We start from the raw sequence: 144,179 nt of genomic DNA, 5'->3' as shown, positions 1-144,179 counted from the left end.
CTTAGTAAGAAACTGACCTTTCACCTGACCCATTCAAGACCATTAACCCAAAGTCACACCTTTAAAAAATCAATTCGACCCCCAGTTTGAGAGGAGGAGGTGCAATGGGAGGCCAGCCCGGGAAGGCCTGCGGCATCGTCAGCTTCCACGGCTAGAGGTCGCCTATCAAACCCTGAACGGGGGGAATGGCCCTGAGGGAGAAGTGGGCCCAGACTCTGCTCTGCCCCGACGTGCAGCATGACGTTGAGCAAATGTCGTCCCCACTCCGCCTCAGCGCCTTTCCGCGCCCAGGCAGGACTAGCAGATGCTGGAAGGATGTCTCCAGCCAGCTCCACGTTCCCTGGTCCTGGATCACCCACACTCTCTCCCAGGAACCTCCATGTCACCCCAGTGTCCCTCCTCCCACCGAGGTCCTCGAGCCACCCAGTGCCTTCAGCACCTCCCCGCAATGCCCAAGAAGTGCCGGGGTGAGGGGGGTGCACAACAGAGCTGTCACCTCTGGAGACAGGTGACTTGTCTCAACCACCATCTCTCTCAAGGATGCAATCTTTGACTTTAAAGACTAAGTGAAGCGGAGGGTGTGAGTGTGACTTGGAAACTGGGAGAGTTGGAGTAATGCTCTTAGAGTTGTTCGTATCTTGACTTATCTCCCCTTCTTTTTTATTATTATTTTTTTTTAATCATCCTCACCGAGGACATTTTTCCATATTTTTGTTCAGGTAGAGTGGGAGGGAGAAAGAGGAACAGGAGAGAGAGAGAGAAACATCGATGTGAAGGGACACATCGAGTGGTTGCCACCCGCACAACCAACCAGGGCCGGGAACAAACTGCAACCTAGGTACATGCCCTTAGCGGGAACCGAACCCGGGTCTCTCTGGACCGCAGGTCGACGCTCTAACCGCTGAGCCAAACCAGCCAGGGCTATTTCCCCTTCTTAAGGGCAAGGACTTTGATTCGTTCATCTTTGAAACCCCCTACAGCATCGAGGACCATTCCCGGCACATGATATGAGAGAAAAGACATTTGTTGAGTGGATGCATGGGTGCATGGATGGATAAATGCGTGTGTGCACGTGTGTCTGCATGCATCTGTGCTTGCATCCATGGATGGGTGAATGGATGCATGAACAAATGCATGTGTGCATATGTGTGTGTGCATGCGTGGGTGGGCATGGGTGCATGGAAAATGCATGTGTGCGTGCGTGCATGGCTGGGTATAAGGATGCATGGATCCATGGCTGGGAGGGTGCAGCAGACATGCTGCAGGCAGAGGATAAAGCAGCTTTGGCTGCCAAACCCAGTGAGTGACCAGCCCTCCTGTTAACAAGGCCTGGCAGCTGGGCCCAGTTAAAAGCATTGGACAGCATTCTGGTGTTCAGCAACCAATATGAAATATTGTCATTAAATCCATATCAGGTTCTTTTTAAGCCTGGTAGAGTAAGTACCCCTCTATACAGAATGGGACTCCCCACACCTTCACCGTCTAAGGCCACAACCATTTCCCTGGTCAGCTCTTCAAATCAAGTTCTGCAGCCACAATGGTGAGACATAGAAAGAAGGAACTCGGAGGGGGGATGGGAGCTGGAATCCAGCCCCACCAGCTCCTGTGGTAGCCCGTTCCCAGCACCCTTGTAGGAAGACCCGAGTGGGATCCAGATTGGTGGCATCTGCCAGGCCTGATTCCCGGATCCGAACCTCAGTCTTCTGAACTAGCTGACCTCTGGGGGCCCTTCTGGCCCTAGCATTGTGTGTACTGTGGGCACTTCTGATCGTTGATGCTTGTAGTGATTGTGGTCAAAGTGCCCACCAGAGTGAAGGTCCACACACCACACTGTCTTCTGACACTTGTGATGCGATCTACACCAAAGCCTAGTTGCTCAAAGTGTGGTCCAGCTCAGTGGCGTGAGCAGCCCATGGAGCTGGTTAGAAGGGCAGAATCTCATCCCCATCGCAGACCAGACGACTTGATTTGACTCTTCGTTGTGACACGCCCCCGGGGTGTGCATGTCCACTCTAAAGAGTGAGTGGCAGGGTCTCAGCCGCTCGGATCCCCGGAGGGGCAGCCACGGGGAAGTGGAGAAGGCCTGGGCTGGGCCTCCCTCGCTCATGGCCACAGCACTCTGGGCCTGTCTGTGCTGGGGCTTTGCTTCTGAAGTGGAGGGAAGAGGCTCGACCTCCGCACATCAAAGACCAGACGAGAATGCGTTTCTCTAAGTTGGCTCGGTGAGAGTCAGGTGCCCAGGTAACACAGAGGCCTTCACGGCCGTGCTGTTTGTGATAGCGGCAAAACTGGACCCGGGAAGATTATAACCCAAACTGCTAATAAACCAGGAGGCAGAGGGAACTGAATTGGGGGCAGAAAAGAGATGTTTGCTTTCTCAATATTGTTAGAATTATTAAAATTGATCAGGAAAAAAATAACCTGAGGTAGTGTTATGATCACCCCTGATGAGACGGGAGTATAGTGCTAATGACTTTATCCGGGAAAGAACACATGCACAGAGTCCTGTCCCGTGGCTGTGGACAGCAGTCGGGGGGGGGGGGGGGGGGCGGGCGCCAGGCGAGGGCGCTAAGGGGTCACAGGGCGCTACAGGGAGCACGGAGCCCGGGCAGCTGAGAGGCGGCCTCAGGAGAGGAGGGGTACTCTGGGGGATCCCTGTGATGCCCAGGAAAGCCCGTCTTTGTGATTCATTCCCAAGAGGAAGCTAGAGTGCAGGGCCTTTGGGGAAGCTCAGCCCTGACTTTGGGCCTCTGTAGAAAGCCAAGGGCTCAAGCCCCAGAAGCATTTCCAAATATACTGACTGATGGCCGGAATCGGGCATGGGGTTCAGACGGAGGGGTGGGAGGCAAGGACTAGGAAGGCAAGGGAGCCAGGAGCCGGGTTGGCACCTAAATCAGGAACGTAAACATGGACACTGGCGTGTTCACCAACTGCCTGGTACATAGTTGGTACCTCCTCCTTGCCCACCCTGCTCCAGGGCCTCTGCTGCCCTGCCACTTGTCAGTGATTGAGGACATGGCTCAAGTCCAAGGTTGGATGAGCCTCGATCTCCCCTAGAGAAAGGAACACTCTCTACCCAAAAGGAAGGGGCCAGCTGGGGCCCATCCTGCCAGGGCCCACTGCCCAGGCATCCACCGGTTCCGTCTTGGGTAGGGTTGCCTGGTAAAACACAGATGAAATATTGCATGAGACGTACTTACACGAAATAGTTACACGTGGTTTGTTTGAAATTCAAATCTAGCTAGGCGTCCTGTTTGGCTCTCTGTTGTCGCAGTGTGTGTGTGTGTGTGTGTGTGTGTGTGTGTGTGCTTGCTCGCTTGCTTACTCTGACGAATCTAATCCCAGAACAATCTCGGGACAGCAGGCGGCAAGGATGTCTTTATCCCTGCACTGCAAGGCGGAGAGCGCTCAGGGTTTTCCACTGTGCTCATTTCCCGGAGCTGGTGAGTGGTGGCTCTGGGACAGGACCTCGGGTCCTCAGATTCCCAGCCTGTCCTTTCCCCCACGCCAACAGCTCCCAGCAGCAAAACCACCCAAGGAGCTTATTAAAAAGAAAAATGACCAAAGAGAGAGGTGTGCAAGGATGCACCCAAACCGACAGATCCCTGGGGGGGAACCAGAGACTGTTTTGTTTCACATACTATCATATAACTTGACTGGTTCCTCTTGAGTGTGCACCTGCTTTTGCAATTTTAAAACTAAGACGGTGCTCCATACTGGGAGGGGGAAGGAGGTGGGGGCGGGGGTGGGGAGTGGGATCTAGCACAAGGGAATCAGCTAAGTTAAGTATTTAAGTCCCTCTAGAGCTTTTCACACAGCCAGGAACCCAGCTCCAGAAAGCAATCAGTCGTGGAAACAAAGATCCCTTGTACAGCCAGTACAAATCTTGTTTCCAAAACATATTGAATGTCATGGGAAAAGACTCATGATGCTCAAAGGGAAAGGACAGCGAAGCGACTGTGTGCTACTGAGCCAGATACGAAAGCATGTGCAATAATCAAGACTGGAAGGAGTTTGCAGAAATGCTCGATGTGACTTTGGAGGGGAGGAATGATTGCAGTGATAACTTCCTGAATGAACATGCATACCAGACTTTTATCTTGATTTTTATTTTTTTATCTTCACCCAGAGATATGTTTTCATTTTTCCTTTTTTCTTTTAGAGAGAGAGAAACATTGATGTGGGAGAGAAAAATGATCTACCGCCTCCCGGACGCGCCCCGACTAGGGGTTGAACCCACAACCTAGGTATGTTCCCGGACCGGGAATCGAACCCGCAGAACCCAAACCCCTTCAGTGTACTAGATGACGCTCCAGCCAACTGAGCCGCACCGGCCAGGGCAAGACGTTTTGAGATGAAGATAAAAATGCTTGAGTCCCACCTCACAGACTAAACCAGACTCTCTGAGGCTGTGGATGCTAGAAATCTGTACTTGCCAAGGGTTTGGTCTCTGTGCCTACACCATGCTGGTGCTTTGTAACTCACCCTGATCATCAACAGTCTGGCTCCCGCCCTGCCGGCCTCTGGCACCTGACTCATCCTGCCCCTCCAGGTGGCTCTGGGAAAGGAATGGCTGGGAGGGAAGGGGAACCCATGGGTGAGGAAGGGCACCTCCCAGGCAAATGCTCATTGGCACGTGACTTCCTCCGCCCCGGGAGAAACAGAGCTCTGTGCCCGATGGAAATCACTCTGCAAATGGAGTGGAAAGCAGGGCCTTGGAGACGGCCGGCCCATAGCACAGCCTGAGGTCCCTGTCCTGGAGACACAGGTATAGCCTGGCAGGTGGCACCACGGATGGTGCCATTCCATCCGCCTTCTCTGTGAGCTGACAAAGTAACAAAAAGCGTTCCCGCACCCCTGGGCCGCGGGCCGCCACTCTGGTCTTAGAGTCCAGGAGGCCCCTGTGCTTCCCAGAAGAACGGCATTTGCTCCCCGTCAAACGGAGTCCGCGTCCGGGTGGTCTGTAATCACGTTAGCCTGGGGTCTGGTGGCACCTGGACAGAATGGGAGACAGAACAGGCCAGCCTGGATGGCCAGGAGCAGGTTGACCCCTGAGGCCTCCCCGCCAAAGGGCCCAGAAACTCCTCGTACAGGTGCCACCACACAAGGGCCCCTCTGGGGGTCTGTTTGGCTGAGATTCTCTCTCTTAATCGGCCCTTTCATCCGAACTCCTAGCCCCTCGATGGGCAGGCCTTGACTATATCCGTATTAATAGAAAGAAAGGTGATCAGATTGATTCACATGAAGGTGTGATAAACCATGACCTCTGGGAGCCGCAGGGAGCCGCAGGAAATGGGCTCCCAACCCCCAGGAGCTTTGGGACGCCCGTGTCCCCGAGAGGTGGGGAAGAGAGGGAGCTTCTTCCGGAGAACTTCCGCCCTCCAGAACGGAGGCCTCTTCCCGCCGCCTCCGTGACCGTCGCAGGCCCAGAGCCCCGAGGAGGGGCTCACGGGGCAATTACATCAGCACAGGACGCCTTTGTTTTGAGCTGAGGCTGGTTTTCCCACAAGCGACTGAAATAAATTAGAGCGTTTTCAACGAGGGCGGTTGAAAGCGGCACTCTTGGAAAAATCTCAGCAGCTGCTCTTTATTGGATTATAACTAGGAGCAAAACACCCCAAACCACACAATCGCCTGCAAAGGGGGGAAAAATCAAATCAAATACAACATTGTTGTAGGCTCTGGAAAATGTTTCCCCAGGAAAACCAGCCTGGGAACCTGGTCAATGTTCTCTAGCTCGGCTGCCTGAGAGACAGACACTGCTCCTCGGGGGTCAGATACAGTTTGTCTACACACAGGCGGCCAGAGACACCGACAGACAGCCACACACAGGCAGGCTGGAGACGGGACAGGCGCCCCTGTGCAGGCTGTCGCCACGGGCATGCACAGAGGTCCCAGGAGCAGGTCCTATCTGCAGGGGCAGCCCAGCCCAGGACTCAGCCAAGAGGGCCTTAAAAAAAGGTGAAATCACCCAGCCAGTGTGGCTCAGTGGATTGAGCATCATCCCATGGACTGAGAGGCCCCAGTTCAATTCCAGGTCAGGGCACATGCCCAGGTTTTGGACTCGATCCCCAGTAGGGGGCGTGCAAGAGGCAACCGATCCACGTTTCTCTCTCACATCGATGTTTCTCTCTCTCTCTCCCTTCCTCTCTCTCTAAAATATCAATACAAACATATTTTTTAAAAATAGGTGAAACCACCCTGCTCGGGGGAGGGAGGGGATGAGCAAATCCCATGTTCCCTAGAAACCCATGGAAGCATTAAATGCATTGTCAATATCCAGTTCAGCAGAGGGCCTCTGATGGAGAGGGAGCACATGGCGGGGCGACCAGAAACCGGGGCCGTCCTAACTCTGCCACCACCCAGCTCCATATGCAAGAGCAAGCCGTTTGCAACGCTCTGAGCTTCAGTTCTGTCGCCCATAAAATGGATATTATCATACTTGTCCTCCCCCTTTCCAGGGTGGTGGTGGGGTTGTTCACAGGGCTCAGATGAGAAGCAAAGGGGACAGAATGAGAGCAGGTTGTTCGGTGGCGGCGGGGAGGAGGGGCAGAGAGGGCAGGCCTGAGCTGCTGTAAACTCCTCGAGCACATGCATTTGTCAAAATTAATCCAGCGGTACCTTTAAGACCTGTGCATTCTACTGTTGTATAAATCACGCCCTAATGTCTAAAGATGAGAAACGGGGTTAAATACTGAACCTCCGAAAGCTGCTCCTGCCATAGAGGAAGCTCAGCGGCCCGCTGGGAATGGGAAGCTCGGGCAAATAAAGTCTCGCTTTGCCCTCAGATAGGAGATTATTTTGAAGTTCAGGTTCAATAGTTTCAGAAAACACATATGTTTGTGTCTAGTTCAAACTGGCTTGGTAGGTATTTAAGAGAAAAACATTAGTTCAATTCAGAGTTCAGTCAAAAAATAATAATATTTGGATTCGGTTTTGGGTTCAGTGAATCGGGGCAGTGTTTTCCAATTTGGGGGTCATGGTTTGGTTCAGTTCAAGTTCTTGTTAGAACAGCCCAGCATGAGGCTTGGCTTCTGGAACGCAGCCAGCCTGGCCCACCAGCCATTGTCCGCCCTTCCAGATCAGCTCCGGTCAACGCTCTTCCTTCCCAGTCTCTTCCCTGTGCCTTCCAAAAAGAGAACCTAGAACTGTAGAGGAAAAGAGAGTCAAGCCTGGGCCCACACTCGGGTCCCGGAGGTGCTGCCACCCACCAGGAGGAAGAGTAAATAATCACGACGTCTGTCTGGCAGCTTATGCCCTGGCGACTGGGTGGGTGGGAGCGGCTGTGCCCTTCTGTAGGTGGCAGAAGCCAGTGCCCTAGTCAGGGGTGGGTGGAGACTGTGCCCCCAGCCAGGACTACACCAGCAGTAGGCAGGTGTAAGAAGTCCTTCCAGAACACCCCAAGCACAGGGCTGCCTCCCTCCGGGCCCCATTGCAGCCTCGGTCCCGTTGGTCACAGCCGGCACACGTGTGGTGCCATGACTTGCTCCTTCAGCCTTGACATTTCCACTTGAGAGTAAGGCTCCCAGTAAAGCAGACACAAGGGGCGGAAGACAGGGCTTAGAACTATTCACAGAGGTTTCTGGGACTAGCATGTATGTGGTATGGGAGTAGATATCAGGGGAGCCCACAAAAGAAGGGTTACCTCCCCACCTGCCCTCTCTGGCTGCCCCCTCTCTCCAGCCTGGCTCATTCTGTCCTGGCCTCAACCACAGAATAAGACGTTGAATCCCAGGCCTCTACCTTCTGGCCACGGTCCACCTCACCCCCACGTCTCCACCTTGCACCCTACTCTGCAAGCAGCCTGCAGCTTTTATGTCTCTGTCCGTCTGCACATGTTATCCCTTTGCCCAGGAGGCCCTTCCTGCTCTTTGTCCTCCCCAGTAACTTCCCTTGGGTGCTTCCAGGAAGATTGCCCACTCTGTGCACAGAGGCAGACAGGTGTGGAGAGCATCGCCCGGGTCTCAGGCCCCCCAGCTTCAGGCCTGCACCCACTCACTCCTGGCACTTGCCTCCTTCCTGGTGAATTATCTCCCAAAGGGCTCCTCAGTTCCTGACACAAACAGCTTCTCTGGGCAACACCAAGTTCAGTCTCTGCACTGCACTAAGGCATCCAGTGGAGGGCGCTGGTCGGGGCTGAAGGGGGCTTGCCCATCTGTGCTGCTGAGACCTGCCCCCATCCAGAGGGGGCTCTTTTCCTTAATTCTCGCCTGTGAAGGCAGTAGCAGCCCTGCTCTGCAGATGTGTGCAGAGCCCAGGAGTGGACATTTGACACCCTGAGCAGCTGTCTCAGTAAGCTCGTCGCTCATCCTGGTCACGGTGACTTGCTGGACTGGCTGCTCTCGCAGGCAGGAGAGAGCCGGGCTCATCCCTCTAACACTAGTCCTGGGCACAGCGCCCAGCCCGGGCTGACAAGACCAAGGTCAGACGGACCAAGGACCGCGCGAATCATGTCATTTGGGTTTTCATGCTCCGCTGGAGTGTTTCTCCAGCTTCTCTGTCAGAACCTGACGCCATTTTATGAGGAGCTGGGAGGTAGCCGACGGTGTCCCTGCCTGTCCTGTAAGGGAGATCACCGTGAACTTCCTTCGGGACCTGCTCCCCTGCCCGTCCTGCCCCTGCCCCGCCGAACTGTTCCCGGTGCTGCCACACCCAGGACCTGAGCTCAGCGGGCTCGGGGCTTCTGCTCTTGAACTAGAAGATATTTCAGGTAAATGTCTGGGCCGCACAGCAGGTAGATGAATGTGGTGGGGTCTGCCCCTCTCCAACTGGCGTTATCTGCTGTTACCCCCCAAGCCCTGTCAGCCCAGCGTGCCCCCAGCCTGTGCCCTGACTGCTGGTCCACACAGGCCCCGTCTCCCCCACTGGCCAACATGCTGCTTTCCCGGGAACCCCAGGCGCCCTGCAGGAGGTCCTGGGAAGCTGCCCCAGCTCAGGCAGCCACCACAGGACACGTAATTATCTGTGCCCGCGACCCACAGCCGCCTACTGTTTGGGCCTCACAGATCTGCCCGTGAAAGCCACTTCTCAGCTCCCAGCCTCTCCCCAGCAGACAGGGGTGTGCAGGAGGACGAACGCAAGCTAAGTGGACGCTCCGTCACATGGCAGCTCTTCCCTCCCCACCCCGAGGCTTTGAGCAGCTGGTTTCGCCTCTCGAACCCTTAGCCTCTTCTTCTAAACACCAGGGATGATAGTACTACCACCAATGTGGGTTGAATGAGAAAATGCCTGAACAGCAGCTGGTCCCCGATGAGGATGACAAGTTGCTCTGGGCTGCCCTGGGCTTTCCAGGGGTAAGGACCAAAGTCTTAGCATCCTAGGAACCTCCCAAAGGTTGGGCAAATGGGACAACTGGTCACCCTGTAACCCTAACCAGGCGAGCTGCTTCTTTTTCTCCTTCTTTCAGAGGAACAACTGAAAACTGGGAACCTCAGTACAGCCTCTAGACTAAAGAAAAATAGACTGGGGAGGAGATGGACGTGGCTTGCCAGACCCAGGCTGGGATGCTCTTTGTCACACTTGTGGATGTCCCTTCGAGTTGTCCCCCACCGCCGGCTGGATTATCAAGTCCTTAAGAGCTGTGTCCCCCACGCCGGTCATCCATGTACCCCAACAGCTCCCAGCTTGGCAGGCAGTGGATGCATGGCCAGGCCAGGGAGGGGGACGCAGCCCAGCAAGCCTGCATGGAGTTCTCCTCCGACTGCACCTTCCTAGCCTCTTGGGAGAAGGAGGAGAGGGGGTTTCGATCCTTTTCTTAGGCTGCGGGGGCGGGGGTTTTCTAAGTCTCATTTGTAAGGCAAACACTGAGGTGGGCACAGAGCGGTTTGCCCCGCGCTCCCCTCCGTCCGCTGGGGCAGCAGCGACACCTGCTGGCCGGGGCCGCGGGGCTGCGGGGCTCCCCAGGCGCCGACGTGCTCGGGGTTTCCTGGGGGCCACGTTTGCTGGCCCGGGGGCCTCCCCAGCCCGCCTGACCCTCCAGCCCCGGGACAGGAGCGGGGTTCCGCGGGCCCTGGGGCGAGGGCGGCCCGACGGGCAGCTGGGCTGGAGATGCCCGCGGAGCCGCGGCCCCTGCGTCCCTGGGAGCGAAGGACCAGTGGCCGCGCGTCGGTGCGCTGGGGAGGTGGCCTCCACCGCCTGGAAGACGCGGAGAAGGGGTCTGGACGGAGCTGACCCGCAAACACCCTTTTCCCCATTCACCCATTTCCCCTTCTGAGCTCCCCAAGTGCCCCAAGAACACACCATCTCTTCTGAATTGCGCTTAAGAATCAGCACTTTCTCTGCATCTTCATTTTCTCTTTCAATTCCAGCACTAATCGCTGGTTCTCTTCAGAAATTAATATTCGACAGTTTATGAGCACGATGGGGAGGTGCCTCCCGGTGTGCTAACTGACCATGGCCGGCACTGCAGCCTCCCAACAGCAGCCATTCAAAATGAGGCCTCAGCAAAATCCCTGCAGGGCCAATGATCTATGCAGTGTGCCATTCCCATGGGACAGGTGGGAAACTGAGGCTGGAGGAAGTGAAGTGCCTTGCCCCTGCTGTGTGTCACGCTTCGGGCTCTTGGAAAAAGTCAGGGGCATGTTTGGGGATACCCCAAGATCAAAGTGAGAAACGGAGCACAACCTTAGTGTTTATCCACAGGGGCACTGATCATGGAATGTATATCCACTCAGTGCAATACCAGGGAATATCATGCTCGCCTTAAAAACTAAGAGCTATATATACACATAGAGATATATATGTAAATATATATACTATTATGTTTTCGAAGCAACTAAATATTTATTAAAATTCTATAAATGAGTACTTCACTCTCCATTTTGGAACTTGACATTAACTATATACTACGACTCTCTACACACACACATATACATAATGTGCAGATTACAAAACAATATACCTGCTTATCATTCCAGGTCCTGCAAAACCTGTGGTGGGTGATTTGAGGAGCATTTAATAAAAGGGTTTCTTTGCAGGGTGCAAGGAAAGCAGCAGTGATGAAGCCAGGGGCCTGTGACCGTGCCTAGGATGGAAGGTTAAAGCAGAGGCAGTTCTGCAGTCCAGAGAGGAGCCCTGCCCAGCAGGGCTACAGCCAGTAGCCGCCTCGGAGAGGGAGCTCACCGCTCACCGGGGAATGAACGTCCCTGCCCATTTCCTGTCCCCTCAGGGGCAGAGCCGGGCGGAGGAGGGTGGAGAGTGCACCTGGAGGTATGGCCGCAGAAGAGACCCTCACAGGCTGCAAACATGAAATGTCCAAAAGGACACACACCAGCGAGTTAAGAGTGTCGCCAGGAGGGGATTGCAGGGAGAAGGGGCAATGACACTTTCACCTTTTACTTCTTATGCCCCTATATTTGGATTTATAACAAGTACCATAAGAGAAATGTATAATCGTCAACAATAATTAAAATACTCTATTTGGGGACCAGCATATAGAATTCAGTGAGCTCTGATGGAAAGATCTGTGTGAGGAGGGTTACCTCCTTCAAGTGGTCCCACCTGTCTTCCCACTCCAACTACCCACCTCCCTCCCTGCTCGGGGCCCCAGGCTGAAGGACTGTGGCTTATGTTGGGTCGTTCTGGACTGTTCCACTTGAACAAGGCATGTTTACCCACAGCTAGGCAGTGGCCACCTCAACCTCCTTGCCAACCCAGCGCTGGGCACAAAGGAGGTGCCTAGTAAATAAGCCGTCATGACAGACTGAGCTCCAAGTCTCACCAGCTGGGTGACCCGGACTGTGAGTCAATAACATCGTGTCCTCATGTCTCAGGGACAGATGGACGGAGGCCTTGCCCACCCCCAGGGCTGCCCTGAATGGGAAGCATTCTGCAGAGGCTCAGCACATGCAAAGCCAACGTGTCGGGAGTAACACGCTTGGATTCATGCACTTTTGCAAATGCTTTTCCTTTCGTTGTTTTTTTTTTAAGTGTGCCTAAGAAGAGTGATCACTTCTCTTCATTTCCTGCCTTCTCCCTGTCGCAGGGGCACGAGACATTTCATTCAGGGTCGCAGATTCTGTTTCCGTTTGGGGGAGGCAGGCCTCAGGGGAATGGGCCCCCTTTAGGAATTTTTACCGGCTGGGAAATATAATCCGGTGTTTTCCAGCCATCATTTAGCAAAGAGTTGTCATCGGAGTGGTTTCCTCTCGCCCAGCGCTGCCTCCCACCTTACCCCTCCCAGCCCCCGAAGGACCGACTTGGTGACTCTCTTCATAGTTATGAACAAGCAAATCTGCGAAAACTTAGGAGGCCTCGGCTGAACCAAAACGTTTTTCAAAGAAACACTTTCCAGCCCAAGAAAGGTAATATCCTGGAGGGCTGCCCGCCTTCCTGCAATTAACTAGAATACCACCCAACAGCGCTTTGGTTGGCTACCATTTCCCATGGAAATACCTCAAATGCTTTTCCTCCTGGTGGTTCAGCAACTAGAGACATGGAAACAGACAGCAGCCCTAAAATGGGACCTTTGTCTCTTTCCTGTTCAAGCCGCAGAAGGGCAACCGGGACCAGCGAGCCCTTCCTCGCCACCCACCGCAGCCCAGGCGCCACGGGTGAGGGGCGCGGGCCGGCTCCCAGGTGGGCTCTGGAGGCCAGGGGGGCAGCGGAGGAGGAACTGTGCTGAGGAAGGACTGGGGGTTGAAACTCTCCCCAGTGTCGAGTGCAACCCCTGTAGAGAGCCACCAGCTCTGTGATCGTGACCCAGTAACTGCACCTTGGCAAGCCCCAACCTCCACTTCCCTAGCTGTGAAGTGGACAGAAACCTTCCAGAGCCGTGGAGACCGAAGGAGCTGGCGCTGTGCAAGCCCCAGACACAGGCGGGTGCTCAGGACGCGTTTTCGCTGAGCTCCTTGAACTGGAGCATTGCCTTCTCTGCTGCCCTGCTGTCTCCTTTTAAAATAGAAACGCTCCAAGAAGGGTAACCTTGGAGGGTTTCCAGGAAGAGGGAGGAGGGGGGTGCAAGGTGGAGGAGGCCAAAGGAGACAGAAAAACTGAACTGCAAAGCAGCCGATCTATCAAGTCAGGACCAATGGCAGTGAGGTCCCCCAGGCAAGCTTTGGGGTACTCAACCCCCCCCCAGACACCTAGAAAATGCCCCCTCTGATACATGGGCTGCAAAAGCCACCTCTTGTCCCCTGGCCCAGATGTCTGCAGGCACTGTTAGAGTTTCACCACTCACAGGGGCCAGAAGGGGAGCGGGTGGGCAGGGCATGTCCCTCTGGCTTCCGGCCTGCCCTGCAGCCGGCACCGGGAGCTAACACACACCCTCTGCCTCCCTCCCGGGCTGGGCTACTGGCGCTGGGCTGCTCATTTGGGCCAGTCAGGCCCTAGTCTCCTGCACCCCCCCACCCCACCCCGTCCAGCCTGACTAGCCCGGGAGGAGCGCCCACCCAAGTGATCTGTCCAACTGCAGAGTCCGTACCTGAAATCACACTGTTCGCTGTTTATTTCTCTAAGCAGGGAATCTGCAGTTCTGACAACATTCAAACCATGGAGGAAATAAGATGAAGAGTAAAAGTGAAAAGGGGAGCTTTGCTGTAGTTTGCCAGGGAGCATGGAGACCCAGGGTGAAGTAATTTTGCTATTTTATGATTCTAACTTGCATTTTGCTCAGTGAGTCATCTTATTCGCCATTATCTCCGAGGCTTTTTTGAGTAGGGCAATGTATAAACTAGTTATTTAACGCCGAGTTGTGTATTCAGTTTAAAGGTATAATTTGGTCAGAAAATAATAACACATTTGCTCATGGAATTTTATTTTTTACTTTTTCGTGTGTGAAAAGCAGGGCTATATAGGCTGCTAACCCTTTCTAAATCTAGCATCTTAACTTTGGTCAGTTTCTGAAAAAAAAAGTAAAATCATAATAAAAGAAGAAATCTTTGCTATCACAGGGCAAAACTTTCAGACATCTTAGCTGAGGGCTGGGCGGGGGGAAGACCACACACCCGTCCATCACCGACCCTACTATACAGAAAGTCAAGGGTGGGGGAGCACAGACAGTGGGGAACAGAGAAGTGGCCCTGGGGACAGTGGTAACAGGGGTGGGAGGGCCCACAGGGCACAGAAATTGGCGCGAGGAATTTTGAAAATAAAATGTACCTAATTTGCAATGTTTTGAAAGAACGCCACGGGTGCCAAATGACTCCTCAGTAGATTTATCTGCTTATGCTGATTATTTTTTGAAACAATATCATACAATTGAATCTTTCCAAAAATGTTTTAAACGACCCAAGTTTTCTCTTTCTGGGAATTTTTTAACGCAGTACTAAAGCGTATAAAGAACAATATCAAGCATCGTAGTCACCCCACCCTAAACGAAGCGTTATGGATTTTCTGGGAACATAACTATGAGATATGAACTGCTATGATTATGCCTTTTTGGCGTTTTTATAAATCCATGACAAGGGAGCTGTATTTGGGTAGTGCCCAAATGTATTGGTTGGCAAAAAGTTGCAGTTTTTACATACTGTGCCTGGCTTACTGAGTGTAAGGTTCCATCTTTACATGACTCCTTGGTCACAGCAGCCTGGCCTCCTTGGCAGTGGTGGTGGCATCCTGCATGGACACGACCCCCCAACCCCCATTCCAAAATGCTGCAGCTGCCCTGCCCACTGCCATTTCTTGGAGTCGCCCTCACATGGTCACATGTAGGAACTGCAGTCTCTGCAGGACACTGAGAGGCGGAACAGGTGGGCGCCCATGTGGCAGGCAGCAGTGATGGTCCAGATCTGTAGCGGCAGCTCAAGGCCAGAAGTCACTTCCAATTTAGGTCCCTCTTTCCACAGTCTGTTGAACTTCACCTCCTTTTAATGGAGCACTGTGGAAGCTCCTTAAGCACCTGCCCTTTCCTGGCATTAATGATCTTAATTTCATTAATGAAAATGAGAGCTGACTTTTTCATGGTTCTTGCTCACTGCCGGGCACCATTTTAAATGTATTATACCCCATTAAGTACCACCAAGATCATCATCATCATTGCCATTTTTACAGACGAGGAATCTGAGGACGGAGATACTTGAAATTTAAGTAGCAGAGCCCAGGATTCCAAACGGGCCATCCAGCCACAGAGCCCATGCATTTAGCTAGCAGGCTGCACCTCCTCTCACTCACCTGAAAGACTGGACTTCACCTAAGTAAACATAACATTTCAAGGAACAGTGTTCAACAATTTAGTCTATGACAGAGATATGGAATATATGGAAAGCTCAGATGACTTTATATAAGGCATGGAAAACGTTTAATTTAATTGATGCTAGTTTAACATAATCTGAGAAGGCAACACCATTTATAACATCATTGACGTTCAGAAAGATTTCCCCCTTGTTGAGGTTACAAGTTACCTAATGACTGTATTTAATAGGGAAATTATTGAAAGGGTTCGAGGCTATTTTCTGTATCAAGTCATGGCCCCGAGAGGTGCATTATTTAACAAGGGTCAACTACATCACACAAAAGCTCATCCCAGCAACTCCTAAACATGAACAAATAATTTGGAAATTATCAGACTCCGTTGATGAACAATTTGTGCTACAACTTAAAGAACAGAAGGCAATGTTTTTAACTTTCGATGTATATATTGAATTGTGTGATTTACATGATCATTCCAGGTACGCATTTCAGCATCAACTCCTGTCCTTGCCCAGTGAATGAGTGGGGTAGATTCTCCTCAATGCTACCTTGCTAAGTGTATCACTCGGCATCCCGTTTTTCCTCGGCCGTTCCTTTCAACCGCTGCCCAGCGATCCTTCCTGAAACCCTCCAGGTCCCACTGAGCCCTCCCCCTCCTCACAGACATCCAGGGCGCTTCCAACCGCGAACCTTGGGCACAGGCTGAAGAGTTTCTCTTGGGGGTGATGCCGAGCTAGAATGTTGGCCCCCAGAGACACACATGTCCCCTCGACCAGATTCTGACGCAGTACTCTCTCCACCATTCATGGATGAGATCATCACTCTTTATCCTCATCAGTACTTGATATTGATAGACTTATTTATTTATTCACTGATTGAGTGAGTGATCTGATGAGTGAAAATGATATCTCAATGCTGCTTGAGCCTTGGGTCCCTGATCACAGGTGTGGCTGGCATCTTTCTGTAGGCACATCGGCCGTTGAGATTTCCTCTCCCACAAATGGCCTGTTTGTTTGGGTTTTTTAATTTAATTATTGTGGGTTTTTTTATTTAATTATTGGAAGAGTTCTTTACAAAGTCTGGTTAGCAATCTTTTGTCTTCTATATACATTACAAATGTGTTTCTCGTCTTTCATCTGTGTGTGACCTCTGGCAATCCTGACAATGAAATCAACTTGATTATTCTTTCCCTCTGAGGTTGGGGAGCAGGGGTGTGAATCTTTTTTTAGCACTTTTCCTCCTCAAGGTCTTTTTTTTTAATCTTTTTTCTTTATTGATTTGAGAGAGAGGAAGGGAAAGGGAGAGAGAAATAGAAACATCGATGAGAGAGAACATCGATTGGCCGCCTCCTGCATGCCGCCCACTGGGGATCGGGCCCACAACCTGGGCATGTGCCCTGACCGGGAATCGAACCAGTGGCCTCTTGGTGCGTGGGTCGATGCTCAACCACTGAGCCACGCCGGCTGGGCCCTCCTCAAGATCTTAAAGATAGTTTCCCCCTACCCAACCTTCTCCCAAGACCGGTCTTTTCTAGTCCCTCCAAGGGAAGATCTGTTCCCCCTTTGACATTTGGTCAATAATGGGGTGTCCCACTTCTCCCTGATTTTGCAGTTATTACTAACACCTCCCCTCTCCACTCGGCACATTTGATACCCAGAGTGAATCATACTTTAACACATCCCACTCCCGCACGACCTCAGGGCTGGGGATTGAACCTGCAACCCAGCTCCATCATGCCCTTGACTGGAATCGAACCCGAGACCCTACGGTCCGAGGGCCGGCGCTCTAACCACTGAGCCAAACCGGCCAGGACAGAGAGTTGGAACTTTCAGCCCAGCTCCCCCAGCTCCAGGGAGAGAAAAGGGCTGAAGGTTGAATGCAGTCACCAATGGCCAATGATTTACTCAGCTGTGATGACACAGTGGAACCTCCATAGAAACCCTAGATGACAGGGTTCAGAAAGCTTCCAGACTGCGAATGCATCCATGTGCCAGGTGCTGTACCCCCACTCCATGGGGGCAGAGTCTCCCTTCTAGACCTCACTGCGTGTACCTCTTCATCTGGTTTGTCTGGTCATTACTATTCCTTCCAATAGCCTTTACAATAAACCAAAAGCAGTAATGAGATTTCCTGAGTTCTGTGAGTCATTCTAACAAATAGTCTACACTGAGGAGGGAGCCCTGGGAATCCCCCATTACAGCCCGTCAGAGTGGCCGCTGAGTGAGTCAGGACAGACGCAGGCTGGGGCTGGTGTCTGAGGTGGGGTAGTCGTGTGGGACAGAGCCCTCTGCCTGTGGAATCGGATGCCATCTCCACGTCAGTGTGTCAGAACTGAATTGTGTAGGACACCAGCTGGCGTCTACAGAATCGGTGAGTGTGGGGAAACAACCCACTTACTTGGTGCTCTAAGTGCCGTAAGGAAAAACAGTGCAGAAAGGGGAAGGGGGCACCCCCTCCTTGTAAGAACACATCTCTCACGTACATTCCTGCTCGCATCCCTCTGGCCGGAGCTCGGACACATCGCTTTTTTAATATGGGCTCTGAATACTGTTAAAGAGTGCTGAGAATGTTAATTGAGAGAGTGGTAGTTATTTCGGAAAAATACAAAACAGGCTCAAAGGCCAGGCCATGTGTAGGAAGTTTGGGGCTTGTAATTTTAATTTCCTTTCCTAAGAGATGTGGGGAATTTATTTGTAAAGTGCATTAGGTGGGATTAAATTCAGCTGTAACAGAAAACCCCAAAGTAACCATGGTTTGGTTCTGTTTCCCATTTCTGAATGAATTAAGTGACTGGAGGCCTGCTAGGTGCCAGGCACGGTCCTAGACACTTAACATTCGATCTGCACAAGACCATCCCTGTAAAGGAGATCCCCACTTTACAGGTGAAGAGACTAAAGTTCAGAGAAGGTAGGTAACTTACCCAACGTCACACAGCTCTTACAGTAGAGCTTACATGAATCCAAAGCTCTTTCCACCCCACCGCCTGCCACTCGGGACAAATGACACCTTCCCTCCTCCCAGCCCTCACCCCACCCTGTCAGCACGGAGGGAGGAGGGACATCTCCCAGCTGACAGCAGTCTGTTTTCCCAGACTGGCTTTCAGAACATACGTGTTAATGGTTGAAAACTAAAACTGAAATGTGTTTCCACACTCATCACCACACACTGCTCTTCCTGTTCATATTTTTAAATCCCACAGAGGAACATATTTTGGTTGTGCTTCTGGTTCACCAAGTACAACTTAATCAGCACATTCACTCACTCAGACATAGACCAGTGCCAAGGGCATCTGAGTCAAGACACCATGGAGTAACAAGTCTGCCAGCACTCCCAGCCCATCTGAGTCCCTCTTCCTCCACGCTACCATGTTTTGGCTCTGGATGTGGTGCGAGGCTGTCTAGTATGTTCTCTGTGAGTTCCAGTCAAATCATGACGAGCATGGGGAGAAAATTTACAGATATGTCAGCGCCTCACAGACCTCACTGACCTGAGCATGAAGACTAACCTGACCTGGAGACTAACTTGACCATGGAGACTAACCTGACCTGGAGACTAACTTGACCATGGAGACTAACCTGACCTGGAGACTAACCTGACCGTGGAGACTAACCTGACCTGGAGACTAACCTGACCATGGAGACTAACCTGACCTGGAGACTAACCTGACCATGGAGACTAACCTGACATGGAGACTAACCTGACCATGGAGACTAACCTGACCGTGGAGACTAACCTGACCTGGAGACTAACCTGACCATGGAGACTAACCTGACCTGGAGACTAACCTGACCTGGAGACTAACCTGACCATGGAGACTAACCTGACCTGGAGACTAACGTGACCATGGAGACTAACCTGACCTGGAGACTAACCTGACCTTGGAGACTAACCTGACCATGGAGACCAACCTGACCTGGAGACTAACCTAACCATGGAGACTAACATGACCGTGGAGACTAACATGACCTAGAGACTAACCTGACCTGGAGACTAACCTGACCATGGAGACTAACCTGACCTGGAGACTAACGTGACCATGGAGATTAACCTGACCTGGAGACTAACCTGATCATGGAGACTAACCTGACCTGGAGACTAACCTGATCATGGAGACTAACCTGACCTGGAGACTAACCTGACCATGGAGACTAACCTGATCATGGAGACTAACCTGACCTGGAGACTAACCTGATCATGGAGACTAACCTGACCATGGAGACTAACCTGACATGGAGACTAACCTGATCATGGAGACTAACCTGACCTGGAGACTAACCTGACCTGGAGGCTAACCTGATCATGAAGACTAACCTGAACGTGGAGACCAACCTGACCTGGAGAATAACCTGACCGTGGAGACTAACCTGACCTGGAGACTAACCTGACCATGGAGACTAACCTGACCTGGAGACTAACCTGACCATGGAGACTAACCTGACATGGAGACTAACCTGACCATGGAGACTAACCTGACCTGGAGACTAACCTGATCATGGAGACTAACCTGACCTGGAGACTAACCTGACCTGGAGGCTAACCTGATCATGAAGACTAACCTGAACGTGGAGACTAACCTGACCTGGAGACTAACCTGACCTGGAGGCTAACCTGATCATGAAGACTAACCTGAACGTGGAGACTAACCTGACCTGGAGACTAACCTGACCGTGGAGACTAACCTGACCTGGAGACTAACCTGAGCGTGGAGACTAACCTGACCTGGAGGCTAACCTGACCATGGAGACTAACCTGACCTGGAGACTAACCTGACCTGGAGGCTAACCTGTTCATGAAGACTAACCTGACCTGGAGACTAACCTGACATGGAGACTAACCTGACATGAGACTAACCTGAGCGTGGAGACCAACCTGACCTGGAGACAGGAGAGCGTGGCAGCTGCATTTCACGCAGAGAAGCCAAGTTCAGAAACATCGAGTATTTGCCCCCAGGTGCTCAGCCAAAACGTACCAGGGGCAGGACTCAACTCGGGACCCCTGAGTGAGACAGAGCTTGTTCTCCATCCCCAGCAGCCCCCGGCCGCGGCTCCCTCCCCTCCCTGCGTCCTGCACAGCAGAAGTGCTGTTTGGTCATTTCCAGGCTCGGCTCATGTGCTGATGCGGATGCCAGGGGTGGCACTGACGGGGGAGCCGGTGTTTGTGGGCCCGAGATGCCCAGAGACAAGAGGGAGAGGAAGACGCACAGAGACGAGAGAAGCAGAGAGAAGAGAGACACAGAAAACAGAGTGACCGAGCTGTCCTCTTTCTAGGCAGATGCTTAGAAGACATGTTTCCAAGAAGCGTGTGATCAGTGAAGGAGCTGACGTGACACAGAAGGAAACCACAAATGAGGCCTAACACACATGAGACCAAACACATGTCAGCACCACGGGTGACTCAAGAGGAGGCCGAGGCCCGCCGGCGGGATCTGGACAGCAGAGAGAATGAAGGGGCTGCGTGGGGACGGAGAGAAGACGCGGGCGGGGGCCAGGGCGCAGGGCGGCTCCGTAGTGTGGGTGCTCCCACGATGGACTGACCGGCTGCTCCGGGACTCACCCGCGTGGGGCTGCCGTGATTCCCCTCGCTGGCCGGTACGTCTGTGGGATAAAGCCCAACGTGGAATTGCTCACTCAAAGAGCAGTTTTCAGACGTTCTTCTCACATTGTGTCTCAGGGTTTGATTCTTCTTTCTACAGGCTCCCTGCCATCTTCCCTGCATTCAGACAGCCCCAGAGGGGTCCCGCTGCTCTGCCCCTCTCGGTGACATGGGCATTTGTACCCTGGGGGTGTATTTGAGGAAATGGAGAGAAATTAAGGTTTATATGCTTATTCTAGCCTTTCAAATGCACTAGGAAGCCTAGGCAGGTCTGCAGATTCTTGAATAAGTGAACAATCTATCTCTTTCATGTGCTACAGGAAATGTCCAGGTTTTCGGATAGATTGGCATTTCCAGGACTTGTTTCAAAGGGTGTGGGGAGGACGCTGTCCTCCGGCAGTGATCTCCACATCCCCAGGCCGAAGACAGCCAAGCAGGGAACTGGGTGGTCACAGATCTGGTCTGAACCGCGACGGCCTCCGAAACTTTGCTGCCATACTAACCTTGTCCTAAACTGCGGACTCTGACCAGCACGCTCCTTCTCTCTCATGCACGTCAGGGCTACGGAGAAGTTTGCACCTGTGCTCACACAGTGTCTGGAAGTTAGGACTGCAACTGAGTTTGAAATACATTGAAACGTGCTATCAAAGACCAACACACAGACATGGAGCTCATTCTTAGACGCTGTTTCACTTGTGGACAAGAAGAAGCCATCAACGGTGTTGACTCAATGAGCCCAAAGGAAAAGCATCTATTGACAGAGAAAATCTGCAAGGACACGGCTTTGAATTGTAGGCAGGACATGTGTAGACACATGTGATATGAGCAAACCTTCACATAAGATGTTGAGCTAAATCAGAAAGCAAATACCTTTGTAGGGTTTTTTTAAATATGTTTTTAATGATTTTTTTTTTTAGAGAGAGAGAGAGGAAGGAAGAGATAGAAACATTGATGTGAGAGGGAAACATCAATCAGCTGCCTCCTGCACCGCCACCCCCTCACCGGGGATTGAACCCAAAACCCAGGCATGTGCCCTGACCCAGACTCAAACTGGAACCTCTCAGTCCTTGGGACGATGCTCAACCCCCTGAGCCACACTGGCCGGACTACCTTTGTGTTTTAATTCGTCATTTTGCAGAGCTACCAAATTTGAGTTTTGGTACGTAAAACAGCCTGCATCCTGTTAGTTTCAAACCAGTTCAAGTTAAATCTCAAAAGCAATGCTAAACTTGCTTAACTTCATGTTCTAATCCAGTTAAATGTTCACCGAGTTTTCTTCTAGACAGAATAATATGCACCTTGTTGGAAGTGCAGGGTGTCAGGAATATATTTTGGTGGTGACGGTGGTGAATTTTCCTGCTGTTGTTTCATTGAACTAAATGAGGATCTGAGAAGGTTTTCATCGTCTAAGCCCCACATACAACTCAGAATTGCGCCCTCTCTGGCACACGAGCGCACGGCCGGTCTGTGGCTGCGAGTGTGACACGGGGCAGGCCACGAACCTGGGTCTTCCGGCTTCGGGCGAAGTATGTGGCCCCCAGCTCCTCTTGGCTCCAACAGCGGAAAAGGCACTTGTTTTACGCTCGGTGATCACAGCGTCAGAGCACAGAGGTACACGGACCCGCCCTTGCTTGGGGAAGACCATGGGAACTTGTAACCCTTCTGGTGCAGTTCAGTCTTGAATTAGAAATGTCAGTACATCTTAGCAGCCAATGTGTCTCACTACCCTAAATGACTTTCCGGAATAGAACTCACCGCCCGGCAGAACTTCTCACTGGTGAAATGTGGCTATTGAGCACTTGACTTGGGAACAGGGTGACGGAATTTAAATTGTATTTACATTTATGCAAATTTACTTAAATTTAACCCATTAGCATGCTTACTTTAGCCCTCTACAATGAATGCCATATTGGGCAGCACAGTTCTAAGGGAACCAGCACCTTTCTGAGCCTTTATTTTTCCGTGGATTTCTCTGTCCCTTTGTCAAAGCACAAAAATGGGAACTGGGGGTACAGCAAGAGCCCTTGTTCTCCCCGTCCTCACCCCCTAGTTCCCCCTGCCCCTTCTACCATCCACCCTTCCACCTAAGTTCTCTAGAGTTTTCTAGGGCCAAATATTATTTCTAATAACAGAGCTTTCTCACTCCAGTTATAATCACAAATCCCTCTGGGGAGAAAGGCTTGTAGTGGAACAAATGGCCTATCCAAAGGCTTCAGAAAATTACTGTTAAAAAACTCTTTGGAGTGGACTATGCAGGGAAATGAAATAAGTATCAGGTTGGTTTGAGTAAGTTATCACATATGCCCCATGAGCTTCGGGGCATGTTTTGAGAAGGTTTTTTTCACTGCTCCCAAATAACGGACAAATTGTTGATATAATGAGTGATCGAAGGAAGGGCTGGTTGGCAGCCTTTGCAGCAGGAAGGCCTCTGCAGGGAGGAGAATATTAATCAAGCCTTCCCGAGTGCAGGGGGAAAGCAGGAGAAAACAAGCTTCTCCTTCATGTACAAGGCAGCTCCTGGGTACGTTTCCCAAACTTGAATGTGCATGCACACAACCTGGGACCTTGTTCAGATGCAGATTCCCATTCAGCAGGGCCAGGTGAGCTAACGCCCCGGTGCGAAGACGACACTTTGCATAGAGAGGCCTCAATGCTCCTGCAGCCCAGAGACAGACCACTCAGAACGTCTGGCAGCTGGCCACCAGTACCCTGACTCCCAGCTCACCCCGCCTGCCGAGGGCTAGGTTCTCTTGAAATGATCATCTTTGAGCTCGTCTGCTAGGAATTCGGCCCTCCTTTATAAACGTACCTGCTTTGTGAGGTTGCAAGAACCCATCAGGTGTACAGGACCAAAGCCCTTCTCAGGGGGCAGCAGCCTAGGCAAATGCATCTGTTCTGCAAACTCATTCCGGCCTGATAAGGGGGCTGGCTGCTCTGAGGGCTGGGGGTGGTGGAACCACTAGGAAGTCACTGTTAGCACAAATCTAAGCTCCAACCTCCAGACTGGTTTCATCAGTAATGATATTGATGTTTTCATTTATTTCTTCATATTTCCTACTCTCTCTCTCTCTCTCTCTCACATAATTCAGCCTTAACTGGGAATGAAATGGGTATAATTTGGCCTTTTAAAACCACTTAATCTGCATCTATAAAGCGGAGGTAATAGAGCACTTACACCTCTCAGGTTTTGTGAGGATTAAGTTAGTGCGCTTTACCACTGTCCCTAGTACGACAGGTACTTACTAAATGCAAGCTGCTCCGGTTAGAGGTACTTTATGATGTTTGCTCCATGAATAAAGTCCGGGTCAGTCTCCAATAACAACCTCCCTCTTGACCTCCAGACCCAAAGCCTGCTTGATATTTCCACTAGAAACAAACATTTCATCTTTTCTCCAAAATCAATTTCCCTCACCATCTTTTCAGAGACAACTAACCAGGACCATTTTGCGTCTATATCCAGGTACTGACATTTTTCAATTCTGCCTTCACAAAGACTCTTGAATCCACGGTCTTCTATCTCCACTACCTCTACTCTCATCACCTGTTCTTGGACTCCTGCATTAACTTACCAGTCTTCCTGCCTTTGTCTGTCTCCTTTCCAATCCCCATTACAGGAACTGCCTCCAGGTCTGTCTTGTACAAGAAAGTCAAAACAACCCCTACAAGCAGTTCCAAAGACAGTTTTCTAAGGCAATGGCAGCATCGCTGGAATCATGCATGGCTTCCCAGGGGACTACTTGGGAAGAGGGCACACATGTGTGCCCTGATGTTTATGAGATTGCCCGCAATCAGTGGTGACACCTTAGCGGCACATCGCAGGTGCTGTTAGATCACTGCCTCATCCACACTCAGGCGACTCCTACTGGGGCTGGATGCTGAGGTGTTGACAGCTCCGTCTGCTGAGCGACACTTACCGTCTCAGGTTGGATGAACCTGTTTCTCCAAGAGCACTGGTTTTGGTAAGTTTTTTCTCTCTACGTATTTGCTGTGGTTTTGTCATCAAGCAAAATCGTTTATGTATTTCTTCATTATTGGCTAGGGATTTTAGGACCTGGTGTTATTTGGACTTGGTCTAGTTCAAAAGAAAGATTTCCAAAGAAGCAAATTCACTTGAAAATAGGGACGACGCTCGAGAATGAACATGTTTTATTTCTCAAATTTGAAGGTCAGAGCCTTAGTCAAAAAAAAGGACCAGCCCTGGCCAGTTTGGTTCAGCGGTTAGAGCATCAGCCCGTGAACCAGAGAGTCCCGGGTTCAGTTCCCATTAAGGGCACGTACATCGTTTGCAGTTTGTCCCTGACCCCGGTTGGGGTCGTGTGGGTGGCAACCACTCGATATGTCTCTCTCACATCAATGTTTCTCTCTCTCTCTTCCTCCCTCTCTCCCTCCCACTTTGTCTGAAGATGAATGCAAAAATGTCCTTGGGTGAGGATTTAAAAAAAAAAAAAAAAAAGATCAGTTGTTGGTCCCTCTGGTAAAAGTAATTCCTACATTTAACCAGTAGGTGGCACTTGAGCGGTGGTACACTGGGCCAGCTGGCTCAAGTTTAGGACCACCCCTTGGTTCCCTGAGAGGAGACAGTGGGAATTTGGAAGAGGTGTCCCACCACTTCCTTAACCAACCGTAAAGGCATGTCACTTCAGCACCGATTCTTACTGAAGGCAAGAACAAAATACTTGATTATCAAAGCAATGGCAGAAAATAAAACCAAACAGGTGAGTTGAAAAGCAATTTCACACAAGAGTCCCCCAGTCTCATTCTCTAGTTCTATCCTCCCTCGCCCTGAAAATGACAGCATCTGCAGGTCAACTCCCCAAAACCCTCTAGTTGAGTGCCTGTTCCCACCTGCAGGCTCATCACCACTAAGATGCCCACCTTCCCTCCGAGCTCGATTCTCCAAGGTGCAATCCCAAAGTATTCAGAAGCTGGTCATTCATTCACCTGGGCTCCTCCTAACTCATCAAGCAGATAACCCATTCATACCAAGCCTCAGTTCCCTGCCAGCTGAACATCAAGTTAACACAAGGCCACTGTTCTCTTTCTTCTTCTACTAGATTTTATGAGCCAATTCTGAACTTTGGGGACAGATACTGGACACCTCTACGGATGTTGAAAACCAGATTTCTTAGGCGAGCAAATCCTAAATCTGGACAGGTTTTCTTGGCCTCTCATTCCTAGGAGACAGTTCTAAACACAAAACTATGTTCGGCAGACATATCCTTTCTTTTTTTGGGGAGCAGGCAGTTCTCACTGGAGTCATCGCGTCAGCATCACCCACATATTTTGAATAGTTCTACTCTCAGTCAGACATTAAGTTTCCCTGCAAGGGCTACTCTGGGGGCATCAAGTATGTTTCATCTTCAAATGAATCCATGACACACCGCCTAGAGGCAGGCCATGTGCATCGCTTCTAAAATCTGGTCCAACTTCTGTTTCTTAGACACTTCATTATACCAGGACAACTTTCAAGTATATTCAGCCAAATGTTCTGGTGGGAAAGGGGACAGGTGCTTAGTGGGAAGGTTATCAGTACAAAATATAGTCCCAAAATATAGAAAAGAACCTCCAAATTATCCATAAGTCAGAACTGTGGATTTCTTTAACCCTTCAGTGTATTCCAGTGTCCCAGATGCGCCCCTCGGCTTTGTTAAGGACAGAAACACAAAGGAAAACAAATGTCTGGGATTAGTCTGTTCTGAGACTGCAGATCCCATGGTGGCTGGCCACAGTGGAGAAACAAAGGCTGGCCCTGGCCGGTTTGACTCCGCGATCAGAGCGTCAGCCTGTGGTCCAGAGAGACCCGGGTTCAGTTCCCGCCAAGGGCAAGTATCTCGGTTGCAGTTTGTCCCTGGCCCTGGTAGGGTTGTGTGGGTGGCAGCCGCTCGATGTGTCCCTATCACGTCGATGTTTCTTTCTCTCTCCCCCTCCCACTCTATCTGAACAAAAAATGAAAAAATGTCCTTGGGTGAGGATAAAAAAAGAAAAAAGAAAAACAAGGGCTGGACCTTGGACTAGGCTTGAACACTAATCCCATTATTTGGTCAAATCAATTCTCATGACATTTCAGTCACCTTATCTGCAAATAAGATTTATTGCATTAATTGCTTAGTGTTCTCTCATGGCTGTACTTTGCACACCTCTCTAGGATCAATAAACACAAAACAAAATCTAACGAGTCGCTTCTGCTGCTTACTTACATTGAAAAACCTCAGAATCCAATACTGAGAGTCAGGAGAGGACAGTGACTCACTGCACACACCAGACGCCGCCGCCACCAGCTTCTCCCAGGCCCAGGTGGGGCTGGAAGGGCCCGGGAGGGCAGGACACACTGCACTCTGATCAGAGCCAGAGAGCTGCGGAGTCTCGAAGCAGAAGACATTCCTTACACCCAGCAAGTTTAATCTAAATCGGCAGTCCTCAATTTTAGGACCTCGGGATTCCTCTACACTTGTAAAAGTTGAGGATACCAGAAATATTTTATGTGGCTCATGGCTATTGATATTTACTGTAATAGAAATTAAAACTGAGAATGTTTTTAGATATTTACCTACAAATTCATTTTTTTTTTACATTTCCTTTCTTTAAAAATTTTACCTAACTACCCAAATTATGCTTTTCATTTTAATAACAATTTAGAAATAATTTTCCAGAATACACTCAAAGACCAAAATAGTCTGAGTTTTACGCCAGAGAAGAACGACCTCAGAACCAGTGGCACAGATCTCGTAGTGGCTCTCCCCCCCCCTCAGGGGTCTGTGCCCGAGGACTCTGCGTCCCCCTGGGCGCTGCTGCCGCTCAGAGACGGAGCGCAGTCCTCCGGTTCACTGAGGGCAGCGTCACGGACATCCTGGTGGGTGACATCTGAGAAGTTAAGAGGGGTACTGCTTTACTGCCTTGTTGCTCTGCAAGTGAAATATCAGCTTTATTTCTTACACGTATTGTATGAGTTTGTGCTGGCTTGTGTTCAACTTGCTTAGCATCTTGGTATTGCTTTTGCTGGTACCTGGGCTCCGGCAGAGGGAGGGCAGACTGGACTGGAACTGTGGGGGACACTCGGGATTTGGAGGGCGCTCAGAGCTTTTGCTGAGTTGCAGCCACGCAGGACGGTGGCCACATTGCTCCTTCCCAGGGCTCTGGGGAGAGCTCATTTTAAAATAAATACTTCACTAGAGCAGGGGTAGGTAAGCCAAGTTTTTCTGTAAGGATCGGGCACAAGTAAATATTTTAGGCTTTGCAGGCCCTGTGTTCTCTGTCCCAGCTTCACAATTCTGCTATTGTAATGTGTAAGCAGTCAGACAATAAGTAACAAATGAGCATGGCTGTGTTCCAATAATATTTTATTTACAAAAACAGGCATGGGCCAGTTTGCTTGAAAACAAGCTTCAAAAGGATTAAACCGATCTGCAAGTAAATTAACCATCTGCTAAAATAAAAACCAATACAAAGAAAACGAAGCCAGCAATGTAACATTCACAATGTGTAACATCCTTGGTAGGTACTAGACCAAAGAACTGGAATATGACCGGGGTCCAAGAGAAAAATCAGTCAATAGAAATAGACCCAGAAATGACAGATAATGGAATTAGCAAATAAGTACTTTACAACACCTATTATAAACATGCTCTATATGCTCAAGGATGTAAAGGAAAATATGAATATAAAGAGAGAAGTTATGTAAAAAAGAACAAAATAAAACTGATAAAGACAAACATATCTGACATGAAAATTTCACTGCAAAGGAATATCAACAAATTAGACATTGCAGAAAAAAAGATTAGTAAACTCGAAAAACTGCAATATGACTTACACATATGAAGAACGGAGAAAAGGAATAATTTATAAAAAGAACAGAGCCTCAATGACCTGTGGAGTATCAAGCGGTCTAAGATACACGTCCACCCCAACCAACAATATGATACATATAAAAACCCACTTTAACGATAAAGATCCAGAGAGAGTAAAAGCAAAAGGGTGGAAAAGGATACAGCATGCAAACTCTAATCCTAAAATAACTACAGTAGCAATATTAATATCAGACACAGTAGGCTTCAGGCCAAAGAATGTGCCAGAATAAAGGACATTTCATAATGACAAAAGTGACAATTCAATAAGAAAATTTAATAATCCGAAATGTGTATGCAGACAATAACAAAACTTCTAAAAAGCAGCAAAAAAAATGACAGCTGAAAGGAGACATGTGCAAATCCACCATTACAGTTGGTCATTTCACCATATCTCTCTCAGCAACTTACAGAGCCGGTGCAGAGAAAACAACGCCAACGTGACCTAATTGGTATGCATAGAACATTACAGCAGAATACACATTTTCAAGTGAACAACAAACATTCACCAAAACAGACCATATGCTGGGTCATAAAACAAGTTTCAGTAGATTTAAAAGGACTGAAATCATCCAGAGGATGTTCTCAAACCACAATGGAATTAAATTAGCAATCAATAACAAAAAAAATTAAAACAGTGCTCTGAGTAGAAATATAATGCAAGCCACATATGTCATTTTAAATGTTCTACTAGCCACATTTTTAAAAGTAAAAAGAAACAGGTGGACTTAATTTTAATAATATATTTTATTTAAGCCACTATTATAAAAAATACTCTCATTTCAACATACAAGCAATACTTTATAATGATTTTTTTTATACCAAGTCTTCCTAATCCAGTAAGTTACTTACAGCACACAGCGATGCGAACCAGCTACGTGTCAAGTGCTCGACAGTCACGTGGCTAGTGGCTACCATATTGGACGCACAAGTCAACGTGGTAAGTTAACAAATGTGTTATAGCTAATAACGTTAATACCCATGTATTACTAAGTTTTCTACGAAGGGAAAAAAATCTTGCCTTAAGACAGACTGTTGAAATGTTTAGGCCTATCTAAAAAAATGGTTAACAAATTAATCATTGAGGTTGCTAACTTGTCTTCAAATTCTTAACTCGCCCACTACTGTGGTAGGCAAAACCCTTCCCAATGTTTGCTACTGTTCTCAGATCGGTCTGCCACTCATTCCATGAACACCTGTTGGCTACTTTAAGGTTCTCCTGTTCTCAGGTGTGTCAGATGCCCCACTGCCTCCCTGATTTTTCCTGCACAGACTCAACAGCACAAGGTCTTGTACCTCTTGGCGGTTTCTCCCACCTACGCATATTTTGGAGTTCATGGGGACGGACGGCTTGTCATCTAGTTATGTTGTAAAGTTGTCCTGAGGTTTTCGGTTTCTATATTCCAGCCATCGCCATCATCCCCAAACTTAATTTTGTAAAACATGTGCCTATGTTGCTGATAAAAATAAACTTTTTTAGAGAGAATATTGTTGAACGCTGCTCTTTATCTTTGGCGGAAATGTGGAATGAAGGGGACCCAAAGATATAGGGTAGGATTTCAAGCAGGACGAGGAACAAGGAAACACTTCCAAGGAATGCCCAGAGCACAAGGGCCAGGCAGAGATGAAAAGCTTGGATCCGAACCCAAAGATTGGCCACAAGGGCCAACAACCAGATGAAATTAACAGCTCTGAATAGTGAAACAGCAGATTCCCCACACTGACAATATAAACAGTCCCCTTACGATGGTGTAAAGGAGCTGTTAATTGAATTACAAGTGGTTCAGACACCAGTTTCATTCCCTGGTCAGCCACTAAGAAAAACACAGGCTTTAGTGTGACTGTGGAAAACAACGGTCACTGGAGCTGTACCCTATCATCATTTGCGGGTGGACACAGTATCAGGCACTGTCATTCAGTGGCACTGGAGGAACTCTACAGGTCGAAGGGGACTCCAGTCTCCTGGTTCAGAGCATTTCTCTTGCTCCTACCCAGTCACTGCCAGCACGTGGCTTTCTTGCCAGCAGGAGGCTTCTGTGCCAGCACCGTGGTGCACATGCTCGTCTGCTGGCACCCCAGCAAGTGACTCCTGGTTTCCCTGAGGCCCTGCCTGCCACCTCCAACGGTGGCACCTCAGCAAACTGCATCCAGCGGGCCACACGTCCCCTTCGGTGAGATCTGAACCTCAGCCTCACAGGGAGGGAAAGGGCTCCTCCGAATCTGTCCCTTCCTTGGGTACTCACTCTCTCTCTCTCCGGCTACAGGTAGTGGCTGCTCCCTGCAGCTGCTGGTCCTGTATTTTTGGAGCTGTCCTGGCCCCTCTTGGTGGTTAATCAATCCCGTTACTAGTTGATAATTCTTCACATTGAATTTTCCCTGTTCAAATTGTAGGGTTTCTTTCTCCTGAATAGTCCTGAACCCTAAATCATATCATAATCAATTGTAAAGTTTAAACGAGGACATATATATTGCCCTGGCTGGTGTGGCTGAGTTGGTTGGAGTATCATCCCATACGTGGAAACATTGTGGGTTCGATTCCCAGTGAGGGTACGTACCCAGGCTGCAGGTTCTATCCCCAGTTGAGGTGTACAAGAGGCAACCAATCGATGTTTCTCTCTCACATCAATGTTCCTTGCTCACCCTTCCTCTCTCTCTAAAATCAGTGAAAACATATATCCTCGGGTGAGGATTTAAAAAAAAAGAACAAAGGAAAAACTTTTAAGAAAAGAGAGGATGTATATTTTCTAAATCACTAAGAAAATTAAAGCCAGAAAATTACAGTCCTTTCGGGAAATGAGGGGAATCAGTGAGAAGACATAAAACATGATCACAGAAGACCAAAGTCAGTAATTAACATAAAAGCAAATGGATGAGACTCCCCTAATAAAATGAAAAGAATATCCAAATGGGATGAAATATAAAAAGACATGCTCTTTAAGAAACAACTAAAAATTATGTAAAAGTTAAAAATAAAAGGATAAAAATAAATTTATTAAGCAAAGATAAACAAAAAAGAGAAATATTCTAATATCCAAGAAGTAAAATTCAAGACAAAAATCATAAATAGGATAAAAAGAATAACTTTGCAGACTAGTACCTAACAGACGAGTATTTGTACACTAAATAATAGTATCAAAATACACAAAGCAAAAACTTCAGACAAACAAGATAAAACTGAGAGACATACCATATTAGGAGACTTAAAGCCAACATTACTAGTCTATGGTAGTTTATAACCAAAAATAAAAATATATAATTGGAATAATGTAATTACTATGGTTGAATCAAGTGAAATACACATCCACCTGTCCCCCACAAACTGAATCAACCTGCGATAAAAACATCCACATAAAATGGTAGAACAACATCAATACATTCTAAAAAGCAAAAACTATATAAGCCATATTCTTTCCACAAGGTAAAAAATCCTACAAGTAGCAGAAATTGAAAAGGCAAAATAAAAGGCAGCCACACAGAAAGTTTAAAATATTCTTCATTAATAAACCAAAAATGTAAACACAATAATAAACCACTTAGAAAACACATCAGTGTAGCCGGGATGTGAACATATTTGAAATCAGAGTTAAGTGAAAGCCTTTAATGTGTTCCTTTGTATACAAACAAAAACAAAAATAAACATCAGATTCAAAAGTTATAGAAAAGACATCTAGAGAAAACAAAAATAACAAACATAAATGCAAAATTAATTAAAAAATCACAACTGATAAATTCAAACTGGTTGTTTTGAAGGAAAAAAAGATACCTTCAGCAAGTCTAATCAAGAAAAAAAAACAAGAAATGGTAGAACTAAAGAAAAGGTAAATTTCTTATAACCTAGTAGAAAATTTAATAGAAATTTTTTATTCTCTTTCCATTAAAATTATCTAATAAATGCATTAAATTTCAAAAAAAAACGAGAAGTTTGCTAGAAAAGGATAAATTACCTTCGTAAATAATAAACACAAAAGGAAAAATACATTTGAAAAAATTTGTTACTTAAATTTTAAAATAGGTGACATACTAATAGTCACAAAAGAAACTGATAGTTATCAAGAAATCCTTTCCCAAAAGGGCTCTGAACTCAAGTTTTATAAGCACGGTCCTTCAATATTTCATGGAACAAATCACTCCTGTGCTATAATATAACTGCTTAATGCATAGAAAAATATATACAGTTATCCTATCCGCTTTATAGAGCTAGCAAAATCCCTAAGTCAAAACTTGGACAATAGCCAAAAGAACAAACTCACTCATGTAAAAATGCAATTTTCCTAAGTAAAACATTAGCAAATCAAATTCTATAGTACCAGTAAGGCAGTCACATTTTAGGAAAAATGCATTCTAGCGGACAACATGTATTTCGAAACTAATTTTCCCAGAAAAATAAATGTAAAAGTAGGGGCGCACAGTGGGAACAGCAGAAGTCCACAATCACAGTAGTGTATTTTTTCTTTGAGGCTGCTTTTTCTTATCTCCCCATTATTTCTATTTCAAAAAGGACTCTTGCTCATAGTGGTAGTTTTGTTTGGATCTTTATCACATCTCATTTCTGTCGCAAAGTTACTGAGTCTTGAACATTCTTTTCAACACTAGTTTTAACAACTACCCCTTAATGAATGCCTGTAAAAGCAAACGATAAATGTGAATATTAAACTAGTGACCAAAACTGCTCTCAGAAGGGTGCTGATAAGGAGCCCTGGGCTTTACGGGGTCTAACAAAGGATGAAGGCGAGTCTGTTCACCAGTCAAAGCTGTGCTGCATTGTGGCAAAGGGATGACCAGTTCACAAAGGCACCGAGACGGCCAGCTCCGATATTACGCAGTGCAATTCCTGGTCACTTTTTAAGCTTTAAGTACATACAGTAAACCTCGCTTTAACAGACTAATTAGGGTGAGGAGGTGTCCACCAAAGCCAGAAGTCCGTGGGTATGTTAAAAATTGACAAATTAGTTAATTTACCTGTTTTTAAGTTATGTAGATATGTTTATATAATTAGAATTATAAAATTTAATTCCATAGAGAATTTGTCTGTATATATTACTGTAATTTTAAATTTATACTGAATAGGTCTAGTAAATGGGTGCATTCACCAGTGACCGAGAGTAAACAAATGCACATGGCTGGGGTGTGGCTTAGCCCATGTGGTAACATCAGCCAGCAGGCATTAAAATTGTTGCAGGGCCCAGCAGGTGTGCCTCAGTTGGCTGAGCGTCCTCCCATGCACCAAGAGGTCACTGGTTTGATTATGGGTCAGGGCACATGCCCGGGTTGTGGACTCAATCCCCATTAGGGGTTGTGCAGGGAGAAGACGACTGATGTCTCTCTCATCAATGTTTCTCACTCTTCCTCCCTCTCTCTTTAAAATCAATAAAAACACATTTAAAAGAGAAAAACTGCTGCAAAAAGTCACACCAGACAACAACAGAACCAATTACTAAGCACAGTGTGGTGTGATCACATGGTAATCATTCGCCAAACATTGTTTACAAGCAATGACTCTTGGATTTAAATGTGTAGACTATACTTGTAAATATATTTATTTATTTATAATAAATATTTATGTCGTTGAAATTACTAGTGTTTTTTCCAACATGAGCTATTTGCTAAAATTTGTTAAAAATAACAATGAATTAATAACAAAAAAATAATCTGTTAATTTAATTGTAAGCAAATCTTGATTAAAAGCACTTTAGAATTAACAGTGTTGTCACATATGACATATGGGCTGGAAGCTTTGTCGGTTAAATCAAGGTCCACAAAATCTAGGGTTACTGTGTATGTATTACTTCAAATTTTGAAATCAAAGTGAGTCTTTACTATTACAAAAATCAACAATTTTAAATTGGTATAATTCAAGTCTAGATAAGATGCAAGTAAACTAGAAATCTTTTTTTAAAATTTTAATTAACTCCTGATTCCAGGAGTTCAGAGATGGTTGCAATGCTGGCAAATCTATGAATATGTCATCAACAGCACTCTCCCTCCCAGAAGCACGTCCACGCCCCTTTTCCCTCTCGGGCGTGCAGCTCCTAAAGGCTAAGGGTCCCCACAGACTGGTAATCAGGGGAGCAATGGGCAGGGGCAGCTCGTCCCGGGCTAACCCCCGGAACCTGTCTCCAAAGCTCCCTTTTCTCTGACTTCACAATGAGCGAACAGTCGTCCCGCCTAAGCTCATTGCTTTCCTATCACACTCTGGGGAGCCAAAGCAGCCCCCCCTAGGCCCCCTCCTGTGGCTTCTTCTAGCCTAAGCCCTTCCTTGTTCCCAGCTTTAATAAATGTCCTCTCCAGCCCTGGCTAGTTTGGCTCAGCGGTTAGAGCGTCGGCCTGCGGTCCGGAGAGACCCGGGTTCGGTTCCCGCTAAGGGCACGTACTTCGGTTGCAGTTTGTCCCCGGCCCTGGTTGGTCGTGCGGGTGGCAGCCACTCGATGTGTCCCTTCACATCGATGTTTCTCTCTCTCTCTCTCTTCCTCTCTCTCCCTCCCACTCTATCTGTACAAAAAAAAATGGAAAAATATCCTCGGGTGAGGATAAAAAAATAAAAAATAAAAAAATAAATGTCCTCTCCAAAAAGAAAATGTCGTCCACAAACCAAATGAAGAAAACTATATAATCATCTTAATAGATAACCAAAAAGCATACCTTAAAAATTCCAGAGCCACACCTAATTCATATTCTTTAAAAACTAAAAATAGAAGGAAATTTCCTTTCTAGATGAAGAACATATGACTCAAACCAGCCAACCTAAAGGTAAAACACTGCTATGGATGTGCCTATTAAAGTCAGAAACAAAACAAGAATGTCTACCATTATAATCATTATTTAATGTTGTTCTAAACATTTCTGCCAACAAAACATGCAATAAAAATTAAATAAGACTATTAGAAGAACATCATTATTCATAGATATCAAAGTATTTCCTAGAACACCCATGCAAAATTACCGGGAAAAGTACTAAAATTAAGTAGAATCCAGGAAAATATAAATTTATGGTCTGACCAGAACTGTCACCGCTCAGATCTTCCCACACCTTCATCAGGACTGCTGCTATCCCAGTCTGAGTGGCTGTTGTTGGCCTGATTACTGCCTCAGGCTCCTGAACTCACTGGTCCCCTATTTTCAACCTGGGGAGAGATTACACGGCATGGCCACAGGATGTTTCTAAAACAAATCTGACCACGTCATTCCTTTGCTTAGAAGGAAAGCTTCCTATCACAGTTGGAATAAGATCCTAATTCCTTACTACATATACCCAGGCCTTACACAAATGCCGTTCTTGATGCTCTTGACACTCTGTTCCTCAAACACACCTTTGTTTTTCATTTTGCTGGCACTGTGCTCCCCTTGAATCTCACAAGGATGGCTCCTTCTAAGATGTCACTCTTATCCCATCTTCAATGTTACCTCCCTAGAGGGCTCTCGTCTTCCAATCTGAAGCAGCCACCCGGTCACTATCTCCCATCACCTTATTTTAATTCCCTCCAAGGAGTCTAAAGTTCATGATCTGATACTTTTTCCTGTATGCTTATTACCTCCTCCCACAAATGTCACCTCCATGAGAGCAAGAACTGTGTCCTAATAACTAACTGTTCAACCAACTCCAACACTTAAAAGTGCCTGACACATAATAGTTACTCAGTAAACATTTGAATTTACTTGTCTGCCATTCTCAATAAACGGTAAGCTCCACAAAACAGGAACTATGTCTATTTTATCCATTGTCCTATCCCCAAGACTCTGACACTAGGTATATAGTCAATAAACACCTGATGAATGAATGAATGTATCCCTCCCTCCCTCCCTCCCTCTTAAGTCCCTAATATTCTAAGATTAGGCAAAAAATTTTGGTGAGTCCAACACATTGCTTGTCTGTATCAAACTTGTAGCCAACTAACACTGCCCTAAATGATTTCCTATGAATTGTTATAAAGTTAGATCTCACCTCTACCCATCCATTCCCCAAATCCTACATTTGTGTGATTGACTTAAGACAAACATAGAGCTTTAATGAAGTTTGATAGCCTTGCTGAAATTAAATCTTTAAAATGCTTCTATCAAAAATATTTACAAGAAAATAACAAGTCAAGAAAAATGAAATCTTTTGGATCCTAATCCATAAACTACACATGTAAGTAGCAGGGCAAAGAGACCTTCCCTAAAATTATATTGGGAAAATAAGGTATTAAAAAGTTCATCTATCTTGTCAATGTATAGACAAGTGACCATTCTATGCTAAAAAGGTAAAAACTAAAAACTAACAAAGCCACCAAAGGATTGCCTCTTTAGGATTTAAGTTAAGATACTGGCTCATCGTTTTGATTACCCGAGAGTTACTCATTACATATAATACAGAGTACATATTTGCTGGTTTGTGGGCATTCTAGGCATCCAATTACTTCAAACAAAAGGCTACATTCTCAATTTTTTATATTTTGTTTTTTATTCAAGAGTACACTCACAGGCAGCACTTTAAAATCAGGCATTTAAAATAAAGGCCAAAACTAAAAAAATTTGCAAATATGACACTGCTAAAAGAATGATTGTCATAATAATTTAAACCCTAAAATGTCCTGTGGAATTAAAGTCTTTATACATAGAATGTGTAAGATCGATATCATTTTAAATAAACAACCAAAAAACCACAGATCATGGGCAAATTTGTCAATGAAGATAAACATCAGTTTCAGCCTTCCAGAGTACGAAACCAGCAATTAATTCATCTTGTGACAGAATACACACTGTGCTTCACATTTTGGACTTCAAAGATTCTTTCTCCAGCAGCAAATCAGCGTATCTTTGCTGAAGTTCCTTCTCTCTTTCCTGTTGTCGCTGAACATCTTCTTTTAGACACTTAAAGAAACAAAGATATTAAATAATGATGTCATATGTAAGCATGGAAAATTAAAAAGATCTTATGGTCCCTTATCATCTTACAAACAGCTGACTTCACCCATGCCTCTTGAGAGGCAAGCACTGCCCAAAGAGAAGCAAAAATAGCAGGTACTTTTGCTATAAAACAACTACTACTAAGGCCATTCTCTGACTGATCATATGACTACCATCTTTCTGTAAAATCTCTACTTCTATCTCAAATAAACAAGCCATTGTTGTCCTATCAACACCCACAAACGCACTTAAGCCCTGCCTGTGTTTTATCTTGGCAGAGGCTATCATACATACTTAGCAAATAAAATTAAATCAAAGGTGAACAAAGTATTTGATGCTTTGGAATGTCTACCTATCTCCCAGCACCCTCAGTCATCAAACAAAAACACCTTGGAGAGCTATATGAATGGGATACAATTTAGTTTCAGGGAGACAAATCACAAGACTAACTTCATTTCATAATGTATCTTTATACAAAACAGACAATTAGTAAAGGAAAAGCCTTTGTATTCACCACTGGCCTGGTCTACCCATTCACACCTAGGCAATTCTAGATCAGAAAAGTTTAGACTCTCATTAAAAAGCCAGACAGTATTCACTTCAGAAGACAGCCTGCACAGGAAAGAAATAAAAAAAGGAAAGCCCTGGATAATTCTGTGCAGCTCTTTCTAAGCAACGGTGCAAGGTAATAATGGTACCTCTAGCCTCCGGGGAATAGCAGAATCTTCATGTTTCTTGAGTTCTTCAAAGGTGCGTAACTCTAAGTAAGCCTGCTCAATTTGGTCCCATAAGTCATTCAACTGTTTCATGAGCCCCATAGCACGAGACTGGTAACCCCCGAGCAAAATTTTCATCTTCTTTTCCATCTTTGCAGCTCTCTTGGCTTCTGTCGTCATGTGACCCCTGTTTATCTGGGGGAAGATTGCATCAGCACACGTGAGAAAAGCAGGCTAAAAGACAGGACTAAAAAGCAGAAGCACATTTGAGCTCCTTATACTTCAGCTACCCGCAACACAAAATTAAGAAGTATCTGTCTTGTACCTGAAGGGTTTTACAGGTTAGTCCTAACTAACACATTTATAATAATTTCACCCATGAATCAATCTCAAAGCAGGCTTGAATTTCATAGTACGGAAAAACTAACCTCTACTTCTGAAAATAACTTCTGCTATCATTAATCTACATTGACTTGAACTGGCAGTGACTCATCTTTACCACCTAGATCTCAAAAATTTATTTCCACATTATGCCTGTACATTTGTAATAGTTGTGATCAAAACATAATCCCTCAAACTATAAAATTACTAAATTATTTTTATAGGTAAAAATCCTAAATTTGGTACATAACCCATTAAGGAAAAATAATATCACATTTGTCAACAAATTCTTTACTTTTATTTTTATTTTGGGGGAGTGAGAGGACACCATAAAATTAAGAAAAATGAGTTTTCTATTAAATATGTATATTGAGCATAGGTGGGCTGCCTCCTCAGCTATTTCTAAAGTTGGGAAAAAGAATTTAAAAATGTATAAACTCACAAAGAGCAGGAGAGGGACAATTAACAGAAGAAAGATTTGAACAAAATTCTAAAGCTGACGCACAGGGGCAGAGAAAGCCTCAGCTTAAACAATCCAAGGAGAGGAGGAGGAGAAGGGAACGGGTGTGAACGCAGAATCCCACTGGCCTAACACCTTCTCTAGGTGTATGTTCTACACTCCACATAGAATCACTCTTTTTTTTTTTAATCCTCACCTGAGGATATTTTTCCATTTATCTTCAGTTAGAGCAGGTGGGAGGGAGGAAGGGAAGGACAACCATCGACGTTAGAGGGACACATTGATTGGTTGCCTCCCCCACGACCCAACCAGGGCCAGGGACCAAACCAAAACCGAGGTACGTGCCCTTGACCAGAATCAAAACCAAGACTCTTTGGTCCGCAGGCCGACGCTCTAACCACTGAGCAAAACCGGCCAGGGCGAGGCTTTAAAACCTTCTTTAAAATTTCAACTTTAATAAAAAGTGACATGGACCCCTTTCTGGAAATAAAGCTGTTCCTCATTTTAAGTGAGCAGTTTGCCTCTTGAGGACCATATCACACACGTAACACAAATGGAGCTCGTCTTTTCAAGCCGGGGGTTTTCTACTCCTGCTAAACTTTAGCATTACCTGGAGAGCTGTATCCACCAGTGCGAGTGTCCTAAGCCCAGAGACCCTTATTTAAATGGTCTCAGACCTTTGCATTTTTAAAGCCCCTGATGATTCTAGTAGACAATCAGGATAGAGAATCCTGTTTCAGCCACTGTCATTACAGAAGCTAGATATCAGCTGTCTTCTCTTAACTAGACCTACCAATAGTCTTCATTCCCAATAATAAGTAAAAAATGATACCCATGCGTTGCATCAAGTTCCTTATAATTCAGCGTGTTTAAGAATACCAACATCTGATACTCTAATTACATGTGGATTCAAATACAAATACCAAAAACCTTAACAGCATAGAATTTCAAGTTAATACATAGTGTTCTTTTGCTTTTTTAAAATTAGTCATACAAATTATCATTTTCATTGGTTAAGATCATTTAATTAGCTACACACTGCACTCCATGGATATTCAATTTCTAATCTGGTGTAACAGCATGATACTTATGCTCAGAAAGTATTTAACTAGTCATCAAGGCACATTCAGTATGATTGGTACCTTTTATCTGTGAATTACCACCCCACACACAGTTGTCATTTATTATTCCCAAACTACCAAAGATTTTAAAACTGCAAACTTGCTAGCTTCTATCTAATGCCAACAATTACATTTAATTTAGTTCGAGCTTTATTAAAGTCTTCTGGCTCAAATATTGTGCAATATTCCAAGCAAATATGGACAAAAATGATACCAAAAATATTTTAAGTACAGGAAAAAAATTAATTTAATTTAGTCAACTATATAAAGTCAGTCACAAAATATAAAGAAATAGAATACAGCTTTTTAATACTCAATTTTAGCTTAGTTATCTTACATCTGCCATCTGATTATTAAAATGTGAATAGAGGGATTAAGTACAAAGTGGTAGTTACAAAACAGTCTCAGGGATGTAAAGTACGGCACAGGGGATATAGTCTATAATACATATACTGAGATAACTATATTTCCAGGTGGATACTGGAAATATTGTGTGTGTGGGGGGGGTGACATTCTGTAAAGTATACATTGTCTAGTCACTATATTGTACACCTGAAACTAATACAAAATAATATTCAATGTAAACTGTAATTGAAAAAACAAATATGAAGGAAGACATGTGTATACTTTGAAAATGCCCAACCTATGACTGCTCAACACGCTCTAGGAGAAAAAAAACCTAAAATGTCGGACCTTTTTCCAGCCAGTGCATACATGGGACAGAACAATCTTCACTCAGCCCAACTCCCATGCCCTACACTCACACACAGAAACAACAGTCAAGGCCAACAGAGTATAAAACCTTATTGTTGCCCTGGCCGGTATGGCTCAGTGGTAAGAGCGTCGCCCGCGGTCCAGAGAGTCCCAGGTTCCATCCCAGCCAAGGGCACGTACCTCAGTTGCAGTTCGTCCCTGGCCCCGGTTGGGATTGTGCAGGTGGCAACCAATCGATGTGTCTCTCTCTCACATCTCTCACATCAATGTTTCTCTCTCTCTCTCTCTCTCTTCCTCCAGCTCTATCTGAAGATTAAAGTAAAAATATCCTCAGGTGAGGATTAAAACTAAATTTTAAAAAATTAAAACAACAACCTTATTGTTTAAAAAAGAAAGACTTGGGGAAGAACCAGACTCTGATTTAACCAGATTCACATTTCTTTTTCTTTTTTTTAATCCTCACCCGAGGACATATGTGCCCCTAGTGGGAACTGAACCCAGGACTCTCTGGTCCACAGGCCAGCTCTCTAACCGTTGAGCCAAACCAGCCAGACTCACATTTCTAAGCCCTTAAACAATATTGGCTTAAGGAGGTTACACTGCATATTATGGATAATTTACCAAAAGTTCTCCCAAAAAAACAAAGTCTCTGCATTTATAGTAGATTTACCAAAAGTTCTCAAATTTTGTAAATCCTTTTATGCACTTAAGACACACTTCAAAGTCTTCTTAAAGCATCTAACAAAATTAGTAGTGAAGCTGGGATTAAATGTTGTTCACCTGTCACCATACAAGCCTCCCAAACATGGTTACAACTGAGGTTTGTGCTTTAAATATATCAGCACTAAATTTCTAATAATCTTAAATAAAATAAAGTTCACTATAGCAGTATAAATTTAAAGTAAGACAACACTTGGTATAATTAGAGCTGGCTACATCCAAAATGAAAAGAGTAAAATTCAACTTAAAAAAGGAGATGGCCCTGGCCGGTTTGGCTCAGCGGTTAGAGCATTGGCCTGCGGTCCAGAGAGACGCGGGTTCGGTTCCCGCTAAGGGCATGTACGTCAGTTGCAGTTTGTCCCCAGCCCTGGTTGGGTCGTGCGGGTGGCAGCCACTCGATGTGTCCCTTTCACGTCGATGTTTCTCTCTCTCTCTTCCTCTCTCTCCCTCCCACTCTATCTGAACAAAAAAATGTCCTCAGGTGAGGATTAAAAAAAAATAAAATAAAATAAAATAAAAAAGGAGATGAATGAGAATATATCTATATATACATGTGTAAGGAAATAAAGCTGACAAATTTCATGCACCATAACTGTTTTCTAGTATGTCTGGAATTTACTTCAAAATAATGGGGAAGAGGGAATTGAAACAGTGGCTGTATGAGTTGATGACTGTCATAACTGGGTGATAATACATGAGGACTCATTACACTAGTCTACTTTTGGGTATTTTTTTAACTCCCATAATAAAAGGTTTTTTAGCCTGGCCAGTGTGGCTTCAGTGGATTGAATGTCATTCCATGGACTGAGAGGTCCTGGTTCAATTCCTAGTCAGGGCACATGTCCAGGTTGTGCGCAGCATGCAGGAGGCAGCCGATAGATGTTTCTCTCTCACATGGATGTTTCTCTCTCTCTCTCCCTTCCTCTCTCTCTAAAAAAAAAAAAAATCAATAAAAATATTTTTTAAATGGTGCAATATAAAGGCTAATTATTTTAAAACTGTACACCACAAACCATGAAACATCAATACAATGAAATATAATATAGACATTAAAATGCACATGTCAACTATTTCAACATACCAAAAAGTATATGAGATGTTCAATTAAAATCCACAATTATGTAAAATCCATTTATGCTAACAAAAATCAGATTGCATCTTAATCTCTCTCCTAAGATCAACCATGTCTCAAATTTCAGACATTCATCAAAATTTATAGAATTACAACTTAACCCTGGCCAGTTTGGCTCAGCAGTTAGAGTGTGCGCCCACAGACCAAAGAGTCACTGGTTTGATTCCAGTCCAGGGCACATACATCGGCTGCGGTTAGTCCCAGCCCTGGTCGGGGTCCTGCCGGGAGCAACAAGTTGATGTTTCTCTCTCTCCCTTTCTCCCCCTCCCACTCTATATGAAGATAAATAGAAAAATATCCTCAGGTGAGAATTTAAAAAAAAAAAAACTCTTAGCCACCTGCTGTTCAAGGTGAAGTTACCTCAAAGCATAAAACCAAGTTACCCCATTTAGATAACACTAAGGATGAACAAACCTGACACTTGGGAGAAAATTTCCATTCATTAAAACTTGCTATTTGCTAGGCACACAGTATTGTCTCATTTAATCTTACATTATTTCAAACTCTCACTTCCATGAGATAAAACTTACCTACCCAAATTTCACAGGTAAGGAAATCTGAGACCCAGAGAGGTTAAGTAACTTGCCTTAGGCCACACAGCCACTAAGTGATGAAACTATGCAGTTACGTCTACTTGAAAGTCCAACACATTGGGCTACACCACTACTAATAAAATGAAAGTCCTCCCTCCCTCAGCCCCCAAACAGCAAGCACGCCTAAAGAAACTCAAGCTGTGGGACTAAGTGGCTTAATGCCACCAGACAGTTCCCTGAAAAACAGATTATTCTAGACACATGTAAACAAAATCTTAATTAATGGATCTGCCCATCATGCTTTCCAATTTAGACATTAACCTATACATACCCACTTATAAGAATTTTGACACTTCAGAAAAGCTTTTACTTTCCCTAACTTACATTTTTAAATTCATAATTCCTTAATTCTTAACAAGCTATAAAACTACAGGAAAACAAACATCTCTCAGAAAAATTTTATTGAGGAAAAAGTCACTAACAACTTTTTAAGAAGTTGGGCAGAATATAACTCATGTAATTATTTGGAGATTTCACCAAAGCTAATCTTTGCCACAGACTTTAAATGAGAGCCAAGTGACCAGGTTTCTTTTTATTTTTTAGTGATATTTATAATATTATACTAGTAAATGAACAAAGTAGTATATGATGATCCCAAATTTAAACACTTTCCTCCTTTTATCCACACATAGATACGTTATGTACAGTAACCTTTTCCCTATCATATTTAATCTTACATATTATATATAAATACACACACACACACACACACAATGTTATTTTGTGATTATGTCTAGATGGTAGGCACTTTTCCTCATTTTTTAAATATCTTTTTAAATTTTCTACAAAGTACTGGTATTATTTTTAGAAAAACACCCTACAAATGTTATTTTTAAATGCATAGAAAAGAAACTGTCTAAAAAAGACTGGCCAGAGACCAGTGGAAAACTGATGGTCCCCAGGAGATGAATCAGTGGAACCATAAGTGTTTCCTTGGGTCATTACAAAAGGGAGCTGTATGGGACTTATAAAAGTGTAATTGTTACTTTCAAACTCACTAAGTTTGTTAGGGTTACTAAGCTTAAGTAATTCCAAAATAAACACATTATCCTTGGGTTTCCAATACTGTCTTCAGTTAAAGTCTGTTACAGTGAGGTTCAGAAACATTAAGAGCATCCCTCTCTGAAACTCTTCTTGGGAGCCCATAATATAACCTTATACCGCTGGAAAAGCAGGTTTAAGGATACTCAAAATAAATATAGAATTAGTGGCAGCTGCACTTCCTAGTCCATCACTCATCAGTATGACCCTGTAGTAGTAAAGATGCGGTTCAACCATCGAAATGTCTACAAGCAAGAGTCCGTGAGTGGCTCTCCTTTTATCTCTGTACTGCTTCCTAGCATTAAGTTTTATCCACAAACCTTCTCTATAATGATGAGATGCAGGTCCAAGTAAGTGATTATTGTCATCATCTATCAGTTAGCAACTGTCAGACTGCACCCCTACAAAGCAAGCTAAGCAGTAAGGCAACACCTTACTGAACACCTTTCCAGGAATAATGATGTACCAACAAAGCAATACTGAGAGCACTGGACATCTGCACAAGTTAAGAAATGAAACACAAATGGCATGAAAGGAATTCAGCTCAATGCTGAGGCACAACAGAAGCAACATGGTTGTATCAAGATCTCTGGTCCAGCTCTCGAGTTCTTGCTGGAAAAATCTAGGTATTTGCCAATGCCTTTAAGGGTCATAGCAGAGCAGAACTTGAGAAACAGAGCATCCCAAAACACCGGGAGCTCCTCTCCTACAGCCCATGCCACACACATCCCACCTTCTCTCCTCTCTCTCTCTCTCTCTCTCTCTCTCTCTCTCTCTCTTCTCTCCTCCCTCTCTCTCTCTCTCTCTCTCTCTCTCTCTCTCTCTCTCTCTCTCTCTCTCTCTCTCTCTCTCTCTCTCTCTCTCTCACACACACACACACACACACACACACCACTATTCACCCACCAGGGAATATAAACATAAGCCTGCTGCGATACAACGTATAGTCCTCTACCCAGAATTGCCCACCAACTTAATCTTTATCCTCAGTTTTCACTCTTAAAGTATTAAGGGAATATTTTTCCTGTGTTAAAACATCTGACTTTATAATGAAAGTCACTGAGAAAATGGGATCCATTATGCCAATTCTGCTGAAACATAACCATTCAGTAAAGGCAGGGGTCCTCCAAGAGGTCTACAAATACACTGAAAAGAATTTTAAATGTGTTATCTGTGTTCTTTAAGTTACTTTATTTCCAAGAAGTCAATGTTACATAATATTTCTTGACCAAGTTGACTGTGCCAGTAAAATACAGGGAGAAGTATTACTTCTGGACCTAGTTTCCACCTCTAAGGAAAGCCTTTCCATTTTTATAGCTAACATGACAAAATCTACTTTTCAGCCAAACTTCCTCAACGCAGCAGTTTAGATACTATTTCAAATACTATTAAATTTAATAGCAGGCCTAAATTCAGACTTCTCGTTTCACTTTTGCACCTACTGAAAATTATTTCACTCAAAATAATTATGTCTTCAGACGATTTCCGATTTCCACTTAAAGTGGAAACAAATTAGAACACTTCAAATTCTATTTGCACTTCCTAAATACAGTAATGACTCATTTATCTGGCATCGTCAGAAAAGGAGGTTCCCCACATTAAGCGTTTTCCAGATAAGTGAAGTCCATGGGAGAGGAGCGCTCATCTACCTCGGGCCCTGCTGTACTCCCAGGGCCCAGAACAGGCCTGGCACATACAGCAGCAGATGCCCAGTAACCTTCACTGAACATGTGATTAAATAAAGTTCCAAAACTCTTTTATTTTTAACCATTTGATGAAAACTTCTCTACAATTACAGACATCCCTCTTTAAAAAAACAAACACAACACTGAACAGAAATTAAGCTTTTCTTACTTATTTTGGGTATGTCTACAAACAGCAATCCCTCTATCCTACCATTATACACCGATAGTGCCCTCAGAGAAGCTATTTAAATTCACAGGGTTTTTGCTACCATGTGTAAATGGCATCAACATGCTATGCTTTCTAACTTTTCCTTTTCTGACATTAGCTGTCATTTCTATTTGCTGTTGCTGCCTTATTTTACACACAAATGTCTGGCAAGGTTCTAAAATCAATTTTGCCTCCAAAGCAGAATAAACTACATGGACTTGGTTATAATTCAGAAGTCTTTCCCACTTACTTCTGACCTGTGTCTACATTCTGATTCTATTTGCACCACCCACCACATTCTACATAAAATCTGAGATGGTTCTATTAGTTTTAAATGAGTATCTTAAGGATTTTCATTTAAGTTCTAAGTTTCAAATATTAATCATGAGTAATGGCTCAGAGACTATTCCAATATAAACCTCCGGGCACATTTTTTAATCCATTTAGGAGACACCAACCACGACAAAGCTGGATTTCATCTTGCTTGATATGCTATGATAGGGCCATAATTTAAATTCACTGTTCCAAAGTTCATGGCAGCAAAAATCAAACACACTGGCAGCCATGGTGTACTGTGCTTACACAGAAAGGCATATCTCCCTGAACCTAAGAGTGGAAAGAATAATTTAAGTATAGCATTTAGTTTATATAATACAACTAGAGTTCTTTCCCCACAACAAACTTTGAATAATGTTTATAATTTAGCAATCAACTAAAATGATGAAAAGAATTACCACAATTGAAATAAAATATTTATGTATTTCAAACCAGTAGAATTGTGTCTTCAAAAACTAAAATAAGCTAAGGCAAAACTAGTTCTGAATTAGGGATGAATACAAGTAAAATGGGGGATTTGTTTATTTAGGTTTTTGAGTCTCTTTTCTTCTTTTTAAAGATTTAATGAACTTGCATTTGAAATAAGCACAGTTTACTAAATTAAAGGATTTGATTACATATTCTTTAAAAGAAACTAGTTGGGTAAACAATATCCAGGAGTCAAGAACAGAAAAATTACTTCAAACTGTTTTATGAATATTCTTCCAAAATCACCAATACTTCAACAAAAATAGTTCAACGGAAGATTTCAGTTCCTGGTACTGAACTGAACAAAGAGAACCACATGTTTTTAATGGTTGCTCATAAATGACCCAAATAAATCTCCAAAAGAACAGCAGTGGTTCTTTCTGTAGTTTTCCCTTCAAAACTCACAAGACCAATTCAACATAGAAATAAAAATTACTGTACTTTATGGCACCACTCACTTTGTGACACATTTATTTGCTGTCATGAAAGTTAGTGCCTCAACAAAGTAAACGAGATTTGGGGAAAAACTTTTTTTTTTTTTTACATTTGAAACAGCACAAAATGTCCTTACCATTTGAGGCAGAAAGAATTTATCCACCTCAAATGAGATTTTCAAACTAAGTGAGAGACCTAAGTATTTATATATAAATGTTACAAGGAAGCTTTCCAATCAACTATGATGCGACCTTAGACCAGAATTACACTGCTAACTACCATTTATAAGAAACAAAGCCTACACAACAGAAAACAACAAAATTGAACCACTGAGGTTCTTGCCCTGTGAATTAAAACAGAGCGACAGCACACCCTGCTGGAAGTTGGTAATACAACAAGAATACCAGCTACACTGGATTGCTAGAATTTCATTCAAGATGAGAATTACTTCAAAAACAAATTATAATTTGCCACTAAATGACAAAAGAGGTTCAAGGACATTAGCCATTATGTACCTATACATGTAATCTTAAAATTAAAATAGGACTTAAAATAATTTCAAATAGCCCTGGCCAGTTTGGCTCAGCGGTTAGAGCGTCGGCCTGCGGGCCAGAGAGACCTGGGTTCGGTTCCCGCTAAGGGCACGTACTTCGGTTGCAGTTTGTCCCCGGCCCTGGTTGGTCGTGCGGGTGGCAGCCACTCGATGTGTCCCTTTCACATCGATGTTTCTCTCTCTCTCTCTCCCTTCCTCTCTCTCCCTCCCACTCTATCTGTACAAAAAATGGAAAAGTATCCTCGGGTGAGGATAAAAAATAAAATAAAATAATTTCAAATAAAAAGATACTATATTTTCTTCTTGGATGTGTCTCCTTGGGCAAGGGCAACAAAATAAAAAACAAGCAAATAGGACTACATTAAAACAAAAAGCTTTTACACAGTAAAGGAAACCATCAACAAAATGAAAAGGCAACCTACTAAATGGGAAAATAATCTATCTGATAAGTGACTGATATCCAAAATATGTAAAGAAGCTATAAAAACACAGCATATAAAAACACACAAATAATCCAATAAAAAATGGGCAGAAGACCTGAACAGACATTTCTCCAAAGACATACAGATGACTAACAGACATGAAAACAGGCTCAATATCACTGATCATCAGGGAAATGCAATAAAATATTATCTCACTTGTCAGAATGGCTGTCATCAAAAAAACAAGAAACAACTAGTGTTGGTGAAAGGAAACCCTTATACACCGGTTGGTGAAATTGTATATTGGCACAGCCACTATGGAAAACAGTATGGAGTCTCCACCAAAAAAATTTCAAAATAGACATACTGTACAATTCAACAATTTCAGTTTGGGGCATTTATGTAAAGAAAATGAAAACATTAATTTGAGAAAATATACACACCCATATGTTCACAGCAGCATTGTTTACAACAGGCACGATATGGAAACAACCTAGGTGACCATCCATAAATGAATGGATGAAGACAATATGGGAGTGGGTGGGTGGGGGGTGTAAAATGTATTACTGAGCCATAGAAAACAATCTTGGGACAACATGGAAGGACCTAGAGGGTATATGACAAACATTGTATCATTTCATTTATATGTAGACTCTAAAAAACTAAGCACATGAACAAAACAAAACAAACTCATACAAAGTATAAACAGAGTTGCCAGAGGGATGGGAAGATGGGCAAAAAGATGAAGGAGATTGAAAGGTACAAATTTATGCCCTGGCCAGTTTGGCTCAGCGGTTAGAGCAATGGCCCGTGGGCCAATGAGTTTCGGGTTCGATTCTGGCTAAGGGCACGGATCTTGGTTGCAATTCGACCCCAGCCCTGGCTGGAGTCGAGTGAGAGGCAACCAGTTGATGTGTCCCTTTCACGGCTATGTTTTTCTCTTTCTCTCTCTCTCTCTCCCACTCTATCTGAACAAAAATGGAAAAATGTCCTCGAGTGAGGATGAAAAAAAAAAAAAGAAAGGTACAAACAAGTCACAGGGATGCAAAGGAATACAGTCAATACTATCAAAATAACTTTGTACATTGATAAATGGTTACTAGATTTCCCATTGTGATCATTTCATTAACGTATACAAATGTCAAGTCATTATGTTGTTGTATACCTGAAATTTACATAATATTATATGTCAACTATACTTTAATTAAAAAGACCTTTGCCCTGGCCGGTTTGGCTCAGCGGTTGGAGCAAGGGCCTGCGGTACAGAGAGACCCGGGTTCGGTTCCCGCTAAGGGCACGTACCTCGGTTGCAGTTTGTCCCCGGCCCTGGTTGGTCGTGCGGGTGGCAGCCCCTCGATGCGTCCCTTCACATCGATGTTTCTCTCTCTCTCTCTTCCTCTCTCTCCCTCCCGCTCTATCTGAACAAAAAATGGAAAAATGTCCTCGAGTGAGGATTAAAAAAAAAAAAAAGACCTTTACTCCTTGACTGGGTGGCTCAGCTGGCTGGAGCACTATCCTACACCAAAAGGTTGTGATTTCCACTTCCTGTCAGGGTACATACCTAGGTTGGGGGTTCGATCCCTGGTTGGGGCACATACAGGAGACAATTAATCTATGCTTCTTTCTTATATCGATGTCTCTCTCTCTCTCTCTCTCCCTCCCTCCTTACCTCTCTCTCAGAGAAAATAAATGGAAGAATATCCTCAGTTGAGGATTAACCAAAACAAACAAACAACCCCTCCAACTCCCCCCCAACAAAAAAATAAATAAAACATATCTCTGGGTAAGAATTTTTTTAAAAAAAGACCTTTACATTCTAAAATGAAAATACTGCTTTTTCCTTTCTCCTGCTCATTTCCCTAGCCCTACACAGCCCCAACCACTCCAGTAATATTACCATTTTTTTATTTTAACCCTAAATAAAAGTATTTTCAAATATGCTTTCAGTAAAAAGAAACTGCAATCACGTAAGAGAAAATTGAGGCCATTTTCTGTATGTGATTGTATGAAGCACCCCTTTCTCCTTGCCATGCCAACTTGGCCTCAGAAACATCCCTGAAGACCACCACTAAGAATTCACAAGGCACCCTAGTGGCCCTTGAACCACAATTCACATGCCACTGGCAAAATGCCTACACAGATTCTGAAATTCAAAAAATGTAGACAATATTAGGAAACCGTATGTCATGAAACTCCCATCTGGTACATTTCAACATTTTCATAGACATGAGAAATCATGGAAGCCATTGTCTAGATAACCCAACTCTTCATAACAAACTCACAGGAATCAGCAAATGAACAAAAAGGAATCAAGGTTTTATAAATGTGCTCTTTTGGCTATAGAAAAAACGCTCCTTGTACCACTGAGTTTCCTTCTTCGAAAAAACAAAGTACTCTGGCATTGATCTACATTGTTCTGAGTGACTAGTGTTAACTTCTTGGCTCCTTGCTCCCACATCTAAAGGCTCTAAATGAACTGTGGCCAACCTAGAGGACACTCTTCATCATGAAGGCCAGCAATGCTGAAAATCCAACAAAGAAAGAAAGCCAAAGATCAAACACTTCAGTGTAGTTTTGCCTCAAGAATTGCAAAGGCATATCACCTGAGGTCTATTTTTCTGAAGTTTCAAGTGGTATTAACTCGGTTCATTATTTCACTCAAAATACATTTAAAGTAGAATGTTAAAGGATACCAACCTCAAGCCTTTTTTCAAGTGACTCAATTCTGTCCTTTTTGCTTGCTAGGTTGGCCCGTGTGTAGCGGCTCTGCCCAGGGAGATACAGAACTTGACTGTAGCATTCTTCCCACACCTGGTTATAAGCTTCACTTGAGAGTTCCCCATGGCTCATCCCTTGTTTTACCACTTCCATCTCCTGTACCAGAACATCTTGGGCCTGTTTAAGATAATTTCAATAAGTTTGAGTATTAGAAATACTTGCCGTCAACAGAGAGCTTTAAAAGACTAATTTTTCCTCCTCCTTTGGACAAAGACAAGTTCTAGTTGATTGGTTGTTTCTTGGAGAGGGAAACAGTGCCTAAGCAAAATAAATAAAGAAGCCTGTAAATCAATGCAGACTGGTCTGAAAAGCCAAACATCCCCGTATTCTCAATATAAACATCCATTGTCTTCACTCATTCTAATAACAGCTACCATTTCTCAGGTGTCTATTATGTGCCAGGAACTGGATTTAATAATTTTACCTATATTATCTCCCACCTTAGAAAGCAGCCAGTACTAACCTCCTTTTAAAGTTGATGAAACTAAGGCACAGAGAGATTAAACACCTTGTTCAAAAACATGCCGTTCGTTAGCAGACAAGGCAGGATCATGCCCAAGGCAAACGCCAAGGATGGGGTGAACTGCTTCCACTCTACCATCCCGCCCTACACTTAGGACTTCACAGGACCTTGAAAGGGAACTGCGTTTTTTTGACACATGCCTTTTTTCTCATCTGAAGGAATGTCCCTGACATTCCTAGAGAATGAGATTGGGGGCACAAATCAAATAATGATGGCTCATAGAACAGCTTTGGTTTAATACTAAAAAAAAGTTTAAAATGACAGAATTAGGGGGAGTTGGACAAGCCTGGGTTAAACCACAGCTATACCATTTTTAAGTAGCTATCTAAACTTGCTTAGTATCTCAAGTGCCTAGCCCAACAGCACATACAGACTCCGTGCACATCTATATGATACGCACAGCCCTTGCTTCACGGCTCATGAAAAACTGACACCCACTTTTTGTGCTTTACAGAAAGCTTTCAATCATTCTAGTAATATCAGTAAATAAACAGCTCAAAACATATACAAATAAGAGAAATGATCAGCATACAAAAAATTAAAACAAAAAATATATAAAAATCACATCTACAGAAGATAAAGAATGGATACTTTTTAAAAATCTCTCTTAGGGGAAACAATAGAACCAAACCAATTCTCACATAATAAAAATTTGACACTTTATTATAAGAGAAATAGTATTTTACTCTGAAACTGTACATAATAAAAATTTACAAGTTCAGCTCTTAAAATCATGAGAGTACAGTTAAATTATCTTTAAATTGTCCATAAAGAATCTGCTAAGGCCCTGGTCAGTTTGGCTCAGCAGTTAGAGCATTGGCCTGTGGTCCAGAGAGACCCGGGTTCAGTTCCCACTAAGGGCACGTACCTCAGTTGCAGTTTGTCCCCGGCCCTGGTTGGGTTGTGCGGGTGGCAACCACTCGATGTGTCCCTTTCACAACGATCTCTCTCTCTCTCTCTCTCTCTCTCACAACGATGTCTCTCTCTCTCTCTCTCTCTCTCTCTCTCCCTCCCCCACTCTATCTGAACAAAAAATGGAAAAATGGCCTTGGGTGAGGAAAAAAAAAAAAAAAGAATCTGCTAAGTAAACAGCTGCTTCAAATTCTTTTTGGAACAAACAGGACTATAACTAAATAAATTATGGGAAAATATATAAACTAATTTAGAACTGTTTCAAATAATTCCAAAGCACTACTTACAATTATTAATTTCAAAAATTTTATTAGAATCTATCCCCTACAGAATCTCTATTAGCAATCATTTGATCCTATTTCAGGTGTCCATACATATAATAAATTTAGAAAAACTTATTTCTTAAATGCCATCTTCCCTCATGTTTATATTCTAAAAAGAGAAAACTGTTCAAGTATCAAGTTTACAGTCGAATTCTCAACCCCCGTTCAGTGACTGAAAGTGCTCCCCATAGCACCAGCACCCACAGATGTCAGTTTCCCACTGCACTCACTTCAACAAAAGTAACTCCAAGTTACTCAGAAATCAGGAGCAAATTTTGAAATGTAAATCTAAACCCTCCTTCCTTTCTCTATTTTCTATCATAAACATGTATCATTTATGCAATAAGAAAAATACAAAAAGAGGAAAAGTGCAGGAGAAGGCAGAAAAAAGAATCTTATTTGTTTTCTCCCAATAATACATTTAGCCCATGCCATCCATGAGTCTATCATTGCCCCTCAGGAATAAAGACTAAAGATAAAAGACTTTTAAGCTAATGACCACTCTCCTTCCAACCATGAAACCAACTATATTTTCTTACACCATTGTACAGCTGTTTGCTCTGTCAGAGCAGAACGAATAACGCATCTGGAGGAAGAGGCAGGACAGACTTTATACAAGAAAATATTTCTTTCCTTATCCAAAAGGACAGGGGAAATCGTGAAAAAAAATAAAATAAATTCATTAAAAAATATTTCCTTTCCTTGAATAGGTAAAAAGCTTAACCTGTAAATATTTTTAAGTATATTCTTGTTTTTTTATATTTAGTCTAAGTGAGGTTGAAATATTAAAGGCATTCAATTCTTTTCAGATAGAAGAGTTAGAAAAAAGGGCAACTGTAGCAACTGTCAATCAGGCACACGCCCATGAAACGAAAACACACTGCCACCAGAGCCAGTGCTGATCTGATAAAGGTCTATCACTGAACATGGGGGGGGGGGGGGGGATATCCTTTTCATAACACTTAATATGAGCATTTATCTCCTAGCTATGCATGTCAGATGTTTATATATTTGTCCACAATACAAAGTATCAAACAACTACTTAAATCTCAAGACTGAAATATTCCTGCTCAATCATACCTTTTTCAGCTCTTCTTTAGCGAACTTTTCATAAGGGTTATGTTCCAGATAGGCAATGTGCTCTGAATTATTGGTAGCAAATCCTACAGTTTTTCCTTTTTTATTTCCAGACGGTTCATATGGGTGATGTAGAAGGTCATAATGAAGCATTGTAATCATTTCTTTTTTGATTAGTTCTTCACTTTTCTGTAAATCTGTTAATGGTGGTTCTACATTTAAGGGTCTTAGAATAGTTTCATTTACCTAAAATTGTAAGACAAGTAAAATTACCAAACATATCACTGCAATATAAAAACATTATTATTTGTTCTAGCATGAATTAAATAGCAGTTCTACATTTTCAAAAGAAATCTTTCTTTTCCCCCTTTTAAATTCTTATTTGTACCAGTAATTAGATACAGAAACTGCTTTACTATGTTCCAGAGAGTAGATAAAATTTTGTTTTATAGGCTTCATGAATGATATAAAAAACACACCAATCACATGAAAAGAAACTTAAGATTTCCTAGGCCAAAAACTCGAATACTTACTTCTGATGGTCTTGGAAGATCTTTCTGGACAGCTTTGTGCATTCGTTTCATTTCTTTTACACGCTCTGCATCTCGTATGGCCTAAAAATTTATTTTTATAACCATTATTGCAGTTATACAGTATTTAACATATTTCAATAGAGCTGAAAACACTTGAGTCTGTAAGAACATGTATGTTCAAGAGCTAAACATCCATAAGTTTGTAGAAAGGCTATATAAGGCAACATAAATGAATCTATTCATTCAGTAAAACAGAAACTAAGAACTTCCAACATCTTCTACAGCGCTCTCCAAATTTACATGCTACATCCATCAGATAATTATCCTTTTCTTGTGTAAATCAGAATCCTAAACTTCAAGGGGGCTATTTCTCCTGCAACACAGCCCTTTCCATACACCCAAACCTATCATTTTTTGATTTAAAAAATCCAGCCAATTAATGTGTTGTTTCCTAATTCTCAAATTATGAATAATGTGGGAAGACACATTAGAACTTCACACCATTTCTGACCAAATGTATCTCAAAGTAGCTAAGAGACCTAAACACAAAAAATATTGTCCTATATTCCCACCAAAAAGTACCTTCACGTGGTTTCTTCTAAAGTATGATTTCCAATGATGCCATTCTACTCCAATCCGATGAACCATCCTGAGCCCTGGCCGGTTTGGCTCAGAGGTTAGAGCGTCGGCCTGCGGTCCTGAGAGACCCGGGTTCGGTTCCCGCTAAGGGCGCGTACCTCGGTTGCAGTTTGTCCCCGGCCCTGGTGGGTTGTGCGGGTGGCAGCCACTCGATGTGTTCCTTTCACATCGATGTTTCTCTCTCTCTCTCTCTCTGTTCCTCTCTCTCCCTCCCACTCTACCTGAACAAAGAATGGAAGAATGTCCTCGGGTGAGGATAAAAAAAATAAAATAAAATAAAATAAAAAATAAATAAAACCATCCTGAGCTAGACTGCAAGAATTTCTGAAAGGGGTCACTTGATATCAGTTTTAGTTCAAGATTCACCACTTTCTAGCCATGAAACCTGTAAAAGTTAACTTAATTCACCTGAGCCAGTTTCCTCATTTCTAAAATGAGGCTATACAGGTATTTATCCTATTTACATCATCAAGTAGTTATCATCAAGTTACTTGCAAATAAGCAAGTAATTAATTATATAAAATATATTAATGCATAGTGTTACTATTATTATTCTGGCACACGCTCTCTAAATTTCCAAATCCACATTTTTTATTCTTTTCACTGACCTAAAACCATTTACTCAACCAATCCAAAATGTACTTGTGTTTAAGACTAGTAACACTTTTTCTTGGCTAGAGTAAAAACAATGTCTAAAAGACTACTTACGTGTATTTTAAGGAAGCATAATGAATTTGACAAAGGGTATTTAAATTGAAATACATATATACATTTTAAGAATGCCTATCAAGATATTCTGAGTATATTATTAACTATATACATATTATTAATAATGTAAGTAATTTACTTTAGGGTAATTCTTTTAAATACTGAAAAACTTTTAGGTAGAGCTCTTGAGACATTTAAAGGCCACTCTTCATTCTTTCAGCCACTGACACATTCAACAAACTCACGCCGCCTTCCTTTCCAGCACACCTGCCCACCTGCTTTCGTGCATCTACATCAGCAGCATCTTCAATGTATGTATCATCTATTTCACGGTCTTCTAGCTCCTTCTCGGCATTTTCTGGTAGAACAATTTCAAAGTCATTCTTAGGGGCAGGAAGACCCATTAACCCTAAACGGAGGTGTTCACGAGACTCTCTTTCCTGTAGGAAAAAATTAGACCTTCTCAATTCATACTCATTAAATATTCAACCAATATTTTGTAAAAGTTTCTAAAAATAATTAGCCTAATTTTAATTCCAGAAAATTATCCCTAACTTCAGAGCTGAGACAAGTTTTTAAATTTTTCTCTCCATTTCCTCCCTACATTAAGACGAATCAATGTGGAATCAGTGAACTTACTTTGGATATTCTAACAGAAGATTTGGGAAGTACCTCTGCAGGGGGAAAAAAAGCCCTTCAGGATTTCCACTTAAAGAAAACATTTCTGACACAAATTTAACAGCAAACAAAAGAACAAGTTCAAAGGTCAATTTACCCTTGAATTAATAAAATCTAATCTGAAAATGAAAAGATGCCTGAATTTGTGCGTGTGTGTACATATTTTTAATAGACTAGATCATATGCAGGCCAAAAACAGTCCAAAGTGCCCAGTTTTCCCCAGTATACCTTCAGCTACCTTTCCAGTCTCACTCCCACTGCTCCACACACACATGCTAGGTGTAAAGACCAGATGAGTTGCTGAGAGTTGCTAGAAACATGCTCCAGCTGAGGCCTCCAGCTGAGACAGCCACCACCTTCCTTCTGCACGTATCTCACCAAAGGCTTTCCCAGTACCCACTCAACAAATGTTTTCTTTCTTTGGCCACCCTAAATAAGCATGTTGGTTTTACTCAAATAACTTATTTTGTTCTTATATTACAATTACTTTTAATTTGGTTTAGTACTGACAATCTCTCCAGAGTATAATATAAACTTCTTTAAGACAAAGGACATTTTCAGATCCCCTGAAGTGTCTAGGTCTGTACCTTGCACACATTAGATTCTTCATTTGTTTAATTCATATGTAGCCATTCAGAGTTGGCATTAGTTGATATCAATTCTGGCATTAAAAAAACTAACCAAATCTATACATGAAGTTAGAATTTGTAAACTGAAAACAGGCCAACATCATTGGAACTCATTATAATAATAAATACCTCACAATGATTTTCTGTGGCTTCAGATAATAAGGCCTAATAGTGATGTAATAAAAGCAGTAATGTGGACAGAGCAAAACTGCAACTTTTGTAACTACCTTTCTACATCACCATGCAAAACATATGAGAGAAATCTTCACTCAGATCAGCAATAAACATCAAATTAACTTGGCTCTGAGATCTAGATTTGTCCTTACAGAAGTACAAAGCAAATAGGAATCAAGGGTCAAAATCTGATCTGAAGTGTTCAAAACTAACAATTTATTTTACAGAAATAAAAATTTTTTTAAAAAATGTATCATTCAAGAAAGTGTTGGTTAATAAATGATAAAAATTAAAATAAAAGATATAAGGTGCATTACTAAGAAACATAATCAATACTCACAAACATATGAAAAATAAGAAAAAATAGGCATGTGAGACCAAAAGTTTCCCTTCCTAAGTACTACAAATCATTTTTCTTTTCTGACATCTGTAAGCATACAGATTCTTAAGACATATGTAATATGCACTGACTTGGGAAGGAGAGAATTTTAATTTGGCACCCATGAGATAAAAATTTTTAAGAGTATTGAAAAGGAATCAACATGTACCATCTGCTTCACATAAGAGGGATCACTGTAGTCTGCCATTCCATCCTCGGGATTAATGTTTAATTTGTCTCGAAGAGGAGTTCTACCCGGGGTGGAGTTAACAACTGGTTTGGGAGTTGTCCCACTCCGGGGAGTCAGCCCTTCAGATCCATGAGAAGGAGTCCTAGGAAGACAAAAATTCTAATTAATAAAAGTGCCACTTTTATTTATATTGTGCTTTCAAATGTTTTTCACATAAATTATTTTACAAGGAAAACACTAAGGATTCCAGAAAGTCTGTCCCCCTACCTGATTTTAGGTTAGATCTCAAGCTTAAAATAAAAGGTTTGGCACAGCTAGCTTACTATTTACACAAAGCATTTTTATTTTAATGACTTCAAATAAAGTCATTACATTTTACATTTCTTGCCTTCCTAAACTAGGTCCGCCAAACATTATCTCAACTTTTTCTTGATGCAGTAGGGTAGCTAAGAACTCTTACACAGTGGTCAGAGAGGAGAGGCACCACAGTCAAAGGCCCCAGCTTTCAGTTTGAGTCTAGGGCCTTCATCTTGTCATCTCTATCCTCCCTGCCCCTACTGGCTATCACATCATCACCATCAACGTGCATACTTTCAGCAGTTCCTCTCCTCACGTTTTGTTTGGAATCATATCTACATATGAATAATTCTGAGCGAGAGCTAAGAGAATCTCTTAGGAATAAACTCCAAAGACTTTTCAACTTAAATTTTCATTGTACAAAGTTTTTTATTTTGGTTGCTTACTTCCTGTATCTTGGATGTGTTCCAGACAGGTGATGCTGCCAGAGAGCTGTTCCCCAGAGGTGAGGTGAGGTGTTATCATGTAAGACAGTCCCTGCCCCCAAGGAGCTTACAATCTAGTTGAGAGACAAGACATACACAGGAAAAGAGCGATTAGGCTCTCTTAAAGCCTTTCGAGAAGTGTTACTATATGAGGATTTGGCTGCCAATGTTTCTTGATTCCGCTGTCATGGACAGCTGCAATAATCAGATGCTTCCCATCTAAACAACAGTGGGAAGACATATCCTAATGTGTAAAATTAAAAGTAAACCCCAAATACTTCCAACCTTTAAAAGCTCAAATTCTATTTTAATATAACTCACTTCTATAATGTATCTTTAAAATTCTTCTTTAAAACAGAGTAGCTTAAAAGAATTTCAAACAAATACTCAACCCTGAACTCCAAGTTAATGATGTACAGAAGGAAGTGTTTAGGAATGAAATACACTAATACCTGCAAGTTACTCTGAAATGCATTAAAATAAGGTGGAATGATAGATGATGGATGGAGATATGTGATAAAACAAATATAATAAAATGTTAGCAACTGTAGAATCTAGGTGGTGGGTGTAGGGATATTTGCTTTACCATTCTTTCAACCTCTGTCAGAAATTTTCACAATAAAATGTTGGGGGAAAAGTAATAGTAATGCATACATAAAAAATACAATTTTTATCAAATTCACCAAATGATCATTAATAATGGATTGATTTGCTCTAAAGTATTCAGAAACAAGGTGTTACCATCAGAAACTTTACAAAAAGAAGGAAGCTCCATATAATACTTTCCTGGATACTATTATGTTATTTACTACTGTGAGTGAGGAAAAATCAAAAAGGCAAGTTGATCATTTATTTCCATTCTCTGTTAACATTACTAAAGCAATCATGTTGTCCAAGTCTTAAGATTCAAGTTTACCTAAAACAGAAAACATTTGCTTATTTACAATACCTGAACGGGGTAGAAAGAACTGTGTTTGGAGTCTGTACAACCTGCCGCTGTGGAGTCACACCTGAGAAGTCACTCTCATGCAAAGGTGTGTTAAGTCCACCTTTTAATGGGGTGTCCACATTGGTCAGGGCCATGAGGTTCTGGGCTTCCTGAGTAAAAAGAAAATAAAGCATTTTAACAGTTTAGACAGAAGAACAGAATCCTCTCTTCTGGTCCTACTATACAAGTCTTAAAACAGGCAAAATTCTTATATATTTTCTCAATGAAAACCAAGAGAGAAAGACCACTAGCCCATGGCAGATTTAATACTTCCATTCCTTTTGTCAACCTAACATAGCACCAAGGAAGTTTAAAAACAAAGTTTTATATGTCAAGAAATCCTTTTGGGGCCTCATATATGAAATTGCCATTTACCCAAAAGTTTCTTCCTATTACCTGTGCCAAACCTCTTTACAATCATAAAGAACTAAGAATTCAAATTTCCCAATGTGAGCTAAGGCTAAATGTCAGAACACCTAAACTTTAATCTAGCTTTATCACTAATTACATATCTAGTCTTCATTGGCCTCTGAATCTCAGATTCTCCTACTGGGAAGTTAAGACACAACCAACTTGCCTATCGCTTCATAAGAAAACTCCACAATAACCCTATATTCATTGGTATCACTGTACCTACAAGTCTCTTAATACTCAATTTAGGATCTGTAAAAGACTGTTATTTTTATTTATTTATTTTGTTGTTGATACGTGCCCCTAGCGGGAACCACCCGGGACTCTCTGGTCCGCAGGCCGACGCACAACTGCTGAGCCAAACTGGCCAGGCAAGACTGTTATTTTTAAAGATAGTCATAACCATTATCTCTCATCTCACATGCTCTTGTTATAATCCAAATATGACACTCCTTCCTTCGTCCCCTCCTCTTGAATCTAGGTGGGACTCACTTGTAATTAACAGAATGCAGCACTGAGTGACACTGCTTGACTTCCTAGGCAAGGGAGAAAAAAATGCAACTTCCCACCACACTCACTACTACACTGACATTGGAGCTCTGAGAGATCATGGGAGAAGTTCCATTTCTGATGCCACCATACTGTGAAAAAGCCCAAGCCACATGGAGAGACCACAAGCAAATTTACTTTACTCCACATTCCCAGGTGAAGACCCAACGCACAGCCAGCATCAAACACCAAACATGGAAAGAAAATGATTCCAGGCCCTATCCATCAAGTCACCCTCAAACGTTGAGCCATCCTAGCTGAGACACATGGAGCAGACAAAAGCCATTCCTTCTATGCCGTCTGAATTCCTGACCCACAGAAACTATGAGTATAAAACAATGTTTTTTTGTTTTTTTTATTTTTTATTTTTTTATCCTCACCCAAGGACATTTTTCCATTTTTTTCAGATTAGAGTAAGGGGGGGGGGGCACATCAACGTGAAAGGGACATATTGACTGGCTGCCACCCACACGACCCCAACCGGGGCCGGGGACAAAGGGCAACCAAGGTATGTGCCCTTAGCGGGAACCAAACCCGGGGCTCTCTGGTTCGTGGGCCGACGCTCTAACTGCTGAGCCAAACTAGCCAGTATAACACAACGTTTTAAACCACGAAGTTCTGAGGCAAAATAAAGATAACTGGAGCCAGGCTTATTCCATTATTCACTATTAATGAAAAGAACCTTAAATTTCACATTATCAACTGTGTGTGTTCTTCTTGCTATTCCAAATACAAAGCATTTTTCCCATCTAGGTTCCCAAAAAGCTGGCCAGCTTGATGCCCTCCAGGCAGGAGAATGGAAGCACTTACTTCTCTAGGGATTCCAACTAACCCAAGAGGAAAGATCTACAAATACTGACATTAGAGTTCCCCAGTGAAACACCCAGCAAGTTCAGCCTACAAGGAAGCCCAGAGTCAAGGAGCCTCACCCATACCCAACGAACTTCTAATCAGCTTTAATCGCCCCACCCCTGCCCTCTAGATATAAGCAGAGAGCCAAAGATCAAAAGATATTTATGGAAACATCGCAGATGAAAGAGAATTTAAAAAAAGAAACTTAGCCCTGGCCGATTTGGCTCAGCGGTTAAGAGCGTCAGCCTGCAGTCCAGAGAGACCCCGGTTCGGTTCCTGCTAAGGACATGTACCTCGGTTGCAGTTTGTCCCCAGCCCTGGTTGGTTGTGCGGGTGGCAGCCACTCGATGTGTCCCTTTCACGTCGATGTTTCTCTCTCGCGCTCGCTCTCTCTTCCTCTCTTTCCCTCCCACTCTACCTGAACAGAAAATGGAAAAATGTCCTCAGGTAAGGATAAAAAAAATTTAAAAAAAGCAACTTAGCCCTGGCCGGTTTGGCTCAGCAGTTAGGGTGTCAGCCTGCGGACCAGAGAGTCCCAGGTTCGGTTCCCGCTAAGAGCACATACCTTGCTTGCAGTTTGTCCCCGGCCTCAGTTGGAGTTGTGTGGGTGGCAACCACTCAATGTGTCTCTCTCACATTGATGTTTCTCTCTCTTCCTCTCTCTCCCTTGCACGCTATCTGAAGATAAATGCAAAAATGTCCTCGGATGAGGATTAAAAAAAGAAAAAAAGAAACTTAAAGACTATGCAGGGAAAACAAAACCTATAAAAATCATCATTAATAGCCTCAAAGAAATTAGAAGATATTCATAAATAAGAATTTAATGTTTAAAAAATGAACATGCCCTGGCCAGTTTGGCTCAGCGGTTAGAGCGTCAGCCTGCGGTCCGGAGAGACCCGGGTTCGGTTCCCGCTAAGGGCACGTACTTCGGTTGCAGTTTGTCCCCGGCCCTGGTTGGTCGTGCGGGTGGCAGCCACTCGATGTGTCCCTTCACATCGATGTTTCTCACTCTCTCTCCCTTCCTCTCTCTCCCTCCCACTGTATCTGTACAAAAAATGGAAAAAATATCCTCGGGTGAGGATTAAAAAAAAAAAATGAACATATTTTTTAAAACTTTGGAAATTAAAAATGGTAGTAGAAATTTAAAACTAAATAAAGATAAATTTCTGAAAATCTCCTAACAAGTCAATAAGGAAATTAAGACAAAAAAAAAAGAAACAGAAATAAAGAAGAAAATTTGAGGTTTACAGAGAGAACAAATCAATGAAAGGGAGGAAACTTTTTTATTTAAAAAATATAGTTAACTTTTCAGAACTGAAGGTCATGGGTCTTCAGAATGAAAAGATCCACAGAATACTTAGCACACTGGTTAAAAAAAGACCCACACCAAGAAACATGTTTGTGAAACTGAGAAGCTCATAAAAATTTCCAGAAAAAGAAAAAAACAAGTTTCCTATTAAGACCCTGATGGCACCAGAGAGCTCCACAGCAACAATGGAAGTCAGAAGGTTCTGGAACACTGCCTTCAACACTGAATAAAAACCATTCCAATTTGGAATTCTAAACCCAGTTATACTATCAATCAGATAGGAAGGTACAGTAGTAATTCACAGATATTGCAAAGTCTTAAAAACTCCACCTTCCATGAAAGCTTCCTTAGAAAGCTACTGAAGGGTATGCTTCACTAACAAGGGGGTGGACCAAGAGTGCCAGAGACATGGAGCCAGGAAGGAGGACATCCAGGAGACTCTCTAGGGTGACCGTGAAAGGACATCAACAGAAGGAGCTGTAAACAGATCTAAAGAGTAATCAGCCCTGGCCGGTTTTGCTCAGTAGTTAGAGGTCGGCCTGCAGACCAGAGAGACCCGGGTTTGGTTCCCGCTAAGGATGCGTACCTCGGTTGCGGTTTGTTCCCAGCCCCACCTGGGGTCGTGTGGGTGGCAGCCAGCCCTTGTGTCTCTCTCACATCGATATTTCTCTCTCTCTCTTCCTCCCTCACTCCCTCCCACTCTATTTGAAGATAAATGCCAAAAAAAGTCCTTGGGTGAGGATTAAAAATAAATAAATAAATAGTAATCAGTCCTGACGCATATTCAGAATTTCTGGGAACGTCTTCTTCAAAAAGATAAGAATAGCTAAAATTTGCCCAGATTATGGGAAATCTACAGTTAATGTAAAGTCTAGAGTTGAATTAGTGCTAAGTAATAAGATAATTTAACAACAGAATAAATCAAGCATTAACTGACAGAAAAACAAAATACTGTGCAGTAAGTATAAGGTACTTTGTGGCTCAGCACTGAATATGGTTTACACAGTCAAAAGATAAACCATGAATGTGGAGCTAACCAAAATTATGCTGTAACTATAATGGAAGATGAGGGAATGGAAAGAGTGTGTAAGCATGACAGAGGTAGAGGATGTAAGGGAGCCAAACGTTCAAAGTCTAGGTGTAAAAAAAAATGCCTAATACAGGGAAAATAAGTCAACATGTAACAAATGTCTTAGCAATAAGGTGGCAAAAACAGAGTTGTAATTGGTGCCTCTAGAGGGCAAGTGATGAGGGACAAACTGTTTTCTTGCTAAGCCATACAGGACTACCTGACTCCCGAATCAGACTGTAAAACGGTATTTGACTATCAGAGAAAAGGAAATGAGATGTAGGGTAGTAAGACTCAATCGTGTTTTGTTAGGTTTGGCTATTCTCTGGCATGCAGACACCCTAAGAACACAGAGTGCTATGCCTCAGGTGTTAAGGAGCAGGAAGGCGGTACTGATGGCAGCCCATGCCAAGCTAAGTACAAAAAAGCAAGGATGTTCTAAAAAGTACTGACTACACATATCCGACTTCTTTCTAGGATTGCTAGGCAATGTGCAATTTTCAAATGCAGTGCTTGACTGACAGGTATTTAAGACTAATGAAGTAGACGGCTGGTTTCAAACAAACAAACAAACTATGACTTAATAAGTGTAGAAAGAAAACTACCGAATTCCTGAATCTGCTGATTTAGCTTCCCTACTACAGAAGTCTCTAGGACCCATGCATTCAGGATTTAGTTTCAAACTGTTTACCCTAAAAGAAACCAAACCAAACCACTCAGTGTTACGCTTCCTAATACAACTTACCTGCAGAATTCTGTCCTGCGAAGCTGGAGTTCGTGGTGTTCTAAGAGCGATGCTGTTGTTGGTGACATTGTACTCAGACAAAAGAGTACTGGAAGCAGAGTTTGTTATGCCAGATTCCTCAGCTGTCTGACGTGCAATTTCACTTGCTTGGCCTACTTTCACAACTTCCTGGAGTTCTGCATCTGAAATCTAAAAAGACAGTTATCACAGTAAGCAACATTTTAACCAGAGAATAACACAACTTAAAACTTCCATCTTCCAGAAAGATAAATTGCTGAATCTGTGTGATGAGTACACAGGGTTCACTGTACTACTCTCTTTACTTTCTGTGGGTTTGAAAACATTCATAATAGTTTTTAAAAGTCTTTCCTATATATTGTGTCTGTGTGTGGAGGGGGATTCCATAGTATCAGGCTGCACTGCAAAGTCTTGTATGTATTTCCACACTGAAATCCTTTTAAACCAAGCAACACATTAATATACCAAAAACATAAAATACTAGTGTTTGCATAAAACTATCATATGGGGGAATGACTGAAAACCAATTAAAATATCAGAGTCCATTAATCCACAAGATCCCTAAGAAAATCAAAATATGTTATCTTAGTAATTTTACCAAAATAAATATCCTAAGGAGTACTAAGAAAAAAAAAGTAACGCGCAAAAATCTCAATTTTAGAAATATCACCACCAGGAATGGTAGCATCTGACAAATCATTCTGTTTGTGCCAAAGAATCTAGTGTTGATACAGCCAGTGTACTCATTTGGGGAGAGAAGCTCCTACGACCTCCTAAGTCCATTCCTCTGCTCACTACACTGTCTAATTCTACAGAGCTGCACTACTCAAAATGGAACAAGTTTAGTCAGTTCCCCTCCTATGGCAAAAATAAATAAATTCCTTTTTCATCTGCAGTCTTTTTTTTTTAAAGGCTATCAGAAAGTCATCTTTTTTTTTTTCATCTGCAGTCTTTCCAAAAAACAAGAGCTTATTCAAAATTCCAATGTTTCTGACCAACTAAGTCAAAAGAATAATTAAGCCAAAAGAATAGAGCCTGTGATAAGCAGAATGAAACAATGTTTCTCTCTCTTCTCCACAACTCCCGCATTGATTTTTCACTGCTGTTGCCTCAAACAGATAAGTATAACATGACAAAACATTCACTAAAGTGAGCAGCCAAAAGTCCACAAAGTCAAACAATATCTTTATTCTGGTCTGTCACAAATGAGAACTAGAGCCCTCACATCTGACGAACTGCTAAGAGCTGACAATTACTTAGTAAAATAAACCATCATAAGAGCAGTTTCAGGCCTGCCATAATTATACAGAGAAGTTGTTGCTTCTTTATTATGCTATATCACAATGACCTAATTTTATGTGATTCACATATTACACCATGAATATTTTTTTAATTGAGTTTTGAGAGAGAGAGAAACATCAATGTGAGAAACATCAATTGGTTGCCTCCCATACATGCCCCAACCAGGCATCAAACCCACAACCTAGGTGTGTGCCCTGACTGGAAATCAAACCTACAACCTTTTGGTGTACAGGACAACACTCAAACCAACCAAGCCACCCAGCCAGGGGTACACCGTGAATTTCTAAAGAACACTGAGCATCTAGCAAAAACTTGGCACATAAGCCCTCAAATGTTTGCTGAATAAATTATAAGTGTATCAGTTTTCACAATAAAAAAAAAATGCTTTTATCATATTACCTGAGGAGCAGGAAGTACTAATTTGCTTCTCTTTTTAGTAAATTCAGAAACACCACTTGTTTGAAGAATAGCTGATGGTAAATCAGATTCTTTTTTCCTTTTCAAATGCTGCTTGTCTTTTTTTCTGTCTCTTCCTTCTTTTTCACTGTCACGGATCAAGGTAGAGAAGAGATTTTTTAAAGTTATATATAGGCAACGACATTAAAAGCCATACAAATATTCATACATTTTAAACAAAACAATCCCATTTCTAAGAAAACTACTTACAGACAAAAACTATATACATTAAGTTGGTTCCTAAACCATTACCTACCCACTATATTCAAGAGGAATATGGACTTAGAATAACAATAGATTAAGAAAATAGGATACACTAGTAATTTAATATTAAATATTAAAACTATATACTATAAAAACTATAAGCTAAATGTTACATATAACGTCAAAATAAAAACAAAACTATTACTATACCGTATTCATATAAACATATGTATGTACACATAGGAAAATGATGAAGCATATAGAAAGGAAAACAATTATATAAAGGAAACAAAGTTAAAACATAGTGAATTTTAAATTTTCCCTTTAAAACTGTTATTCAATAGTTTAAGACTTTTTAAAATCATAAAAAATTTTTCAAAAAGATACTTAAGTCCTGACAAATTACACCAAAAAGCTGTCAGAAAGTCTAGCCAGGCTCAAGGCTGTCTTTTAAAGCTCCAGGAATGCCTCCCCTTTCTGCATGCCATCCTCTTCCTCCATCTAGTCTACTCCTTCCAAATCACTAGTTTTCATCTTTAACCTCTTTATTTATAGAAGCTACCTAAAGGAAGGTCCGAGTTTAAGAAATAAATATGATGGAGTACGTCCAAGAAAATCCTGTTTTACAGTGGCTAGTATCTGTTGTTTAGTAACAAGTTATGCAGTAGAAATAAAACATCTATCAGAAAGTAGAAAACTAAAAATCTTTGACAATCATAAATGGTTCTCCCCACAATTTTCAGATTTAAGAATTAAAGGAACTCTAAAAATCCCTTGAAATAGGCAAAATCCTCTGCACTCTAAGACAAACATTTTATAAATAGTATTACTTATCCCCATTAAGTGAACATTTTCAGAATGCAAGACAAAAAGAACCAGACCAGATTTGGACAGATTCCTTCAGGCTATTAGTAAAACAGCTAAGCTATTCAGAAATGAACATACATACATCTTAAATTAAGATTGTGACTCAGTGAATAGACAGTTCTGACATTTCAGGAGATACAAACAGCATTCTGTGCTAAAAACAAGATAGCCAGGGTCACTGATTTTCTCAGAAAGGTGAACCCATTAACAAAAGCACACATAGGCTACATTGTGCTAACTAATAAAAATCTGGCTCAAATAAGGATAAATACCTGGCCCTCCATAAAATTCCACTGTCCTTTCCCATTTTCAAAAATCAGAAAAACACTTACGATCTTAGCTCTCCATCAAGATCCTGTTGTCTTAACTTCCTGAAATCTGCATCAAGAGCCTGGTAGTTTTCCTCAGAAGTATCATAGAAACCAAGAGCAGGCTTTTTTTCAAATGGGATTTCAGCATTATAATCAACTCCTCTCTTCTTTTTTCTTTTTTTCTGAATTTCTATGCCAGCTGCTCGAAGTTCTCTTCTCTTTTGGAGGGCAGCAAGACGCCTGAAGAAAAAAAACACAACACCACCTTGAAAATCATATGCAACTGGGAAGGGGTGGATTATCCAGTAGAGTTAGGAAAACTAACTGGTTATCTGAGAAAGAAAGACATCCTCACCTCACACCATTCACAAAAATAAAATTTCAGTTTCGATTTAAAGGTATGTGCGTGTGCACGCATATATGCACAAAAACAAAAAGAAAAACAGAAGAAACTATAATATGTATCTTATCTTTGGATGGATACTTGCCAAATATAAATAAAAGACAAAGGAAAAGAGCAAAAGCTCTGAAATTTAAAGTTTATATCTCTGTAACAAAACTATGTACTATAAAAATATTAACAGTGATTATAGAAAAAAATATTTGCAATTAATATTAGGAATGATTACATATAAAATATCTATGCGCCCTGGCCGGTTTGGCTCAGCAGTTAGAGCGTCGGCCTGCGGTCCAGAGAGACCCGGGTTCGGTTCCCGCTAAAGGCATGTACCTCGGTTGCAGTTTGTCCCCGGCCCTGGTGGCAGCCACTCGATGTGTCCCTTTCACGTCAATGTTTCTCTCTCTCCCTCCCCACTCTATCTGAACAAAAAATGGAGAAATGTCCTTGGGTGAGAATAAAAAAAAAAAGAACTGGTGCAAGTTTTTTAAAAATGCAACCCAAGGGAAATAAATAAAAGTAAACAAACAGTTCACTAGGGAAAAAATGCAAATTTCTGTAATGACAAAATGTTTACTTAACTAATAATTTTTAAATCACAAATTAGCCCTGGCCGGTTTGGCTCAGCGGTTAGAGCGTTGGCCTGCGTTCCGGAGAGACCCGGGTTCGGTGTCCGCTAAGGGCACGTACTTCGGTTGCAGTTTGTCCCCGGCCCTGGTTGGTCGTGCGGGTGGCAGCCACTCAATGTGTCCCTTCACGTGGATGTTTCTCTCTCTCTCCCTTCCTCTCTCCCCTCCCACTCTATCTGTACAAAAAAATGGAAAAGTATCCTCGGGTGAGGACAAAAAAAAAAACAAAACAGTGGAAGTTGTGGGGAAACAACTGAGAAGAAACTGTCATTGGTGATATAGGCTAAGCAGTAGGCCCATTAGTTTGCCAGAGAGAAAAACAGAAAGAGACAGGTGGAAACACCACCCCCCCGCCCCCGCCCCAGGGTCAGAACAAATATCAAACTCAGAGCTCAGAAACTATCCCTTCGAAGGAGCCCAAATTTGACTGGATCAGTTGTGGAGCAATTTATGCCCCAAAACATTGTTGAAAACAATAAAGCAACCAGCTAGCAATGAGTAGAGTTTGGTGCAGCCAGAAAAAAAGATGTCAAATAAAGTCCTGTCAAAACTACATCATCCCAGGGTAACTGGGCATACCAAAGACTGCACCCCCATCAGGAGTAAGATCAAAAGCTTCATATTTCTGAGATGAGGAGAGGGGAAAACAGACTTCACTAAATAATCCAGACAGTCACCAAACAAGTAAACAAGCAAATAATATCAAGGAGGTGTGGGGGAACACTAGCACCCAGATTTAGTATAATACATCCTCTAAGTTGTACAACAAAAAATTATAAAATGTGCAAAGAAACAGGAAAGCATAATCCATACATCAGTAAAAAAAAGCAGGCAACCAACTGTGAGAGCTACCAGATGTATTTAACAGATTTCAAAAAAGCAATTATAAATATGTTCACAGAACAAAAGGAAACAATGATTAAAGAAGTAAAGAGAAAGATATGATGACAATGTTACATCAGATAGAGAATATCAATAAAGAGAAAGAAATCATTAAAAAGAACCACATGGAAATTCTGGAGTTGAAAAGGATAAAGCTGAAATGAAAACTTCACTAGATGGGCTCAACAGTAGATTCAAACTGACAGAAGAATTAGCAAACTTGAAGACAGACGGATAAAGGTTATGCAATTTGAAGAACAGAAAAAAAAAAGCGCCGTGTCTGGTCTGGCTCAGCGGTTAGAGCATCAGCCTGTGTTCCAGAGAGACCCGGGTTCGGTTCCCGCTAAGGGCACGTACCTCAGTTGCAGTTTGTCCCTGGCCCTGGTTGGTCGTGTGGGTGGCAGCCACTCAATGTGTCTCTCTCACATCGATGTTTCTCTCTCTCTCTCTCTCTCTCTCTGTCTCTCTCTCTCTCTCTCCCCGCCCCCTCTCTCTCTGTTCCTCTCTCTCCCTCCCACTCTACCTGAACAAAAAATGTCCTCAGGTGAGGATTAAAAAAAAAGAATGAAGAAATATGAACAGAGCCTCGCAGAAATGTGGGACACCATTAAGTGTACCTACATATGCACAAAAGGAGTAGGGAGAGGAGAGGAAAAAGGGAGCAAAATAAAATATTTCAAGAAATAATGACTGAAAATGTCCCAAGTTTACTGAAAACCATTAACCTACATATCCAGAAAGTTCAAAACTCCAAGTAAGACAAACATAACATAAAGAAATCTACAGCCCTGGCCGGTTTGGCTCAGCGGTAGAGCTTCAGCCCACAGACCAATAAGTCCTGGGTTTAACTGCAGCAAAGGGCATGTACCTCGATTGCAGTTCGTCCCTAGCCCTGGTCAGGGTCGTGCGGGAGGAAACCAGTTGATGCGTCCCTCTCACGACGATATTTCTCTCTCTCTCTCCCCGTCTCTCCCTCTCTCTACCTGAAGATAAACAGAAAAATATTCCCAGGTGAGGATTAAAAAAAAAATCCACAAACTGCCCAGCCAGTGGGGTTCAGCAGTTAGAATGTGTGCCCACAGACCAAACAGTCTCAGGTTCAAATCCTGGTCAAGGGTACGTACCTCAGTTGCAGGTTCTTATCCCCAGTCCCAATCAGGGTCATGCAGGAAGCAACCAATTGATGTGTCTCTCTCACATAGATTGACTTTCTCTCTCTCTCCCACCCCCATTCCCTCCCACTATATCTGGAAAAAAAAAGCAATGGAAAAATATCCTTGGGTGAGGATTTAAATTAAATAAAATAAAGAAATCCACAAAGAGAAACATCATATTAAAAATGCTAAAAGCCAAAGATGAGAAAAATTTTGAAAGCAGCAAGAAAAAAAAGACTCACCTCTTACAAGGAAACCCCAATAAGATTAACAGATGACTTCTTATCAAAATGGTATATATAGGTCCTGGCCAGTGTGGCTCGGTTGGGTGTCAACCTGTGTACGGAAAGGTACTGATTCGGGGTCAGGGCACATGCCCAGGTTGCGTCCCCAGGAGGGGGCATGCAAGAAGTAGCAGATCAATGTCTCTCTCCCTCTCTATCTATCTCTTCTCTCTCCCCCTCTCCCTTCCTTTCTCTCTAAAAATCAATAAAAATTCATAAAAAAAAAGATTAACTTCATTCTTTAAATAAAGGAAATAAATATCTTACATGACATTAGATAACCTCTGCAATATAATATTAAGTGAATATAACCAAACTATATAACATTATATCAATCATGCCCTAAAATAAAAACAGAATACTGAAGGCAAAGTGTATTATTTTTGTAATCAATAAAAAGCTTTAGGACTTCCGGTCAAGATGGCGGCGTAGGTAAACATAGGATCGCGTCTTCCCACAACCACATCAAAGTTACAACTAAACTACAGAACAACCGTCATTCAAAACCGCCTGAAATCAAGCTGAATAAAGTCCTACAACTACGAAATTACAGCAGCAGCCACATCTAGAGACTAGTAGGAGGGGCGGAGGGGTGAAGGCTCTACGGGCTGGTCCCACGCCCACTTGTGGAGGATAAAAATCAGGAGGACACCTCGGCTGGGAAGGTCCTCCTTGAGGACTGAGGGGGTCCCTGTCCCACACCAGATGCCCCGCTCAGGGTTGCAGTGCCAGGAAGAGAAGTCCCCATAACTTCTGGCTGAAAAAAACAGCGGGAACTGAGGCTCAGGGAGGCTGAGGTGGCTGGAGCTCCTTAAAGGGCCCTCACAGACTTATCGGACTCACTCCCTCTAAGCGGAGGCCAGGCAACTCGAGGGGCACCAGAGACATACAGGGAAGAACTGAGCTGTTTGGCATTGGAGCAAGGGCAGGAGAGGGGGCTTTCTCCAGGACAGACTTGCTATCAGAGGCCTTTGTTCCTTCAGCAACCTGGCTCACACTGGTAGCCCGCCCTGGTGATAACCTGAGGCCCCGCCCCACCCAACTTTCAGGCCCACCCAAGCTGTTGCCAGTTGCTTAATCATAGGATTGGCCTGTCTTGGTTCCTGCTTCAGGTTTTCCTAAATTCTTTCAAACAAGCAGCATCTGGTCTCAGATAGCCCCATACCTCTCATTAAGTAATACCCAGAAACAAACACAGGGAGGCAGTCAAAATGAGACAAAGAAACAGGTCCCAAATGAAAGAACAAAACAAAACCTCAAGAAAAGAACTAAGCAAAATGGAGATAAGCAACCTAACAGATGCTAAGTTCAAAATACTGCTTATAAGGATGCTCAATGAACTTAGTGAGAACCTTGGTGAACTTAGTGAGGGCCTCGAGAGCATAAAAAAGGACCAGTCAGAAATGAAGGATGCACAGTCAGAAGTGAAGGAGGCATTAACTGAAATAAAGAATAATTTACACAGATTCAATAGTAGAGTATGTAAATCCAAGAAGCAAACCATCCATTTGGAATATGAGGAAGCAAAAAATGCCCAATCAGAACAGCAAAAAGAAAAAAGAATCCAAAAAAATGAGAATAGTGTAAGGAGCCTCTGGGACAACTTCAAGCATGCCAACATTCGCATCTTGGGGGTGCCAGAAGGAGAAGTGAGAGAACAAGAAATCGAAAACCTGTTTGAAACAATAATGGCAGAAAACTTTCCTAACTTGGTGAAGGAAACAGACAAGTCCAAGAACCACAGAGAGACCCAAACAAGATGAACCCCAAGAGGCCCACACCGAGACACATCATCATCAAAATGCAAAAGGTTCAAGACAAAGAGAGAATCTTAAAAGCAGCAAGAGAAAAGCAGTTAGTTACCTACAAGGGAGTTTCCATAAGGCTGTCAGCTGATTTCTCAAAAGAAACTTTGCAGGCCAGAAGGCAATGGCAAGAAATATTCAGAGTGATGAAAACCAAGAACCTACAACCAAGATTACTCTATCCTGCAAAGCTGTCATTTAGAATCGATGGCCATATAAAGACTTTCCCAGACAAGAAAAAGTTAAACCAAACCGTTATTATATGAAATGATGAAGGATCTTTTGGAAGAAAATGATAAAATATATGAACAAACAAAATGGCAATGAATACATATCTATCGACAATGGAATCTACAAACAAAATGAACAGGTAGAACAGAAACATTCTCATAGACACAGAGAACATTTTGTTGGTTGCCAGGTGAGAGGGGGGTTGGGGGAATGGGTGAAAAAGGTGAAGGGATTAAGAAGTACAAATTCATTGCTAGACTGACAAACCTCAAAGGAAAAGGGGTTGGGAGGTGGGAAGAAATAAACCAAAGAACTTATATGCATAACCAATGGATACAGACAATAGTGTGGGAAAAGGCGGGAGGGGGGTGTGAGTGGGGAGGAGGAGGTCAATGGGGGAAAAATGAGGAACATCTGTAATACATTCAACAATAAAGATTAAAAATAGACTAAATAAATATATAAAGGCTTTATACTGTAAAACAGATCTGTAATTTAACATTTAAATAGCCCTGCACTGCCCAAGAGGTCACCAGTTCCATTCCTGGACAGGGCACATGCCCCGGTTGTGGGCCCAATCCCCAGTGGGGGGCATGCAGAAGGCAGCCAATGGATTTTCTCTCTCAATGATGTTTCTGTCTCTCTCTCTCCCTCTTCCTTCCTCTGTATCGAAAATCAATAAAGAAAAAAAAAAAAAAGCTCTGCACTGCACTTTGCATACAGAACAATCTAATACATCGATTTTCAATTACTGTGCCGCAAGAATTTTTAAAACATGCAATACCTCAAAAAAAAAAAACCTGCATAAAATAAAAAAATTTAAAAAAATAATAAAATAATAATAATAAAATAAAAGAAGCCCTGGCCAGTTTGGCTCAGCGGTTAGAGCATCAGCCTGCGGTCCAGAGAGACCAGGGTTCAGTTCCCACTAAGGGCACATACCTCGGCTGCAGTTTGTCCCTGGCCCTGGTTGGTCTTGCAGGTCACGTCGATGTTTCTCTCTCTCTCTTCCTCTCCCTCCCTCCCACTCTATCTGAACAAAAAATGGGAAAATGTCCTCGGGTGAGGATTGAAAAAAAAAAAAGGAAACAGCAACACAACAGGCATCTGGTGTGAATGAATCAAAGTTATAACTATTTTTGCCCTAGCCAGTGTACCTCAGTGGTTAATGTAGGCCCGTGGACCAAAGAAACGGTCACAGTTTTGACTCCTGGTCAAGGGCACATACTTGCGTTGCAGGTTTGATTCCTGGTCCCGGTAAGGATGCATGCAGCAGGCAACCTCACATCAATATATTTCTCTCTCACCCCTCCCTCCACTCTCTCTTAAAAATAAAAAATAAAATCAATAGGAAAAATATCCTCAGGTCAGAATTTAAAAATAATAGTAGCTCTGGCCAGTTTAGCTCAACGGTTAGAGCACTGACACATGGACCAAAAAAATTTCGGTTTTGATTCCAGTCAAGTGCACATACCTCAGTTGTGGTTTGTCCCCGACCCTGGTCAGGGTCGTGAAGGAGGCGACCAGTCAGTGTGTCTCTCTCACATGGATGTTTCTCTCTCTCTCCCTTTCTCTTCTTCTCTCTCCCTCCCACTGTATCTGAATAAATAAAAAAATAGCCCTAGCCAGTTTTGCTCAGCGGTTAGAGCATCGGCCTGCGGTCCAGAGAGACCCAGGTTCAGTTCCCACTAAGGGCACATACCTCGATTGTAGTGTGTCCCCGGCCCTGGTTGAGTTGTGTGGGTGGCAGCCACTCGATGTGTCCCTTTCACATCGATGTTTCTCTCCTTCTCTCTCTCTCCCTCCCACTCTACCGGAACAAAAAATGGAAAAATGTCCTCGGGTGAGGATTTTAATTTTTTTTTATTTTTTTCCTTTATTGATTTTAAAGAGAGAGGAAGAGAGAGGGAGAGAGAGATGGAAACATCAATGAGAGAGAACATCAAGTGGCCACCTCCTGCACACCCCGCACTGGGGATTGGGCCCACAACCTGGGCATGTGCCCCGACCGGGAATGGAACCGGCGACCTTCTAGTGCAAGGGTCGATGCTCAACCCGAGCCACACCAGCCAGGCCTCGGGTGAGGATTAAAAAAAAAAGAACCCCCTGGTATTGGGCAAGGAGACACCTGATTGGTGGTGTTGGTCTTATATCAATCAAGGGCAAAGCACATGTACAGTCCTTAGTTCATCCTAGCTTGATGCCCGTATTAGTGGCCAGAACTGTTTCATGCCTGAGGCATATAAAAAGAAAAGAAATATATCCTCGGGTAAACATTTTAAAAAATATATAAATAAAAATTTAAAAAATGATAAAATAATTTTTATACCCCCTCTTTTTTTTGGTCAGAGCAGCAAAAAATGTATTTTTTTGGTGTGCTGCAGAATTTTAATAATTAGTTTATGTGTACCATGAGACAATAAAGGTTGAAAATCGCTGATCTAGTCTATTACAAGATATACATACAACATAAATTATAAAGATGTATAAAACCTCCAAGAAAATCTATAAGGTATAGGGTAAATTTAAAACTGGAAAAATGTATTTAAAGCAAGCATACTTGGGAGATTTTTCACATATGCACTTGCCACATCCTGGGCCCAATCCACATGGTTCAATGACTAAAAAAAAAAAAAAACTGGTTCCCAACCAACCATGGACAAAAATAGAAAGTGATTTTTTTCAACTTTACTCAAATTATGTAACCCTAACAAATGTATAGAACAGAAAGGTGGCTGAGACTGGGCAGAAAATTTAGTACCTCCTCTTGGTGTTCGCTTCCTATCCCAGTCCAGTCATACTCCCATCCTAAATAACTATTCTGGGCTAGTTACTGTCCAGCTAAGCCAACAAGCACCCTCAGGCATGAAAGAATCCTCTATCCCAGGACCTGGCACTTCAAAGCCATTACTGGTAACCCCTTAACACAATGCTAGTCATCAGGTCAGGAAGCACTTTCTGGCTCGGGGACCACAAAAGGCATCTGTGTAGGCTAGGGAGCTTATTACAATGCCTGAACTACAGAAGCTAATAAGCTCTCACACAGTTCAGGTTTTCCCTTTATCCACTTCTGGGCCATTAGGAATGATGACAATCATGGCTTTAACCAAAAGGAAAAAGGGAAGGGAAAGTGGAGAAAACCTTGAATAGAGGGCAATGCTTAGTTCATTCATTTTTTAAATAAAAATTTCTGTGAATCCCTAAAATATGGTTTAAAATTAACTCCATGTTCAGTCAAATTTCCTTTTTTAAGTCAGTGCCTGCCCAAAACAAATCAAGGAGAGTAAATAATTGGCAGTCATGCAAAAGTCATATAGCCTTGGATGTCCTCTAGCCATCGAACTCCAAGATGTCAACAACAAATGAAGCACTCCTATGCCAACAGAAAATCCAACATACCGAGTAAACTATCTGGGCATTACTCCTGTCATATCTTACAAAATAAAAATTTTAATGTGTTATTTTTTTCCCCTATATTCTGAAATGATTAGGGGGAAAACTATGACGTTTCCAAAGTAATAAAGAATATTACCAAAACTACAATTAGACGATTCTAATTATTACTCCCCCAACAGGGTTGGATAAATTATGCAGTTTTACTAGGCTAAGGAGGCACAACTAATTATTCAACTATGAATGGAAACAACCATACCTTGCTTCTTCCAACTGTTTCTCTCTTGCTTTCCTCTTGGCCTTCTTCCCCTGAGTATTTGCCAGGCGGGCTCTAGCTTCAGACAGCATCTCAAGTTCATCTGTAAAAATAAAGAGAAGAAAAACTAAGTTCTCCAAAAGAAACAAGGTATGTAAGAGACATCCCCTAGTGCTTAAGATGTTCTCTTCTATAAATGAGAACAATAATTCCTACAGGGATGTTGAGAAGAGCTAAGTAAAATGAAATAGGTAAAAGCATCTAGCAAACATTCATTAAAAAGTGGCTATAATTATCATATCCTTCATTATCATCTAGTAAATGGCAAAGCACAAATTGTGAAATATCGCAAAACTATTTAATTATAAGGCAACTGATCACTTTCATTAGATATCTTTCTTTCCTCAAAACTATTTCTCTCCTCTGATACATTTTCCACAGCTCACCAGAGTAGAACAATAAATGCCATTACTGATGCCTTAGACCAATTCCTATATAAGACTGTCCAATGGAATCATAAGGGAACTTTGAAAAAAACTCAGATTCCAGGATCATCCCTCCACCTCTGAAATTACTGATTCAGTTATCTCCAGGGGAGGCCTTGGTACCTGTATTTTTTAAAGTTCCCCATGTAACAATGATGTAGCCAGACCTCTGTCAGCCTTTGGGAACCACTATCCTCAAACTTTTAAATTTTAGAAACTCAACAAATATTCACTGAATGCTTCACAACAATCCTGTAAGATAGCTATTATTCTCCTGGCAGGAAATGAAATCAAAGCTCCAGAGATTATATGACTTGCCTAACATCAAATAGCTAATAAATGCCAGACATGGGTCTAAAATCCAGTTCCTCCAATTCTTGATTCAGTGTCTCAAGGAGTCACCCTAAGTCTCCAACACAGTCTTGCACTGTTGCTTTTCCACAGATTAAATGACCTGCCTAAAGTCAGAAAGTAGTGAGTAGGACTGGAGCCCAATATCCTGACTTGGCTTTCTCCACAGAATGGGAATAACAATACAGGATCTCAAGGGCTTACATCTAGCCTCCAGGAAATCTGTGCAGTATTACATTGCTTAATTTACTAAATGAATTGAAAAATCAGAAGATAAGGAGACACTGTCCAAAAAGAGCAATTACTCTATGATAGAAGACTGAACACATTTAAAATGAAACTTAGAATAACAGCAGCAGATTGAACTGGGATTCTAAAAAGTCAGAGGCGTTTAGGAAGGAATAAAAAGTTTTTTAAAAAGCCTGAGGAGTGTATGAGTTACCAAAGAAATAAATTCCTCACAAGCATACACTTACCCTCATCCATATCAATTGGATCAGGCCGTGCTGGTTTTGTTTCTGGATTTGGATCTATTTCTCCTGGTTTAAGTTTTCGTGGATCATCTGTTGTTTCCTCTTCATTGTCTCTTTGGGCCGCTTTATCCCTAGAAAAGAATCCAGATGTGTTTGTCATACTATCACACCATTTAGTCTTAGAAATATCAAGTTTCCTAGCGTTGGCACTCTTTTCTTTCAAAAACCCAATGCGATAGCATGGGTGGACCTGGAGAGTATTATGCTAACTAAAATAAGCCAGTCAGAGAAAGACAAGTACCATATGATTTCACTTGGAATCTAATGAACAAACTAAACTAACAACAAAATAGAAACAGACTCAGAGATAGAGAGAACAGACTGACAGCTGGCAGAGGGTATGGATAGAGGAGTTGAGTGAAAATGGTAAAGGGGTTAAGCAAAAAAAAGAAACAAAAAAACTCATAGACAGACAACAGTATGGTGATTACCAGAGAGAAAGAGGTTAGGGGGAGGTAGGAGAGGGTAAAGGGGGGGATAAATGGTGATAGGAGATGTGACTTGGGGTGGTGAACACACAATACAATGTACAGATGACGTACTGTAGAATTGTACCCCTAAAATCTATGTAATTCCCCAGGTTTTCTATGATGAACATGTATGGTCTGTATATTTTTAAATTATTATTTTTAAAAGGATATAACAGAAGAAATAAGTTTGATCAACCACATGAAATTTTGAATATATAATCCAATAGCTTTAGCTCCTTTAACTGCACTCAGATCTGTAACTAAATGTTTAAAGACAGAAAATGCTAGAACTTTACTCACACTCATTCAGAAGATATACACACATTTTAATACTGCTTTTGGAGATCCACTTACAGAAGAAATTCATAGTGTTCCAAGCACTGGGCAGCTGTTCTCCCAATGATTGGAGCGATGGTCCTCCACTGAGTTGGCATCAACTTGGCCAAGTGCAAGAGTTTTTCCTCTTCTTCTCTGGACCATTCTGTTTTCTTAATGCTTGGATCTAGCCACTCATACCTATTAAAAATATACAGTTTTATACATTATCAATCACCTAGCATGAATATCTTATTTACATATTAGATATACTGACTTATAGTGTCTGAAAAACAGAAAGTAACTCATCCTTCAATTGCAAAAGCTGTTTTTTTTACAACAGAATAGTCACTGCATTTGTTTGATGTTTTTAAATATAAGTAAAACTACTGTCATTATCTGTCTTTCTTCATGCCCCTCCCAACCCACCTTTTCCATCCAGTTTACTTAGCTGAATGAGAGGCTGGCAAACAAGATATAAACATTACCAAACAACGGGGGCAGGGGCTTAGCTCCACCAAGAGAAGCAGAAATCAGAACCACTTCTTGAGGTTGAGGACCTTCTTCCTCTTTGAAGTCCAATCTCTATATTATCATCCTTTTCCCTACTCAGGTACCTTGAAAATTAGGTCTCTCTTGTACAATTCAAAATATGATCCTAGGAACACATGGGTCAGGGCTGGGGCCAGATCACTCATGCCAGGAATACGTGTAAAAAGTTTAATGTGTCCACTACCTTGTGACTTAAAAGGGGATACCACAGGTGTAGTGATGGGTTTTGTTATATTTTGGGGTAGCAAATATACAGTATTTCAACTGTATTATGAGGAAACTCAACTATTAAGAGCCAACCTAGAAAGTTAACCATTATTTTTCATTCATTTCTTTGGGAAGGAAAGTTCTAACCAACTTTTAAACTTTTGGAGCAAAGTCTAGCTAGAGTCCATCTGTACCTAAAAGCAGACTTATTTTATGCTTCACAAAGCACTCTCAAACATATTAACTCACTTGAGCCTCATATCTCCACCAGTTAGAGCCAAGTATTATTATCTCCAAATGGGAAAAAATAGGGGCAAGATAGAGAGCATAGAAAAATGGCTTGTCTAAGAGCACAAGTGACAGCTAAGTCTTAAATCTAAATTCCCATATCCCATTGCATCCTTTCTGTTATATCACAATTCCTGTCTTCTCTGGTAAGGTTCAAAGAACTAACGTTTTCCTCATCTTAATTAAGGTTACTTTCTGTTTCCTGTTCATTAACTGGTACATACCATCTGGCTTTGCACTGCTTTGCTGATTTTCTGTGCAGCAGTGAGGCAATCCTAGACCACTGGTTTTTCCCATATTTCATTACCGCTGCTTTCAGAATTTCATCCTAAAAAAATTGTCAAAGAAAAACAGTATATTCAATCACGAGGCTCCAAGTGAGAAAGAACAACATTTAAATGAACCCTGATAAGGTTTCTGGAAAGAAAGAGAGAGAGACTCACATACCTGCTAGATCAGTGATTTTTCAACCTGTGTGCCACAAAAAATTTTTAAACATTCAATATCTGACTATTTAGTCAAAGGCACTGACCTCTTTTCCCTTAGACTGCCAAATAAAAAAGTGACAACAACGAACACAAAAATAACTGTAAATGAATCAAAATTATACTTTTTTTTTGGTCAGACTGGCAAAAGATAATATATTTTTGGTGTGCTGCAGAATTTTGGTAGTTTATGTATGCCATGAGATAAAACAAAATTGAAAATCACTGTCCCAGATTTTTTTAAAGGGTACAAAAACCTCATTTACTTTTACAATAAATAGAAAGCTGGAGTCAGCAAAATGCAAGAAATTAAGAAGACATCTCTCAGAAGAACTTCCTACCCTCCCTTACACACAACCCTTGTCCCACCCCCCTCAATAAATTGGGATTGATACAGCCCAATCTGAAAAATCCTACTTGACAGAGACTAACAAAAAATATTCTCCAATGTGTGGCTGTCATTCTCCTCAAAAGAATACAGCACATTCACTTATTTATTCACTCAAAAGATATTCCCTGAACACCTACCTTACAACAGGTCTTGTGTGCTTAGGGAAAGAGAATCCACTGGGACACATCCAGCCCTCAAGAAGCAAGTCAAGACTCTAATGACTCCATTATCCAATCCAGGCTTCCTGACTCCAGTGTATGAATGGTATTTTCTCTCCAGTCCTATAACCCCTACTCTGACCCTAGAATCCACGTCCAGATCTAAATTGAAAATTAAGTATTTCTCTCCCACCTCACCAGTTAGGTCTCCCTCCAGCCTCCCCAGTCTTTAGATACTATTTCACCAGGGCACACATTCTGATATGGAATTCACCAATCCCAGGGGAGCCCAGCAAAACAAACCAGACACCAGGGATAATAAAGCCATAGATTAATGCACGTGGGGCATTTTGCTTTTAAGCTTTTTTTCCACTTGAGCTATATGCCTCATACATGAGCTGCTCCACTCCACCTCACTTTCCCATCATCAGAGACTTAAAAAGACTGCACAGCTTTGGCCACTGTGGAGGAATCCTGCTCTTACTTGATTTCATGCATCTGTCTCTCCCTCAGAAGTAATCTCCAATTTAAACAGCCTGGTTCCCTCTGTGCAAGCTGTGAGGCAAGGTTGTCACTGACTTTATTTGTAACTCTGTTACAGTACTGCTATACTTAAACACACCTTCAACTTAGTATACACAGGCATGAACAAAAGTAGGTTTACAGTTGTAACACAAGTAAGTAGTACAATAAAGAATAATACAAGAATAAAGGGTGTTTTGCACACTCACAACTGTAAACCTCCTTTAGTCTACCTCTATATAGCAGTTACCTACCCTACTAGATTCATTTGGCAAACATTTTGCTAAGCAACCTACTTCATGTTGGTTACTGTCCTAGGTTCTACGGACACCAAATATGGTCCTCTTGCAGTGCTATCTGCTGGAAGAAAGAAACTTATCTGGAAGCAAAGAAACGACTGTAATCAGTTTATCCCATCTGGCTGAGAAGGAGTGACAGGAAGAGAAAGACGCTGAAGTCAATGAAGAAATAAAGTTGTGGCTACAGCAATTCTTTATTTTTGAGTATCAACCAGCACTTACTGAAAGAATACTATGTGCCAGACTCTGTTCTACATGTTCTAAATATATTGACTCATTTAATCCTCCAGAGGTAGGTATTATCATCTCCATTAGAAAAATGAGAAAACTGAGGTTCTTTTAAGATTTAGAAACTCACCCAGCATCACATACAGGGATGTGATGCCTGCAAAAGGACAAAGCAAGCTATAACAAATGGATGAAAGAGCAGCGATGGGAACACTGGGGGTGGAACTAATTTCTTACAGGAAAATGGGCAAAAATTCCAAAAAGAGTTTCTGAATTGGGTTTTAAAGTATGGCTGGAAGGACGCCCAAGCAGTAGGAGGATATTTAAAGACAAGTACAAGATATATGAAGACACGGATCATGAAAAGATATGATGTGCTCCAGAAACTGGCAAATTTAGTGCACTCTGAACACAAGCTGCACTAACATCTTATTTCTATTTTACTCCCTCTCTACTGGCATTATCCACTACATTTCTGGGAGCAAAGAAACTCCTGTAATCAGTTCAACCCATGTGGCTTCTTTCCAGGCTGAGGAGGAGTGGCAGGAAGAGAAAGGCCTTGGGATCCGTCGGGAGGACAGACAAGTTATGCCTTGATAACAGATAACCAGAGGAATAAGGGCATAAACGGGCTCTTCGAACCTGACACTCAAGCCACTTCCCCTCTGCACCGAAGTCAATGAAGAAACAAAGTTGTGGCCACAGGACTTCTTTATTTTTGAGTATCAAAGAAAGGCACGGTCCCCGGGCTGAAGGGCAGGCGTGTCCCCAGAAGATCAACTCTCGCTGACGTCCCATCTCCCCCTCCGTACTCCTGAGTTCCTCCAGGGCCGGGGGCCGGGGGCCGGGGGCCGGCGGCTCATCCTCTATTCAACGAATGTTTACTGGGGGCCTAACAAGTGCCTGGCACGTAGTCAGGTGGTTAAATCATGGTCCCTGTCCTTGAGGTGCTCAGATAACGCAGGGTCGGGCACCAGGAAAGGCCCGGAGGGTCCTCCAGGCACTGCCCCCGACGCAGACCCTGCAGGGTATCCTCCTCGCCTCCCCAACCACCGCGCGCGTGCGCACAAACTACTGGAGGGGGCGAAGGGCAGCGGACGGCGGGAAAGGGGGACTTACCTCGGTATTCCTCCACACGCCCCCCTTAATCATAATTCGAGGCATCTTGGCGATGGGGTGTCGCGGCCAGCGGCCGAGAGGAGCTTCAGAGAAGTAGCAACGGCGCTGCGGCCACGAGACTCAAAGCTTCCTCCAGGCGCGACCTTCTGCTATATAAAGATTTGCGCAGGCGCCAGGCAGTGGGCGGAGGAAACCGTGTAGCAAGTATCGCGAGAACTCGAGTGGCTGAAAGGGAAATGAGTGCCTTGTTGTTAAAGCTGTCGTCCAGGAAGACCGACAAAAAAACATCAAACCACTCTGGCCCAAGCGCAGTACGCCGCGCGCATGTCCGAAACAGTTCGGAGGAAAACGCCGCGGTTGCGAGATGTCGCGGTGGCTCTTCGCAGGGAACGTGAGGATGGGATTGGTCGTGACGTCACCTAGCGGCAGAGAGTGGGAACGCGCGTGGAGTTTCAGCCCGGTTGGTTTGAAAAGAGTTTTAGTGATCAATTTAGCACTTTACTAGGCATTTAACTAATAGGAATATATGCACAGAATATTCAGGAAAAGGCAAGAGCTTATTTAAGCCTAAATCTCCTAACCTGCAGAAATAATAATACCAACCTCGTAAGGTTAAATATCATAACCTAGCTCACTATCTGATACATAGTAACTGTTCAAAAAAAGGGGCAGCTCTTATTACAAGAAGGGAAACCCCTGGTGATCAGTGGTTGTGCCAGAAACCCGCTGTAGGATATGTGACCATTACCTCCACCAACAGCCACTCAGTTGCTATGGTTACAGTGTCACAGACACACAGCTCTGGCCTTGTGGTTGATCTGATCAAGGCAGAGCCAATTAAGTCTCTCCCCAGGAATTTTGACACTGGAACCTGGAAGAGGCCTGTCTGCTGACCTATGAATCTCTAATATGTGACAACCAGGAGTTGTCTGCCTCGATGTTTAGTACTATGTAGGCTAAGAAGGGAAGAAAGCAGGCCCCAGATGCATTGAGAGGAGCAGAAAGGAGAGTAAAGAGAAACAGAGGTAGGTTCTGATTGCATGAGAGTCCCTGGATCCAGTGTACTCCTCAGTCCTTAGATGTATTCCTGTTCTTGAGTTCTAATGATTTAGCCAGTTGTAGTTGGGTTTCTTTTTTAATCCTCACCCGAGTACATTTTTCAATATTTTGTTCAGATAGAGTGGGAGGGAGAGAGAGAGAGAGAGAAACATCGACATGAAAGGGACACATAGAGTGGTTGCCACCCACATGACCCAACCAGGGCCGGGAACAAACTGCAACAGAGGTACGTGCCCATATCGGGAACCAAACCTGGGTCTCTCCAGACCGCAGGCCAACGCTCTAACCGCTGAGCCAAACCAGCCAGGGCGGGTTTCTACTATTTATAAGCAAGATTCCTAACAAATCCAGCCCCCTCTAAAGAGCCATTTCATATCGAACATTCCAAGAGTCCATGATGATGGCTTTTCTGTTCCATTCAGGACCACCTCTACCACACATGTCACCTTTGTATCAACTAGAAAAGGTGCCCCTTCTTCAAGGCAATTTATTGACACCTGCTGGAAAATGGTCACAAAATATTAATGCTTCAGGAACAGGACACTCTTACTACAAGAAAATTAGATCTACAATGTCTACAATGTGAATTGTGTCCCCTAGGGGCAGTCACTGCATACCCTGCCCATCCAGACAGAGCAGCCCTGTCAGATGTCCCCCAAGACACCCCTGAAGGTACAGACTGTATATTCCATTTCAGGATTCAGAAAATGCAACATCATGCCAGTTCTAGGATGTCTAAAACCAGAGCCCCATACCATGAACACCAGAGGCTGTTCTCCAACATGGCTTGGATTGGCCAGTCTACCCTACCATATCACCAACCAGACCTTGGGGCCCCCAAAGGAGGCAATCTCCACCCCAGGGGCTGCCAAGAATCTCTTGTAAGGCAGCCATAATGAACAGTCACCAACAGGCAACCAAATGGTACTGTAAGTCACATCCAAATATGTTCCTCAGAACACTGGGATACTCCATTAAAAATGAACAAGTTTTCCATGATTGCTTGAATTTGCAAAAAGCAGAATTCTCTGTCAGCTCCCTCTCACAGTCATCAAAATTTAAGCCTGTAAGAAGTTGTAAGATGCAGAAATCAGTTTCTCCCTTTTACGGGTCGAATTACATCCCCAAACAGATACGCTAAAAGTCCTATCCCTGGTACCTATAAATACAACCTTATTTGGAAATAGAGTCTTGGCAGATGTAATCAAGTCAACATGAGATCATACTGGAGTAGGGTGAGCCCTAATCCAATGACTGGGGTCCTTATAAGAAAAGGAGAAGAGACGTGGACACACAGGGAGAACAGTATGTGAAGAAGGAAGCAGAGGTTGGAGATGGATCTACGAGCCAAAGGAATGCTAAGGATTGCCAGCAACACCAGAAGCAGAGAGAGAGAAGCATGGAATACATTCCACGAAGGAACCAACCTTGGTAACACCCTGATTTCAGACTTCCAGCCTCCAAAGCTGTGAGAGAATAAACTTCTCTTGTTTTATGACACCCAGTTTGTAGTATTTTGTTACGGCAGCCCTAGGAAACGAATACTCTCTCTTTATAATATAGCATCTCCAAACTAATTTGACCCCGGAAACATCTTTTCTTATATCTATTGATATGCAGGAAACAATTTGGGAAACTCTGGCCCAGGGAAAAGAGGTTGGAGGTCCATCCAGTTTACAAGGGGACATGGAGAGATGTAAGCAGGAGGGTTTTGTAGGTTGCATTATCCCCCATTTCCCCACCCCTCATCCCTTTCTGGGGAGCTGGTTCTGACTGAGCTAACTGCTTAGCTGAGAAAACAAACAAAACTCTGGTTTCTCTTTCATCCACTTTTTACCATCAAGAAGCTGTCCAGAAAAGGTCTAAAATGAGGGTCCAAAACCTGTGACAACAAGGCATGGCTAGGGTTGGGGTTAGCCACCCCCATAATCTTCATCTCCTGTCCCAAAATAAACAGATGAAATTTAAGTAGAAACACTGTGCTGCTTTGCAAATACAATTTCAAAACATCTTCTAGCTCCAACCCCATCTGCCAGATTGGTACCCCTCAATCCCTCCCTCCCATTTAGAAATTCCTCAGCTAGTATTAGGAGAAAGTATATCCAGGTGTCAAGTTACTATGAAATGGAATTTCATGCACCCTCAATGGTAATCGTATTGCTAACCGTGGTTAATCATGTTAGTTGGCTTGAGGTTCACCTACTGAGACTTCCTTGTGGTGGGTTCAGTAGTTGTTTTTTTCTCAGAAGTTCATCTTCATGGGTATTATTTCTAAGGAGTCTCCTGTGCCGAGGTGGGGAAGTGTTCCCAAAGAAAATTTGCTTTCCCCAGAGGTTCAAGGGTCTTTCTGAGCTCGTTTGTCGGTTTGGGATGACTCTCCACTCGGGTAATCTACACCTAGACCCCGCGTCCACATGGCACGTGCTTGGGAGTTACTGTTCTCACAAGAGACTTTTTCACGTGCCTTTACCAGAAACCAGACTCAGATGCCCAACTACATCCTGGACAGTTCACCTCTGTGTGTCACAGTTTTCTCAGTTTCAACTTCCCAAAATTGAGCTCCCCCTGCCCCTGCCAGAAAACCAGTACTTCTCCACAGCATTCCTTATTTCCCTGAGGAGCACAGGCTGCCGAGTATGCTGCGTGCGTGGTTCACCGCACAGGGGACAAATGGGGTGAAATCTCGCTTGCACACTGCTCACTAAGTGGTACGTCCACGGGACTGTGTCCACACAGACAGCATCTTTCTCTAGTTGTATTAAGATACCACGTGGGCTGCCCTGGCCAGTTTGGCTCAGCGGTTACAGCATAGGCCTGCAGACCAGAGAGACCCAGGTTCGTTGCCCGCTAAGGGCACCTACCTCGGTTGCAATTTGTCCCCGGCCCCGGTTGGGGTCATGTGGGTGGCAACCACTCGATGTGTCTCTCTCACATCGATGTTTCTCTCTGTCTCTTCCTCCCTCTCTCCCTCCCGCTCTATCTGAAGAAAAAATGCAAAAATGTCCGCAGGTGAGGATTAAGAAAAAAAGATACCACATGGGCTAGCCTCGCCATGTTGCCCTGGCAACAGCACCACCCACCGTGTTGCCACTTCTTCTCTCGTACCTTCCCCCGACCCATATCCAAACCATCCCAGAGTCTTGCCACTTTTCCTCCTACTTAGCCATCAAATCCCTCCCCTTTGTGCCACTTCCACTGTAAATTGCCAGATTTAGTAAATATAAATACAGAACTCCCAGTTAAATTTGAACTTCAGATAACAAATTTTTAGTGTAATTATGCCTCATGCATCCATTCTGTCCCCCCTTTCTAAGAGAACCCCAATTTTTACTCCAGCCCTCACTGCACCCAACCAAAAGAACACATTTCTGGTCAGATGATCATACCCACGCTCACACCATCATCACTGGGAGCTGTCCCCACACCCTCATTATGTTTGGTGGAGGCAGATACATTTCCTCAGAAAACAAGTAATCGGGGTATATGATTTCTTATTTGAAATAAGGCTGAGCCCTCCAAGCACAAGAAAGGTTTACTTGTCATGTATTTATTTCTTACAAAGTCCAGGTGTTGGCTCCTCAAGTAAGTGGTGGCCCCCGCAGCCCCAGGGTGGCTCAGGCTAGAACCCCTCCTGGAGTTTCCAAACATTGAAAGGACGTCAGGCATCTCAAAGAGGCCCTCACATCCTTTCCCAGAGCCCCCTGGGAACTTGGCAAGTTTCCCCCTAAAATGTGCACCACCTACGTCTTACACATCGCCGAGGTATCACTCGCTTCTGATTTTTCAGCCAGGAAGGAAAAGCTTCCCAAGGCCATGGCCATGATCTTAAGGAGATCTAACACTAAAATACTTCACCAAGCCCGGCTGCTGTGGCTCAGTGGTTGAGCATCAACCCAAGCACTAAGAGGTCACCGGTTTGATTCCCGGTCAGGGCACATGCCCAGGTTGTGGGCCCGATCCCCAGTGGGGGGCATGCAGGAGTCAGCCAGTCGATGTTCCCTCTCATTGATGTTTCTACCTCTCTCTCCCTCTCCCTTCCTTTCTCTCTAAAATCAATAAAGGAAAAAAAATAATACTTTACCAAGCCAAATCCTATAAACAAGGCGTTTACCTATCTAACTTTTTAAAAAATATGGTTTTATTGATTTTAGAGAGTGGAAGGGAGGGGGAAAGAAAAACATTGATGTGAGAGAGAAATATTGATCAGCCACCTCCTGTACATACCCTGGGGATCAAACCTGCACACTAGGTATGTACCCTGACCTGAATTGAACCAGCGACCTTTCAATGCATGGGATGATGCTCAACCAACTGAGCCACACTGCCAGTGATATTTACCTAACTTTTGAAGGCCAAATACCTAAGAGCAAATGGAAACAGTCTAACCAAACTGAATACTTCAAACTAGAAATGCAGACAATGGAGTCATACAGAATATTCCTAAATCATTTGGGAATTTTTAAAGTTTAGTACCCTAATATCTTAATATTTTGATAACTTAGAGTGCAGAGACTATAGAAACAGTCTTGGAACTCTCTTCATTTAGCTTAATTGGACTTTAGTGCCACTAGCTGGGTAACAATTTTCCCTCCAGTCCACAGAGGCCATTCTTTTTCTCAAGATCTGACATTAGAATACCTTAAGTGCAATGTAAGTTGGTACTCTAATGAATATACTTGCCAATATCATATACGGGGTTTTTTTTTATTAAACCCACAAACTTCAGTTAAATAAAGAAATGAACACACACACACACACACACCTATGCACACACATTTTTATTTTGTTATTTTTATTTCTTTATTATTATTTTTAATCCTCACCTGAGGATATTTTTCCATTTTTGTTCAGATAGAGTGGGAAAGAGAGAGAGGAAGAGAGGGAGAGAGAGAAATATCGACATGAGAGGGACACATCGACTGGTTGCCTCCCGCACGAGGACCCCAATCAGGCGGGGGACGAACCGCAACCAAGGTACGTGCCCTTGACTGGAATCAAACCCACAACCCATTGGTCCATGGGCCAGTGCTCTAACCTCTATGCCAAACTGGCCAGGGCCACACATTCTTATTTACCAGAGAACTAAAATGAGATGAAGGAGATCTTCATGTCTAGGAGGTTCAACTTCTTTGTGCCTAGATAGAAGAAGGGGCTGGGCCCTGGCCAGTGTGGCTCAGTTGGGGGGGGGGGGGGTCGTCATGTGCACCAAAAGGTTGCAATTAGATTCTGATTCAGGGACATGCCTGGGTTGCAGGCTCAATCCAATTGGGATGCATACAGGAGGCAATTAATCAATGTTTCTCTCTCGCATTGATGTTTCTCTCTCTCTCTCATCAATAACAACATATCCTCAGGTGAGGATTTTAAAGGAAGAGGAGGAGGAGGAGGAACTGCAATGGCTATGACACACATATTTTTCCCATTTGGCCTTTGTCTATGCCTTAGTCTCCTCAAAACACTCAAGTGAGCCCTGGCTGGTTTGGCTCAGGGGTTAGAGTGACAGCCCAGACCAGAGAGGCCCAGGTTCGGTTCCTGCTAAGGGCATGTACCTCGGTTGCAGTTTGTCCCCGGCCCTGGTTGGGGTCGTGTGAATGGCAGCCACTCAGTGTGTCTTTCTCACATCGATGTTTCCCTCTCTCTCTCTCTCTCTTCCCCCCTCTTTCCCCCCTGCTCTATCTGGAGATAAATGCAAAAATGTCCTCAAGTGAGGATTAAAAAAACACACAGTGTGTGCACACACGACTGAAAGTGAGTGATAGGGCTCTTCACCTGCCAGCTGCTGGGAGTGGCATGGAGTGAGGCCTGGCCACTGCGGTGTGCCACAGAGGGCCCCAATCCAGTAAAAATTGCCCCGATTTCCAGGGGATGGAATGTGCTCTTGCAACTTCAGAAATGTAAGCATTTACTAATTTTTAAAAATCATATCTACTTAGGCTTAGAGCAGCATCTAGGAATTATATATAGAGACCTCTTTGAAATCTAAAGACTACTTCAAATCTTCTGAAACTGTTTTGGTTGTTTGTCTTAATCCCTTGACTGTGTAAAACTCCTTTCCTCCAAGCAGTTTCCTTTTCCACCGGGATAATCCCATCTGGAAATTCCTGCAGAACCTTCCTTTTGGTCCATTTTGTGTTCTCTGCTGTCTACCCACACAGGTGGTTGAAGTTGACATTTTTATATTTTAAGTAACAGAAGCACATAAATATTACTTTTTTCAGATGTCAATGTATCTGAGAAAATCTGTTGGTAACCTCTTTTTCGCCGTTTCTAAATTATTTGGTTTGATTTTCTTTCCTGGATTTTGTTGGGTAGCAGGGTGGGCCTTGTGGCCCTGGGGTAAGAGAATCGGCGCAGAGGTAAGCTGATGTTAACCTGAGGAGGGGTCGGGTGCAGGTGCCAGCAGGAGCCACATGCTACTAGTTCCTCTGAAGGCACATATGGAGAGCGCGCGAATGTGCCATGTTCTGCGCCCGCTTCGTCGCTTCGGCTGGGTCTGAAGACAATGTTTTGACAGGGAAAGAAACGGTGTCTTGTGTCTTGGGCACTCTGAGTCTCCGCATGGGCCCCAATTCTCTTTCCACTCTAAGGTTTTGGGGAGACCAGATCTGCACCCCTCATTAGCCAACCAGTGGGATCTCCTTAGTGGAGAAGGAGATTGGTTATGAAAATGCTTGAGCCATTGGTTTGACTGCTAAGAATCACAGCCTGGCTGCACAGGGGTAGCTTCTGTACCCACCTTTTCCTCCAAATGTTTGCTTCTTGCCTGATTGATGAGAGACCCTAAGACTCATGACTGGTGCTCACTGAGCTGTCACCTGCTTGGCTGTAGACAGACAATACTGAAGAGGGAAATGGAGCTATATGGCACTACCAATCATCACCTGGGGGAGAGCCAGCCTTCACATTTTTCTGACATGTATCCAGTAAATAGTAGAGAAAATCTCAAAAAAAAAAAATGAAATGATAATAATTTTACCAAAATTAATGAAAGCTCACGTCTGCATTTTACCATCGATTTGAGGGCATCCTTAGAAAACTAAATTTAACTGAATAAAACTGAATGTGGACTGTATAGTTGGGGTATTGTAGCAATGCTAAATTCTCTGAATTTGATATTTGCATTGAGATTGTTGGAGAATATCCTTCACCCTAGGAGATACATACTGAAGTCTACACGCACGTAGGAGTAAAAGGTTGTGATATCTGCCACTTACTCTCAAATAATTCAGCAAAATAATAATAGCAATAATATGAGAGAGCATGCATACAAATTTGGACGGATGTTAACAATCATAGAATCTAGGTGAAAGTATGTAGGTATTTGTTCATTGTACAAGTCTCGCAATTTTTCTGTATGTTTGAAAGTTTTCAAAATATAAAGTTAAGCCCTGGCCGGTTTGGCTCAGCGGTTAGAGCGTCGGCCTGCGGTCCGGAGAGACCCGGGTTCGGTTCCCGCTAAGGGCATGTACTTCGGTTGCAGTTTGTCCCCGGCCCTGGTTGGTCGTGCGGTGGCAGCCACTCGATGTGTCCCTTTCACATCGATGTTTCTCTCTCTCTATCTCTTCCTCTCTCTCCCTCCCACTCTATCTGTACAAAAAATGGAAAAATGTCCTCGGGTGAGGAAAAAAAAAAAAAGAGTAGAGAAAAAAATATATATGTATATAAAGTTAAAAAAAGCCAAGTACAGCAATTCCTCATCAAAGTCAAACATCTGATTAAGAAGTCACAGGGGCAGAAGCATCAACTGAAAGGGGCCCCCCAGAGTGCTCGGTGCCTGTGGGCCTGTTTCTGCTCAGGGTTGTCTTGGAATGTCCAAAGCACCTGTGGACAGAAGCAAAGAGTTAAAGGTTGTGTTCCATTAGAAGGCTAAGAGTTCTCAACCAACACTCTCAACTCAAGAAGTGCGGCCATGACATCTGCCCAAGGCACCACCTAGGGCTAAAGACGCCATCCTCTCTAGGAGAGGCTCTGCCTTTTCTCCTCTCCAAGGAGACGATTCTCAAAAGCCTGCCCCTCTGGGCTCACCTCCAGTTTTTATGCTATTCTCTGAAGGTCCTTAGCCCCCCAGCCGAGATTAAACTGTATAACAGAGGGATCGCTGGCTGCCAATCGTCAAGCTCCTTAACTTCTCTTATCTCGTTCTTCAGTTTGTTGGCCTTCTCCTTTATCCAGAAAGGCAAGCTGTCGGAAGAAAACCACACCCTGAGTTTGCGTTTGTCTGATGCAAAATTTATAAACATGGTCAGTAAGAAGGCCTCCAACTTAGAAGATCAGTGTCAAAATAAAACACCATGCTAATTGTTCACCATTTGCCCCTGCCCCACACCCAGATCTTTCTTCTGCCCTTTTCTGTTGAGGAAGCTGACCCCTGCCCTTTTCTGTTGAGGAAGCTGACACCTTGACTCCTCTCTGTCCGCACCTTTGAGCTGGGCTTGGCTAATGAGAGGCACCAACAGGAGATCAGAATCCCAGCTGAGTATGCCTCTGTTTTCTGCTGGGACCTCAGACACCCAGGGTCCTCCCAGGTCTGTTGAGATTTGAAATGGCGTATGCGGGGCTGCGCTGTGTATGCAGCTATCAGGAAGTGTGACTCCTGGGATGAGCGGAAGCAGGGAGATGAAGAATGTTTTCATGTTTTGGCAGCTAGAACTTTCATCTTTTTAAGGAGACATGCACCGCCCTGGCGTTAGAGCATTAGAGCGTTGGCCCCCAGGTCGCAGGTTGGATTCACGGTCAAGGGCACGTACTTGGGTTGCAGTTTCAACCAATGGATGTGTCTCTCTCACATCAATGTTTCTCTCTCTCCCCCTCTCTTCCCTTCCACTCCTGCCACTCTTTCTAAAAAAATCAATGGAAAAATATCCTCGGGGAAAGATTAATCAAAAAAAGCTCCCTGATTGGGGAAAAGCCCTGATACGCTGCTGAGGTAGGAAAGTTCCTGCAAGGAGTTAGAGAAGGATTACCATATAATATAGACAATGGATGGGAGTCAATGTTATCGTTTAAAGACAAACCAACAGTAGAAGCCCAAGTAAAAATAGTACGACAAAGAGCAATATACTGGCACATATCTCTTTCTGGGTTAGAACCTTCCCTGAGTACATAAGTAAAGTTCAGAATGGAACGAAGCAAAATGTGAGATCAGAGGAATGATACGTCCTTCACATACAGGAATACTCCAACGGCTTTCTCTCTGCCTTTTCAAACGCTAACCAACCTCCCTGGCTGCATTCATTGAAGCATGTGTCTTTCTTTGCCAACAAACTATGTTTCAGAAATCGGGGACCTTGTGTTTTTGGTTTTTTTTTATCCTCACCAGAGGATATTTTTCCATATTTTGTACAGATAGAGTGGGAGGGAGAGAGAGGAAGGAGAGAGAGAGAGAAACATCGACGTGAAGGGACACATCGAGTAGCTGCCACCCGCACGACCAACCAGGGCCAGGGACAAACTGCAACCGAAGTACGTGCCCTTAGCAGGAACCGAACCCGGGTCTCTCCGGACCGCAGGCCGACGCTCTAACCGCTGAGCCAAACTGGCCAGGGCGGGACCTTGTGTTTTTGCTCCATGTTATTCCCCTACATAGTGCTTACCTAGCACAACACGTGGCACCTGGTAGTCTGTCAATCATATCCTGTGAGCAGCCCAGCTGTCAGACTCCACAGACACTTGCCTCCAAGTCTTTCATCAAAAACCCTCCATATAACCCAGCCAGTGTGGCTCAGTGGTTGAGCATTGACTCATGCACCAAGAGGTCGCCGGTTCAATTCCTGGTCAGGGCACATGCCCAGGTTGTGGGCCCAGTCCCCAGTGGGGGGGCATGCAGGAGGCGGCCAATTGATGGTCTCTCTCATCAAGATTTCTATCTCTCTCTCTCCCTCCCTCTCCCTTCCTCTATCTAAAATCAATAAAGAAAAAAAAAATTTTTTTTTTTTTAAACACAAACCCTCCATACAAACTGCTCCACCCAACTGCTAGGATTCAAAAGGTCCCTATGTGTTGGGGGTCTATGAGTTCCTCCATAGGAGAAAATAATAAATGATTGATATTTTTAAAGATAGGATCATAAAAAACATGGTGAGAGAACTCACTTGCGAATTTGTGGAAGAGGCTTGAGTGGAATAAATGTATCAAATTTCTTTTCATAAGGCACTCTGAAAAACAGAGAAGGTGATCATAAAATTGGCTTGCTTCTACAGCAGAGATCAATACATTATTGTGTTCAATAAAATGTCTTATTTTCTCACTTTAATTGTCATGTATGGGCTTCAAAACTGTAAGGGCCATAATTCTTATTAGTGAACATCATTAAATCAAACATAGTTAATTTTATAATTAGTACTTTTAAGGTAATACACCAACTATTTTTCTTTTAATTTAATGACCCTCCCTCTCTCTTCAGTCACTTTGGTCTAAGTTTAGTTCTTAGTGTAAGTGAACCCAGCTAGTAGTAATAATCGACAGTATGATTCGGTGTGAAAATTGTAAAGTCTTCAGATTTGTGGTAATAACAATAGGAATAAAATTAACAACCACTTTTTTATAGTAAAGGTCCTATGTATAATTTTATTTCTTTATTTTTTTAATCCTCACCCAGGACATTTTTGCATTTATCTTCAGATAGAGCAGAAGGGAGAGAGGGAGGAAGAGAGAGAGAGAAACATCGATGTGAGAGAGACACATCAAGTGGTTGCCACCCACACGACCCCAACCAGGGCCCGGGACAAACTGCAACCGAGGCACGTGCCCTTAGCAGGAACCGAACCCGGGTCTCTCTGGTCCACAGGCCAATGCTCAAACCGCTGAGCCAAACTGGCCAGGGCACATAATTTTAATTATACACTCATATGTGTGCATACATTAACAAACTACATGTGGGGCCTGGCCGGTTTGGCTCAGCGGTTAGAGTGTCGGCCATGGACCGGAGAGTCTCACTTTCAGTTCCCTGCTAAGGGCACATTTCTCGGTTGCAGTTGGTCCCCAGCCCCGGTTGGGGTCATATGGGTGGCAACCAGTCAATGTGTCTCTCTCACATCGATGTTTCTCTCTCTCTCTTCCTCCCTCTCTCCTTCGCGCTCTATCTGAAGAGAAATGCAAAAATGTCCTCGGGTGAGGATTATTTAAAAAAAAACAAAAAACCCCATATGTGGATGTTTTTAGGAATTTTCACCAATCGTGTTTTGTTGAGATCTACCCTTTGTAAAATATAACTTACATGTAGTAGAGAAAGATACAATTTCTAAATTTAACTAAATAACCCTAGTATGCATATACTTACAATGAAAAATTCACTGGTGGGAGAGTTGATCCTACTTTGTGGAAGCCCTTACTCTGTTCTGGGTACATATATGAATTATCTCCTGGAGTTAGCTTTGGGATTCCATTCCTGGGATCAATATCTGTTTTTAAAAAAAATCATAAAAATGGCTAAAAATGACCCACAGATTTGCTCTAAGTATTGACATGATGATGGAAATAAAATAATTTAGTGCTTTATTATCAGTTGCATATAGTATCTTAAAGTTCTGTTTATAATTGTCTTACCTTGAGGAGAACATGATAAAAGTGTGAGCCTATGTTTGGGACATTTTTCTAAAAGGTCTTGTTATGATTGTCTCACCCTGGGAAAGAAGAATGGCTGAGGTTTGGATTAGAAGGAATGATGAATGAAAGGTATCTCTGCAACAATGAGCAAGAACTCTGGCTTACATTTTTTGTACCTGAGCATGACTGCTCTTTGAACCCCTGAGTCCCATAAAGCTCTAGAAGCAACCGTCACTGGGGCTCTGCCTCTCTGACTGGTTCTCGGGAGGAAATCAGCTAATGAGAGTCCTGCTCCTCCTCCTGCTTCAGGGTCTGGGGCAGTGCAGCAGCAGGAGGTAACCTTCCCAGAGAGGAAGAGCCAGGAGAACGTCCACTGCTGCTGAGCACACACTGCTTATTTGGCTGATACTGTGACAGCCAACTCAGCCCCTTCGAACACCCCAGGAACAAGTAACGAACAAGTAATCACTTGAGCTTGGAAGGAGACAGCTGGTACAAGATAGCCATTTAAACCCACACATCTGACACCTGATGCACCTCCTAAGAGAACAAGCCTGGACTGCAAGACTACCCAGCCTTGGGATCATGTTGCTGACTGAAGGGGTCCGTTCACCTGTGCGCATCAAAGCCCAGTAAGACATGAACAGGAGTTTGCAGCCAAGAAAGTAAGGATTTATTAAGGAGATGGCACCATGCCCAGAGTCACAAGTGAGCTAATGCTCAAAGACCTGGCTCCCAGATGGCTTCCAGGGGATGGATTATATAGGGGGAAAATCAATTATGGTGACTAAAGGAGTTAGGGTTATAGTCTCTGCTGATTGGTTGGTGTGAGGCTAGAGGATAATTGATCACTGCATCTGGTCCTGATGTGAGCCATGGAGTCGCTAGAGGATAATTGATCACTGCATCTGGTCCTGATGTGAGCCATGGAGTCATTCTTTCTGAGTCAGCGAGGATTAGTTTGGTGGGATCATTCCGCTTTTCTAGGCACAGAACTGAAACACAACTGAGGCCAGGATATTATCTTTAGTTTGATTGAAAACTGTGTCCCTAAGACTACTGGATGCTGACATGAGCCTCACTGTCCTGAAGGCTTAATGATTAAGCAACGGAGAAGGAGACGAATGAGTCAGGGCACTGGGTGAGGCCCGTTTGAGTCAAAGGGGCAAAAAATCAAAAGAAAGCCCTGGCCGGTTTGGCTCAGCGGTTAGAGCATCGGCCTGCGGTCTCGTGAGACCTGGGTTCGGTCCCCGCTAAGGGCACGTACCTCGGTTGCAGTTTGTCCCCGGCCCTGGTTGGGTTGTGTGGGTGGCAACCACTCGATGTGTCCCTTTCACGTCAATGTTTCTCTCTCTCTCTCCCTCCCACTCTATCTGAACACAATATCAAAAAATGTACTTGGGTGAGGAAAAAAAAAAAAATCAAAAGAAAAGGCCAGATTAAAGAAAATAAGGGTTCCTGAGTGGGTGCATTAGAAGCAGGGCTGGAGGCATGTCCTCCTTCTTAGCCCACACACCCAATGAACAGAACTCATTTTTTTCTCTTTAAATACTTATTTTGATATTACTCAATTCAACTATACCCAGGATGCAAGCCAAAGGAAGTGCTAGAAAATATTTTATCTGTTTTTTTTTGTTTGTTTGTTTGTTTTTTGCAGGGGGAGGGTTGTTGTTGTTGTTGCTTTATTTTAGAGAGAGAAACATCGATGTGATGTGAGAGTGAAACACTGGTTGTCTTCCACACGTGCCCATGACCGGGGATCGAACCTGCAACCTGAATATGTGCCCTGACCAGGAATCAAACCAGTGACCTTTCTGTGTATGGGAGGATGCTCCAACCAACCGAGCCACACCAGCCAGGGTGGGAAGGTTTTTGATAAGCTGTTTCCTACCTACCCATTTCCTCTAACTAACTCACAATAGGTGGAAGTATTGGAGAATTTAAATTTTTTTTTTTTTTACCATTCTCTTTCAAATGCCTTTTTCAATTGCTAAGTCTCATCTAAATTTTTTATTAGCTCTTAAGTGTAGTAAAATAGCACCCTTGGATGGAGTGCCTGATAGATATGAGTGCAATGGGTTCCAAGTAAGGAGAGTGGAGGAATCCTTTTTTTTTTTTTTTTTTTTTTTTTTTTTTTTTAATCCTCACCCGAGGATATTTTTCCATTTTTTGTACAGATAGAGTGGGAGGGAGAGAGAGGAAGGGAGAGAGAGTGAGAAACATCGACGTGAAGGGACACATCGAGTGGCTGCCACCCACACGACCAACCAGGGCCGGGGACAAACTGCAACCGAAGTACGTGCCCTTAGCGGGAACCGAACCCGGATCTCTCCGGACCGCAGGCCGACACTCTAACCGCTGAGCCAAACTGGCCAGGGCGAGGAATCCTTTTTTTTAAACCCCAAACTAAGGCACTGGTAGGTAAAGGTCAGGATACAGCAAGAGGTGGTAAGAAGGGCTGAGACTTTGGAGTCAGTCATACCTGACTTCAAATTCAGTCCTGCAATTTCTAGTTCTGTGTCCTTTAGCTATTTAACTTCCCTAAGCCTCATTTATAAACTGTTTCTTTCAAATATCTAGTTTGCAGAGTTATCATCTATACTAAATGAGAATAATCTGGACCCATAAAAAGCACTCAAGTAGCATTTGTTACTATTATTTAAAACCAAGACGAGGCTAATACCAACCCCCGTTCTAAGTTTGGTTTTTATTCTGTAAAATACAATTGCCATCTAGCAAGGGTATAAACCTTTACCTAGGGAATCTTATCTAATTGGGGGAAATAAGACAAGCATATAAGGAAGTTAAATAATATTATATTAGGTGGTAAATGCCATTTTATAGGACAGTAATCCTAAAATTTTAGCATACGTCAGAGTACCCTAGGGAGCTTGTTAAAATGCAGCTTCCTGGGTCCCAACCTAAGAAATTCTGTTTCCGAAGGTCTAGAGTGGTTCCCAGAACCAGCATTTTTTATAGTCTCCAGTTGATTTTGATACAGGTGGTCTGAGGACAACACTTAGAAATCTACCAGATTTCACCTGGCAGGTGTGGCTCGGTGGACTGAGTGTCATACCATGGACTGAGACATCCCAGTTCGATTCCTGGTCAGGGCACATGCCTGAGTTGTAGCTCAATTCCCAGTAGGGGGCATGCAGAAGGCAGCCGATTAATATTTTCTCTCTCATATCAATGTTTCTCTCTCTCTCTCTCTAAAAAAATCAATAAAAGCATATTTTTAAAAAGAGAAAGAAGCCCAGCCAGTGTGGCTCAGTGGTTGAGCGTCAACCCATGCACCAAGTGGTCGCTGGTTCGATTCCCAGTCAGGGCACATGCCCAGGTTGTGGGCCTGATCCCCAGTGGGGGGCATGCAGGAGGCAGCCAGTCCATGTTCTCTCTCATTGATGTTTCTATCTCTTTCTCTCCCTCTCCCTTCCCCTCTCTCTCTAAAAATCAATAAAAATTTAAAAAAATAAAAAGAGAAAGAAATCTAACAGATTTCATAAGATAGTGTCAGCAAGTACAAAAAGAACCAATGGCTTGTGTCCAAGTGTAAGATGTTACTTTTAGGGAGAAATCTCCCAAACAATACCTCTGAAGTACTGTGTTTATTAGATGTATTAGCTATTAGATGTATTACAGGATCTTCAGATATTTTCTGAATATGCCACAAAAACAGGTATCAGCCCAGAGTTCTGGCTACTGTGTATCAGTAGCTGATAGATCCATAACACATCGTGCTTATCTGTGCTTTCAGGTAAACCAGCCAATCTCCTAGTTATAAAGACGTTCAGAAGGTAGAAGATGGAAATACACATTAAACTCAAAGAACCATATGAAGGAGCAAATCTTTCACCACATAACACATTCTGTCCCATGTCTCTCCACCCTGATGCAGCCAGGTAGAGCCATGTTCTAACCAACAGGTGGGAGCAGAGACGATGTGTGCCACATCCAGAGAAAAGCATTTAAGAGGTGATACATAACCCTCCAGCACTTGCTCTTTCTCCTGCTCTGGCAACCTTAGAAGTCACGTGCCGAAATGGTGAAGTCACACGGTAAAAGCAAAAGAGATCCCTCAGTCACTGCTTGGAGGGGAGCTGCCCTGGAGGGTGGACTTCACAACAGAAAGAAGTAAACTTTGGTTAAGTTGCCGAGATTTCAGAGGTTGTTTGTTACTACTGCAGAATCCATCCTGTTCTGACCACTACAATATGCTCTACTGTAGGAAGACCCATGCAAGAGAAAAAGATATATTTTTAGGTCTATTTCCCTACAGCCTATAATCATAGACAACATTTTGTTCTTCCACCTATGACAACAAATTAGACCTTTAGGGAGGGCCTGATCTTAGCTGCTGGAAGTCAACTACTAATTACTTTTTTTTTCTATAATGTGTTGATTCCATTTGAAAATGGCAGTCCATGAAGTTGCTTCTCCATCTCATTCAAGAAATAATGAGGGTTAAATACAAAAAAAACAAATTGTTGGTTGCCAGATAGGAGGGTATTTGGGAGGCTGGGTGAAAAGGGTGAAGGTATTAAGTACCAAGTGGTAGTTATCAAATAGTCACAGGGATGTCAAATACAGCATGGACAATATAGTCAATAGTATTACAATAGCTATGTGTGGTGCCAGGTGGGTACTAGACTTATCAGGAGGACCACCTCATAAGTCATATAAATGTCTAACCACTATGTTGTACACCTGAAACATATTGAATGTCAACTGTAACTAAAAATTTTTCTTAATTTTTTAAATAAAGAAAAGAATGAGGGAGGAGAGAATTTCACAAAGGAATAAGTGCTGCAGAAAATCAAAACAGAGAAAAGTGGAAAAAGACCACTGCATTTGATGGTTAAAGAAGTCATTGCACAACATCACCTAAGAAGAAGTAATCACATTGAGACAAATCAAATATCAGTTTACAAGAAATACACAGAACAGAGGAACCTGCTAAATGATATCAAGGAATGTAATCAGCTAAATCCTGACTGTGGCAAACTCTAGACTAGAGACAAATAACCTAGTTTCTTCACCAAATAAATTGCAAGAAAAAAAAGGCAGGGGGAGAGAACCTATGTTAAAAGAGATTTAAGACACTTTTCAACTAATTGCTAAATGTGAACCTTATTTAGATCCTAATTTAAACAAACTATAAATATTTTTATTTTAATTAATTCATTTTTTTATTACAGATGTCCCTCCTTTTTCCCCCATTGACACCTCCTCCCCGCCCCCTCTGCCTTCACTGTTATCTATGTCCACTGGTTACGCATATAAGTGCTTTGGGTTATCTCTTCCGCCCCGCACTCCCAACCCCCTTCCTTCTGAGGTTTGTCAGTCTGTTCCCTACTTCCATATCTCTGGATCTCTTTTATTCATCAGCTTATTTTGTTAATTATATTCCACAAATAAGTGAGATCATGTGATACTTGTCTTTCTCTGACTGGCTTATTTCGCTTAGCATAATACTCTCCAGGTCGTCTCAAAGGGTAAGAGACCTTTCTTTCTTACAGCTGTGTATTATTCCATTGTGTAAATGTACCACGGCTTTTTTATTCACTCATCTACTGATGGACACCATAAATATTTTTTAATTATGGCATTTGTGAAGCAATTGGGTATTTGAACACTGACTGAATATTTAGTGATATTAATGAATTATTGCTGGTTTTTAAAAAGACATGAGAATGGTATTGTGGTCATGTTAGTAAAAGTAATCCTTATCTATTAGAGGTAGATACCAATATATTTACAGATGAAACTGTATGATGTCTGGATTTTGCTTTAAAATAACCCCTCGGGCAGAGGGGTAAAATAAAACAAGATTAGTCACATGTTGAAAATTGTTGAAGCTAAGCGATGGGTACATCTTGTTCCATTGTGCTCTTCTCTCTTCTTGGGCACAGGTTAAAAAGTTTTCCTTTTTAATGAAGGTAGAATAGGCGTGAGTTACCACTGGAGTAGGGGGAGGAAAGATGTTGTATTTAGGAAGGGGCCTATTGGAGGCTTCAAATATAAAGATATATGCCGCCCGTCTGGTGTGGTTCAGTGGGTGAGCTTCGACCCATGCACCAGGAGATTGCCAGTTCGATTCTTGGTCAGGGCACATGCCCAGGTTGTGGGCCAAATCCCCAGAGGAGGCCATGCAGGAGGCGGTCAATCGATATTCTCTCTCTCTCATCAGTGTTTCTCCCTCTCTCTCCCTCTCCCTTCCTCACTCTCTAAAATCAATAAAGAAAAATAAATGTTTTTAAAATATGTATGCCATTTTTAAAAAATCTTTATTGTTGAATGTAGAATGTATTACAGATGTTCCTCATTTTTCCCCCATTGACCCCCTCCTCCCCACTCCTGCCCCCCTCCCACCTTTTCCCACACTATTGTCTGTGTCCATTTGTTATGCATATAAGTTCTTTGGTTTATTTCTTCCCATCCCCCAACCCCTTTCCCTTTGAGGTTTGTCAGTCTAGCAATGAATTTGTACTTCTTAGTCCCTTCACCTTTTTCACCCATTCCCCCAACCCCCCTCCCATCTGGCAACCAACAAAATGTTCTCTGTATCTATGAGAATGTTTCTGTTCTACCTGTTCATTTTGTTTGTAGATTCCATTGTCGATAGATATGTATTCATTGCCATTTTGTTTGTTCATATATTTTATCTTTTTCTTCAAAAAGACCCTTCATCATTTCATATAATAACGGTTAACTCCTTTAACTTTTTCTTGTCTGGGAAACTTTTTATATGGCCGTCAATTCTAAATGACAGCTTTGCAGGATAGAGTAATCTTGGTTGTAGGTTCTTGGTTTTCATCACCCTGAATATTTCTTGCCACTCCCTTCTGGCCTGCAAAGTTTCTTTTTGAGAAATCAGCTGACAGCCTTATGGGAACTCCCTTGTAGGTAACTAGCTGCCTTTCTCTTGCTGCTTTTAAGATTCTCTCTTTGTCTTGAACCTTTTGCATTTTGATGATGATGTGTCTTGGTGTGGGCCTCTTGGGGTTCATTTTATTTGGGACTCTCCGTGCTTCCTGGACTTGTATGTCTGTTTCCTTCAACAAGTTAGGAAAGTTTTCTGCCATTATTGTTTCAAACAGGTTTTCAATTTCTTGTTCTCGCTCTTCTCCTTCTGGCACCCCCAAGATCTGAATGTTGGCACGCTTGAAGTTGTCCCAGAGGCTCCTTACATTATCCTCATTTTTTTGGATTCTTTTTTCTTTTTGCTGTTCTGATTGTTTTTTGCTTCCTTATATTCCAAATCAATGGTTTGCTTCTTGGATTTATGTACTCTACTATTGAATCTGTGTAAATTATTCTTTATTTCAGTTAATGCCTCCTTCATTTCTGACTGGGCATCCATCATTTCTGACTGGTCCTTTTTTATGCTCTCGAGGCCCTCACTAAGTTCACTGAGGTTCTCACTAAGTTCATTGAGCATCCTTATAAGCAGTATTTTGAACTCAGCATCTGTTAGGTTGCTTATCTCCATTTCGCTTAGTTCTTTTCTTGAGGTTTTGTTCTGTTCTTTCATTTGGGACCTGTTTCTTTGTCTCCTCATTTTGGCTGCCTCCCTGTGTTTGTTTCTGTGTATTACTTAACAAGCAGTATGGGGCTAGCTGAGACCAGATGCTGCTTGTTTGGAAGAATTTAGGAAAACCTGAAGCAGGATCCAAGACCAGCCAATCCTATGGTTAAGCAACTGGCAACAGCTTGGGTGGGCCTGAAAGTTGGGTGGGGTGGGGCGGGGCCTCAGGGCGTCAGCAGGGCGGGGCTACCAGTGTGAGCCAGGTTGCTGAAGGAACAAAGGCCTCTGATAGCAAGTCTGTCCTGGAGAAAGCCCCCTCTCCAGCCCTCGCTCCAATGCTAAACAGCTCAGTTCTTCCCTCTATGTCTCTGGTGCCCCTCGAGCTGCCTCCCCTCCGCTTAGAGGGAGTGAGTCCGATAAGTCTGTGAGGGCCCTTTAAGGAGCTGCCTGGGGCTCCAGCGGCCTCAGCCTCCCTGAGCCTCAGTTCCCGCTGGTTTTTCCAGCCAGAAGTTATGGGGATTCTCTTCCTGGCACTGGAACCCTGAGCAGGGCGTCTGGTGTGGGACCGGGACCCCTCAGTCCTCAGGGAGGACCTTCCCAGCTGAGGTGTCCTCCTGATTTTTATCTGCCACACGTGTGTGTGGGACCAGCCCGTCAGCCTCCGCCCCTCCTACCAGTCTGGATGTGGCTGCTGCTTTAATTCCGTAGTCGTAGGACTTCCATTCAGCTTGATTTCAGGCGGTTTTGAATGATGGTTGTTCTGTAGTTTAGTTGTAACTTTGATGTGGTTGTGGGAGGACGTGATACCACGTTTACCTACCCGCCATCTTCACCGGAAGTCCCTATATGCCATTTCTTAAATGGCGTGAGAAGCATGTAAGTGTCAAACTTTATTCTATGAAGTCAATAAATATACCTCAGTATTTGTTTTCTTAAAATACCATCGCCCAGCCAGTGTGGCTCAGTGGTTGCGCATCGACCCATGCACCAAGAGACCGCCACTGCGATTCCCGGTCAGGGCACATGCCCAGGCTGTGGGCCAGATCCCCAGTGGGGGGCATGCAGGAGGCGGTCAATCGCTGCTCTCTTTCATTAATATTTTTATCTCTCTCTCCCTCTCCCTTCCTTTCTCTCTAAAATCAATAAAGAACAAAAACCATCAAAGGAAGAAAGGAAAAGGAATAATCACAAAATTAAGGATATGTTGAGTTGGGAGGAAAGTGATGGGTTAGGGTGAGGGCTTGGATCATCATCATAATCCCACTCACTTTTGATATATACTGTCACTGGCCCAGTTCTGGTCAGAGGGACATGAGTGAAAGAAGGTCTCCAAAGGCCCATACGGTAAAACGTTTTCTTTCTTCTAAAAGGAGGAAGCAACAAGAGAGTTTCCTCTTTTTCTGGTCTTAAATATACACATGATGCTTGGAACTGCAACAATTATTTTGTGACCATAACATGATAAGCATTTTTGATAAGATAAAATCCAACACTACTAAGAATGACAGTGCATAAAGACAGAATGAGCCTACACCTTTGAGGACATTACTGGGCATCCAGACCATACAGGTCACCTAGATTTCAAAGCTTCTTGTTAGGTACATAATAAATACCTTATGATTTAAGTCTCTGACGATTTGGTTTTTCTCTTACTTGCAGCCAAAAGCATTAAACTTGGTCCCTTCTTGGTTTTTCTCAGTTGTGTCAGATTTAAACCAGTTAAGTAAATCCTTCCTATTCTACCCTATGGCTGCATCTCAGTTGGGAGTGGGAAGTAGGGGAGGGCACAGTACCCTTATACGACATCAGGGCTTTAGGGGAAGGCTTGGGGGCCTCGGGTACTGTCTGCAAACCACACTGGTACCTGCTGCATGCCTTATCTCCGCTACTCTCTGAGAGTTGGCATCTATTTCTATTGTCTGTTAAAATGTACCATCCGGTCTGAGCCTCAGGAAGCCACCCTCTCCACAATGCATCAGGTGAAGCATAAATTTATTCTCATAAGACCCCTGGCTTGATGGCCTCCCAGCATTCCAGTGTGAGACCTGTGCAGCTCTCCTGGCTTGCTCTCTCTCTTTCTCTCTGTCCCCACCTCCACATCCTTCACAGGCACAAAAAGGCAACTAATCTTCCACACCTCCTGGGTGGGCGAGACCCTAAGGCTGGCTTTCTGCCCATCCACTGCCCACAGCTATCACTATTCTCCAACTCAGTGTCAGGGCAGATAGCCCCTCCCTCTGAGGCTCAAGATCACCCCCCAGCCACATTCTGAGGCAGAAACCCCCACTCGATTCACGTCCAATCACTCACTAGATTTTGATTTCAGGAGTTGGGCTCCTCAAAGCCCCCATGACAGTGACTACCCTCCTACCTCCTCTAATCTGCCTTTTTGTGTATTCTCTATCTAAACAAAATCCTTGGGTTTCAAAACTATTTGTCACTGATATGAGTTTAAAAGCCTATTTCAAAACTCAAAAATGTGAACTTTCTAGGTCTTTCTCTTTATATTCCTGCTGCAGCCTTTCTACTATCCATCCCTGAAGCTGTGGCTGCCTCCTACACTAGTATTTCTGGAGAAGAGAGAGCCATTAAAGGTCGGTTGGTTCTCAGCAACCCTTTAGGGTCTTTAATAAATCATGGATAGGTTGGGACAGAGAACTCAGGAAGTTACAAACCAAGGAGACAGGTAGGTAGGTAGGTAGATGGATAGATGATAGATAGATAGATAGATAGATAGATAGATAGATAGATAGATAGATAGATAGAAAGAAATGCTCATGTCAGTTACCTTTAATTAAATAAGCTATAAAATAATATACCACTTCAGGCTAAGGTTTATAGGATGTTTTCCTCATGAAGAATATAAAGGACAATTTAAGTGCGTATGACAGGCAGCATCTAACTGCAACATAAATGATTTTCTTCAAACTTCAATGAAGGTTTCTATTAATAAGTATCTGAGAGAACTTATCTGACGACTTAAATGTCACATTAGCATTTCATAAAATTCAGAGAAAAGCAAAAACATGGATCAGCATATGCTGTGAGTTCTTTGGCAGAAAGTGCAGCCTGCCCACCCTCCCCCTCACCTTCCTATCTTCCTGGCTGCACCAGGCTGACACAGTGGCCTCGAAGGGCTAGCCCCAGCGACAGGATGCTGGGCCTGTAGAGTTACGGCTCAAAGGTATTTTCAGGCATTGCACAGTCAAGGTCCAGGAAAATACATTACCATATTTCTTCCTCCCAAGGCACTTGTCCACTGTCCTCTCTGACAGAGACCTCTTGTTGCCGAGGAAGACACCCTTAAAGAAGCACTGCTTTCCAACATGGTAGGTGTGGATACTGCTGCTAAACCTCGGGTAAAATGTCCACTCAGGACGCTGCCCATCTTCTGCAAGACATTGAAATCCTTCCATTAGCATTACTTCCAGACTCATAATGCCACGGGATGACAAAAGGTCATGGAAACTCCCCAGCTCTCTGGCTGTACCACCTGTACCACCGTGCATCACTCCTTGGTCCTACACCAGGGCAGGGTTAGCCTCTGTGGGACTAGACACAAAAGGAAGGGAAGTGGGGAGAAAGTTCAGCGGCCTCTTTAAGTGATGTATGAGTTCGGAGTTTTACCAACACCTATGATCCAACCTTCACTCTGATTAGCTGGTAGGAAGAAGAGAATGCCAACCAGGGATGAGCTGGGCCAACCGTGGCAACTTGACCAGATGGAACATGGTGTTGGCATGGGGTATGGCCTTTCTCATTTGCCATAATCACAGGCATGCACGACAGTGACGCCGGAATATGTATACATGTGATTATGGCAGATGAGAAAGGCCACTGTGAGGTCTCGGGCAAGTTTTGGGACCTCTCAGTGTCTTTGTCTCTTCATTCTAACTTTTCCTATAAAATTGCTCAAGTGATTTTAACAATAAAAGATCCCCTAATAGTTCTATGGTTGCTCGAGAAACACTTGGGCTCCGTAGTGGACAAGAAAAAACACAGGTTTTAGAGGCAGGCAAGTTTGAGTTCTAATCCCATCAGTCTACTTCCTAGCTATGTGCACTTGTATGGGTCACTGAATCTCTCCAAGCCTCAGCATCCTTCTGTGGAAAATGGGGAGGTCTCTATCAGCCACACAGATCCATACATGGATTGACATAGAAAGAGGTTCGGGATCTATTCACTTTGAGTGAAAATAGTTTGTATACTTTTTTTTTTTTTTTTTTACTGTTGGCCCACTTTTATTTTATTTATTTTAAGTTTTTATCTTTATTGTTGAATGTATTACAGATGTTCCTCATTTTCCCCCCATTGACCACCTCCTCCCCACTCCTGCCCCCCTCCTGCCTTTTCCCACACTGTTGTATACTTTTTTGTACTAGTGAAAATATGGTTGAACACTACTACTCATATATCTATATATACAAATACATATGCATTTCAAAATTTTGGAAGAATACATTAACTTCACAGCTATTGGGAAGAATGGGGATATTGTTGGAGAATACTGGAGAAGGGGTTTCTTCATATACCTTATATACTTCTTTATTTTTTTAATCCTCACCAGAGGATATACTTGATTGATTTGAAAGAGAGAGAGAGAGAGAGGGAGAGAGAGAGAAACACTGATGTGAGAGAAACATCAATCGGCTGCCTAGCATACATGCCCCAACCAGGGATCAAACCTGCAACCTAGGTATGTGCCCTGACTGAGAATCGAACCCATAACTTTTTGGTGTACAGGACAACACTCCAACTAACCGAGCCACCCGGCCAGGGCTATTTACTTCTTTATTATTTTAGCATTTTGATACAGTTCTTTCATGATTTTCATATAAAGTCATTTCCTTTTTGAACACCATGCAATGATGTTTGCCCCAGCAGAGTTGTGGTGAGAGTTAGAGAGGAAGTGTGTCAGTGCCTGGCACTCAGTGGGTCTTCAGCGTGTGGCGCCCGACGGTGCGGCAGCCTTCTGGAAAGACCCTGGGCTTGGAGGCCTGTGGAGGAGGATCTGTGACTTACTCACTTGTCTGCAACTTGAGGAGGCTAAACTCCTCGTGATAGTTATTCTTTTGGACTTCAGGCAACGAAGTTTCAGAGGAGTGACCAGAATGTGAGGAGGAGGCTTTCAGATCCAAATCCGGAGCGAGGCTGGAAGGGAAGCAGAGGAGTACATTCTTCCATGGGTGGAGACTGGTATTCAGAGCCTGCTCTTCCATAGCCTACACTAGAATTACCCTCACTTATGACAACGAGGCCTACTCTTCCATACCACCCATGAGCATATCATTTATTCACAATTTGAGAGACTAAAACATATTCAAAAGATGCTCCTTAAAAATTCTTTGGTGGGCCTTGGCTGGTTTGGCTCAGTGGTTATAGCATTGGCCCACAGACCAAAGAGTTGCAGGTTCGATGCCGGTCAAGGACACGTGCCTGGGTTGTCGTTTGGTCCCCAGCCCTGGCCAGGTTGTACGATGTGTCTCTCTCACATCGGTGTTTCTCTCTCCCTCTCTCCCTCCCTCCCTCCCACCCTCCCTCCCTCCCTCCCTCCCTCCCATTCTGTCTGAAGATAAATGGGAAAATATCGTCAGGTGAGGATTAAAAAAAATAGTTTGGTGGTTTCTCAAAAATTTAGATATTGAATTACCATACAACCCAGCGATTTCACTCCTAGGCATTTAAGGTATACCCAAAAGAACTGAAAACAGAGGCTTGACCAGGTGTTTCAGTTGGTTGGCCTGTACATCTTTGGTTGCGGGTTTGACGCCGGGTCGGGGTGCATATGGAAGGCAACCAACCAATGTTTCTCTCACCTCGATGTTTCTCTTTCTCTCTCAACATATCCTCAAGTGTATATAAATTGAAAACAGAGACTCAAACAGATACATGTATACAAATATTCATTGCAGCATTATTCATAAGAGCCCATAAGTAGAAACAACTCAAATGTTCATCAGCAGATGAATGGATAGACAAAATCCCACATGTACATACAATGGAATATTATTCAGACATAAAATAGAATGACGTTCTGATATATATCACACATGGATGAATCTCACTTGTATGAAATATCTACAACAGGTAAATTCACAGAGACAGAAGCAAATTAAGTTAGTAGATTAGAGTACCCGGGGCTGCGGAGAGGGGAGAATTGGTAACTATTGCTTATGAGATGCAGAGTTTCTGTTTGGGGTGATGAAAATATTTTTAAAATAGTAGTGATAATTGCACAACATTGTAAGTGTAATTAATGACACTGAATTGTACACTTAAAATGGATAAAATGACAAATGTTAAGCTGTGTATATTTTACCAAAATTTTTTTAAAAAGGAATGATGTGCCCTGGCCAGTTTGGCTCAGCTGTTAGAGCACTGGCCCGCGGTCCAGAGAGACCCAGGTTCGGTTCCCGCTAAGGGCATGTACCTTGGTTGCAGTTTGTCCCCGGCCCTGGTTGGGTCGTGTGGGTGGCAACCACTCAATGTGTCCCTTTCACGTTGATGTTTCTCTCTCTCCCTCTCTTCCTCTCTCTCCCTGAACAAAAATGGAAAAATGTCCTCAGATGAGGATTAAAAAAAAAAAAAGAAATGATATTACTGATACATGTTACTACATTAATGAACCTTGAAAACATGATGCTACGTTAAATAAGCCAGACACCAAAAACCACATATTAGTGATTCGATTTATATGACTCATCCAGAACAGGCAAATCTATAGAGATAAAAAGTAGATTAGTGCTTGCCTAAGGCTGGGGGGACAGCAGACATGGGGTGGTGGCTGCTAGAGGGTACGGGCTTCTTTACCAGGGGAATGAAAAGGTTCTAGAACTGTGGTAATGGCTGCACAGCTCTGCAAATACACTAAAAACCACTGAGCTGAACGCTTTAAATGGGTGAATTATATGGTATATGAATTATGCTTCAAGAAAACTTGCAAAAAAGATGCATGTTCAATAAAACCGTTAAATGGAAATAAAACAGCAATAAGTATAAAAAGAAGAGAAGGAAACAATAAAAAACAAACCTAGATTGAAGTGTTTATAATAAGGAAGCATTATGTTTGGAGCTGAACTTCCTGGCAGTTAAAAGGCCCCACAACAAAGTACAGTGGGTGTTGGCAGGAAAAGCAAGCATTTTGGTTTAAGTGGCTTTGCGTGTGATAGATGGCCTGGCCTAACGTGTTCAGGTACAGTTACGGTATCAAACCACAGGCTCTCTGTTCATAAGATTACATCACCCTGATATCGGAATCATTTCAAAGTAACCTCACATTGCTTGTGTTTGCTCCCTACTGACAATCTTGTCATGTAGGTCGGGCCAACAGAATCATTTCCACTTGAAAAGGAAATGGGGATTGTCAGTCTGTACCCCACTTCCACGTCTCTGGGACTACACCATTACTCAGACTGTTATGTTCATTATATTCCACAAATAAGTGAGATCATATGATACTTGTCTTTCTCTGTTTGGTTTGTTTCACTTAGGATAATACTTTCTAGGTCCCTTCATGTCATCTCAAAGGATAAGAGATCTTTCTTTCTTACAGCTGCATAGTACTCCATTGTATATATGTACCACAGCTTTTTTATCCATTCGTCTACTGATGGACACTTGGGCTGTTTCCAGATCTTAGCTATTGTAAATAGTGCTGCTATAAACATGGGGGTACATATATTCTTTCTGATCGGTGTTTCAGGCTTCTTAGGGTATATTCCTAGAAGTGGGATCACTGGGCCAAATGGAAGTTCAATTTTTAATTTTTTGAGGTAACACCATATTGTTTTCCATAGTGGCTGCACCAGTCTGTATTACCACAGAACTTATATGCGTGTATGCATGAACAATGGACATGGACAACAAAGCTGGGGACAGGGCAGGGAGGGAAAGGGAGGGGGAATCAGTGGGGGGGGGGAGGAGAAACATCTGTAACACAAATAAATTAATTAATTTGAAAAAGAAAAGGAAATGGGCCCAGCTGGTGTGGCTCAGCGGTCGAGTTTAACTCCTGGTCAGGGCACATGCCCAGGTTGTGGGCCCAATGCCCAGTGGGGGACATGCCGGAGGCAGCCAATCGATGTTCTCGCTCATCGATGTTTCTCTCTCTCTCTCCCCCTCTCCCTTCCTCTCTCTCTAAAATCAATAAAGAAAAACTAATTTTTAAAGAAAGGAAATGAACCTTCGGAGAAGTTATGAATAAAACATACTTAGTCAGGGTCAGAGCTTGATCCGCAGCCTCACTAGACTATGTTGCCTGACAATCATAACATCCTAGTTCAGTAACACACACGTTTTAAGTAAAAGTATCTTTGAACTTTGGTATAGGGTACGGGCTTCTTTTTTGGGAGAATGAAGATGTTCTAAAATTGTGGTAATGGTTGCACAGCTCTGCAAAATACACTAAAAACCACTGAGTTGAACACTTTAAATGGGTGAACAGAGTAAAAAAGTGCAATAACTCAAAGCCCCCCAGTTCAGAACAGGATAATTTTGACATTGGGATGAAATAAATCTCTCCTAAGAACTGCATTAAAAAGACTGCAATGTCCCGCTGGTGTGGCTCAGTGGATCGAGCGTGGTCCCATGGACTGAGAAGTCCTGGTTTAATTCCTAGTCAGGGCACATGCCCAGGTTTCCAGCTTGATCCCCAGTAGGAGGTGTGCAGGAGGCAGCCAACTGATGTCTCTCTCTTACATGGATGTTTCTATCTTTCTCTCCCCTCCTCTCTCTTTAAAAAATCAATAAAAACATATGGCCGGTATGGCTCAGTGGATAGAGCATCGGCCCTCTCATTGAAGGGTCACAGGTTTGAACTCCGGTCAAGGGCGCGTACCTAGGTTGCAGGTTTGATCCCCAGCCCAGGTTGGGGTGCATGAGGGAGGCAACCAATTGACGTGTCTCTCTCACATCGATATTTCTCTCTCCTTCTCTCTCTCTTTCTCTCTCTCTCTCCCTCCACCCTCCCTTCCTTCCACTCTATCTAAACATTAATGGAAAAATATCCTAAGGTGAGGATTAACACACACACACACACACAAAAAAAAAAAGCAGTCTTTTTCTTATACATATTAAAAACATCAAAATGTTAACATTGGTTCTCTAAGAGGTGGAGTTACTGTAATTTTTTAAATACTGCTTTAATATTTTCACAACTTTACAATAAATTGAAATTACTTTCATTATAACAAAATTTGTTATAACAAAATTTTCAAAATGTTACTGCAAAAGAAATATAAACAGAGAAAATACATAAAACATAAAATATAAATACAGTTTTATAAATACTTATAAAGCCAACATCCAGGGCAAGAAACAACCAAACAAGGCCCTCCCCTTCCACTCCTCAGAAAACATCTGTGTGTCCCTTGACCCGGAGAGGTAACCACCATCCTGACCCTGACCCTCGTGGTAATCACTTCTTTGCTTCCCTGTAAGATTTACCACCTATGTATGTATGTGTGCATTCCTAAAAAATATAGTTTAGTTAAGTTTCACCTGCATCTGAACTTCAAGCTAGCAAGCATTTGCACAGCATTTATTATATGCCCGAGAGTCATCCAATCACTTGGCCAAGTTCACACAGATGCTAACTGGTAGAGCTGGGATTTAAACCCTGTCTGGCTCCAGAATCCTTGCTCTTGCCAAAGATGCCAAGCTACTGCCAGGCTCGCTGGTCAGAATCCGCCCCACTGTCTATGGCTCTTTACTGGCCCCTTACTTACTCTAGGTGAGCAGACGCTCTGCAGGGGCCTGGAAGCTCACTGACACTTGGACCTAGTACAGCAGAAGATGAGGGGCTGACCCTTTGGCCAGAGGATGTGGTGTTGGCACAACATCCCTCAGATTCCAGAATGTCCTTGTGTTTAGTACCTGCAACACATAGATATCGCCATTTAGTTACATTAATGAAAATACTTTTAACTCTACCTTGTTCCCTAGATTGTAATTTTTTTTATTAGCGATCTTGCCCTGGACAGTGTGGCTTGGTTGATTGGAGCATCGGCCTGTACACAAAAAGGTGGCAGGTTCAATTCCCAATCAGGGCACATACCCAGGTTGTGAGTTTGATCCCTGGTTGGGGCTTGTTCAGGAGGCAACTGATAGATCTTTCCCTCTCACATCGATGTTTCTCTCTCTCACTTCCTCTCTCTAAAATCAATTAAAAATTTTTAATTAACATTTTTTGAGAATTTGTTGTATACTGGGGATCGTGCTGACATCTTACACACATTTTTCCATTTAATTCTCATAACTACTCACAGATGTAGGTATTATTTATCCTTCCATTTTACAGCTGAGGAAACTGAGGCTCAGGAATTTAACGAGTTGCCTAAAATCACAAAGAAAGTAAACATCTTGGCCCAGATTCAAGCACAGCTTTGTGACACTGCAGTCTGAACTCCTGGCCACGATGCCAGACTGCTTGCGCCCCCGGTCAGTCCGTCTACTCGGAACTAAGTGAAAGAACCTGATCCGACTCGAGCTGTATGTCACTGCGCATTTACTGAGCATCTCAATACAATTCTCCAAAGGACTTGTTCATAGATAGATTAATGAATATGGCTAGTGACCATAACCCTTAAGAACTGTCTTCAGAAACTTCCATGAGTTCCCCTCACACTGTAGTGCTGTCATTCACCTATACACACAACTTATACACACAACTTCCTCAGACTGTGTCTTTGTCATCTTAGCAGCACTCAGAACTAAGTAGCCCCAGGTACAGGGCCTAGCACAAAAAAGATGTTCAATGAATGAAAAAAAGTATAACTCTCCAGTCACCCACAACTACAAGTAAGGGAGGCCTTTGAATATTAGGTAGAGAAGAGTAACCATTGTCTTCACTCTGTTATACAGTTACTGCTTCATGAAAGACAGCCTGTTCCTTCATCATTGTATGTAGGTGGGTGCCTTGTCCACTCACTTTTTTTAAATGCCAAATAAATGGATAGTGCATTTCTTAATGCATAACTTCATACAACATAGAAGCTCAATAGACACAATGTAACTTCTGGTTATAAGAAAACTTTCAGAAATAAGACTCAGACTTCTCTGACTCTTAGTGCATGTTCAGACTGACTGCTGTTCCACCTCCTTGCATCATGTGCACATGTATAGGGTTTAGACCTCGGGCCACTTGCAAATTCCCATCATGTATCAGTGGGACTGCTACTCAGATAATTCGTTATTCCTTTCTAACCGGCTCCCTCTCAGATTCATATAGCAAGTGGAACATATCTTTTACACCCTTGTCAGGTCCCAACCCTGTCGCCAAACCCTTTACTCGTACGAGGATGACGCTACAACATTTGAAGGCCAGCTGAGCTACTTCCTCTCTCACACTATCCCCATTCTGGGGTTTCTCAGGGTAGGCCATAAGGACTGTCTGCATCAGAATTTAAAATACAGATCCCCAAATTCCATCGCAGACCCTCTGAATTAGAACTCTCTAAGTGGGGCCTGGGAACCCTCATTTTGAACAAGCCTTCCCCCCACACACAGACACACAGACACACTCCGTAGCTCTTAGGCTCAGGTTTGGCAGAGATTTTGCTCCTCTGCAAGTCCAGCTCCACCCCAGCACTGCATGCTATCCCGTCCTGCTCCCTGACCCCTGACTGCACTGGTATGCCTGCATTTGCCTGGTCAGGAAACCAACTCCCCTCTGTTCAATAACATGCAGATTCCAGGGCTCGGACCCAGACCTACCAGGGAAGACCTGGGAATCAGTGCGTTTAAGAAGCACCTCAGGTGACTGGTTCTCAGGGCCAGCCAAGTATGAGAAGAGCTGTTCAGGAACATGCCACGGGGCTCAGAGCAGCCCCAGGTACGGAGAAGGTGTGAGTAGTTGGGATGGGGTGAAGCCCAGTGGAGGGGCGAGAAAGCAGCCCAGGTCCGGGCAGCCAAAGAACTAACCACACATACACTGAGCCACAAAAGTATCGTCAACTAATATAACACATTCCACACTCTCTGACCACAATGCAATACAATTAAAAATCAATTATAAAAAAGACAGCCAAAAAGCATCCATAAGCTTGGAAAGTCAAACCACATTTATAAATATTTCATATAAAAGAAGAAATCTTAATGGAAAGCATGAAGTGCTTAATGATCAACGACATAAGTACTATGTACCAAAACTTATGGGATTCAACAAAAGCAGTCATGAGAAACTTGTGCCTTAAATGTATATACTGTATTTCACTGATTGTAAGACACCATCCATTGTAATAACATTATTATTTTCTGCACCACAAAAAACAAATGCTGCCAATTAAACTATGCCACAATACTTTATCATTTATAATATTTATTTTATACTTATTTTTTTCCTTTATTGATTTTAGGGACAGAGAGACAGAAACATCGATGAGAGAGAACATCAATTAGTCACCTCCTGCATGCCACAACCTGGGCATGTGCCCTGACCAGGAATCGAACCGGCAACCTCTTGGTGCATGAGTCAACACTCAAACAGAGTCACACCAGCGGACTATTTTATACTTATCAAAGCACTCTTTTACACTTACTTAGAGATTTTAAGTAAGCAATCACTCATATGAATATTTAAAGAAGAAAAATATAAGCAAATTTGTTGAGGCATTCTCAAACCATACTCACATTCGAAAAATCTGATTAACAACTCACTTTTCAGCTCAATCACTGATGTCCACATTTTCCACCTACGTTGACCTCTGCGCAACAATGACGTGGGTGATGCAGCATTTCTAAAGAAGTGCTCCTCTCCTGCCTCTGGAATTTCCTTCCAAGCCACAGACACGCCTTCTGCATTGTTCAGTGCTCACACAGCAAAGCTTGTGGCAAATACTTCACACCTCGCCCTGGGCCCACAGTACCACTTAGACCAACCCAACTTCAGAGATGCAAACTGTGAAAAAGGGTCATCTTGGAATGAATGATGGGTTAAAGTGTAAAAACCAGATTCCAAAATTAACGAGCTAAGTTTTCAATTCAAGAAATAAGAAAAGAAAAAAATCCCCCCAAATGATAAGGAAGTAAATCATAAAATAAAAAACAGAAATGAATGAAATGAAGATTATCAGAACTATAGCTTCATGGAAGAACCTAACAACAAAGTTCAAGAAAAAATTTTGAACACGAGTATACAGTATTATGAAGAAAAAGGAGGTCATGTCCTGGCTGGGTTTACTCAGTGGTTAGAGCATCAGCCCACAGATCAATGAGTCTCCGGTTCGATTCTGATCAAGGGCAGGTACCTTGGTTGCGGTTCATCACTGGCTTTGGTCGGGGTCATGCAGGAGGCAGCCAGTTGATGTGTCTCTTTCACATTGATGTCTCTCTCTCTCCTTCTCCCTCCCACTGTATCTGCAGATAAATAGAAAAATATCCTTAGGTGAGGATTTAAAAAAAAAAAAACTCGAAAAAGAAAAAGGAGGTCATGATTATAGGCAAAACAGAAATAACTTGACACATAAAGAAATTGAGAACCTGAAATGTCAAGTAATGTGTGCAAAGTTACAGCGCTATGGTGTATAATTTATAAAATGTATTTCAATAATCAAGATGGTACTGACACAACACTAACAGAAAAATCAATAGAACAAAATGGAAAATGTAGATAGAATAAAATTTTATATGATGATAGTGGCATTTTATCTCAGGGAAGAAAGAATTGATTATTTAAAAAATATTGCTGGGCCCTGGCCGTTTTGGCTCAGCAGTTAGAGCGTTGGCCCGTGGACCACAGAGTCCCGAGTTCGGTTCCCGCTAAGGGCACGTACCTCCCTGGCCCAGATTGGGGTTGTGTGGGTGGCAACCAGTCGATGTGTCTCTCTCTCTCTCTTTCCACCTCTCTCCCTCCCACTCTGTCTGAAGATAGATGCAAAAGTGTCCTCGGGTGAGGATAAAAAAAATATATTGCTGGGCCCAGCCAGTGTGGCTCAGAGGTTGAGCGACGTCGACCCATGTACCAAGAGGTCGCCGGTTCAATTCCCAGTCAGGGTACATGCCCAGGTTGTGGGCCAAATACCCAGTGGGGGGCATGCAGAAGGCAGCCAATCGATATTCTCGCTCATTGATGTTTCTATTTCTCTCTCCCTCTCCCTTCCTCTCTCTCTAAAATCAATAAAGAAAAAAATTTTTAAATAAAAATAAAAAATATTGCCGGAACAACTAATTAACCATTTGGAATGAAAATAAAATTAAATCTCCCTTATCTCAAAACAAATTCTAGATAAATTACAAATTTGAATATAAAACTTAAAAGATGTACCTGAAAAAAAATGATAAGTGAATGTTTATATAATCTTAGAGTCGGGGAGTTATTTCTAAGAAAGATATCAAATACAGGCAAAATAAAGGAAAAGGTGAATAGATTTGAATACATATAGATTTAAAACTTCTACAGCAAACTATAAGCTAGAGAGAAATTTATAACATACACAATAAGGAGTTAATAGTCATAACAAATTATGTTTTTATAAATTTATTAGATGAAAATAAATACCCAAAGAGAAAAAAATGCGCAAAAGACATGACTAGGTAATTCATTAAATAAAATACACACATACATACAAATAGCCAATATACATTTGGGGGAAAGTTCATCTTTCCTAAAAACCAAAGAGCTGAATTTAAAATGAGATACTATTATTTGCTATCGGTTTGCAAACACCCTATGTTGGTCCAGTCTGGAGGAATGGCATCCTTGTACATTGCTAGTGGAAATATCTCCATCTTACTAAAGAGCAATTTGGCCACAAGTGTCCTTTGAAGCCTATGAGAAGTGCACTTTTCATCCAATGGTTCTACTTCTAGAAAGATATCTATGTAAAAAGTACACAACGTACATATAAGGATGCAGAAAGAACTCACATATGTAGAGAAGAAATAAGATCAAGGTCAGAGATGTCTTCTAGGTTGATTCCCATATATAAGTTCTGAGTTATTTATTATAGTATTGACTTCTGATCATTTTAACAGCCCATAGGTTTTTTTGTTTTTTTTTTTATTTTAATCCTCACCCGAGGATATTTTTCCATTTTTTGTACAGATAGAATAGGAGGGAGAGAGAGAGAGAAATATCAACGTGAAGGGACACATCGAGTGGCTGCCACCCGCACGACCAACCAGGGCCGGGGACAAACTGCAACCGAAGTACATGCCCTTAGCGGGAACCGAACCCGGGTCTCTCTGGACCGCAGGCCGACGCTCTAACTGCTGAGCCAAACCGGCCAGGGCGACAGCCCATAGGTTTTAACAGCTGTTGCCTTTTCATAGCATGTAAACATTTTAATTTTATATTTGCCAATAGAGGATTTGAAAGTTCACTAAAGCAAGAATTGGTTGCTACAGATTGTATCAGAGGGGCCCCTTAACAGGTTTTTTGAGGGGGGGGAGGGTGTTTGTCTGTTTGTTTCATTTTCCGGGCAAAATTTGAATGTACCTGTATTACATAACCCTGAACAGTGAGCAGTGAAATCTCATCTACAGATTTAGCATATTTCCTTGTTTGCTAAGAAGTTTTGTTTTGGCAACACTCTAGAAAGTGGCCTGGGGCTGCAATAACAGGGAAGACATCTGACAGGCAAGGACAAAAAGAGCAGCCTCTCTATTAAACTGGCAAACAGCCTGTTCTTCAAATCCAACTGCCTACAGAATCTTTCTGGAAGTAACTCAGCCTCAAACACAACCCAGAGACACTTAAACGTGGGCTCAAGCTGCCTCTCCACACTTGCTCAGGTGGGAGAGTCTGAGCCCTTCCTCTCTGATGCTGATGCTCCCGTGTGTAGAGGGACATCAAGTACAGTCGTCCCTCGCCACTTCCCGCTTCGACATTTGTGGCTTCACTCTATTGCGGTTTTTTCCAATACTATACTATACTATAGTATTTCAGATACTATACATGCCCCAGTGAGGAGCATGCAGGAGGCAGTCAATCGATGTTCTCTCTCATGGATGTTTCTATCTCTCTCTTCCTCTCCCTTCCTCTCTCTCTCAAATCAATAAAGAAAAAATATTGGAAAAACAAACAAACAAACAAAAAAACACTATGAGATGAGGAAAGACAATGCAACCAAAGGGACCAAGTGAAGGTTCTGATGACTGGAAAGGAATTCAGGGCGAAAGGAGAGTTTGGAAGAAATTCAGTTTCTTTGGTACCATCTGTAGAATTCAGGATAATTATTGCAATTTATTTAGGCAGGAATAACACCTTACATAACCATGGCTCTCTCACAAGCTTGTCATCTCAGCTGATTTGCACAATAGCACTATCTAGAAGGGAGAAAATAATATATCAAACCAAGTGAGCTTAATGTGGATACTCTTTAACTAAACACTCAGTTTCCCACCCTTGCTTATATGCTCAATAGACAACCTAAGGATCTGGGACAGTGGTTTTTACCCCCCCCCCTTTTTTTTTGGAACATGGACTCCCTGAGAAGTAATGAAAGCAATGGGCCTTCTCCTTGGAAAAAAATGCATGTACGCCCACAGTTGTGTATTCATCTTCAACTGGTTTTTAGAGCCATTCATTCCTAAAACCCATGAGCTCATGTGTGGTCTCCTGAATGGACGTACCTACAGAGCAGGAAAGGAAGCCACGGAGCTTTGGTTAATGTAGTTTGGGGATCTGAGGGGCTGGTGCCCCTAACTCAGAAACATGGAGCCCCTCCATCCTACCCTTAAAACAACAGCCTCCTTCTTAACCCAGATTCACCTGGAAACTGTAGAGAAGTCTGGAGCTTAAAATTAGAATTCCAGGACCGTTTTCTCCTTGCTGAGCTAGGCATGTGGGGCAATGAATGATTCTATCTCCTCCTGCTCCACGGGCCCCACTTATAAATGGGTGTGGTGAGTCACAGCTCCCTCCTCTCCCTGTACTTACAGAGGAGGATGAGGAGAGCGAGGACCTGGATGCAGAAGGCCAGGGACCAAGCTAAGATCTGATAGGGAAGAGATAGAATTATACAATCCCTTTTTGCAGCATACAGGCCACTCACCTGTAACAAGTAAATGTCAACCTGGGCATATTATACTCACACTGAGATTTTCTGAGAAAACTTTGGCTGTTCTGCTCCATGACACTGTTCTCTCAAGGCAAATGTTCTCCCATCCGTCCTCCTCAGCCTTAAGAACCAATTGCAGAACTACCGTCCATTACTTAATTTAAACCTTTCTTTAAAGTGGTCATAATTTCTACTTGACCTGTGCCATCCAATAAACACTGCCACAAATCTACTAATATATGAGCGAAGAGAAAGAAAAAGCATGGACTTTGGAAACCAGAAAACTTGTATCAAATCCCAGCTTCACCATTTATTAACTGAAGTACGGGGCTAGTCAAATCTCGACTCCCTCTACCTATTTGTAATATACCCTCGGGGGGCTGTTCTGAGGTCCAGGGAGGTCACCTATGAGACTCTCTGCCTTATCAGAGTTAATAAAGGGTTAATAAAGACACAAGTAGTTGTTTTTTACATGCCCCCAAACTAGCCTCCTTTTAAACTTGAAATGGTGTCTCCTGGTTCTAGTATACTTGGTAGGAGGCTCAAATCCACACCCAGCCCTCCTGATTGCTTAAACTCAACTGTGTGTCCTCTCCACCGAGGTCATGCCGGAGTCTCCTCTCTCTTGCACCTTCCCCAGCTCTCCGCTGCAGGTCTCTCTGGCGATGGAGGGGAGATGACAGCCCCTTGGGCCCTTTCTGGTCTCTGAACGTGTTTATTTCGAATATTAAAAGCAACCCGGAGAAAAAGAAAAGACCTTTGTAAGAAAGGTAGCAATCAACACAAACAGAACCGCCACAAGCCGTTCAAAGTCAAGAGGGCAGGGCTGGCCTCAAGCCTCCCTGGCTCCCTCCACCTGGGTTCTCGGCTGGCCGCCTCCAGGGCTCCCGTGAGGCCTCTCCCAGCCCCAGTGGGCTCACTGCCCGGGCCGCCTGAGGTGTGCCTTCCCTTCCCCCGCGGGTCCTCCGCCCCCTTCCCCCAGAGGTGGCCGGGCTCTACGCTGGGAGGACTCGGGGAAGACACAGTGAGCTCAACGCACCAACCGGCGGCCGAACTGCCGGGTGCCTGGCGGGGAACCGAGAGCCCGCCGCTCCCACCGAAGCGCGTTCCGGGGCGCGTTCCGGGGTTGCCAGGACACCGCGCCAGCATCGCCAGGCGGCAGGTTCGCACCAGCTCCTCCCCCCTCTGCACCCCGGGCTCGGTGGTCCTGGGCGTGAGATGGAGTCACGACATGGGCAGAACTAGAGGCTTCAGCCAAGGCGGGGCGTCGTGGGCAAGGACCCCTGGAAAAGTTGCTCCGCGTTTCTGGATTAAAAAGAAAAACTAAGAAAGGAAAAAGAAACCATGGCTCTTCTCTGGGCAATTTCATTATTGGAGCCGTGGCCTCCGGCGGCAGTGAAGGATGAGCCTTCCGCAAAGCTTGCGATGCCCGCTTATAACTGGCGCTGATTAGACGGGCTCGCCCACCCCTTCCAGAGCGCCTTTTCCGGGCCAGGCCCCTGGCGGACCTCATCTCCCTTAGGCAGCCAGCTGCTTTTCCCAAAAGAGGAAGCTGAATGTGAGCAAGGGCTTGAGCAAGGTCACCCAGAAAGCTGATTTATTTCCAGGTTTCCTCACTCCAAAGCCGCCACTCTCTCCATCACACCGATGTGAATTTATCCTACTGATCCCTTCTAGCATCGGATCGGTCTTGCATGGAAAGCTTTTCTCAAGTCTAGTTTAAGTCCCTCGATTCAAATTCAGATCTTGTTTCTCCCTCGGTGAAGTGAAAAATTCACACCGTGTTTTTAATAATAATTATTCACGGATTATAAAGTAAATGGTCATTGTAAAAATCTTGGAAAATACAGAAAAGTAGTGTTAATACCCATAGTCCCCCAATCTAGATAAACCACTTTTTCTGGATATCGATTGCCATATAAAAAATCACCCCAAACTATCCATTTTATCTCCTAATTCTGGGGGTCGGCTAGGCTAAACTAAGGTGTTTATGCTTGGGGTCTCTCATGGGGTTGCAGTCAGAAGGTGGCTCGAGTTTCCTCATTCGTGTCTGGTGACTTGTGTCGGCCATCAGCTGGGACTTCAGCTGGGGCTTTGGCCAAATCACTTACACATGGCTTTTCCATGTGGTTTCTCACAGTGTCTGGCATTCCAAATAGGAGCATCCCAGGAGGACCAGGAAGAAGCCATCTTGTCATGGATGCAGGGAGAGGAAACCTTGGCTACATCTCTCAATGGGAGAATCAAGGGCACGTTGTATGAAGAGCCTAGGGTATGGGGACCTTGTTGTGGCCATCGTATGAAACAGTCTATCACACCACGACTAATATTTAGGGGCTGTTTTCCACCTGTCCTTTTTCTATGCACATAAATATTAACATAACTGGAACTAAACTACGTATACAATTCTCTCTTATGCTTTTTTATTTAACATTATATCAAGGGCATCTCCTCTACTAAAGTTTAGGAAAAAAACACATTTTACCTATTTAATTACCTTATCCCATGGTAAAGGCAATGGATTTTGTAATAGAAATGTTAGCTGGGCAACAGCATCGTTATTAATGGTATGATCCAAGATGCTGCAATGCCAGGAGGGCAGAGACTTTTGTCTGCTTTGTTCACTGCTATACACCAAGTACTTAGCACAGTGCCTGGTACATATAAGCATACAATAACCATTTGTTTAATGAATGAGTGGATGGGTGGGTGGATGGATGGATGGATAGATGGATGGATGCTAAAATGGTCTGAGCTGAGACCCTCCCTCTCCTATTTGCATCCTCCTGGGAGGAAAGAGACCAGGTCTCTAACCTGCACCACCAGGTTTCAAGCCATCAAGACCTATCTGTTAGATCAGGGATTTCAGGGCAGGCAGGTGAATCTCAGAGTTGAAACTCTCTGTGAGTCCTGTGAATTTCAACTCCTAGACCTCCCGTGACTCTCCAGCTTTAAAACCTCCCGGGCCACTTTGCCTTCATCCTTTGGACGAATTTTATATGCCTCCTGCCCTGAGCCTGCTTGGGCAGCCGGCCCTGAGGTTTGGTGGGGCACAGGAGCCACCTGAAGGGTCCTGGTGGCCTGCAGAGGTCACACGTCGGAAGGCACCCAGCACCAGGCTGCTGGGTTTGGGCAGCAGTGGTAAGGGTAGGGGTGCTGGGAGTGTCCATAAACTCAAAGCTTCCTCCCCTCTTGAGACCCTGTGGATCTCACTGGGAGGGTGCGCATCACCTGACCAGAAGAACTTCTCCAGGTCCCTTGCCGCCTGGCACTGCACTGGGGGCTCCTCCCTTGGTTTTGTACCCCCAACCAAGCCCGGCCTGGAGGTGACTGTGCAAACCCCCAGGGGAACAGAGGGGCCTGGCCAGAGAGTGGGGTGGGTCCTGGGCCCCTGAGGTCAACCTGACCTTCTCTAGGGCCTTAGGGCCCTCCTTGCAACTCAACAGTCCTGGATCCTTGAGTCTTGATCTGAATGAGCCTGGGAACTTGGGACTCCAGGGCAACCACTAATACACACAGTGTTTATGTGCCTAAGTATTATGTCAATCCATATGAAATTGATGTTTGTGTAGGTAAAAAATGGTTGCATATTGGCAATTTCATAGTTCAGCCTAATGGTAAAAGACGCATGCTTCGAGCAGGTTCCATGGCAAAGGCAGCAGAAGGTGTGCTGGACTTAAGCACCCATGACCCCCTCTGGCCTGCGGGACCCCACTTCGCCTTCACTGCTCTGGAGCTCAGCTCTGAGCAGGGACATCAGATAGGAGGCAAGGTGGTGGAAGCAGGTGGATGGGCAGGCTACTGCAGGAACTGGATAGGGAGGGTTGATTCTCTCTTGGCTCCGATGCCCTCTGTGACCCTAGACCCTTGAGAGCAGCTGGGGAAGCTCTAAGAATGAGGTGTCCGGGGATTAGAGAAAAACAAACAGCAGATGGGGAATGACATCAAACCACCCTGTTCCTTTTGGGTCTTGGCCAAACACAAATTGCCTGCCATAGAGACAAACTTGAGACTAGAAGGATGGTATTATTTGATGGCTGAATGGTCAGGGACATAACCTCATGTTTGGTAAACCTTAGGAGTTGCAAGCTAAATTGGGGAGGGGAGTCTTAAACACTACCTCTTCCCCCCAACAGTACTGCAAACAGCCGCTATGGGGGCGCCTCTTCCTCAATGTCAATAAAGTCACCCCAACCCTCATTTAACATGCTTGTCCCATAGCATACACCAGAGGGCAGTGTAAGCCAGGACACAGGAAGGAAATTATGACGAGATTCTCCACAGCAGCCTTCAGGCTGAGGCATCTCAAGGACTCATACAGCCCTGGCCCGTTTGGCTCAGCAGTTAGAGCGGCGGCCTGCGGTCCAGAGACACCCGGATTCGGTTAGGCACGTACCTCAGTTGCAGTCTGTCCCTGGCCCTGGTTGGGATCATGGGGGAGGCAGCCACTCCATGTATCCCTTTCACATCGATGTTCTCCACCCCCCCCCCTTCCTCTCTTTCCCTCCTACTCTGAACAAAAAATGGAAAAATGTCCTCGGATGAGGATTGGAAAAAAAAAAAAAAAAAAAAGGACTCATACAAAGAAGGTGCTGGGAAAATGGGTGTTGAGTGGTGAAAACCTTCAGCGGCAGGCAGAGGGGGTCTGGCAACGACGTGGAGAGGAAGCATTAGCTACCTCAGAACTTGCTACCACCACCAGCTCCCAAATCCTCGAAGGGCTCACCGCCAGTACAGGACAGGAACATTCCCAAGAACGTCCTATGTGCGAGGCAGGGGTTCTAAGGTGAGTAAAACTCAGTCCCTTCCCGTTGAGTGCCTATGCTACGTCAGTCTCTTTACATCCGTCATTTCATTTAACCCCATCACAGTAAAATGCTACCAGAATCATCCCCATTTACAAGTGACAATAGACGGACTCAGAGGGATGAAGTACTAGTCCCGTTAGTAACTGGTAAAATTGGAGTCTAAACCCAGTCTCTCTAGATTCAGAGCCTGGGCCCTCACCACTCTACGGAGACTTCTTCTCCCCATCATCCCGCCTCATCACACATTACCATTTTTTTCCTCTTTCCTAAGATCCACCGGCCCTTTCTTTTGCCTCTGTAACTGTTTCCTAAGTCCATTTCTTCTATGGATCACTTCTACCTCTGTGACTTTCTCAGTAAACTCTCTCGTAGTTTGAATCTTGGCTCTGAATTCTTTCTTAGCCAGAAAAGTACTGAGGTTGAACCAAGATTCAGTCTGATCCCCATCGGTCTAATGCCTGGTGCCGTTCTTGCCACCAACACCTATATTACACTCTGCAACTACCGAGCTTGAGAACGCCTTGTCCTTCCTGCTGGAGCCCTAGTATTCTAGGTGGATTAGTCTGATGAGATCGGAAGGCCACTGTCTGGGGAGGAGGGCCAGGCCAGAAGGGACTTGCTGGATATGAGAAGCCAACCAAACAGAGGAGGTAAAGACACTCCAAAACTTGTAGCCCAAGGGCATCAGATCTCTGAAAATGGACCTAATTGTGCATCAGTCCCTGTGTGAGCTAGAGAGGAAAGAGGGGTGACAGGGGAAATGGCTGACCTGGTTTCAGCCAAGTTGAGAGTAGAGAGATGTTGGCATAATAATAGGAAGTTGAATGGACTTTTCCTGTTTCCTAGAATAGGTACCTGGGACTCAAAGCTGGGGACAGAGACATTAGGTAATCCACATTCTAAATAAAACATTTACCAGTGGAGAGCCAGAGTCTTCCTAGGGCCTATTAGAAGTCTACCAAACCTCTGAACATTGCTGAATATTTGTTACTTTTCCAGGGAAAAAAGTAAATAAATGTTGTGGTGACCTTCAAACCAGCCAATTCTCTGAATGTTACCGGAGGGGAGAGAGCCTTTTCTCACCTGGTTGCTAGTAGGGGTGGATTTCTTACAATATCCCAAGAAAAAAATTTTCCGAGACTCACATGGGAGAATGAGATATCATAGAAAGTTTTATTTTTGTGGAATTAGATCCCTGGGTTTCCAAGGTCCCATTTCCCTTAGTCCAGTCATAGAAGAAGTGTAGCTGGGGCTTCAAGGGGACTAAAGTCAGAGCCAGTGTCCAGAGTTTCCGTTCCATGTCGGGACCGTCCAATGCAGCATCAGGCTAGCTTAGCTTATGTTTCCTGCTGCAGTCCATTAACCCATTGCATGCGAGGTCTGCATGGCTATGAAGGAAACATGGGCGAATGCCGGGAAGCCAAGAGAGAACCACAAAAGCAACAAGAGAGTGCACTTCTTTGTTTAGGCATTATGTATTCCCAACTTTTCTGGAGTTTGCAGTGGTCACGCCCATTCTGGCCAATGATCTCTGTTCCCAGGTGTGACTGACAGGCAAGTACCTTCCCTGTCACCCCACTCCCCCTTTACTGGGCATGCATCTATCACCCCTTTGTTAGATCCCTTCCCCCAGTGTTTTGCAAGGAATAGGCCAGTGGTTCCCTGGGGAGTGCAAACAACATGCTTCCCGGTGAAGCTTCCTGATAAACCTGCCCAAACAACATGTTTATAATGTCTGGCTTTCCCCTTTGCGCCTTTCCTATTATTCATAACTAGCTAATTACAACAGTACCACGAAGATGAGCATTAAGACATAGTGGGTACAAGTGCAGGCTTCAAAGCTAGACTCCTTAAGTGCAGATCTTGCCACTTCCGCTTACTAGCTGTACTCCCCTGGGAAGTTAGGCTCTATGAGACTCGGTTTCCTCATCTGTAAAGGAAGATAACAATAATACCACCTCACAAGGTGACTGGGCTGATTAATGAATAAATACATATAAAGCACTTAGAATAAAATGCAGACAGTAAGAAGCCAATAAGTGTGTGCTTTTGTTAAGAGCATTTCTTTCTATATCATAATGAAAAACAAACTCAAATCTGATGCAAGAGGAATGAACAGTATTTGGCCTATTCTCTCGGAGAATGGGCAAGGAGAGAAAACAATAAAAGCAATGTTCATTTAGTAGGCTAGTGAAGAGCTGGACGAGCGGCCCTTGGGGGAGGGGTGGGGTCATGCCCCTTGCCCTGCTCACCACACACTCTGAGGGAAGGGCAGCTAAATCCCCTTGCATCCCCACTCAGGTGTCTGAACCAGGAGCAGGGACAGACAAAGAGCCTCCAGAAAGACTGGCTTTAGGAAGGAAATGGGAGGACCGCCTCCAGGGGCTGATGGGCTCCTCCACATGAACTCAAAGAAAAACGGAAAAGTGGTTGGGCAGGGAGCCCATTGGTGTGGAAATCCTCCCCTGGAAAAGGAGAAGACGGGACAGAACTGGAGCAAATGTATACTAGATTCGGAAATAAATGCAAGTTAGGGTTCAGTCTGGCTAAAAATACCCCAGCTGAAGTCATGATAAAGGTCTCCTGACCCATTTCCCAAACCAAAGTGTGTCAGAGAAGTTGCCCAGATGGTGGCGGAAGAGCCACCTAGAAACTGGAATATTGTAGTGCCACTGCCCAAGCTGGTGGTAAGATGGGGTGTCCTAGGGGGCTCTGCCATCTGCTCCTTCCGCCCCACCTCCACCTTTCCCGCCCCCATACAAGCATAAGAATAAACAGACTTCCCTAAGAAAGAGAAAAGAACACAAAAGCCAGCAAGTGGTTGATGTGAGCTGAGGAAGAAGGTAGCCAAAGGTGAGACCACTTTCCGCTCAGAGAATTGCCAATGAGAGTTCAGGACTAGGTCAGGTGTTACAGTCCACTTGGTGGGACTCCTGCCTTTATTAAATACCTAGGCTCCGAAAAACGAGATGATGTCAATTTCTTACTGAACATCGGACAGCAGTTCTTATTCCAAAATGGCAGCACAGTCATTGACATGAATGTATGGAGGTTCACTCTGCGCCCGAACCTCACTCACTTAACTCCTCACGACGATCCCATGGGGTAGGTACTATTACTTCCAAGATTTCCAAATCTCGGTCTGCAGGGATTAACTTCCCCAAGCTCGCAGTATGTGTCTGCGCTGTGGAGGGCTGGTTCCCTGTGCTAATGACTTTAGTTAGGGGACATCCCAACGAGTGGTTAGTGGTGCAGAGTTCTGTCCTCAGATCTCACAGGCCCAACCTTTTTATTGTTGCTTCAATGACATATTGTGACCATAAGCCTAGATGAACCCCTACACTGGAAATCTAGTCCCCACTAGGAATCAAGCTTCTACCTCCCAGACACTGGCAACAATGAGCAAAAATACCAGAAAGGCCCAGTGCTCACCAGAGGCACAGAGGAAGGTGTGTGTGGTGTGTGTGTGTGTGTGGGCGGTGTGTGTGTGGTGTGTGCGTGTGTGTGTGTGATGTGTGTGCGGTGTGTGTGTGTGTGTGTGTGGTGTGTGTGTGCGGTGTGTGTGTGTGCGGTGTGTGTGTGCGGGGTGTGTATGTGTGTGGTGTGTGTGGTGTGTGTGTGTGTGGTGTGTGTGTGGTGTGTGTGTGGTGTGTGTGTGCGGTGTGTGTGTGTGCGGTGTGTGTGTGTGTGTGGTGTGTTGCTCCTCCCCGCACAGTCTATCCAGCGTCTGAATGCAGTGCACAGTTCCTTTGCTCTCATCTCCCCCTCGTCGTTGTCTTCTTCAGGCCCTTCCTTACTTTCTCTGTGCTCAGCTCCCACCACCCCCTCCTTCCATATTCCTACTTCACTCACCCTTTTACTCTCTGCTTCTGCATTTTGGTCTTTGATTTAGTCAGCTATTGCCACAGTAATGCTCTGTAACAAATTTCCCTGGAACTCAGTGGCCTACGATAGCATATATTTTGATTACTCATGTGTCTGGAGGTCAGCCTGGCTGGAGGGTGCAGCTTAGATTCAGGTTTGCTTCCTGGGACTTGTCTCATTCTCCTGGGGTCAGCAGCTCCCAAATGCGTGTTCTTCTCATGACAAGTGGCATGAACACAAGAGGGGCAAGTGAAATTGCACATGGTCACTTCCACCCATATTCTGTTGGCCCAAGCAGTCACGTAGGAACACCCAGAACCAGTGAAGTGAGGACATATACTCCACCCACACCAGTGGGAGATAATTCAGAGCCACGTGGCACAGAGTGTGGAAGTCTAGTTATAACATAGGGAGGGTGTGGTGAGCTGAGAACAAGAACTTAATCCAGTGAATTTCATCCATCCTCAGCAGATCCTCCAAAACACTCAGGAGGGTAAGAGGCTATTATTGGTCCTTGTTACTTTAAAGTGGAGGAAAAACATCTTCCTGTATAGGCTTCTCCAAATCTTATTTTTTTAATCCTCACCAGAGGATATTTTTTCCATTTATTTTCCGACAGAATGGGAAGGAGAGAAAGAGAGAGAGAAACACTGATGCAAGAGAGGCACATTGATTGGTTGCCCCCCTACACAACCCTGACCAGGGCCGGGACCAAATGGCAACTGAGGTACGTGCCCTTGACCAGAATTGAACCCGCAACTCTTTGGTCCGCAAGCCAACGCTCTAACTGCTCAGCCAAACCAGCCAGGGCAAGTCTTGTCCAACTCTTATGATAAACATGTGGCCCGCTCTCCTGACACCTCGTTCACGGGTTCACTCTGTGGGGCTTTGGTGAAAATAAGGCCTTGACTACAAGACGACCGCTTCCTCCAAACCAAATGTCCACATGATTCTCACGCTCTGGAATAAGGCATGGACATGTTCTTCCAACACGCTGCAACCTTTTCAAACTTCTATTCTGCTTCTTCATTTTCCAGAAATACTGTAACAAGATGTGCCTTCTCCCAGATGAAACAGGCCTCTAAAAGGTCCAGCCCTGGCTGGTGTTCCTCAGGGGTTAGAGCGTCCCCCTGCAGACCAAAGGATTTCGGGTTCAATTCCTGGTCAAGGACACATACTTGGGTTGCAGATTGGATCCCTGGCCACGGTCGGGCCCATGCAGGAGGCAACCAATTGACGTGTCTCTCTCACATCAATGTTTCTCTCTCTCCCCCACCTCCATCCTTCCCTCCCTTCCACTCTCTCTCTAAAAAAAAAAAAAAAAAAAAAATCAATGGAAAAAATATCCTCGAGTGAGAATTACCAAGGAAACAAAAAAATAAATGAATAAAATTTAAAAGTTCCAGTGTGGCTCAGTGGACTGAGCATAGTCCCATGGACTGAGAGGTCCCAGTTCAATTCCTGGTCAGGGCACATGCCCAGGTTGTGGGCTCGATCCCCAGTGGGGGGTCATGCAGGAAGCAGCCGATCAATGTTTCTCTCTCACATCGATGTTTCTCTCTCTCTTTCCCTTCCTCTCTCTCTAAAAAATAAAAAAAACATATTTTTGAGCAAAAATAAACACAAACATTCTGATGTTCCTTGGTCAGCTAAACAGGAGTCAGATTTAGGGAAGGGGTCGGGCAGGAAAGGGGCAGAACTGCACACTTCACACATTTTTCTTTTAAACACTCTTGGACACGAAACCTTCGTGTTTAGGAAGCGAGTCTTTCAGAGCAGATGAAGGAGAAACATGCAGAAATCATCACTATCGGAAGCAGCATCCTTCAAACAGGGCTTCGATTCATTCGGAGATGACATTCAAACCACCACTGAGCATGTAACTGAAACCACTTACGGGGAAGGAATCCACTGATTCCTGGGACGAGCCAGAGAAGTTAATTGTGGGGTTGGCAGCTCCTTTTACTCTCACAGGAGACAGTGGTCTGACACCGAAACCTGACCTGTTGAGCAGAGCAGTTTCTCATGGCGATGACAGGAAATGAGAACATCCATAAGAACAGCCTTCAAGGCACCACTGGGGCTGGGGACTGGCACTACACAGCTGGACATCCACGAACTTCCACCAAATAAAAAGAAATGAGAGGCACATGGTGCCTCAGGGCCACAGCCAGTTCACTTTATATCAAAGTCCATGCTCCCCGGGGCACTCGGGCATAGACACAGAAAGCAGATGATGCTTGCCAGGGGCCGGGGGAGGGAAGCATGGGGAATTTAAAAGGTACAGAGGTGCAGTTTGGGGTGATGAAAATGTTCTGGAGATGGACGGTTGTGATGATTGCTCAACACTGTAACTGTACTTAATGCCGCTGAATTGTATACTTAAAAATGGATAAAATGGTAAATATTATGTTATGTGTATTTTACAATCACAATTTTAAGCAGTCCAGGACCACTGAAAAATCCTCCCAGCAGTCACCTAGGTGTACCTTTCAGCACCTACGTTATACTTCAGTGAAAGTTTTAAAGTGGCAGAGAAATCAACGTGAAAGTGCGAGACAGAAATAGTGCTGTGAAGAAAAGGAAACTGGGTAAGGGATGGAGAATGAAGGGGGGAGGCGGGGGGAGGGGGGGAAGGCAGGGGAGAGGGGAGGGGGGCGGGGGAGGGGGGAGGGGGGACGGGGCTCGGGACACAGGACTTGCCAGACTAGGTTGTGGATTTCATTCTCTCACCTAAGAACATCAGGAAGCAATTTTATACTTTTTTTTGGCAGGGAAAGATTAAAGTTCAAATAACTGGTACAGTGTGCCAAATAGTTACTGCTCAGTGTACTTATCTATTATATAAGGAGGACAATGTTAATTCATTCAGGCTAAATAGAAGACTTCTCATTTATCATTAAAATTTCACTTTGGCAACATTCAAGGACTTTTCGTTTCGGTACTTTATTTATTCCATTTTTAGTATCCTTTTTTTATCTGGTCACAAAATTTTGCATGAAAAACAAATGTGATTGATCTTTGTTAAAAATCAAAGTTACATATATATTTAGACATATGTATATACATGTATATGTGTGTGTGTGAAAGAAAACAATTTTCCTTAAAATAAAATTATAGACAATTTTTTTAGAAGTCCATGACCACATACTGCTGGATTTTGGCTTTGACTTAAGACTCAACTAAAATCAGACCCAGGTCTTTTTTTTTTTTTTTTTTTTTATCCTCACCCGAGGACATTTTTCCATTTTTTGTTCAGATAGAGTGGGAGGGAGAGAGAGGAACAGAGAGAGAGAGAAACATCGATGTGAAAAGGACATATCGAGTGGCTGCCACCCACACGACCGACCAGGGCCGGGGACAAACTGCAACCGAGGTACGCGCCCTTAGCGGGAACCGAACCCCGGTCTCTCAGGACTGCAGGCCGACGCTCTAACCGCTGAGCCAAACCGGCCAGGGCAAAATTTTCTTTCTTTTTTTTTTTGGTACGTGCCCCTAGCGGGAACCGAACCCGGGACTCTCTGGTCCTCAGGCCGACGCTCCAACTGCTGAGCCAAACCGGCCAGGGCCAGACCCAGGTCTTAATTTGGGGACTAAAAGATGAGCAAAAACTTCGGGGTAAGCCCCCGAGCAAGCCAGCCTCAAACCGCAGTTCCAGGAAAGGCAGTTCTCAGGCCGCACTGCTCGACCTCTTTCTGCTTTTCCTGTGTTCTGCAACTTGCCGGCTGCCTCACTACCATAATCTGAACTCTTTTCCTGAATTAATGCTGTCTGGGGAAAAGACAATGTCAAGAGTCTTTCAGACATCAATATTTCTGCAAGGCTGTTCCAAAGCAATTAATTACTGACTTTCTTCCTCAGTCCACCAAGTGCCATCTAATACCTTCGATTTATCATTCCCCACAGTCCCCTGCTCGGGTCAGGGTAATATCATCCTCCACAGAGCTGACAACCAGAGTTAAATAATTTGCCCATTATCTATCAGCCTGTCACTGGGGACGAGGGTGAGCGGGAGCCAACTCTGCTACTGTGAGCACTGTTTTATTTAATTCCCCAAGCTCCTGGCTACTGCTTCAGCTCTTACCACGACTGAAAGATGGAAGAAAAGCCACTGCTAGCTAAATCCGACATAAGAAATACAGTCCCTGACTCTGTAAAAACTACGCCTGGTGCCAGGTGGGTACTGGAAATATCAGGGGAAACGCTTTGCAAAGTATAAGATTGTCTAACCACTATGCGGCACACCTGAAACTAACACAAGATGTACACTGTAACTGAAATAAAAATAAAGAATAAAATCTGAACTATAAAAAAGAAGAAGACACTATTGGCTGAAGACCCTTCTGGTCCCTAGATGATATTCCTGGGTCATCTCTGCTTACTCACATTCCAACAGGGCCCACTGGCCACCCTCAAGGTTGCCGGAACCTGTCCCATGGGGGGGAAGAGCTTGGAACAGAAGGGAAGGAGAAGGGGGGGGACTCACGGCTTTAATTTCTGGGACACATTTCTCAAGGCAGCTTCCAGCTTCCATAGGAGATAAGTTCTCCTCTCTTTAAGGAAAACTCAACGCCGCCAAGGGCTAGAACACTCACCAGCAAAGCTTCCACTCATCCTTCGGATTCTGCTTGGATGTCCCTCCCCAGAACCTTCCCTGATGCCTCGGGCTGGGGTTGAGTATTGTGCCTACGAGTGTTGATCACTTTTATATCCACGTGTTCATCGGTGTCCCTGCACCCTGCCGACCGGGAGCTCCCTGGCGGCACCAGCCCTATCGGCCTCGCCTGGCGCACGGAAGCCATTGCATGAATACTTATGAAATGGGTTTAATTTACCTCCTCTCCTTATAACACCGACCTTATTCTGCCAGCATTTAGAAAGTTCCAAATAATTAAAGTTGCCCCTATTAGGCCTCGAGGCTTGTCACTGAACTCTTTTTAAAATGCTTTGAATATTTCCTTGATTTGTTAACAAAGTACAGCAAAAATAACGTACCCTTTCCTAGACATCCTGTGTCTGTTCATCGGCTTGTGAGTTTGGCTGGTCTAAGGGAAATTCAAAATGGCTTAAACAAGGGAGTTTGTTTCTCTCGCAGGTAACAATGCAGGAACAAAAAGTCCAGGATGCCTGTATTACTCCACAGGGTCAGGGGCCAGGGCCCTTTTCATCCTTCGCTGTCATCCTTGAGTATTTCCCTTCTCACCACCTGACCCCCAAGACCACACCTCAGCCCATGGAGAGAAAAAGGCAGAAGGGCAGAGCCTGTCCAACCTGACACTTTCTACATCTGCTTCCAGTGCAGGGGCCTAAACTTAGCCACATGGCCCCATCGAGCAGCAAGAGACTCGGCGGCCATGGTCCCTGGAAAAGTTGGCGGCTCTATTACTAAGAGAGAGAAGGGGAAATTGAACATCAGGGACAGCTTAGTGTCTGCCACGGCCTTCATCATAAATCTGCGTCATGGCACTCCACTGCGTGTGGGTGATTCCTGCAAGGACAACTGAAATGTGCAGGGTTGGCTCCTGCAAGGACCCAGACTGAGCTTACAGGTTCTCTGCCTCCTCAGTCACCACTAGGCTGCCAGTCAGTCTCTTGATGTAATGACAAGGCTTGCTTTTAGTGGCCCTGCTTCCGAATCTGGTTAGAGTCAGAAAATCAAATATCTAAGCTTTTTATATTTATGTGTGTTACACACACACACACACACACACACACACACACACAAGCAAACAGGATGAGAATAGAGATAGTTAATAAAATAGGCTCTGGAGCCAGGCTGTCTGGGATCAAATTACTGTTCTGCCATCCACTGTCTGTGTGACCTTAAGCAAGTCACTTAACCTCTCTGTTTCTTCATCTGTAAAATGAGAATTATAATAGTAACTTAACTCATTGGGTTGTTGTAAGGGTTAAATAAATTATTATATATAAAGCATGTTATCTGGAGCACAGTAAGTGCCCAGTAAGGGAGGGCTATTATTATTAATATTAAAAAGTTACTGCCCTGGCCAGTTTGGCTCAGCAGTTAGAGCGTTGGCCCACAGACCAGAGAGTCCTGGGTTCGGTTCCCGCTAAGGGCACGTACCCTGGTTGCAGTTTGTCCCCGGCCCCGGTTGGGGTGGTGTGGGTGGCAACCACTCGATGTGTCTCTCTCACATCAATGTTTCTCTCTCTCTCTTCCTCCCTCTCTCCCTCCCACTCTATCTGAAGAAAAATGTCCTCAGGTGAGGATAAAAAAAAAAAGAAGTTACTGATTCCACAGGCCCTGAGTGTGGGAAAGACCCTCCTTTGAATCGAGCTTCTTGAGCCTTATGACAGCACTTTTCACTGCTCAGAGGCTTTTCCCTCACTCCCGTTCTCTGGGCTCGGTTCCAGATGGCGAGAGAAACGAAGCCATTGTACACTGGAATCAACTTGAATTTTGATATGTTTTATCTCACTTACATCCTGCATGCATTTTTAATAGCATCTCAAAGACAACAGAGTAAGCTGGTAACAAATGAAAATTGCATTAATGTCAGGATTCCTAATTCTGTGTTTACTTTTCCATTCTCCAGACAGAGGCCCCATTTCAAGAAGGGATAATGGAAGTCTGTTCTAATTTATTCGATACTTATCGCAGAAGGGCTTCTCATCATAAGCCTCCGGATCAAAGCCAGAGCGACTATCTCCATCCCTAAAAGCACAAGCAACAAGGAAGAAGGAAGCTGCAGGCAAGGCAGATACTCTGGTGAGTGAGCTAATCTGATTCCCATCACATGACACTTGCCTTTATAGAATCTGTTCTAGAAAACAACGCGATTCTGCATCCCCGAATCGCACCTACGGGCAGGGGTATGCCCAAATATCTTTGCGAAAGGAGAAGGATATGGGGATAAACTTACCTAGGGAATAAAGAAACAACATAACAAACAAAGCAAAGAGAAAGAAAACCAGTGTCAAGAAAACAAACCTTGACGGCAGAGCCACACACCTGACATTTATTGAGACACATAGTTTCTATTTCTCACTGTACAGCGCTGATCTTTGTAAATGACATGGTCATTAATCAGGGAATGTCACAGCCTTAAAGTTTCCCTTTTTTATTGCTTCCAAGGAAGTGAAGAGCATTGTCTCGTGTTATTCTCTATTCTTTCTTAATATATTTTATTTATTTAATTTTGAACAGGAAATTCATTTATAGAGCTTGTAAAATCAAAAACCATAAAAAGGCAGCCCTGGACAGTTTGGCTCAGAGTGTCGGTCTGCAGAGCAAAGAGCCTTAGGTTCGATTCCCAGTCAAGGGCACAAACTGGGTTGCAGGCTTAATCCCTGGCCCCAGTCAGGGTCATGCAGGAGGCAACCGATTGATGTGTCTCTCTCACTCTCTCCCCCTCCCTCCCTTCCATTCTATCTAGAAAAATCAATGGAAAAATATCGTCGGGTGAGGATTAACAACAACAACAAAAACTATAAAAAGGTACACATGGAAAGCCCCCCTCCCACTGCATCCCTCCTTGGGCCAGGCCCCACCTCCACCCAGTCCCCACAGAAACCACTGTCATTGCTGTGGAGCCCTTCCGGCCTGTACGAGCAAATGTGAGATTGCGTTCTTTCCCCGGCCCTCTGTGCACACGCGCGCACCACTCTGCACGTTCTCCTTTTCACTTTCGGGGATCTTTCCACAGCACCACACACGGAACTTCATTCCAGATGTTCCCAAGGAAGGAAAAAACACTATACAAGACCCTCGGCCTTGGTCAACTTTGATGAGAGAACAGATTCTTAACTGTGCAGCATCTGAGCACTACTATTGAGTGACAGGGCCGGGCTCACGGACATGCTCTCCGTACATCTCACCTCCTCCTCCCTGCTCTCCCAGCACCAAAGCATCTCGGGCCGGCGACTGGAAGGTACTCTCCTGCACGACACACCCATCATTAACAACTACACTTAGGGGAAGCGGCTCAATCTCCAATGTTTTTATAACACACGTGTACCTTTTTTTTTTTTATCCTCACCCGAGGATATTTTTGCATTTATCTTCAAATAGAGCGGGAGGGAGAGAGAGAGGGAGAGGGAGAGGGAGAGAGAAGCATCAATGTGAGAGAGACACATTGAGTGGTTGCCACCCACATGACCCCAACCAGGGCCGGGGACAAACTGCAACAGAGGCACATGCCCTTAGTGGGAACCGAACCCGGGTCTCTCTGGACCGCGGGCCGACGCTCTAACCGCTGAGCCAAGCCAGCCAGGGCAATACACGTGTACCTTTGAAGTTAAAAATAATATTAATATTTTTTAAAAATCACTGAATAAGTGATGGTGCTCTATGAACAAGAATCCAACAAGTTTTGAGTCCTTTTTCCCGCTGTCTAAAATAAATACCTCTAAATTCATCCTATTTCTGATGCATTTCACAGCATCTTACAAATATCATAACACTTGACTGCTAAACAGTTCAGCGTGCAAATCATCAACTAGACTGAATACTGGTTTCGTTTTTTTAAGTACACACCATGACATGCTTTGACACGAGTTTTGACAAACACCTACAATGCGCTAGTTGGCCAGGGTACTGATGTTTTACAATGTTCTATCTGCCAATCTGGAAAAGACTGCTCGCTCTCTAGGGCCTGAGGCTGAGAGGATGAGAGCAAATCCCATCAGACCCCACGTGAGTGACGAGTGCAGACCTGCTTTAGTGCCGACCAAAGAGGCATCCTGGGAATTGAGCAAACAGAAAACATGCCGCTCTCCAAGGTCAGAATGGAGAGGACACGGGAGGCATGAAAAACTCAGGATTAAAATGCAAACAGAACCCACAGAGACCATAAACGCTGAAAAGGGTCTGACATTTCACCTCTAAACATGCCCGTCATCAACTAGACTCTGTATTTGTTTCGGTCTTTTTTTAAAAAAAAAAAAAGCATTTTCACCATTTGCTCTTATCAAAACTAGTTTAACTCTTCTTTCATGTTTAGTTTTTTAAGAAAATTACACACATGCCCTGGCCGGTTTGGCTCCAGCGGTTAGAGCGTCAGCCTGCGGTCCGGAGAGACCTGGGTTTGGTTCCCGCTAAGGGCATGTACCTCGGTTGCAGTTTGTCCCCAGCCCTGGTTGGGTCATGTGGGTGGCAGCCACTTGATGTGTCGCTTTCACGTCGATGCTTCTCTCTCTCTCTCTCTCCCTCTCACTCTATCTGAACAAAATATCGAAAGATGTCCTCGGGTGAGGATAAAAAAAAAAAAAATTTACACACTATCATAATACCTCACATCCATTAAGATGGCTACTATCAGATAAACAGAAAATATCATATGTTGACAAGGACACAGATAAATTGGGACCCTGGTACACTGTTGGTGGGGATGTAAAATGGTACAGCCACCGTGGAAAACAGTATAGTGGTTCCTCCAAAAACTTAAAATACACAGCCTCCCCAGGCCCCCAGGGGCACCATCCCTCCTTCCCAGAGACAGTGGGTTGGGGGAGAAGGGGAGGCGAATAGAAAACACCTTTGCTAGGACATATCACTAACTCATGTGGTCCTGGCAAGTCATACCCCTTCTCTGAGCCCCTAGCTCATTATATAGGCAGGGGGTATGTGGAACTACATCCCCGGAGCCCTGGGGCTCCACAGCAGTGAAAGGCCCTGGGGCTTAACTTTCTGCTTCCCTTTCCCAGCAGCTCCCTATCTGTTCTATATACTGAGCTTCTACATAATAGTTCCTACAAATAAAGTCTTCTGGGCTTTTAAGAAAACACTAAAACCTAGAAACATTGATCTCCTCCGGCTACTCTGTTTTCCCACAGATGTTTTATCTTCTAAGGCACTATATAATTTACGTTTTATGTCTACTGTGTGCCTCCCGACTTGGGTCACTAAGATGTTGGTCTCTTTGGTTTATTTGAGTATCGCTGATGTAGCACAGAGCCTGGTACAGAGTAGGCACTCAATAAATACATGAATGAATGAAAAAAAATGTAAATAGAATTATCATATGATTCAACAATTCCACTTCTGGGTATATACCCAAAATAATTGAAATCAGGATCACAAAGAGGTGTTTATATACCCATGTTCATAGAAGCATTATTCACAGTATGTACCTAAAACATGGGGGGAAAAAACAAGTGTCTATCAACAGATGAATGAATAAGTAAAATGTGGTATACACAGGCAATGGAATATTATTCAGCCCTAAAATGGAAGGAAATTCTGACACATGTTACAACATAGATGAAACTTAAGGACGTTATGCTTGAGGAAATAAGCCAGTCACAAATAGACAAATACTGTATGATTCCATGTGATACTTAGAGTAGACAAAACTCATAAAGACAGAAAGTAGAATGTTGGTTGCCAGGGGCTGGAGGGAATGCAGAGAAGGAGGAGTTACTGTTTAATAGTATAGAGTTTCAATTTCATAAGATAAAAAGAGTTCTGAAGATGGATGGTGGTGACGGTTGCACAATGACATGAACGTACTTAATGCCACTGAACTGCACATATGACAAATGGTTAAGATTGTAAATTTTATGTTGTGTTTTACCACAATAAAAAAATGTAACAATTATGTACCATGAAATATTTTGACATGAGTTTTGACAAATGGATACAATAGTGTAAACTCAACTTCTATAAAGAACATTTCCATCACCCAGAAAGTTCCCTCAAGTCTATCTATGCCCCTACCCTCCAGAGACAACCACTTGTTTAAAAATCCTATTTTAGCCCGGCCAGTGTGGCTCGGTGGTTGAGCATGGACCTACGCACCAAGAGGTCACTGGTTCGACTCCCGGTCAGGGCACATGCCCAGGTTGTGGGCCAAATCCCCAGCGGGGAGCATGCAGGAGGCGGCTAATTGATGTCCTCTCTCATTGATGTTTCCATCTCTCTCTCCCTAAGAAAAATAAATAAATAAAAAATAAACTATTTTAAAAATCAAATCTAGCCCAGCTGGTGTGGCTCAGTGGATTGAGTATCGTTTTGTGCACCAGGAGGCCGCTGGTTCGATGCCCGGTCAGGACACATGCCAGGGTTGCAGGCTTGATCCCCGGTAGCAGACATACAGGAGGCAGCCAACTGATGTTTCTCTCTCATCAGCATTTCTATCTCTCTTTCCCCCTCCTTTCCTCTCTCTCTAAAATGAATGAAAACATATATACTTTTAAAATCAGATCTAAAAAACAGATTTTTCCCTTTTCTAAAACTTTATAAAAATGAAATCATCAAGTATTCTTCTACATAAGGCTTATTTCACTCAACATGTTTTTGAGATTCATCCATGCTGTGTATATGAATAGTTTGTTCTTTTACATTGCTAAGTCCTAAATCATATGAATACACCACAATTTGTTTATCCACTCTTCTGTTGATAAACTCCTGGACTGTTTCAAGTTCTTGGTTATTACAAGCAAAGTGGTCATGAACATCCATGTACAATGTTTTTATTTCTTTTGGTTAAATATCTGGAAGAGGAATTGCTAGGTCATGAAATAATGTAATTCTCGACATGGCTGCATGTTGGTCCACCATTTGACTATGTGTCTTGTCTCTCCCAATGGGTTTTGTTCCCCTCTTCCTCCTTTCCTATCTTCTTGTGAGTTACCTAAACAATCTTTTAAAAAAAATTTTTTTTCCTTTTATTGATTTTATAGAGAAAGGAAGTGAGAGGGAGAGAAAGATAGAAACATTAAACAATCTTTATAATTCTATTTTAACTTTTCTATTGGCTTTTAAACTATACTTTGTCACATTTTTTTTAACTAAGATGAAAGTTACATAACATAAAATTAGCCATTTTATTTTTATTTATTTATTTTTTTGCATTTATCTTCAGATAGAGCAGGAAGAAGAGAGGAAGGAAGAGAGAGAGAGAAGCATCAATGTGAGAGAGACACATCGAGTGGCTGCCACCCACACGACCCCAACTGGGGCCAGGGACAAACTGCAACCGAGGCGCATGCCCTTAGCGGGAACCGAACCCGGGACTCTCTGGTCCGCGGGCCAGTGCTCTAACTACTGAGACAAACAAACGAGCCAGGGCTAAAATGAGCCATCTTAAAATAAAAGCAATTAAAACAATTCAGTGGCATTCAGTACACTCACAATGTTGTGTAATCACCACCTCTATCTAGTTATAAAACACTTCCATCTTCCCAAAATAAAACTCCATACCCATTAAGCACGACTATTCTCCCCCTTCCTCAATGCCTACCAACCACCAATCTACATTGTCAATACAGATCTACCTATTCTGGACATTGCATATAAATAAAATCCTATAACATGTGGCTTTTGAGTTTGGCTCCTTTCATTTAACATGTTTTCCAGGTTCATCCACGCTGTAGCATGTGTCGGTACTTCATTCCTCTTTAAGGCTGAATAAAATTCCATTGCATGCATACGCACGTTTGTTCATCCATGCTTCCATTAGTGGGCATTTCGGTTGTTCCCACCTTTTGGCTCTTGTGAATACTGCTGCTCATGACATTATTTTTGAGTGTTTGCTCTACAGCAGCACTTTCAAGTGTTTTAATTTCAGGACCCCTTTATACTCCTAAAAAGTACTAAAGACCCCCCAAGAAGCTTATAAGTGAGAGACACATATGATTACATTAAAATTTTTAAGTTATCTCTTTTTAATTATTAGTTAAAATAAATAATAAATCCATTATATGTTAACATAAACATGTTTTTATGAAAAATATATTTTCAAAAAAAAACAGTGAGGCCCGGCCGGTGTGGCTCAGTGGTTGAGCATCGACCCATGCACCACGAGGTCGCTGGTTTGATTCCCAGTCGGGGCACATGTCCAGGTTGTGGGTCTGATCCCCAGTGGCGGGCATGCAGGAGGCGGCCAATGGATGTTCTCTCTCATCGATGTTTCTTTCTCTCTCTCCCTCTCCCTTCCTCTCTCTCTAAAAAATCAATAAAGAAAAAAAAACCTAAAATAAATAAATAAAACTTCTTTAAAAAAAATATAGTGAGAAGAGAGGCACTGTTTTACATTTTTGCAAATCTCTTCAATGCCTTGCTTAAAAGACAGATGGATTCTCCCATCTACTTCTGCCTTCAATCTGCTGTGATACGTTGTTCAGTTAGCATACACAAAGAAAAGCCAACCTCATGTAGATATGTAACTGGAAAAAAGAGGACCTCACAGACCTCCTGAATGGGTTTTGGGGACCCCCAAAGTCCCTGCACCACACTTTGAGAACCACTGTTCTAGGGATTACAGTATACATATTTAACTTTGCAGAGAATATTATACTACTTCATGTAAAATGTAAGAACTTAGCAACTATAAAGTTCCACTTACTATCCACATCTTCTTTGATATATCACATAACATAAAGCACAGGAGCAATAAATAGACCTGTACAATTGCAAAATTATTTTGCTTTAAATAGTTTAATGTGTTTTAAATAAATTGAGAGAAAAAGATAGCCCTTTATATTCATCCATAGTTATCATTTCCTGTGTTCTTCATTCACCTAAGCACTCAACTTTCTATCTGGTAGCATTTCTCTTCAGCCTGAAATATTTCCTTGTGGTGCAGCCTGCCAGCAATAAACTCTTAGTTTTTATCTGAACATTTTGTCTTCATTCTTTTAAGACTTTTAAAATTAATTTTTAGAGAGAGAGGAGGGGAGAGGGAGAGAGAAACATCAGTGTTCGAGGAAAATCAATCAGCTGCTTTCTGTACAACCAGGGATCGGGCCCTCAAACAGGGCATGGACCCTGACTGGGAACTGAACCCCTTGGCCAGGGCTGTCCTCGTTCTTGAAAGATATTTATGCTGCATAAGAAATCCTTTCGGCACTTTCAAGATGTTTTTCCACTGTCTTCTGGCCTCTATTGTTTCTGATGAAAAGTCAGCAAACAACAAATTTTTCTCTTGTGAAATTAGTGACTCCACCTTAAAGTAACAAAGCTTCCAAAGGAGGGAGGGAGTAGCTATATATCATGTAGCTATATCATTTTTCCTTAAAGTTTGTGTTTTAAGATTTGAGACATGATGCGACCGAACTAAGGCTATTAAATGAGATGGGCACCTATATGGACAGCATTTAGAATTCAAGTCCTGAACAAGGTCCTTGAACCATTTCTCTGCAAACATGCTTACTCCTGCCTGTCCTCTTCCCTGCATCACTCAGATGGCAGAACCCCAAATCTAATTATGTCCCATTATCCATCTGCTCTGAGCACCAGAGAACCTAAGCATAGATAGTGAAAATCCCACTGTGCTGACCAGTCTCAGTTTAAATCGATTACTTCAAATCTTAAAAGAGAGGCAAACACTGTAAGTAAGTCTTCTACCAAGACAGAAATTTCATCTCTTCACCTATTCATTAAGGAATAGAGGCATGAGGATGGGTATTCCCTCACTGTCCCAGCCCTAGATCCACTGACCTACTAGCATTTGTATCCAGATCTCCGTCTCTCATCATAACGAAAGGAGTATCCCTACGCCTGACTATGGCCTATCCCTCCACTTTGTACTGAACTTTTCATTTCTTCAAATACTTAAAATCTTTGCTACTGCAATAACCTTCTCATTCTCTTGCTTTATCCGTTTCTTCTAGGTACGGGCGGGATCATGCCCACATGCCTACTTATTGTTGCTATTCTTAAAAATAAATAAACATGCCCCCTAGAAACCATAGCTCCTTCCAGCCTCTACTATGTTTTTTTCTGCTTCTCTCCCCAGCAAAATCTCTCCAGGGTTATCAATATTTCCTGCCTCCATCTTCTCCTCCCCCCTTCTTACTTATTCTGATTGGGCTTTCCTTCCCATCAGCACTCCGAAACTTCTCCCTTCTTGCCCAATCCACTGGTCAGGGCTTTGCTCTCCTCTCGCTCAACCTTCAGCAGCACTCGATACAATTGGCCACTTCTCTTCTCAAACATTATCTTCTCTTCTTGAGGCTTTGATGTGAACACACTGTTTCCAGTTTTTCTCCTTACCTCCTCTACTAGGGGATCTTATCTCACCCAGTGCCACTGATGTACTAGTGATGCCCAAATCTATAGCTGCAGCCCTGATCTGGCCTCAAGTGACATGTCCACATACATGTCTAAACTTTAGCTTAATATGTTCAAAGCAGACTCTAGATGCCCTTC

General features: G+C 43.4%; 2 protein-coding genes and 1 pseudogene across 2 annotated transcripts; 1 reads left to right on the top strand and 2 right to left on the bottom strand.

The window, feature by feature from the left end:
- Window positions 1-36,977: 36,977 nt before the first annotated feature.
- CDC5L (cell division cycle 5 like) lies at window positions 36,978-83,417 on the bottom strand. Its single transcript, XM_036248728.1, has 16 exons — window positions 83,268-83,417; window positions 80,290-80,393; window positions 79,058-79,219; window positions 78,177-78,304; window positions 76,868-76,967; window positions 67,855-68,073; window positions 66,395-66,539; window positions 64,676-64,864; window positions 59,702-59,850; window positions 57,950-58,112; window positions 56,196-56,360; window positions 54,574-54,654; window positions 54,044-54,286; window positions 51,125-51,322; window positions 38,141-38,353; window positions 36,978-37,406 (listed from the first exon to the last, which is right to left on the bottom strand). The coding sequence occupies exons 1-16, from the start codon at window positions 83,310-83,312 to the stop codon at window positions 37,302-37,304; spliced, it is 2,409 nt and encodes an 802-aa protein (XP_036104621.1). The 5' UTR covers window positions 83,313-83,417; the 3' UTR covers window positions 36,978-37,301.
- On the top strand, window positions 75,318-75,461 carry LOC118622137 (annotated as a pseudogene).
- Window positions 83,418-92,365: 8,948 nt separating the features above from the next.
- Window positions 92,366-122,266, bottom strand: SPATS1 (spermatogenesis associated serine rich 1). Its single transcript, XM_036248687.1, has 8 exons — window positions 122,263-122,266; window positions 120,978-121,100; window positions 113,124-113,271; window positions 108,425-108,549; window positions 106,628-106,789; window positions 95,605-95,725; window positions 94,418-94,480; window positions 92,366-92,507 (listed from the first exon to the last, which is right to left on the bottom strand). The coding sequence occupies exons 1-8, from the start codon at window positions 122,264-122,266 to the stop codon at window positions 92,366-92,368; spliced, it is 888 nt and encodes a 295-aa protein (XP_036104580.1).
- Window positions 122,267-144,179: the final 21,913 nt, after the last annotated feature.

This window comes from Molossus molossus, unplaced genomic scaffold (genome assembly GCF_014108415.1).
Source record: "Molossus molossus isolate mMolMol1 unplaced genomic scaffold, mMolMol1.p scaffold_m16_p_8, whole genome shotgun sequence".
NCBI classification, from domain to species: Eukaryota; Metazoa; Chordata; class Mammalia; order Chiroptera; family Molossidae; genus Molossus; species Molossus molossus.
The sequence above is the reverse complement of the archived record's forward strand: the minus strand, read 5'-3'. Positions and strand labels throughout refer to the sequence as shown.

What these genes read in the sequence shown, in the direction of transcription:
- CDC5L (XM_036248728.1), bottom strand. Translation starts at nt 83,312, where the DNA reads ATGCCTCGAATTATGATTAAGGGGGGCGTGTGGAGGAATACCGAG. An exon ending in GCGTGTGGAGGAATACCGAG is followed by an intron (nt 80,394 to 83,267) that starts GTAAGTCCCCCT and finishes CAATTTTTTTAG; the next exon opens with GATGAAATTCTGAAAGCAGC. An exon ending in CTTGATGGAGAGCTAAGATC is followed by an intron (nt 66,540 to 67,854) that starts GTAAGTGTTTTT and finishes GATCCGTGACAG; the next exon opens with TGAAAAAGAAGGAAGAGACA.
- SPATS1 (XM_036248687.1), bottom strand. An exon ending in CCTCCTCAAGTTGCAGACAA is followed by an intron (nt 106,790 to 108,424) that starts GTGAGTAAGTCA and finishes AATGTCTTGCAG; the next exon opens with AAGATGGGCAGCGTCCTGAG. An exon ending in CCTCTTCCACAAATTCGCAA is followed by an intron (nt 92,508 to 94,417) that starts GTGAGTTCTCTC and finishes TTCTTCCGACAG; the next exon opens with CTTGCCTTTCTGGATAAAGG.